Source organism: Leuresthes tenuis, unplaced genomic scaffold, assembly GCF_036924035.1.
Source record: "Leuresthes tenuis unplaced genomic scaffold, fLeuTen1.0.hap1 SCAF_9, whole genome shotgun sequence".
NCBI lineage: Eukaryota > Metazoa > Chordata > Actinopteri > Atheriniformes > Atherinopsidae > Leuresthes > Leuresthes tenuis.
The window spans coordinates 33,503,213-33,616,598 of NW_027325363.1; the positions used below are offsets into that span (position 1 = coordinate 33,503,213).

A 113,386-nucleotide genomic window follows, 5' to 3' on the forward strand; every position below is an offset into this window, starting at 1 on the left:
TTGCAGATATATAAAAGATCTTAAAAAACTGGGATTAAAGGAACTGCATTAGGCTGGTTTAAGTCATATTTATCCGACAGATTCCGGTTTGTTCTTGTAAACAAAGAATCTTCCTCACTCACCAGAGTAAGTCATGGAGTTCCTCAGGGTTCTGTGCTTAGACTGATTCTTTTCACTTTATACATGCTTCCATTAGATAACATTATTAAACAGCATGGCATAAATTTCCATTGCTATGCTGAAGATACTCAGCCGTACTTATCTATGAAACCAGATGAAAGCAATAGGTTGGTCAGACTACAAGCCTGTCTAAAAGACATAAAGACCTGGATGACTCAAAACTGTCTGCTTCTAAATTCAGACAAAACTGAAGTCGTTATCTTTGGACTTGAGCGTTTCAGGGAGAAATTGTCTAGTTATATAGTTACTCTAGATGGTATTTCCTTGGCTTCTAGTACTACAGTGAGGAACCTTGGAGTTATTTTTGACCAGAATTTATAATTTGACTCGCATATAAAACAGGTTTCTCGGACTGCCTTCTTTCACATTCATAATATTGCGAAAATTGGGAACATCCTGTCTCAGAGTGATGCAGAAAAAATAATCCATGCATTTGTTACTTCAAGATTGAACTACTGTAAATCTTTATTATTGGGCTGTCCCACAAATTCACTGAGAAGCCTCCAGCTGATCCAAAATGCTGCAGCCAGATTTCTGATGAGATCTAACAGTAGAGATCATATTTCTCCAGTTTTAGCTTCTCTCCATTGACTCCATGTTCAATTCAGAATAGAATTTAAAATTCTTCTCCTCACATGTAAAGCTCTTAATGACCAAACTCTGTCATATCTTAAATATCTCATTGTTAGATATTTTCCCAACAAAGAACTTCGCTGTTAAACCACTGCCCCACATATAGAAAAACTTTGTACAACAGTCAACACATCATTTCCTCTGAGCCCTCTTTCTTTTCTGTGTGGCACTAGATTTAAAAAAAAAATGACTATTCAACATTCAATTGCTTCCCAAATGGTCACAGAACTTCATTGATGAAAAATGTCAGAAGAGGAGCCACACCTCAAGCTTTAATGTTAACATGCACGGTACACAAAGAGTTTTGTGCAGCACACGCCATCAAATACCACACTTACACAGCACTGCACGTACACATAGTAGCAAACCCAAACAGAAGCGCACACACAAACGGACAGCACACAGGTAGCTGATAGACATGCTTGCACACGCAATACTCAATCGCACATATATGCAAGCATATGTGCACACGCATGTACATTTGTTTTTAGCAAGCATCCAACACTGCGTTAGTCTGAGCATGTTCACGCCAAGGTTTATCTCATGGAATGTGCATGGAGCTGGGTCCAGGGAGAAGAGATTAAAAATATCAAATAGATTGAAGAATCTACAGGCAGACATTGTTTTATTACAGGAGATTCATTTATCAAAGACAGCAGCTGATGTTCTCACCACAGCACAGTTTCCTCATGTGTACTCAGCCTGTTACAGCTCCAGACAAAGAGGTGTAGCCATTCTGATAAGCAGAAAAGTACATTTCATTTCATTAAACAACACAGTTATAGATCCAGAAAGCAGATTTATAATAGTTAACTTATCAATCCAAAATATGAATTTATGCATTGCTTATATATATATGGCCCAAATAGAATAGAATAGAATAGAATAGAATAGAATAGAATAGAAAAATACTTTATTTATCCCCCAGTGGGGGAAATTTAAAAAAAAAAATCAAATGTTGATGAGCCCTCATTTGTTCACTCTTTTTTCACTTCACTCTCTAATCATTTAGATAACACACTCATCATAGGAGGGGACTTTAACATGGTATCTGACTCAGGAGTAGACAGGCACAGTACCACAGGAAGTCAGCGGAACTGGCAGTCCACAAATATTGTTAAACAGTACATGAATGATTTTGGTCTTTGTGATGCTTGGCGCTCCCACAGCACTCTCAGAAAATACACCTTCTTCTCACCGGTACACCACTCATTTTCAAGAATAGATGATTTCTTAGTTAGCAGCTTATTGATGAGCGTTATTTCAGACACCAAAATCCATCCATTACTATCAGTGATCACGCACCAGTCTCTATCACGCTGAAGAATAAGAGAGTTAGACCACCAGCTGGAAATTGGAGATTTAATACATCATTCCTAAAAGACCCTGATTTTATTAATTTTTTCATGGAAGCAGGAAAAGCAGTTATGTGAGGCAAAATAATCTCTTTTTCATCAATTAAGAAAAACAAGGAGAGTATTGGAATTAGAACTCAGCATTAGAAGTTGTCTACAGTATTTCCCAAGAGGGACACATACTGAATGAATTTAGGAAAGCTAAACTTGAGTTAAATTAAATTATTGACAGACAAACACAGTTCCTGATACAAAAACTTTGCTTGGAGAACTTTGAGCATGGCAATAAATCTAGAATTTTCCTACCCAATCAATTAAAGATAAACAAAGAGAAAACAACAGTCACTTCTGTTAGGGACTCAGAAGGAAATATCACCCATGACCCTGATGTAATCAACAACACTTTTAGGATAAAACCTTATATTCATCACAAAATGATCCATCAGACAGTAAAATAGATCAGTTTCTTAGTAACATCAACCTTCCAAAATTACAACTTGAACAGACCATGACTTTGGGATCACCTCTCTCAATAGGTGAACCCCATAAAGCCTTTCAACATATGCCTAGTAATAAAGCCCGAGCACCGGATGGTTTTCCAGCAGAGTTCTACAAAGAATTTTGGACTGTTTTGGCACCTACATTTTACAAAATGGTATTATGAGTCAAGGAGAATGGCAGATTACCCCCAAACATGAACTCTGCCAACATTATCCTGCTGCAGAAACCAGGAAAAGACCAGTACTTCCATCCAGCTACCGCCCAATACCACGCTTAAATGTAGAGCTCAAAATAATTTGTAAAGTCCTTGCCAAAAGAGCAGAAAAAATAACTCCCCTTATAATACATCCCGGTCAGACAGCTTTTATAAAGGCTAGACACTCATCCACTAACACACGCAAGCTAATTAATCTCATAGACTATTTGTCATGACACATTTTGAGTTTTGTTTATGTCTTGTCTTGTTTTCAGGTTTTAGGTTTATTTCTTGTCATGTTTTTTCCCTTGCACAACATTAGGTTCACTCAAGTCACCTGTTCTTGTTTCATAGCTGCACCCCATCACCAATCACCTCCCCACAGTATTTAGTTCCAGGTTTCCCTCAGCTCAAGGCAGAATCCTCACCTCTCTCCATGATTCCAGTTCACGTTTGTTCGAGTTTTGTCAGGTCAGGTTTTTGCCGTTTGTTCCACAGTCATAGTCTTGTCTTGTCTTGTTTTGTTCACAGCTTAAGATTTCTGGTATCTGGCTCAGCCACACTTTTTTTTCTTGTTTTGTAAATAAATCAAGTTTTTGTTTGAACTCTGCATCTGGGTCCTTCCCTCCACACCACGTCCCTGACACTATTCTACCATCAACAACTTGGAAACCACAATTGTCTCTCTAGATGCAGAAAAAGCATTTGATCGATTTAACTGGAAATTTTTATTTGCAGCACTAAACAAATTCGGGTTTGGGTCATTCTTCACAAAGTGGATAAGAATACCATATAGTTCTCCAAATGCATGTGTCCGAACAAATGATCAAACTTCTCCAAGCTTCAGTCTGCAGAGAGGTACCACACAGGGTGGTCCACTTTCCCCCTCACTTTTTGCTATTTTTATTGAAGTAGCTGCTATCAGATAAGGTAAGGGATCCAACCCAAAAATATTGAGCATAAAATAAGCCTTTATGCTGCTGATGCATTAGTTTTGCTCCAGAACTCAGACATTTCTCACCCACATGATAACACTCATAAATAAATTCTCAGCACTTTCTAGCTACTCTATTAACTGGTCTAAGACCATCGTTCTGCCTATTAATTGTAGTTTCCAGAAATTACCTGCTATCCCTTTACAGTCAGGAAATATTAGATATTTAGGCTTAAACATTTCCTCCAGGCTCTCAAAGCTAAATTATGTGCAACCTTTAAAGAGAGTAGAGGACGATCTCATTTGTTGGAAGTTCTTACCCATATCACTTATGAGAAGAGTTTCTACCACTAGAATAATAGTCCTACCAAAAGTTAAATACTTGTTTTCAATTATCCCCATAAAACCATTTGCTACTTGATTTAAGTCATTAGATCCATGCATCTCTAAATTTCAAACCACCTACAAAGGGCCAAGGGCAGTTGTGGATTCGATTTACCTAACTTTCAGCAGTATTTCTTTGCCAATAGGTTACAATATATATCAAAATTATTTAAACCAAGCCCACAAGATGAACCATAGCTAAATATAGAACAAGCACTGTGTGATAATCTGAAAATCTCTGACCTGCCACTTATGAGTTCCAACATAAAACATCACAAATGTTTTAAAAGCATTAACATCAGCACCTCTCTGACAGCCTGGTGGGAATTTCTTAAAATTACAAAGTCTTCACTTCACTGTAAGCTGACGCCCATCTGGAACTGACATCCTGCAAAAAAAAAAGTTAAACTTTAGTCTATGGAAGAACAATGGACTAAAACATCTTGAACATATAATCCAAAATGGAAATTTTATTTAATTCGATGCACTCATATCACAACATGGAATCAGCAGCAATACATTTCTGGAATATCAACAACTTAAGTCTATAATAACTAAGAAATATATCCTTCACCAACAAGACTTTCAACTCCGTATCGGAGTAACAGAATTTTTAAGCATCTGCACCCCAAAACTGCCATCAAAAATATATAAATTGCTGTTTAAGATAGATGACACAATTTCTCTACCATCCTCAAAATGTAAGGCAGATGTATCCATCAGTTCCAATCTTAACTTCTGGCCACAAATATATTTGAACAACTTCAGAATTAGTAAAAATTCTAATTTGCAGCTCATACAATACAAAATTCAGAACACATTATACAGAACAAATTATGTTCAGGATGGGCGTGGGTTGTGGTCCTGTGCCTGGGGGGGGGTCTGGGTTGCCTTGGGCACGCCGCAGTGTGGGTGAGTTGTTGCGAGTCCTGGTATCCGGCCGGTTGCTCTGGGCCCTCTGATGGGTTCGCAGGTTTTCTTTTTTAGGGGGTTATGGCGCGTTGTGGGGTGTGGGTGTGGCAGTGCTCTTCCACTGGGGGCTGCTTAGGTGGGCCCAGTGATTATAGTGTCTCAGGCTCAGGCCGCTGCGAATGTTATGTCCTGTGGTAGGTCGCAGGGAACAGCGGTGCCTACTGCGGCCGGTCTCTGGCTGCCCTCTCCGGGGGGAGCTTCTCTCCTCCCCATAAAACTCTCCCTTCTGGCTCCTGTACACAGCATACACTCACACGTAGGGTTTTGGGAGGTGGGCGTGCTGAGTGGTATATGATGGGTGGGGCTCTTTGGGTAGGTAAGACTGCTCGGAGGGCTTTGCTCCTGGTTCTTCAAGGTTGCCTGCCCCTCAATTTTAACTGCTCACTATTAGACATTGAGAGCCTTTGTCCATCAGCAGGTGGGAGGATTCTCCCACACTTGCCCTTAACCCACTCAAATATTGAAGAGCCGGTGGGCTGTCGCCCCTGGTTCCCAGGAGACCTCTGTCCTATGGTGGTGGGGGCTGTGTCCGGGGGCTTCCTTTGCGGCCTTCTGGGTGGACACGTGGTTGTCCCTGCGGTGGGCTTTCAGGGCTCTGTGCGGACAGCTGGTGGCCTGGGTCTGGGGGTCCTCTCTGCCTGCTTCTGATTGCTGGGGGGGTGGGGTGGGCAGTGTCCCTATACATTCATAACTGAGCACAATTCATGTAAAAGCTGTATCATATATTTTGTATGTTAATGCGCACACACATCAATTCACCCAGTCACATGTTTGTTGTACAGTTGATGTGTCGTTCTGTGGTTTCAAAACATCCGTATCCACAGTTATGTTATATGTACTTGCTGCTGGTGTTGTTGCTACTTCTCCTTTTTGTTTTGTTTCCCCCCCCCCTCTCTGTTTATCTACCTGCAGGTGTTCCTGATGGTTTTCTGCCTGGTTCCAGCCCCCCGCGACCCGACCGACGGATTAAGCGGGTATAGAAAATAGATGGATGGATAGTATTGTAACAAAAATAAATAAATAAGCAGTACTTGGGAATCAAGGGGAGCAAGGGAAATTCATCAAGCTTCCCTTGGCAAAACAAATTTGTTTGGCATAAAACGGTATTCAGATTACAGTTCTGATGCTATAATGCTGGACAGGACAAGGGAAAAAAAAAAGAAAAAAAGAAGGGGAGCCACACCAATTTTTACTGCAGATTAAACTCTGATGACACTGGACAGTTACGTACGCACTATTTCACCCACCCATGATATCAATGTGCTTTGAAAATGTAATCTTGCTTTATTGGTCCTGACTAGTACTTAGTAAAGGAATTTTAAATGTACCTTTACATCTATATTTCCTGCAATGAGGATGTGCTTGCTCACCTTTAAGCTGATTCAATGGCAAAGAAATATTCCCAGAAGATTGCAAACTAAAGGTTGTTCATTCAGAACTATGTATCTATTGAAAACAGATTTCAACACCTTGTAAGAAATGCAAAAGCTGGTAACAGGGCTTCACAAACAAAACAACTGAGACTGGACAAAGGTATTAAAGCTTGAGATAGCTATTAGTTTTTTTTCTTATGTATTATTTATGTCAACCTGTCAAGCTGCAGTTGTGGAGATAATCTGACAAGAATGTGAGGTAGAAATGGGTATTATCTGTATAGCAGTGATACAAGAAGCAGTACAAGCAGATGACTGGGACCAAAAAGGTGGTTAACGACTAACTATGTATTGAAGGATGTAAGCAAAAACATGACCCTACAGTACAAACAGGACTATGCATGGCAGTATAGGGAAAACGTTATGGTTTGGGAAAAGGGGAGGAGAATGTTGAAATGTACTGGAATGGCTAAAATTGATGCTAAAATCTTAATTTTAGTCACTATTTACCGATAAAGGCTAACAACTTTGGAGTCATTTTTAAACAGCGAATTCTCTCGACACCACCATACCATCTGAAAAGGAGAAGATGATAGACCTTACTTCGGTTGGCACTTAGCCCAGTTGGTCATCAGTGAACACACCAGGGGCCTCATGTACAAAGACTTGCGTGGATTTCCTACTGAAACATGGCGTACGCTCAAACCAAAATGCCCTCCAACGTACAAAAATGTCCGGATGTATCAATGTGTGAGCACGAATGAATCCAAGCACATTTCCTTTGTACATCTAAATCAACGTGGAATTGAGCGCGTATGTTGGAGTACCCGACTCCTCCCTGTCCACGCCCCTACTTAAATATGCAAATCATATTTAAATGAGCCCTACACCTGCGATTCCCCTCTCTGCACGATCAGAAAATAAAGAATAAAGAATGCGTAAAACGGAAAAAAGAATAACTTAACGGAAAGTGAGATGAAGGTGCTACTTTCTGAAGTGGAGGAGAAAAATGTGCTCTTTGGCACGCTGGCCTACGACATAAGCAGCAAACGTAAGAGGAGTGGGTGGGAGAGCGTGAGCGAGGCCTTTAATGCTGAGGAGTTGAACAGAGAGTCGGCACAACGATGGGTGACACTGCTCTCTCAGGGGTGGTGGGTGTGGGAATGTGGGTTACTCTGATTACCCCCAAGGTAAATACCTATATTTGTATAACTCACAACAAACGTGTTCATACAGTAACCTAGAGCAGAAGTGCGCCAGGGAAAAGGTGAGACTCATTGAGACATTTCACAAGCACGGGGTTATTAACATGTGCACACAGAGATGATCGGGGGCTTGTTAGAAAGATCTTAAGCTGTAGTTTAACCAACAAAAAAACAGCAAGTTACTAATTTTAACCACCAACTATGATGCTGTGAAGACGGGATAGAAATTTTCTGCGCACATGCTCAATGCACTTCATGGGGAATAATATTAGGAAAGTTACTCACTAAGAAGCCACCCATCGCGCACAGTGCCAGCTTGTAGTCTGTTCCCAACAATGCTGTTACTCAGAATGTATGAGTCATGCGTTGAACCAGGACACACCCACAATGTTAGTTAAGTGCATTTGCGCATCACAAATGATCTGTACATTGATGGAATGGAATTGGTTCCTGTTGACATACACAAATTCATCATGTGATGGCGCTTTTATAGCAATGTGTGTGCAGTCGATAGCTCCGATTACATTAGGAAAACCGGCTGTCGCTGCAAATTGCGCTTTAATGTTGGCCTGTTCAGCTGCATTGTATGGGAATTTGATATACCTGGCTGAGATGCGGATAATCCCGTCCCACACGGCTGGCATGGCTCGGCTCAGGGTCGACTGGCACAGTCCCTTTGAAATGCCCCGGTTGCCAGGAACCCCAACGAACAGGCAGCGCATAGCTCCTCGCTGTGTTGCGCTCCGACGCCGGCCGCAGCTCTGCGCATAGCTCCATGAGGATTGCCTTCGGGAACCTAAAGCGGCTGATGAGCCACTTGTCCTCATGTGCCAACAAATTATGTCTGTCTCTAAATACACACTCTCTCCTTATTGCACCATTTCATATGTCTTCCAACACCGCTAAAGCAGCCATTGTTTTTAATAGTATGCATTGCACCACTTTGTGCATACTTTTATATTCACTCTAACTGTAATTGCAGACACATGGGTGTGTTAATTGTTTATCAGTTATAATTGTTCATGTGTCTCAGATGTCACCGTCGCTCATTCTGAGAACAAATTGTGTTTAAATTTATTCATTATAACAGTTTCCCAACATCACCTGTAAGTGTCGCCAAAGAAACAACCGCTGTAGAAAAGTGCGTACGACAGCCCTGAAATTTGCGTGAGGCACCGCACATTTCCACGGTCATTTCGCTTTTGATATATCTCATCATTGACGTGAAAAAGTGTGTACGCCACTTTTTTGTGCGTATTGTACCCTTTGTACATGAGGCCCCAGGTCCATGGCTAATGGTATCCAAGCGGGTCTCTAGGGTCCGCTGTCTCTAGCCTTTCTCGGTAGTCAGCTGGTTGTGGATGGATTTCTGTAGACCTGAAAAGTTGTGGTAGGTCTCTCTCCTAGATTGGGGGCTCGGTTATGGTTCCAAGAAGGTTCTTTTATTAAACCAGCTCTGAAGCAGCTCCAGCACCAAATGCTGCTGTCGGACTGCTGCACATCAGGAGTTTTGAAACCTCTCTGTGAGGGAATTTATGATGGAAATGATGCGTCCTTGTTTAGGGAAGATGGTGAGCATGCTGTAGAACTACTGCATGGTTCACTTGTGAGAGCCCTCATCTACGTTTTTTGTTGCTTATGTTTTGTATTCTCGTTATTTATCTTAATTTTGTATTTCAGCTTTCTTGCTTCACGTTTTATTTTATATAGCTTTCGTCCTCATGTATTCTGTTGATTTACTTCTACTCTTCTCACCAGAGGGGTGTTCCACGAAGCTGGATTAAGGGAAAGTCTTGCTTATATCGATAAGTCAGGCTCATTTAAGAGAGAGTTCCGTTCCAACGTGACTTATTTGAATGCCAGCTGAGTAACCATGGTAGTTTATGCCGCTGAACTAGCCTGCTCCTGGGCAGGCTTACGTTCAAACTTAGCTCAACTGTGTCTCAAAGAATGTCCAACCGGCTGAAACAGACTCTCGAAAGAAAGTTCCACCTGGTAGAATTCCACGCTCCCGCAACTCACATTTTGTATAAAAATAAAAATAAAAAACCCACATCAACCCCTTTGATTAATGCTGAGCAATGTTACATTAATTCCCTGTGAAACCAAGCACCTCATCACCAACTCCTATCCTCCATGCATACAGATGATCTGTGAGGAGGCAATTTAAGTTCCAACATTGTGGCTAAATGGCCAGGATCAGTACATGATGCTAGGATCTTCTGAGCATCCTCACTGGCACAGAGGTTTGCACAAGGTGTGAGAATTTTACTTACCCGAAGGAGTGTACTTTTGAAGTACAGTGTATATAGCATAATTTTGGTAAATTTAAGAGGTCAGTCGTAGGTCATCTTCAGAAATTTAAAGTGCTCGTCCTACTTTATTATAGATAGCCATATAGGGCGCATATTGCCAAGTCTTGATGCATGTATATCCAACCAACATTTCTCTTATTCTGCAGGAGAGTTCAGTGGTGTCCTGCTTGGGGACAAAGGCTATGCATGCTGCAGGTTTCAGTGCCTGAAAGGACTGTTTCTCTTGACACAGTGAGGGACACATTTCCGTTGATCCTTATTTTTGGGACCTTTAAGTTAGAACTTCTTTTCATAATTTAGCATTGTCACAGTAGCGGTTTAAGTTAGAGCAAGTGTAAGAAGGCTAAATGGACAGACATAATTTATAATTTTCCAGACATTAGGTCATGGCACACCACTGTGAATACAGATGTAGAAACAAATTTCTTTGCATGAACCCAACAATGACAAGTTTCAAGTTGTATTCAATCGGTTTAATTATTCATGTTTTTACAAGGTGTGGAGAAACAAAAAAAAACAAAAAAAACAAATACAGTTCACACCATGACCTTCTCCTTTGTCAGACTTTATACTTGCATCCCTCTCCAGTTTTATGTTTTCCATAGTTTGGTGCTCTCTGCACCCAATAGAAGTTTCTTTTTGTACAGAGTTTGAACATCCTGTGATAGAGGAAATGTGTCTGTGAGCAAATTAAGTATTTAGGTAATGACAGTAATGTGAAGAGTTACTTCACTCTTTGCTCAAGGAATTTGCATTCCTGTTGCAACCTGCAGTAAAGTATTGGTGATAATTAGGCCTATTGGTATAGAATAGGTGGACTGCAGATGCATCCAAACCATTTTTTATTGTTTTTTTTTTAAATGATAAATAGGCTGCCTGCGGCATTTGTGTCTACGGACAGTTTCATTGAACGCCCGAGATGTGCTGGGGCCATCAAACTGCAAACGGAGAAACACTGCAGTTGTTTAAGTAGGAGATCACAGGGATGCATGGTATTTCCATCTAAACAAAGTTAAATACAACTACTCACACATGGGTTAGGGATGTCCTGTGGTCTGGTCAGGGGATCAAGCAGGCAGATGGTGTCTCCCACCACAGATATGGGCACACTTTCCCCGGGGAGGTCCCTCCCTCTATTACTTCCTTGATTGCTGGTGGAAGTAATAGGAGGGGACCTCCTCAGGATATGTATAAAAGTGTAGGATCAATATGTAGAAGGTATTGATCGCGTTCCCTCAAATTGTCAGTCTCTCAATTATGATGGTTTTTGGGTGGAGGTCTTTTTTTTTTTGGTAGCTGCATTGAAACATATTTACAGCTCACTTTTTTCTTTTTTGACAAACACATTTCTTCAAAAGGCTACTAACCACTCTGAAACACGTTCTTGCACTTTATTTTCACCTGCTGCCAGGTACGCTTTTGGCTGTCAAGATTGCTCCTGTTAAGATGTAACAGTGAAGAATTAATGTGGGTCACACACTCACGATAATATAGTCAAAGTATGATTATGCGTGCCGATTATTGGGTTATCAATAAACTGAGCAGGGCCAGTATATTTGAGAGAGCATAAATACATGAGGCCCGTGAAATAAACATGTAACAATAGACAATGTATGAAACTTGTATAACGTACAGATTTAATCTGTCGGAAGTTGTTTGCGGCCATTTCTCTTGCTGTATTCGTCGTAGCTGTATAACCTTTACTGCTCATCATACAGCTCCATCAGCATTTTTTGTTCAGCTGCCTAGAGAATTACAGCTCTTGTCTTGCTCTTCTTTGCTGCCATCTCCTTTTTTCCACCATCCACTTGTCAGGGCTTCCTACGGTCCTCGGGCCCTCACACATAGCCAGGCTTTGTAAGCCTCGCTTGAATCAGCCTCGATTAGATGCAGCTGAAATGTCTTAGTGGAACGACTTGAGGCTTAATTGGGAGATGGTGTTAGTCTAATCGAGGCTTTCCCAATACAGCCTGGCTTACTTTAGCTATGTTTGTGGAATCCCCCTCAGGTCTTGATTTGCAGATTGCCACACCTGATCCTTTTTTGTCATTACCTCCCTTATCAACCAGACTTTCTTTTTTTCAGTGCCAGAGCATTGTAGGTTGTTTTTGCTCTCCCAGTGGTCTTCTAGCCTATGTGATGTTCTTGTTTTTTGGTCCTCCCTTGGCAGCATTCTTAGTTTAGTTTTTCAATAAAGCCTTTTGATTTTCTGCACCACCTGTCCTTGCCTCCTTCCTGTTAATTCTGCCTTTGGGCTCGCGCTCCTCCAAAAACCCACTCACAGCACACCTCACTATTTCTTTATAGAACTGTACAATCTGTAACATCTCACATGGAGACTCTGAATCCGACAGCAACGACTAATAGACAAAAAGAGATCAATCAGTTTTGTGGTCTTTAAGACAACTGGCAGCTACTGTGCAGGGTTGATTGATGTCCACAGTTCCATATGAGGGGGAAAAAAGTCTCTCTAAGAGAATTGTAATTATCAAAAACTGTGGTCCAACATGGCCTACAAGATAGTGGTATGTATCCAATCAATTGTTGTAGTTATATGCTTGTCCCCTGAGAGATAGTGACCAGTTGTAGCTCTGAAAGCACTGAGGGTAAGCATGCAATAACTGACAATGCGAGACGTTCAGCTAGGTTTAGCATGTGTAGCCGTTTTTAGAAAATCAGAAAATATGGCAGTAGAGAGAGGAATGGCTTTGAAAGGTGATGTGCCCTTAATCAAGATTCAAGATAGTTTTATTTGTCACATACACAATCATTCACAGTACAATGTGCAGTGAAAATTTTCCTTGTCCTGCTACCAATAAAATAAGAATTAAAATGAATGAAGAAGAGCAGTTGTTGTTGAATTAATCAGAGAATCACAGAATCCTGATTGTCACTACTATGTCTGTCAACAATTTGGCCAAATCGTCAGCAGAGAGGTTTGTGGCTGGAAGAAGTGGAGGACAGAAAAATTATTGAAGCAGATATAGTCAAATAGAATATAATAAAATAGAAAAATACTTTATTCAACCCCCAGTGGGGGAAATTAAAAATAAATTAAAAAATGGGAGCTGTTATGGGATATTTCAGAGGCTCCCCTTAATTGGACATCAGTCCAATTAAATGATCAGATTTAACTCTAACTGTAGCTTAATTTAAATAAGCATGGAAAAATACAGACTGCAGCTGGCTATTTGAAAGCACATACTGATATGCCAGAATGCAACCTCTGTTTGATCAGACTTAACAAATAAAGGAGAACAGAAGCAGCTTAATATCTTATTTGTGTTGATATGACTTCAACAGAACAGCTTACTGAATATGAGATAGATGTCTATGGCTTTGTCCCCTGGGAGATAGTGACCAGTTGTAGCTCTGAAAGCACTGAGGGTAAGCATGCTAATGTAGGAACTCCAAATGACATAATTTTCACCCTCAGCAACAGCCTCCAGGATGACTTTTTAAAATTTCTTGCTTAGCAGTTAGTAATAATAATCTGTCAACATTGTCAACATCTAATCCACTTAACTAAAGCATGGCTGAGGGTGACGGGAAGTATTTGGTCTGTTGTACATTTGTTGGGCACTGGCTGGAACTTACTTATGTATCATGTCATAAATGTATTGTTAAATTTGATGTGACATGCACAAAAAAGAATAAAAATATTTTTTAAAAAGCACAGTTCTTAGAAGTAATAATCATATGCCACAAACTGGTGAATTTGGTAAAAGGCCTGCAGACTTTTAAACTGTTAACTCCCGCAATGTCTTCCCATTGCATAGATGATTCAGACTTTACAAAGATGCACAAACTAAGTGATGCGCTCACTGCTGAACTTTTCCCTAACCATGTGAACGAAAAATCTATTTCAGTCCTAAAGAGGTTATTCCATAGATTCAGGAATGGAAGTTCATTCTACTTATTCCTGCAAAAGAGTGTGTGTGTGTGTGTGTGAGAGAGAGAGAGAGAGAGAGAGAGAGACTTATTTTAATATGGTGAAGGATATCTTTTCTTGTAATAAGATATTTGCAACTGTGTTTTTGACAACAATTTCAGTTATTTTCTTATGACTTTAAAAAAAATTAAAACTGAATATTACAGATTCTCAATCACGCATTGTAAAATTATAAATACATCAAATTCGGTTTTATAATGGGCGATAGGAAAAATAAATTATGTACAATAGCTTGATGATTTTGACAAAACAATTCACAGATGTCGATTCATGAATCGACTCAAACCCTGTCGGCACAAAATTTCTGTCACCATGTTCACAGGAATTCCCCATAAGTTGGTGTGCAGTCAGAATTTTCTCCCCATCATGTTAGGAAAAACTATTGTATACCCACACACAAACAAACTAAAAAGTACGCCATTTAAACAAAAAAACGTATGCTTACCTGATGATGTCAGCACCACAAGCAGCCGGCAGATGTCTACGGTTCACTGCACGCTGAAGTTGACTACAAGTCCTCGACTCATGATAAGTTCAACAACAAGTCGGGTTGCTTTTTTTCTTTTTTTTTTTCTTTTTAAACACCCAAACTAAATCTTATGACACACTTTCAACATTAGATAACAGAACATGGCTAATTATGAATACAAAAAGTATTAAATGAACCATTTCTCGCACGAGACTTATTTTCCATGAATAACAAAAACTGCAAGTCACTAAAATCACTGAATCAGTTGGATGTGGTAGCATAAAGGGATGAGGGGGGAGACGCAGGAGTGTGTTCCACATACACAAGAAATCGCCTCCATCGGTTGCTGCCTTCACTTTCATTATGGCCCAAAATGATGTGTTCCATGACAATGTGGAACAATTACCTTTTGGTTTAATAAGATTATGTCAAGAGTTATTTAAGTACCAATTGCAGCCATTTGTTGTTGTTTTTTTGTTTGTTTTTATAACGTGGAGAAAAAAATCTTTGTTTGTACCCTTTCTCCTGTCTTAACAGCAAAAATTGACACTGTTGAGCAAGCCCTCATAACCTTGCTAATTCTTGCTTTGTTTGTTTGATTAAGCATGCATATTAACCAAATTTCTTTCTTCTTTCATTACAGCAGGCCAATGAGGCATTGCATCACCAGCATAATGTAGCTGGGAACAGCCTCTTGCCTTTGCTGAATTCTGGAACAGAGCCACCTGACCAGAAACCAGTGCTGCCCATCCCCTTGGATCAGAAACCACCTGTCAGTGCTGCAGAACTCCTTAAAGACAATGTCACCAGTGCTACTGTAGCAGGAGGAGGTGATTGATGATTGATGATTTTGACAAAACAATTCACAGATGTCGATTCATGAATGCCAGACCCATTTTCATCTTCCCAAACCGATCAGGCAGTTTTAAGAAAGCCTTGGTTATTTTTATTTACATTTAGTCAGTCTCTATTTAAGCTGTCTTTATTATAATAGATGTCCTGCCTTTAAGGATATTATTTTTTCTGTTTTTAAATTACTTGCTTTCCACCCTGCTAGCGGTATAACTTAATAGAATTTTGAAAAAGTTGGAGGGAAAAACGCTTACACTCCACCTCTTACGTTGCTGTAAGTTCTCGTCAACACGTAACGTCTGCAGCAAACAACCGAATGCGCACTCGGTAGCATGTCTTGTGTCCATTTTCTCATGCAGTAGCTGGGCTTTTCTGATTTCCCAGTTGTATTCAAACGTGGCTTTATGTTGCGTTCCTGTGCAACGGAGACCTAGTAGATCTGAACCCCAACTTGGAAAAATAAAGAAAACCCTAAAAGAAAACATAGCTAGGGTCAGATTTATTGTTTCCATTATATGTAGTTTTACACAAAATAATTTACACAGTAAACCCAATATATTTTCTAATTTTCATGCTATTCTCGATCTATTGAAATTATCCACAATAGCAATGTAGGATAGGAAAGTGTCAAATGTACTTTAATAAACAAATGCCCATCAGCCAAGTACAAATCAATCTGAAGGCTATCATATTTCCCTCTCTTGCATCGAACACGCTGATGTTAAAAAAACAAGTGAATTCGATTTCCAGTTCCCCAATTCTGAAGTACTTCAAATGCAGCATAAGTTCAGCGCCAGTGTTACAGGAAGTTGTGGCTGCCATGTTTAGCTGCTTTGTTGTAGATCCCTCGAAGTGAGCTTCCTGCAGATTTTAGCTGAAGTGTTGCAATGGAAACGAGCTGGAGTACGTTTTTATTTCAAGTAAGTAGCATAGTATCACGATAGTCTTGGAGTCTGCATTAATGTTTCTGAAAGGTGGTAAATCTCGTGAGTCAGATATGTTGTATCACTTTTTGGCATGAGTTAGAGTTAGCCAAGCAAAACAAAGGTGTTAGCGATAACCTGCTAAGTAGCCGCGCTGTTTGGATTCCCTTAGCAATCGGCTAGCACGCATTGTCGAACTAAAGACTTTGGCATTGTTTGGTTTACTTATCCCCCCCCTCTTGGCGTCGGCTAAATGATCTGTACTCCGAACCACGTGGTAATATGGGGATTGTGTTCACTGCCATAGAAGTTAGCAGATTTGTGAAGCCACTTTTGATGATACACGCTAGCAAAAGTATCATTAAGTGATGCTTTTGCCATTAGTTGTTTGTATGCTAAGCTAGATGGCTAAGGGATTAGCCAACTGTGGCATTTTATTAAAGCACTGCAGCAGTAGTGGCCACAACCAATTAGAACACGAAGGTAGTGATTTAGTAGTGAGTTTGAAACTAAAATATTTAGTCGATGAAGCAGGACAAATGGGAGTTCTGAGCTTTTTTTTAACCGTCATATCAAAATGAAATTACCAAAACCAACACTAAGAAAGGCTGAATTGGTTTAGAAGCCTTTCAGCTTTTCTCTTGTACACGGCCTGGTCGCAAACAAGAATATTAACCTCAGCCACGGTGGACCCGATACTTGTAGAGCGGTATATTGTATTGGAAGTTTGCCTTATTAACTGGGCCAAGGCGCATAATAGTTTGGCGCAAAAAAGTTCAGTGAAATGTTGCACCAACGAGCCAGCATCAGAATGAGTGTGTAGAGGCTTTGTAGTCTACTCTGATTATACATGGAGCTACTGCTCTAAAATGTATGTGTTAGGAGTGTATGCAGTTAAATCCTAAAGTGCTATTTGGTGGTGGAATTTCAAAACTATTATTTTCCTACAAATGATTAGTTTACCAATATGAATTTCAAATGCAGAAGCTCATTGCCGTGATTAGGGTGACTGATATGATGCTGTGATGTGCATCTGATTTAAAAAAATAAATAAAAATAATGATAAATAGTAATGATACACAAAAGCTTTCCATTCAGACTGACTTCAAGACAACATCTGTGTATTGAACTTAGTATGCTTACCTTACCTGTTCAATGAGTGTTTATGTGTGAATGGGCTTTGAATGGTCACCTAAACTAGAAAAGCGCTATGTAAGTGCTGTCCATTTTCCTTGCCTTAAAATCGACAGCAAAGCTGAGCTACCATTTGAAGCCAATGAAGACCGTACTAGTGTCTTCCTTCTATCTTGCAGTGCACAAAATGCTAATGATGCTCAGATGAGACATCACTGGTTATCGGATGATATTTGTTCTTAATAATTTGCTTGATGGACACGAAAAGCTCAACCATACAGGCAGATCTTCATAGCCTGCTGGAAATGGAGTTAAATTCGTGGCTCACTGGAAGGTTGGCGGTTCGATTCCCGCTCTCGCCACTGGTGAAACTGAGAGGTGCACTTCCTTATCACGACTGAGGTGCCCTTGAGCAAGGCCCCGTACCTGTGAATGGCCGCCTACCGCTCCAGTGTACATTATCTGTCTCTATGAATGTGTCAACAGGTGCCAACCTGGATGGGTTAAAAGCGGAGGACAAATTTCGTGTGTATGACTGACAATAAATCTAGTTTATATAGTTTGTGTGGACTATCCATTGAATCGGCTAAATGTGTAACCACAACCTAATTCTAACCCTCAAACCTTGTCGGCACAAAATTTCTGTCACCATGTTCACAGGAATTCCCCATAAGTTGGTGTACAGTCAGAATTTTCTCCCCATCATGTTAGGAAAAACTATTGTATACCCACACACAAACAAACTAAAAAGTACGCCATTTAAACAAAAAAACGTATGCTTACCTGATGTCAGCACCACAAGCAGCCGGCAGATGTCTACGGTTCACTGCACGCTGAAGTTGACTACAAGTCCTCGACTCATGATAAGTTCAACAACAAGTCGGGTTGCTTTTTTTCTTTTTTTTTTTTCTTTTTAAACACCCAAACTAAATCTTATGACACACTTTCAACATAAGATAACAGAACATGGCTAATTATGAATACAAAAAGTATTAAATGAACCATTTCTCGCACGAGACTTATTTTCCATGAATAACAAAAACTGCAAGTCACTAAAATCACTGAATCAGTTGGATGTGGTAGCATAAAGGGATGAGGGGGGACACGCAGGAGTGTGTTCCACATACACAAGAAATCGCCTCCATCGGTTGCTGCCTTCACTTTCATTATGGCCCAAAATGATGTGTTCCATGACAATGTGGAACAATTACCTTTTGGTTTAATAAGATTATGTCAAGAGTTATTTAAGTACCAATTGCAGCCATTTGTTGTTTTTTTGTTTGTTTTTATAACGTGGAGAAAAAAAATCTTTGTTTGTACCCTTTCTCCTGTCTTAACAGCAAAAATTGACACTGTTGAGCAAGCCCTCATAACCTTGCTAATTCTTGCTTTGTTTGTTTGATTAAGCATGCATATTAACCAAATTTCTTTCTTCTTTCATTACAGCAGGCCAATGAGGCATTGCATCACCAGCATAATGTAGCTGGGAACAGCCTCTTGCCTTTGCTGAATTCTGGAACAGAGCCACCTGACCAGAAACCAGTGCTGCCCATCCCCTTGGATCAGAAACCACCTGTCAGTGCTGCAGAACTCCTTAAAGACAATGTCACCAGTGCTACTGTAGCAGGAGGAGGTTCTTCAGTTGCTATCAAAAAGGAGCCTAAATCTAAGACACCCTTTATTTGTGGTTACTGCAGCAAAGCTTTCCGAGACAGCTATCACCTTCGAAGGCATGAATCCTGTCACACTGGCATTAAGATGGTTTCGCGGCCTAAAAAGACACAAATGGCCCCTACCATGGTGCCACTCATATCCACTGTAACTCGTGAGAGCAATGGAAATGCTTCATACATTACTTCTGTGGCAGGCTTACCAACTGCAGCCACAACGTCAACATCCACAGGTACAAGCATAATGACTCCAGTACAACACCAGCATCAACAGAGTGTCCCTAAGAAGCCCCCCAAGCCAGTAAAAAAGAATCATGGCTGTGACATGTGTGGTAAGGCCTTTAGAGATGTTTACCATCTCAATCGCCACAAACTGTCCCACTCTGATGAGAAGCCGTTTGAGTGTCCCATCTGCCAGCAGAGGTTCAAGAGGAAGGATCGCATGACATATCATGTTCGCTCCCATGATGGAGGAGTTCACAAGCCTTACATCTGCTCTGTGTGTGGGAAGGGCTTCTCTAGGTATGTGGCCTTCATTACTACATATAAACAGGGTTGTTAAACTGGACACGATACTGAGGCACATGCAGCATCTGTTTTTCACATCTCCGTGTGGGCTGTGAATTTTGTAATAAAGGCTCAAAATGCATAAAAAATACCGTAAGGAAGGAAGGGTGAAGAACTGTCATTTTCCAAAACTTTATCAGGTTGTCCAATGTTAGGATGTGAATTTTAAGGTCATTGTCACATGTCTGACTGCATTTTAGCTAAGTGTTTAATATTTGTTTATTTATGCATTTATTAACATTTTGGTTTGTTATTAATGTTTTTACACTAATAATTGAGTGATTCCATACTTTTTCACTCTACTTAATCCAGAAAACAATGCCAGAAAAACTTCCTTTTTTTAAATTAAAAGCGTGTTTCATAAAGCCAGAGTATTCAGCAGCTAAAAGGAAATGTCTTGTCATTGTTTTATTTTTTTTATTCTTTTTTTTTTTTTTTTTTTACTGAATAAACGTTCTCATTTCAAACAAACATTTCCACAATTTTTGGCAGGATTTGTACATTTTCCTTTCATTAAACAACATAAGTCCGGTCAAGCAAATTCTGACTGCATGTTAACCAGTGGTCACAGATTGTGCAGCAGCTGTGCTGTCTGAATTCCCTACCGGTGCTTTGATATCCACTGTATTCGCATGCAAAACTGTCTCTTAGAAAGATAATTGACATTTCATCCCACTCAGTTGAATGTGCTGCTACAACACTGAACAGGGTAGGTAGGAAAATATTCAAGGAAGTTTTGCTGCCTGTTCTGGAAACCATCAACAAAAAATGGCCGCGTTTCCCAGATTCATTAAGAAGCTCTTAGCACTAAGAGCACTAACTTATACCGCTCCCAATAGCAATAGGGGAAACGCAGCCAATAGCTGTAGTTAATATAGTGTTTACCAAAAATGTACTATGTTGAGATGGTGACCAGAGATTGTGACTGAGTCTGCAGCTCATCAAGTATGATTTTTAAAACACTGAATCTGCTTTACAGAAAAAAATGGGTTTTCTTGTGCCACATCAAGCAGTACCAGTATTCACAGTACTGTCTAATAACTTTCAGCCCATAGCCTCCCATTCTTGTCCTGCTCTCTTCGATCTAGTTTAGAATTTACAGGAAAATCAGTGACTGCAAGCTAGTACATGAAGCAATGCAGTGAGTAAAAACAAGAACACGTCCTTCTTTGACAGTGGTATGTTGTTCTTTTCTTGAAAGGCATTCACTGGTCCATGCCAAGCTTGTGTCTGGGTAATTTGGTCAAACAGTTGTCTTTTGGTTTTCTTGTCCACATTATTCACCTTATTCTAAAAAGGCATGGCATTTGCCTGCTTGGTTCACTACTAAATTGCTTTATGATTTAATGCATTTTTAGGACAATGAAGGCTCAAAAGATAGCAGTTTTAATATGCAATCAGTCTAGTATTTTCAGTAAGTATAGCCAGTTTGTTAGCACTGGCAGACTTGTCTTTGCCCAAAATACTTGTACATGTACGGAAGAATTAGAGCTGAATAAGAGTCCTATACACCAAGTCGACAATCATCTGAAACAGCAATGAACATCTATCCCTTTTATACTTAAGGTTTGTTACACTTTGGCTATGTTCACACTTAATGCTTTTTTTTTATTATTATTTTTGTTGTTTTTTGCGTGGTTGTTAACATCATAATTTAATTGCAACCACCATCAGACGACAGTATGAACAGTCTACGGCTCTGAAGTGACCTGCATACACAGAAGAAGCATGGCGTCAGAGGCGCCATCTACACTGTGTTTACAGAAGTAAATATAGATGCTACACATGTCAGCGTGTGTTGTACCAACTCTGAAGTTGTCGTGCAATCGGAGCGACAAACGGAGCATTTGATGAAATGCGACTTGACCGTTCTATCCAAATTAGGACCACAAGTGAAAGTGACCCGGGTCCGATTTTGGGAGAAAATGGATTTATGATGTGTGCAGACTATCATAAATCCGCCTGGTCAGCTTTGTTTTTTTTAATTATTTTTTTTATCCCAGACTATTCAATGTTTAATCTGCATTGGTGAGAGAGCTCATTCTGATTGGCATTTCAAATGAGTGCACAAGAAGTAAGTCAGCAGGGGTGACAGAAAGCAAATCGTAAATAATCATGACGGGCACAATCTCTACTAATGTGTGGAATGAAGAATCTGAAAACCAACAGATGATGAGTCAGGAGGGACTTGTTATATATGACATTACTGCTATGTCTGTATATATGCCTGTATAAAGTTCTACCAGCTCCCCACTGCACTGCAAGAGTTTTTTGTTTGCCCGAAAGCGGGGACCGTAATAAAAGCACCACAGCAGGGCACGGCAGATTCTTCACATCGGTTTGGTGTCTAAGGGCCACAGCAGCATGTCGTAGTCTCTTGCTGTCTTTTTTTTCGTACCGTTTCATTCGTCTCATGTACTGAGCAGCATGCTGGATAGCTCGCTGCCTCGGCTGCTGGTCTTACTGGGCAGCTTCTTGTGAAAAAGCAGTGGGGTTTGAAGTGAAAACAGAAGACTGCATAAATTTGGTGTTGCTCCATTGTTTGTTTTTGTTGTAAACAAGCTGGCCAATGGGGATGGATTCCCGGTCCTGGTAAGAGGCAGGTTTTCTTCTTCCTCATGCGTTTTTCCTTCCTGGTTATTTGGGGCAGTTTGGGGTGGTATCGACCCAAACGAGCAGCTGTTGTAACTGTGTGACAATATTCAGGTGGTTTGGTCAACAGGTGTTCAGGTGTGAAAGTACTCTAAGAGTGCCAACACTTATAGCAGATTCAACAAGCTTGCTACATTTCCCATTGCAGTATTGTATATGCATTGGAGTGGAAAGCTTAAGAAAAACTGTATTAGACAAGCAACATGATTATCATCAGCAGCATTTTCCATGCCAGTGCACAGAGTGGTACGGTATACACAAATGCAGTGAATACTGGACAACACGTACTGCAACGAAGTTGAACAGCTAAGCTATAATTGAGACCAAAGAGATTAGTATCCCATTACTAAGTAATAAGTACTTGACTTAATGTAATAGGCAATGAGATCTGCCAAAATACTTATTCCAGTCATTGGAGAAATGCTGACTCATGGTTCCAGTTATCAGGAAGCATTATCCTACTAGTCCATCTGTGATTTAGAAGTTACAAGTGGTTCACAATGATGCTTGTGTATTCACTATAAACTAAAAGTAGTTGTGTGTATTTTTTATTTCATATCATTATAATCGGGAGATAAAAACTCTTGAGATATGAAATCTCAAAGAATGTCCTGGCCAAGATAGGCAGCTGCTCAGATAAGCAGCATTACACATACACTGAACACAAAATAAAATGGAGATGTAGATATTTTGGGGTCTGACATCAATTCGCTGATTGTTTAGTAAATGGATGTATTGCCAACAATACATATTTGAATTTGAGGGACAAAAAAAAAAGAGGAAATCTACTCTGCTCCTACATGTTTTCTCAAAGTTGATGCAGTGTGCTTAATGCATCCTGATGATCAATGTCATGATTGAAATGAGTAATATTTTCTGCATCATAACCCAGTATTAATCTGGATGTCTTGTATTCATCTCACCCTGCAGACCTGATCACCTAAGCTGTCATGTCAAACATGTCCATTCCTCAGAGAGGCCATTTAAGTGCCAAGTAACGGTAAGAGTCATAACTGGGTCACCTTTCTGCTTTAGTTGTATTCATATTCTAACTTTAGGCTTGTGTTGTATGTCTGCAGCAACATCTGCACAGTACAGAGCTAATTTCAGTTGAGATGAGTTCATTGGGCCTCATGCAAGAACCACTCGTACAGACAGATTTGTTCTTAAATCATGTGTACGAGTGATTTAAGAGAACTTGTGCATTCACCAATTTGTTCGTATTTTGAGTTTTCTTTCAGGTACGAACAGAATTTCCGAGTGATCCAGACCTATCTTAGAAGTTGTGTAAAATAGTCTGCTGTTATTTGAATCAAGTTTGCTTGACTAACGGATTGTATATTAAATTACTTTGAAGATATCATAGATAAATATATACATTATAGCCCATAATTATGTTGACATTATTCTGTTTGACTTACATGATGCACTAATTGAAGGTTAACTTGACTCTGTACATAACAAGGTCAATTGGAAGTGTAACCAGCAGCTGACTTGCTACTTTTGGATGCCTTAGCACGTCAGGCTCTTGGAAGAGAGCGTGTGTTCCGAGACGTATAGATATGCTTGCGGAGACAGACCAATGGCTGACACCGCGATTTAGATTGCCAAGGTGCAAATATGCAGCTTGCCAGAGCCACAACTCCAGAGAGAAACACGCCAATTAAACCCAATTCCACCACACGCCCAGGTCCTCGCCATTCTGGATTTTTGGCCACAGGAACCTTTCAGAGGGAGATTGGAGACAGGGGTGTGTCCCAGTCGTCTGTGAGTTGTGCGCTCCCAGTTTATCACCCATGGAACATCAAATTCCCAAACACCGCTGTCAAACAAGTACAAATTAAGAGGGACTTTCATGCCTTGGCTGGACTGCCAAACTGCACACATCAAAGCACCCATTCCGTTGTGGAGCGCAATTGAAGGTCAGGTGGATGTGTCTCAATACAGTGGGGGGCAAACTGCTTTATAGCCCAGAGAAGGCATGCCAGATTATTCTGGCATGCTGCGTTTTGCACAATATTGCCATGAATGAGGGTCTCCCACTACCAGAACCAGCCCAGGCAGACATGCCAGAAGACCCCCCCGTCATGGACCGCCCCATCAAAGTACCATCATGATGAGACAGCAACTGATTGCTCGGCTTTAGTTGCAGTCATCGAGCGCCTGCCCATGGCGAGACGTTTTTGTTTGTTTTTTTTTAAGGCCATTTTCATATCAAACCATTTCTTCTTTATTTCGGTGACATTACGAACTACAGGTAACACGGAATTATCAGCACTCGTAATTGCTTCTGATTTCTTCGCTTTAGCAGGTCCCGTAATTCCACTGATTTTCCTTTTTGCTTCTCTGAAAGTAAAACTTCAGTCTCAGAGCCTGTAAAGTTGTTCTTTGACTTCCTGGTGCAGTAGAGAGGAAGCATAGCCTTATGTGGTATTATTTAGGGCGTGGAATATGCAAATTAACTATCCTCGTGCACATGCACTTAGATGCGCACGGGTGGCATTCATCATTTACACACTTTTTGCGAAGTTAAGAGCGTTTGCTGAATCTGACGTGGCGTGTTCGTACGAGACCTTTCCAAAAAAATAAATAAATAATTTTAAAAAGTGTGAAAAATTTAGAATAAGAATACGAACATGTTCTTGCATGAGGCCCAATGTGCCTTAAAACACAATGAGCTCTTGTAGCCAAGTCTTACCGGATGTTGTAGCAGAACATCAATTTCATGATTCTTTATTCCTTATTCCTTTGAGCTGTAAACAAACCCATTTAGGACAGTACTACAACATGAGATTTAAAATTGCTCTTCACTTGGGTGCTTGGTGGTTGAATGGTTAAAGCACATACCATGTTAGCGGCGCCAATTTCACTGAATTGCACTCAGTCATGCCAACATTGCACCAGACGGAAGTACTGGTGGACAGAGTGAAACCAAGTGAAGTCTGTAAAGCCTTTTTTGTACTGCTCTAAAAAACCCACCAATATCTGGTAACATCTGGCTCTTGAGTACAATGGGAAAGTGTTAAATTGGCATCAATTGACTTTACCATAGATGCAGGTTTTAATCTGCTCCAGCTTGGCCCCACATCAGTGAGAACACGACCTGGGTGTACTCTACTTTAGAGTGGGTGCAAGTCACATTTTCTATACAGAATTTTTTTTTATTAATTTTCTTAGTGAACTGTTTCTTTTGCAGTTACAGCCATCTGCACCCTCTGTGGTGCTACAGCACCCCCCAACACCCCCTACTCCTATCGTCTCTGGTCCTGTTTTAAAGAACAGTGATCTATTAAAGTCTGATGTTCCCAGTACATGTTTATGGAAGTGTGTCGTGCATTAACAAAAGAGATTTCTAAATGCCTCACAAACATCTGGATGAATCTGTGGCATAAAGTTAGGTCCAAGTCACCACAAGACGCATGTTCATTCATTGGTTGTCTTTCTCAGGCATGTACCTCTGCCTTTGCCACCAAAGATCGTCTGCGCTCCCACATGATCAGGCATGAGGGCAAAGTGACCTGCAACATCTGTGGCAAAATGTTAAGTGCTGCCTACATCACAAGTCACCTTAAGACACATGGCCAGACCAGCTTCAGTAACCCATGCAACAATAAAGGTAGGTCACAATCAAATTTTCATCTCATAATGTACCTTTGATCAAGTTTTCATCTGCAATGTAGTAATAGTGACAATGGTGAGAAAAATGCTTCATCCGCATGTGTAACCTTGCTTAGTGTGTTGAAATCACAAGATGCATTGTTAATTTCCATATTTTTTCTTACTCACTGATGGCTAAACTCTCAACAAGCCAGAGCCCATATTTTCTTAAGACAAATTTGCTTGTGGTATCAAATGTGAGTGTCCAGTTCCACAGGTGGCATCGTGAAACAGCATCCATCTGCAAATGCAGGTGCATCCAGCTAATTTTAGTCATGACCAAAACGGTCTACCAGGACCAGTGTCAATCAGCGAAGAGTCGTAAAACTGTCAGGCCTCGAGATAATTAGGGGCCAGCACCAGGAGTTCAGCTTGTGTTCTTTGTTGTTACAACATAGGACATAAGCAATAACCTAATTACATGTTGGCTTGGATCAAAATAGACAGTTTTATCGGTCTCCTTTGCTAAATAAACTCTTCCATGAGTGTAATAAGACTTTCAATCTTTAAATCTTTAAATCAAATTTGTGATAGTTTTCGACAGTACACATAAATGAGAAAGAGTAATTAACCTCTTAGAACCTCCACAGTGGAGCCTGGTTTATCTGTCTGTAGGACCTCTATTAGCTGTACACTCCACAGACCTGGACTTTACAGAGGAGTGGCCAGAAAAAGGCCTTTGCCTACAGAAAAATAAAGAAAGCTTGTTTAGAGAGCACCAAAAGGCATGTGGAAGACTCCCTAAATATATGTAAGAAGCTCCTCTATTCAGATGAGACTAAAATGGAACTTTCTGGCTTCCCCAGTGGCTCTACAAAGCACTGACTTTGGAAGGATGAAAAGTTATCCATGCTCAAGTTCTGTTTTATTGTTTCTTTGCTCATTTGTTTTTAATAAAATGTCGTGCTCACTTCACAGTAACAAAGATCTTCAAAGCTGTCATGTTGCATAACAGCCCAAAAATTCAGAATTACTTCCTGGTTGTAAGGCAACAAAATAGAAGGGAGTGAAGCCACTGGATGTATCAGGCGTGTAGAAATTCACTATGTGCCTACCACTGAGATAGGCTCACAATAATTTTATGCATGTTAGATATTGTGAGTACTTCTTTAAATTCTTTATGTATATATTTTAATTTGGAAGTACTGAAAGTAAACCAGAGTACTAGTTTAGAGGGGGAGTTTTTGTTCTATTCCTGGCAAGTTTCGCATTAAAACCTAATGTGGCCTTTAAAAGAATATTTAAAATAGTTTGAAAAAACCTTCTGAAGCCTGAGTGCTCACTGAAAGAGTTTATAGAATTATACATGTTTACTAAAATCTAGTCACAAAATCAGTTTGAGAGTTTGAACCTCTATAATCAATTCCAAATTGTTGCCATTTCCCTTATATCCTATATTTTTCAATATATAGATGACCTCATGATTCACAAGGCTTATAGCAGAGATGCATAATAATGCCTTGTGTAATGTTAAAGGCACACAGGTGTCATTCAGTCTTAATGGGTTAAAACTGCAGGTATGGTGTTCTGAGTTTGCTGTCAATGAAAGTTAAGTTAATAAATGTGAGTCAACACAGTGTAGCCTTTGTTAAAATGTTATTACCACACCCCCACATCCAGACAACCTGACCAAGTGTTCAGGTTTACTCCAACATGATAGTGCTTATGTAATCACATATGTGTCTGTATTTCTGAATAGGCATAAGTGACTGGCAGTGGAACCACTCAGGGCCACAAAAAGGTAAACCTGTAGCAAGTAGCACAAACCTGTAAAAACTTGATTTCAGCCTCTGGAAACATAGTGTTCTTCTTCTTGTACTATGTTACTCTAAGTTCAAAGGCATTTTCCTCTAATGGCTAGTCCACTTTGGGTTCTTTTAGTTTGAGGATCTGCTAACGTTAAGCAAAGGTTAATATTCATGAAGCAGGATCAGTAGATTATGTGAATTATCCACAAACTGGGCATGTATACTTAGGCTCGATGCACACTACCTCGCTTGTCCACCAAGGGTCATTTTCCTTACCCAACTATTCAAATTGTTACTTTCTGTTACTTTAAACAGACTGATTAATTGGCTTTTCAAAACACCAGTCAAATAGCTCTTTTATAAGATTGGTTCAGAAATGACCCAGCAGCAAACTGATAATCTGCCAGTGGGGTAGAAAAGAAGCAAATAAACCTGAGTTTATCTGGGATGGAGAAGTTGTAAGTCCAACCTTCAATATAAACAGAACATAAGATGTCATTAGTGATGTGCTACTGTTTTAAAATGAAAGTTTTGAGTTAGCCAATTTAGCTGGTTAGTCTATTGATCCTGCTTTTTGAATTTACCCCTCAGGTGAGTTGACGGTAGGAGAGATTTTAAATAACTCCTTCCAAGTCCTAATTGACAACTCTCACAAAGGTAGGTTTCTTCAACAATATTACCACAGTAAACAATATGTATGAATAATTTACTGACATTTTCAATCACCCAGTTTACACAGCAAGAGCTGAGGAGGCTACTGGCTTTCCGTGTAGAAGAGGGATACAATGTTACTTCAGTTTTGCTCTACACATTTGGTCTTTTTTCTTCTTTTTCTTTCAGATGCCAATAATGTTCATAACAACTCAGCCACAAGGACGTCAGTCACAGACTCTGCTGCCATCACTTCAGCCATGAACCGTGGTGGCAATACCAGCAATTCTGTTACCATCACTGCTCAGATGAACATTTCTACCAGCACAGTCAACATCACATCACCAGTCAATCTGCAGCACCCTGTCACCATCACTGGCCCTGTGAACCTGGCCTCTGTCAACATCCCTACGACAGCTCACATGAATATCGCCCACCCGGTAGCTATTAGCACTCCCATGACCATGAATATTACTGGGCCACTCAACATTGCCATGAGGCCCATGGAAAGCATGCCTTTTCTATCTCAGGTTCTACCATCTTCCTCTCATTGGTAGAGCTTTATTATCTCATGTAATAGCTAGTAATGTTTTAACTGCCTAATAGCAGATGGTGTCATCAGATCTTAGTGAAATGTCCCTCTGAATGGGTTGAACATGTGAAGTGGTTAGTAAGTATAGTGTAATACAACCACATTTTGCAGAATAGTTTGACAGTTATGAATTGAACTTTTATATATAGTAGGTGAATGTGTCAAATGCACAACAGCAGCAACAAGAGCATCAACCCCTTCTAACACCATCATCATATGCACTAATTGAGTTTCTGAAAGCAGAGCACTCTGAACTCCGCTGCTTGGCCAAAAAAAAAATCTCGCCCTCGATTATGGCACTCATTTGTCATGGCATCGTTTCGATAAGCTTAGGCAGTGTTACAGCATTCATTTCCTTCCAGAGTTGCTCTCCCCCAAGATCTTATATAGAGACTTGGATCCCTGCAGTCTTCTCCAGCACATCCCAAAGAGTTTAGAATAAAGGGCAATTCTAACATTTACAGCTTCTACAAATTTATTCCCGTTTCACTTTTTATTTATCTTTTGTTTAAGGCTTTTAAAACCTGAGTGTTTTATTTTACCATGACATATAGTTGACTGCGAGCCGTGGGCAAGCATTATATGCTATAGGGAGGAGAACCCAAGTAGAGTATTTTAATTTCTGTTCTGCCACTGAAGGGCATTGTTGGTCTTGTAAAAATGACCAGTTATAGGACTTTTACAATATTTGACCTAATAGGTTGATATGTGACAACTTATTACAATGAAGGCATTGTGTAACAGCTCCTTAGATGGACATCTATTGTTGGAGTTGTTCTTATGTGCATCCTCTTAAAGAAAATAATATTTTAGTTTTTTCCTTCTTGTTATTTTTCTGCATTAATCAGTATAGAACATTTGACGTATTTTACAGCCACCTTAGCAAAAAAGAAAGAAAGTTCCGTTTTTAGGGAGACGTTTCATCTTCACCTCATGTGTGTTTTAAAGTTGCCAGAAACGAGTCACGTGTCACTGCCGGACAAACTCATCTCATAGTTAAACTTCTATCAGAACATAACTGTTTGAGATATCGAGAAGAGAAACTATCTCCCCTAAGTTTTCTTTTAGAATATTAGAATTGTATCAAGATTTTCTGTCATTTGTGAGTGTGTTTGACATTAGAGAAGCCTGAAAAGTAACTTCTGTAGTTGCTTCAGTTGATTGACTCAAGCAGGTATAAAGCCCCATCACTGTCAGTTAGACTCAGGAAGGTTAGTAAGAATAGTCCATTAAAGATGTTCCACATTTTTTTGTAAATGTGAAATGCTGTTTTATTGCCTTTACCTGTGTGTGAGCGCACACTCCTTGCTTACCAGAGGCTAGCAATGCAAGAACTGTTACCATAGGTACGGCCATCCATCTTGGAGAGGACAGAAAAATAGACAAAGATATGATGGCCTTAGATTTTAGTCTTTTTGTTATCGACTCACACAGTCTCGTACAAAGGCCAATAAACTGTTGACCCTTCAAACAAGTACAGTGTGGGATGCTACATCTTAAATATTGTGCCACCATGTCTCCATGAGGAAATGATCCACCTTAAAGAAAATAATGCACTCCAGCTTTAATAAACCATTCTTTTTTATATGGCTTGTGTTTATCTGCATAATGTAGATAATGCACACACAACTTTATTTATCTATTTATTTTTTTTTACATGGGCTTCTTTAACATTTGTGATTTTATGCATTCATAAGTATGGATAATAATATTCATGGATAGTTTAAAAAGGCCCCAGCTAATAGTGACCTCTGTCCTCTAACAAATATGCCTCGAGTGAGCGGTGCAGCAACTTTGTCCCCTCTCGCCGCTTCTGTACTTACACACAGGACACTTCTGCACAGTGAAGGTGCAGTCCTGCCTTAAACTGAATATGTGAAGATGTCTTCCACACATGTTGATTTAATTTAGTTAATTATGTGTCTTCTGAAGGTATTTGTCAGCACCAGATCTTAATTTAGTGCTTCATAGCAAAGGAGATGACTCCACACACCAATCTGCCATAGCAGCAGAACCACTGAGGGCTGAAAACATATTCTACAGTGTAATGTCCTGATAATCCTATGGATGTTACTTTGACTCTTGCCACTTACCGAACCATTTTTTTTCAGACCGATCACACCTCTTCCGATGGCAATAGCACGCTTATACAGTAGCAGCCTCGTACAGCGGGTCCTTGGTAAATAATGTCTGGTACCCGACCCTGCAGGACACGCTCAGATGTTCTGTGTCCATGCCCTGACTGCACAGAGCTTTTGGCATCCTGAGGAGGACCTACTTGGACATAATTTTTTGGCTGATGTGAAGTGTATGCACACATTACTTAAGTTTTTTAAAAAAAATTTATTATTTTTGTTTGTTTTCCCTTCTTCAATCATCTTTGATTTAACTTCACTAATTTGGGCTGTTTGTCGTGGGTCCATTTTTAATTTAATGCATCAAAATCTGAATACTTTCAAAAGGCGCACTGTGAGTAGATGTGTGATGCACTTTTCATGACCAACCCAAAGTACAATGACCGATTCAAGTAGTAGTCTCCTTTTAGAACTCAGCCTCAACAGTTCCTGCACCAGGCTGGCACTTCGTGTCTTTCTAAATTTGAAGCCTGTTTGTAGTTTAGGGCCCATTTTCAGTGCAGAAACTTTTGAAGCACTTGCAGTAATGTTTAGAATGTGAACACTACAGTAGTTACAGGGGCATTTAAACTAGTATGGAATGAGACAATGAATGCTGCAACTTTTATAGTTCACGTAGCACATCTGTTTTGTTAGTAAGATGTGTGGGCTTTTAAGGTAATTGTGTGCATACCAACATTGGCTTTCTTTGAAATGTGTCTCCCATCTCTTGTCAAAAGAGACTTTTCTATTACATGTGGAAGACTGAGCTGGTCCTGCGTAGCTTTGAATTCAAAGTCTCTGGCCTTCGGTTAATGGTAGCTGAATTCAAACAAAACACTAAAATAGGATTAAAGGAAGTGTGTTTGGCATTATTTATCCTTGTCTAGTGGCTGTAAACGAGTGTGCCTGAAACACTTTTCAGGACACTTCTGTACATTGATGCTTCTTCTTAATGGGCTGATAATGGTAGTCTTGTGAAGGATGCCTTCATCTGTTTAGACGACTGAGAGCACAGGTGTGGCAAACACTCCACAATCACTAGCTTTTGAAAATAAAGCTATTTATAGTGTTATATTTTCTACTTTGAAACAAGTGTTTCAATGTTTTTAATCTTCATTTTAACAAGCTGTTGTATCAGTGATATTTTACCACATAGTATCATTTTATTTGACTCCAACCAAATGTGAAAAAGCAAACATTTGTTTGGCCAAATGATTTAAAAAAACTTCTGCTTTGGGAGAAGTTTGTAAGATGAATTTGGCATGTGTGAAAGCAAATGAATGTATATCTTTGTGCAAACCATTTAGTTAAGAGGACATGTTATGTTACACATGCAAGACTTAAATAACCTTTTTATAAATCTTTTTGTATTTAGAACATTAACATTGGTAATTTTTGTACATAAGAAGGTTAGGCTTTCTGATTAGCAGAAAGGTGAAACATTCCTACATTTTTTTTAAAAATGTATGTCTATAGAAAATAATTATGAATACATGGCCTGTGTTTTATGTGCCTTTCATTTGGGTTTGTCAAAATAAAGGAAAACAATGAAACCTGATTGCGGAGTGTCCGTACTGAGTCCTACAGATGAAAGACAAAACTGAACCTCACTGCATGTACAGCACACACCGAGGTCAGCACAGATGCTCCTTTCAGTTGGCTTTTTTGTTTAAGGATTATTGTAGTCCTCGTTGTGTTTTAAAGTGTCGGTGTTGTATTCACTAACTCATAGTTGGCTGACTTACAATGGAAGATTCTCTGTAAATTTACTGATTTACAAGGATTTGGTGGGGGTTTGTGCCAAATAATCATTTAAATCTGAGCTTTCATTGAGACTGTTCTCAAATACGGGGTTTTTAGTTAAAAATACAGTTTCGATGAAAGCTCAGATTCAGTTTTTAGTTAAATGTTTAAATGAGAGCTCAGATTTAGAGTTTTTAGTTAAAAAATGTTTAAATGAGAGCTCAGATTTAGAGTTTTTAGTTAAAAAATGTTTAAATGAGAGCTCAGATTTAGAGTTTTTAGTTAAAAAATGTTTAAATGAGAGCTCAGATTTAGAGTTTTTAGTTAAAAAATGTTTAAATGAGAGCTCAGATTTAGAGTTTTTAGTTAAAAAATGTTTAAATGAGAGCTCAGATTTAGAGTTTTTAGTTAAAAAATGTTTAAATGAGAGCTCAGATTTAGAGTTTTTAGTTAAAAAATGTTTAAATGAGAGCTCAGATTTAGAGTTTTTAGTTAAAAAATGTTTAAATGAGAGCTCAGATTTAGAGTTTTTAGTTAAAAAATGTTTAAATGAGAGCTCAGATTTAGAGTTTTTAGTTAAAAAATGTTTAAATGAGAGCTCAGATTTAGAGTTTTTAGTTAAAAAATGTTTAAATGAGAGCTCAGATTTAGAGTTTTTAGTTAAAAAATGTTTAAATGAGAGCTCAGATTTAGAGTTTTTAGTTAAAAAATGTTTAAATGAGAGCTCAGATTTAGAGTTTTTAGTTAAAAAATGTTTAAATGAGAGCTCAGATTTAGAGTTTTTAGTTAAAAAATGTTTAAATGAGAGCTCAGATTTAGAGTTTTTAGTTAAAAAATGTTTAAATGAGAGCTCAGATTTAGAGTTTTTAGTTAAAAAATGTTTAAATGAGAGCTCAGATTTAGAGTTTTTAGTTAAAAAATGTTTAAATGAGAGCTCAGATTTAGAGTTTTTAGTTAAAAAATGTTTAAATGAGAGCTCAGATTTAGAGTTTTTAGTTAAAAAATGTTTAAATGAGAGCTCAGATTTAGAGTTTTTAGTTAAAAAATGTTTAAATGAGAGCTCAGATTTAGAGTTTTTAGTTAAAAAATGTTTAAATGAGAGCTCAGATTTAGAGTTTTTAGTTCAAAACAGTTGAAATGAAAGCTCAGATTCAGAGTTTTTAGTTCAAAAAATGTTTAAATGAGAGCTCAGATTTAGAGTTTTTAGTTCAAAACGGTTGAAATGAAAGCTCAGATTCAGAGTTTTTAGCACAAAAATGTTTCAATGAAAGCTCAGATTCAGAGTTTTTAGCTCAAAAATGTTTAAATGAGAGCTCAGATTTAGTTTTTAGTTCAAAACAGTTGAAATGAGAGCTCAGATTCAGAGTTTTTAGTTAAAAAATGTTTAAATGAGAGCTCAGATTCAGAGTTTTTAGTTCAAAACGGTTGAAATGAAAGCTCAGATTCAGAGTTTTTAGTTCAAAACGGTTGAAATGAAAGCTCAGATTCAGAGTTTTTAGCACAAAAATGTTTCAATGAAAGCTCAGATTCAGAGTTTTTAGTTAAAAACTTTTTACCGTATTTTCCGCACCATAAGGCGCACCTAAAAGCCTTAAATTTTCACAAAAAACGGCCGTGTGCCATATATTTTGGAATCCGGTGCGCTTTATGTGTGCAAATCTGTCACGAATACCGCCATTTTGAATTTACCGCGGGGAGCATTCATCCAGGCATTAAGCCCCCTCTGAATCACTCACTGCTCTCTCTTTGCGCCACTCACTGCCACATTCACTTTTGCCGCGCCTTTTCACTGTCGTACATTGGAAAAGAATGGCAACTGGCCATTTCCGTCGCTCGCTTTGCGTTTGGTGTGAATCCAGGGTTGGCCGATCCAAGCCATTCACTCTGAATGGGGCAAAGATTGTGTCGAGCTCGTACTTAACGATTGAATCGTGTCATCATTAATACTTTTGCCCATGTCCCAGTGAGTGCCTGTTCTTCAGTCTGAGATGGGTGATGCAGACCAATTTGCAGCTTATAAGTGTAAAAACGACCGACGATGTTGTCCTTGACCATCGGACCATTTCCCTCTTTCACAGGGACGTAATACATACACTACGTGTGCTGGCAGCGATAAACCAATCGGAGAACATTAGGTAATAGTACGCCTTATAGTCAGGTGCGCCTTATGTATGGGTTAAGGACAGAAATGGACCCCATAATTGAGGGTGCGCTTTATAATCAGGTGAGCCTTATAGTGCGAAAAATACGGTACATAATAAACACAAAAGATTACTAGTGGCTTTCCGATTACATGCGCACAATTAGATGAAAAAACGTATACACTGTTTTGCATATGTATGAAAGCAATTTAACTAAACTAAAAGCGGTCAACAAAAATTATGGCTACGTAACTCAACTCGCTCCTATCTAGTGCAGGTGATTCAGCCCCTATTATAACCTATGGCGGTCATGTACGGCACCCATGTGACCCAAACTCCAAATAATGATGAGCAAAAGAATATATGGCTCCTACAACACCAGCTCCTAATTATTAGATTAATCTAACTAATTACTCATATACAGGTAGGAGACAAACACATTAAAGACTTTCAACAACAAAGCACAACAATTAATGTCCATCAATAATCCACTGTCAATCTTCTTTCTTGACTCAAAAGGTCCACAGTCTCACCGGTCAAAGTCTAACAGTCTAGAATCAGTCCAAAACAAAAGTCAAAGAAGTCACAACTGAAGCCAGTATGTCCTGAAATGGGTTCAGCCTCCTGCAGCAGGCACACCTTCGTGATAGGCCGTTCCAGGCAGCTGACCAACGAATCCTCTTCGGTCCGGGAAGCTGTGTATCACTCGTCGAGTTTCGAGGTGACATGCTGTAGATGATGATGACGAGGCGAGGTCTCCCACAACAACATTCCTTTTCACTCCTGTCCATTTCTGACGTTTCTGCAGTTGAAGTAAGTTTTCCTTAACCCATCTCCTCCAAAACAAGTTAGACATACATTGAACCTGTTTCCACCTCCTATGTGCATGAATGTCTGAGGGTTCGAACACTCCTGGTGGCAATGTTAGTGAGGTCTTCAACAGTAGGAGGTGGTTTGGCGTCAATGCTGCCAGGTCATTTAGATCCATGGAAACTTTGGTGATTGGTCTGCTGTTTATTATGGCTTCAGTCTCACAGAACACTGTGTAAAGGCTTTCCTCATCCAAGTTTTGTACTTTCAAGGTTGAATTAACAACATTTCGAACAGACCGTATCAACCGTTCCCAAGCTCCTCATGATATGAGCCAGCAGGTGGATTAAAGCTCCATTGGATTCCCTTTTGAAGCATGACATCGTGGATCTGCACCTGATTCAACTGTTCGATGCCCTTCCTCAACTTTCATTCTGCTCTTATGAAGTTCGTTCCATTGTCAGAGCGTAGCTCCTGAAGTTGTCCTCTCCTGGCAGTGAAACGCCCCGAGTGCATTAATAAAAGAGTCAGTGTTCAATAGGGCTGTAGCGATATACTTATCTCACGATACACGATATTCAGCTCACGATACGATACAATATATTCAGCCAACTATACGATTCGATATAATTTGATACACTTACGCAATTTTCTGAAAGATTTAAAAGGGACGGGGATTTGGTGACATCTTGTGAATGTTTAATTTACTTGGATTGAATTAATCGAACTGAAAACTAAAAACATCAATTATGCAATATATGTGTCTGACTGGACAGAGAGTCTACAGATTGCAAATGCTGGACTAAATGAATCAAAGATGTGTTGAGAAAATTAGTTCCATTTATTAAAACAGTGCAAACTTTAGTGTCATGGACAATGTTTCCATTCAGTTGAAACACTCGAAAAACTCCAGGACACGGGTGATTCACTTCCATGAAGTTTACTGACAATCTTGTAAAACTGCAACACAGAGCAACGAAATATCTTTGTCATTAAAGAAGCTAAATACACAGCATTAATGTAGATAGTACCGCTTAGCCAACGCAGCTGTTCAGACTATATGACGCCATATAAGTCAGTATAAACAAGCAGCAGCAGACATGAAGTTAACCCAGCCCAGCATTAAACTAATTAGCGTCTCAACCATCACAACATTCTTAGAAAATCAAAAACAAGTGATAACTTAATGTCAATAGATCACAAATACTTCCAGACGTTGCTTTAGCGAAGAGTGAGAAAGAAAAGCGATTAATTCAGAATTTAGCGAGTGGAAGAGCTCACACATGACCGTGACGACCCATCATGACATGATCGTTGCATGGTAACTTTTTCTTTTCCCAGCATGCACTGGTCCTTGGTTTCTATGGCTACAAGAACAAACAAACTGCACTGAACTGCCAAAATAAACATATCTTCTGGGGACCTAACATTTAGCTTACAAACCTTTGAACAGTAAATAAAGTACAGTATTATAATTAACAATGGAGAGTCAAAAAGTGCAGCAAGTGGCCTGTTCCGAATAGATTATTTGACAGCTTTTTTAGCTTGACACTGAACATATGAGGTAGCCAGTCTAGCCACCAGGTAAGTAAACATAGTACCATGGTTTCTCCAAAACAGCCAATAATTCAAGTGACTTAAGAAGATTGTTTAAACATTCAACTTAAAATGTACCCGTCTTAGCCGAGTAGTTTAAGGCCTGTAGGCCTACAAGTATGTGAGGTAGCCAGTCTAGCCAGCAGAAAAGAAAAATTAACCATAGTAGTCAACAATTCAAGTCCATAATAGCAACAATAAAGCCAACTTAAAATTGTACCCATCTTAGCAGAGTAGCTTAAGGCCTTAAGTGAACATCTAAACTCCTCTCCACATAACTGCAGACCAAGTGATCTACATTCTCTCCAGATTTTTGTTAAGGAATAGAATCTGATCGACGTGCTCTGGGAGAAGTGCACTTCTCTGAGCAGTGATGATATCCCTGGTTGGAAAAGACCCTCTCTGAGGAAACGCTAGTGCCAGGGACACAGAGGTACATTTTAGCAAGTTGTGACAAGAGTGGATACTCATACTGGTGCTCCTTCCACCAGACCAGTGGATCTTCTTTCACTTCCCGGAGATCTGCCTCCTTGTAGAGGGTCATCTGCTACTTGGCCTCGTCCTCGTGGGTATTTGTCTTGGGTCGTGCTGCAACAACCGTGCACCACCACCGTATCATTCACCAAGAAGGGCAGCCAGTGGACAAGACGGTCTTCGATTCCTGACTAGTCAGGTGACTAAATTAAAATCAACATGAAATGAAATTCATGAACTTTTACTGTAATAAATCTTTTAATTACTATATTTAAACCTGTTAACATTATAGTATTTATGCTTTTTAAACTAATTGATATTTATCTATTTTAAACTGTTAATGTTGTAGGATTTGCCTTTTAAACTTTGAACAATGTATTATTTAGGCCTATGCTTACTCTCGCTAGGAGATGGCAGATAGGGTACAAGGCCATGGGTTAAACCTAGCAGTACCATCACTGCCTTACCTCTGATGGCTGCATGCTCAGTTTTGCAGCCTCTACAATCAGTCCATCATAAACTTCCTGTCTTTCATTCTCAGTTAGGAAGGGAAGACTTTTGAATCTTGGATCCATCGCTGAACATGCATGGAGAGTTGTCTTGGGGTCAATGTACCTCTTCTGAAGATCCCCAGCCATGGCAGCCTTCATCTCTTTTAAGACTGCAGATTCACCTTCGTTTGGTTTCAGTCCATTGATCAGTGTGTCCTGGAGGGGAGCAACGACTGACAGTGTGGGGGTTTTCTCCTAGGACATGTACAGTGTAGCCTCCTTCATGGGCTTCAGTGCACTGACTACTTCTTCAGCTGTTGTGTGCACAGCTCTTTCTTGGTCTTCCTGACTTCACTTGAGAGCAGGGCTGCGCAGATGGCCGGTTGTTGCTCCAGGAATCTCTCCAACATGTCGTTGTCGTTTATGCTTCTCCGTCATTTCGACGAATAATGTGGACCCCTACACCGTAGCCTGACGTGCACCTCCAAAAAATTCTAACTACACGTCACGTAGACGCTGTTATTGGTCCACTCAGAACATAATTTCCGGCAGTTGCCTTTTCCGGTCTCAATGGCTGTATACGGCGAAGAAGCTCGTTGATATTCGAAATGATCAAAAGTGCATTTGTTCATTCAGGTTGTAAATTCACACCAGTGAATTCACAACCAGTGTTGTAATTTCACTCGTTCCCAGCCTTGGCCGGTCGTATAGACCACCCCCGCGAACGCCTTCTCCGTCGCCTGCGCTTCATCATTTGCAATTTAAGCATTTGTTCTTCAATATTGATAAGCTCCAACTGCAAATACAGATGCTCCACTTCAGTTGCTATTGTTTACTGTTGTTAACTGTGACCGGAAGAAAAAGTAAGGATTCGGCGATAAACCCTGAAACCAAACCCTGAACATACAGCAACACCTCCCTACCAGCATCGTGAATTGCAGAGCAACGTGTTCCCTCGACGCAGAACTTCGAATGCTCAATGATGACGTCACGTCGACACGTCAACGTTATGTAGGAGTATAAACTAGGACTTAACCTGCGTCCACTTCCTGTTTGATTGACATGATCAAACAGCCCGCCCAGTCCCCTGATGACAGCCCTCACTGCTTTCTCTACACAACCATTTGATAAATGCCAGATTATAAAACACGTATTTCAAAACTGGAGTCTGTCAATAACAATGCGGGACAACGTCTCAATTTGTGGGGTGTATGAAAAGTAATGAAAATGCGTGACTGTCCCACATAAACCGGGACATATGGTCACCCTAATTAATAGAAATAGGTATTTTCCACCCGGAGCACTGAGAGACCTGACTACTCCATGTGCATCTAACTTGCGCCCCATGTGATCTGTCATAATTTTCACTTGCCTTTCGATGAAGTCAGCAATATCTGTGAACTTGTCTTTCCGGTTGTGTAGGTCTTGCAGCACACAGTCACAGTTTCTCCTTTTGTCTCTGAGTTTGTGGGGAAGTTTTTTAATGATGCTCAACATGTTGGAAGGCATATCCATTTCCCAAAGATACTGAACATCCTCCATGGCTTTACAGCAGGCTCTGAGGAAGAGGCTGTAGTCCTGCAGGACCTTCACATCGTCTGGTTCCATTGGAGGCCATGAGAGGGCTTTGTCCATGTAAGCAGAGGCGACCTTCTGTTAATTTCTGAACGGCTCCTTTAACAAAGCTTTTGCTTTTGCATATCCTTGTTCTGGATTTATGTGCTGACAGCTTCTCACTCTTTGGCCTTACCTTTTGTGTGTTGCACCAAAAAAGATAAACGATCATAGCTATTAGTTGTGTTCTTCTCAACTCCATTCTCAAAGGCTTTAATGACTGTGTGATATTTCAATGGATCACCATCAAAAATTGGGATCTCTCTCTTAGGTAGAGCTGATAGGCATTGCTGTTGTATTAACAATGTTGTTATTTTTTTTGTTTCCTCATGATGCCAAGAACGTCATTTCTGGTTTCCAGATCCACTGTGTTAAATCCTGGTTGTCCATGTGAATCTTGTGTGTTGAATGGGTTCATAGAGACACGTTTTTCCTTTCTTTTATGAGCCCTTTTATTCTTGGTATCAAGCCTTTAATTTTATCAACAGCGTGTTTGTGTTAATTTTGCAGTTTTTCAATTTTATTCACCAGAGCCTTTTCAGTGAGTTTCCTCTCCCTTTTCCCAGACTCCATGTCAGGGCGTGAGGCAGCGTCATTTGTTTGACTCATTTTAACCACTTTTTCATTCGGTTTTCAGTGAACCATGACATTTAAATCCACATATCCATACAATTCATCTCAACAAGACAACATCAGCAATCCTCCTTGAAACATCATAAAGCTTCTCATAAACATATACAAAGTGCAGATGTCATCAGAGCACAGAGCAAACATAATGTGCAGACAACGCATATCCAACCACCATTCCTTTATTATGTTCCCAACGGAGACACTTCAATGCAATCCGGATTCCTTCTCCACATGCGCTGCATATGGAACTTACATGCACTGGTAAACTTACCTGCTTTGCACTGCGAGCGATAGCTTTAGTTGATGCCTTTTTTGTTGACAAATGTTGAGAATAGGTCCTGTATGTTTTGGCTAACACGCTGGTGCTCAGTTAAGCACGGTGGGTACAAGTAAGTTTCTGTGTATATGATAAACACAAAAGATTACTAGTGGCTTTCCGATTACATGTTCACAGGTTCAATTAAATCTCAGATTCAGAGTTTTTAATTAAAAATACAGTTTCAATGAAAGCTCAAATTGTTTTTGGTTCAAAACAAAGGTTCAATGAAAGCTCAGATCGTTTTTAATTCAAAACACTGGTTAGATTAAAGCTCAGATTGTTTTTAGTTCAAAACTAATTTTCAGTGAAAGCTCAGACTGTTTTTAGTTCAAAACACGGGTTAAATGAAAGTTCAGATTGTTTTTTGTTCAAAAAAGTTTAAATGAAACCTTAGATTAAGAGTTTTTGTGGCAGATAGGGTACAAGGCCATGGGTTAAACCTTTGCAGTACCATCACTGCCTTACCTCTGATGGCTGCATGCTCAGTTTTGCAGCCTCTACAATCAGTCCATCATAAACTTCCTGTCTTTCATTCTCAGTTAGGAAGGGAAGACTTTTGAATCTTGGATCCATCGCTGAACATGCATGGAGAGTTGCCTTGGGGTCAATGTACCTCTTCTGAAGATCCCCAGCCATGGCAGCCTTCATCTCTTTTAAGACTGCAGATTCACCTTCGATTGGTTTCAGTCCATTGATCAGTGTGTCCTGGAGGGGAGCAACGACTGACAGTGTGGGGGTTTTCTCCTAGGACATGTACAGTGTAGCCTCCTTCATGGGCTTCAGTGCACTGACTACTTCTTCAGCTGTTGTGTGCACAGCTCTTTCTTGGTCTTCCTGACTTCACTCGAGAGCAGGGCTGCGCAGATGGCCGGTTGTTGCTCCAGGAATCTTTCCAACATGTCATCTCCGTCATTTCGACGAATAATGTGGACCCCTACACCGTAGCCTGACGTGCACCTCCAAAAAATTCTAACTACACGTCACGTAGACGCTGTTATTGGTCCACTCAGAACATAATTTCCGGCAGTTGCCTTTTCCGGTCTCAATGGCTGTATACGGCGAAGAAGCTCGTTGATATTCGAAATGATCAAAAGTGCATTTGTTCATTCAGGTTGTAAATTCACACCAGTGAATTCACAACCAGTGTTGTAATTTCACTCGTTCCCAGCCTTGGCCGGTCGTACAGACCACCCCCGCGAACGCCTTCTCCGTCGCCTGCGCTTCATCATTTGCAATTTAAGCATTTGTTCTTCAATATTGATAAGCTCCAACTGCAAATACAGATGCTCCACTTCAGTTGCCATTGTTTACTGTTGTTAACTGTGACCGGAAGAAAAAGTAAGGATTCGGCGATAAACCCTGAAACCAAACCCTGAACATACAGCAACACCTCCCTACCAGCATCGTGAATTGCAGAGCAACGTGTTCCCTCGACGCAGAACTTCGAATGCTCAATGATGACGTCACGTCGACACGTCAACGTTATGTAGGAGTATAAACTAGGACTTAACCTGCGTCCACTTCCTGTTTGATTGACATGATCAAACAGCCCGCCCAGTCCCCTGATGACAGCCCTCACTGCTTTCTCTACACAACCATTTGATAAATGCCAGATTATAAAACACGTATTTCAAAACTGGAGTCTGTCAATAACAATGCGGGACAACGTCTCAATTTGTGGGGTGTATGAAAAGTAATGAAAATGCGTGACTGTCCCACATAAACCGGGACATATGGTCACCCTAATTAATAGAAATAGGTATTTTCCACCCGGAGCACTGAGAGACCTGACTACTCCATGTGCATCTAACTTGCGCCCCATGTGATCTGTCATAATTTTCACTTGCCTTTCGATGAAGTCAGCAATATCTGTGAACTTGTCTTTCCGGTTGTGTAGGTCTTGCAGCACACAGTCACAGTTTCTCCTTTTGTCTCTGAGTTTGTGGGGAAGTTTTTTAATGATGCTCAACATGTTGGAAGGCATATCCATTTCCCAAAGATACTGAACATCCTCCATGGCTTTACAGCAGGCTCTGAGGAAGAGGCTGTAGTCCTGCAGGACCTTCACATCGTCTGGTTCCATTGGAGGCCATGAGAGGGCTTTGTCCATGTAAGCAGAGGCGACCTTCTGTTCATTTCTGAACGGCTCCTTTAACAAAGCTTTTGCTTTTGCATATCCTTGTTCTGGATTTATGTGCTGACAGCTTCTCACTCTTTGGCCTTACCTTTTGTGTGTTGCACCAAAAAAGATAAACGATCATAGCTATTAGTTGTGTTCTTCTCAACTCCATTCTCAAAGGCTTTAATGACTGTGTGATATTTCAATGGATCACCATCAAAAATTGGGATCTCTCTCTTAGGTAGAGCTGATAGGCATTGCTGTTGTATTAACAATGTTGTTATTTTTTTTGTTTCCTCATGATGCCAAGAACGTCATTTCTGGTTTCCAGATCCACTGTGTTAAATCCTGGTTGTCCATGTGAATCTTGTGTGTTGAATGGGTTCATAGAGACACGTTTTTCCTTTCTTTTATGAGCCCTTTTATTCTTGGTATCAAGCCTTTAATTTTATCAACAGCGTGTTTGTGTTAATTTTGCAGTTTTTCAATTTTATTCACCAGAGCCTTTTCAGTGAGTTTCCTCTCCCTTTTCCCAGACTCCATGTCAGGGCGTGAGGCAGCGTCATTTGTTTGACTCATTTTAACCACTTTTTCATTCGGTTTTCAGTGAACCATGACATTTAAATCCACATATCCATACAATTCATCTCAACAAGACAACATCAGCAATCCTCCTTGAAACATCATAAAGCTTCTCATAAACATATACAAAGTGCAGATGTCATCAGAGCACAGAGCAAACATAATGTGCAGACAACGCATATCCAACCACCATTCCTTTATTATGTTCTCAACGGAGACACTTCAATGCAATCCGGATTCCTTCTCCACATGCGCTGCATATGGAACTTACATGCACTGGTAAACTTACCTGCTTTGCACTGCGAGCGATAGCTTTAGTTGATGCCTTTTTTGTTGACAAATGTTGAGAATAGGTCCTGTATGTTTTGGCTAACACGCTGGTGCTCAGTTAAGCACGGTGGGTACAAGTAAGTTTCTGTGTATATGATAAACACAAAAGATTACTAGTGGCTTTCCGATTACATGTTCACAGGTTCAATTAAATCTCAGATTCAGAGTTTTTAATTAAAAATACAGTTTCAATGAAAGCTCAAATTGTTTTTGGTTCAAAACAAAGGTTCAATGAAAGCTCAGATCGTTTTTAATTCAAAACACTGGTTAGATTAAAGCTCAGATTGTTTTTAGTTCAAAACTAATTTTCAGTGAAAGCTCAGACTGTTTTTAGTTCAAAACACGGGTTAAATGAAAGTTCAGATTGTTTTTTGTTCAAAAAAGTTTAAATGAAACCTTAGATTAAGAGTTTTTAGTTCAAAACACCGGTTCAGGGATTAAAGGAACTACATTAGGCTGGTTTTAAGTCATATTCATCTGATAGATTCCAGTTTGTTCTTGTAAATGAAGAATTTTCCTCACACACCAGAGTAAGTCATGGAGTTCCTCAGGGTTCTGCGCTTAGACTGATTCTTTTCACTTTATACATGCTTCCATTTGGTAACATTATTAGACAGCATGGCATAAGTTTCCATTGTTATGCTGATGACACTCAGCTGTACTTATCTATGAAATCAGATGAAACCAATACGTTGGTCAGACTACAAGCATGTCTTAAAGACATAAAGACCTGTGTGGCGAACTCAAGTGTGGAATTTAATACAAACTTAAGACTTTAAATGACTGCAACATTGTTTTGCGGGGATGGTCAGTGTGGAAATACCAGATGGGGGACTTCTACATCAAAGAAGAGAAATTTACAACAACCCTTGCCCACGAAAGCATTTTGGGGGAGTTTTCTCAGCCGCTCTTTCTACAGACCTGTGCCATAAATTTAGGTAAATGCATCAATAGCTTAGTGCTAACTAAGCTGAACAAACAACGGACCCTCTCAGGAGAGTATTTGGGAAAACCAGAACAGGACCCTTCCAACACCCTATATGGTTCAAAGTAAACAATGGTGACAGTTTGCCCTGACTCTGACTCAAGCCAGAGACAGTCGCAGCATGGACTTCTCAAAAGGATCTCACCCAGAATCACTTTTTAGCTGAATCTTGAAACTGTATTAATTGTGCTTTATATCTTTGTACAAGTTCTTTCATGTTCTTAGTGATATCACAAGCTGCATTTTAATACCTTTTTCATGATAGTACGTGGAACGATACGGAAGATATTATTATTTTGGAAAATGACTAATCAGCTTATGGAGCCACATTGCCCCCGAGGGGTTCTTAGTACTGAATAGTTAAACCCAAAACTAAGTCAACAACTTGCATATGACATGTGACATTTATATGAAATAATGCAACTGTTAACCAATGCTTCAGCTGTTTCTTATTGTATTCTGTGTTTAACACAGGAAAATAACATTGTTTGGTTCGTTATTCATACGTCATAATTTTACAGATATCCATCTGAATTTTGAGACTTGTAACCATCATGTTATGTTATGTTTTGTTATGTTATGTTGTTTTTGATGTTTTTGATGTCTGTCTAAGTTTATGCTATATCTTTAACCTTTATATCTTAACAAGTTATGGTGTTTTTAGAATCCTCTGAACAAATGTTTATGAGACGGAGGAATGCAGGAGTCGAGTTGCTTTGAGGCACCCTCGTTGCAGGTTGCCTTACAAAACACGCCCAGACAGACGTCACAACAGTTTCAGGCATACCATTGGCTGAAAGTGTAGCGTAGGCCTATGTCATGCCCCGCCTCTGCGAATCAAACTCCGGAAACCGCGAGGAAAAGTCAGAATAGAGAATAAAGAATAGAGAATAGAGATGAGAAGATGAAGAGCAGAGAGTTCTAATTGATGGAATGAGAGTCTGGCGGAGAGTCTTTGGAAATGGCAGGAAAGGAAGATGAGATGGAAGAAGAAGGTCCGAACAAAGACAGAAAGAGAAGAATGTAGTAGAAAGATACATTTTGCGTTTTTGTTTTTGTTCATCCTGTCTCCTCTCTATAGCACGTTTTAAACTCTGCTGCTCCTCACCTATTTTTGATCACCAAATGGAACCAGCGTTCAGCTTGTCAACCTTTTTGTCAATCTTTGGTGAATTTAAGTTCACCTCATCAGAGTTGGTCAGCAACCAAAACCAACTCCACCCTTGGACAGTTTTATCATTATTTGCGGTGAATTCCGACACACCACCCGCTCGTCTTCAAGCAACTAGAAGCGCTCTAGCGCAGGATAGCGACCGGTCCAGTCCCTGAAAGTCAACTACAACGAAGGCTGTGAGACACGGAACCGAGAGAGACCCAGTGGGACCCGCTGGCGATTACCTGTGGTTCGGAGCTGACCTAACCGTAAGATCTGCCCTGTTCTTACATTTCAGACGGTATGCGCTGGGTGTCGAGAGAATTTGCTGTTAAAATGATAAATTAACCCAAGCTGTTAACCTTTAAATTCAAATAGTAACAAAGCTCGACTATTTAAATGATTCCGGTATCCATCCATCCCCTCCCCTTAGTTCTTTTCAATTCACTAAGTGTTTCTTATGTAATCATCCATATTCAAAACATTTCTCCTGTTGTCTTTGTGGTCTCGTTGTGGTCATGTCATTTTAATAAATGGTTCATATATATACATATATAAAATCAACCGGTTTTTGTGTATGTGTTCTTTACGTATGTGTGAGTCCAACAAAACGAGAATTCACGAGTAGCGACTATATGAGACTGGAATTTATTAGTTATTAATTAATAATTGATTATTGATTTAACACACCAGAATCGTAAGATTCTGTCCTTTTCCTTCGATTGAAGGTGGTGCCCTAAAACGAGGTTAAATAAGGCTTATTCAGATAGTGAGAACTTTCGGATTAATCCTTATATCTTATCACATCATGCTACGTGTGTCCGCTATAAATATATATTGTTGGTGCCTTGTGTGCCGGCGATATATAATTTGGCTACACCTGGATGACTCTAAATTCTGACAAAATTGAAGTTCTTATCTTTGGACCTGAGCGCTTCAGGAAGAAATTGTCTACCTATATAATTACTCTAGATGGTATTTCCTTGGCTTCTGGTACTACAGTGAGGAACCTTGGAGTTATTTTTGACCAGAATTTATTATTTGACGCACATATAAAACAGCTTCCTTGGGGGAACAAGATGGTGTCGTAGAGTAGACATTGTTACTGAGTGAGCTCCAGTGGCATTTGTCAGTTTATATCATTGCTTTACATATTTTGATGGTAAAAAGTGTGGAATTTTGGACGGGAAGTGTTTTAACATGAACCTGGACAATTATTTTTTTTAAAGCTTCAGACAACTTTCCCAGAAACATGAAAAATTTGTCAAAGAGCAAGCCTGAAAACTCGGAAGTGCTACACCCGAGACACCGAGCATGGATGTTAGCTCAGGCTCTATGGGTATTGTTCTATTCAATTCATTTCAATTAAATTTTATTTTATATAGCGCCAAATTATAACAATTGTCATCTCAAGGCACTTAAATAATATAGTCCAATTCAAGCCAATTGGAATTCAAATCATTGTAATCATAATCCTGAACCAGACTCAGGAAGGGTGGCCATCCGCCTCGACCAGCTGGGGTTTGAGAAGACAGAAAAGAGGGAAAAGAGGGGGGAAAAACACAACAACACAAGTTAATAACCACAATAATGTCACATGTACATAATATCATTTGAGAAATTAAACAGGGGGAAAAAGAGAGCAAAGTGAGGAAAGGTGTGACAGATGAGGTCCCCCAGCAGTCTAAGCCTATAGCAGCTTAATTATGGGATGTTTCAAGATTACCTGAGCCATCCCTAACTATAAGCTTTATCAAAACGGAAAGTTTTAAGCCTAATCTTAAAAGTGGAAAGGGTGTCTGCTTCCCGGACATTTACTGGCAGCTTATTCCACAAGAGAGGGGCCTGATAACTGAAGGCTCTGCCTCCCATTCTACTTTTAGAAACTCTGGGAACAACAAGTAAACCTGCAGTTTGGGACCGAAGTGCTCTGTTAGGAAAATATCTTACAATGAGATCTTTAAGATATGATGGAGCTCGGTCATTAAGAGCTTTATATGTGAGGAGAAGAATCTTAAATTCTATTCTGAATTTAACAGGGTGCCAATGAAGAGAAGCTAAAACTGGAGAAACATGATCTCTCCTGTTAGTTCTCATCGGAACTCTGGCTGTAGCATTTTGGATCAGCTGGAGGCTTTTCAGAGAATATGTAGGACAGCCCAATAATAAAGAATTCAAGCCCTGGACAGAATAACTGATCACCTTACTAAGGTTGTCATATTTCGGGTTTTGATTCATGTCTTGTCTCGTCATTTCCTGTTTTATTTTGAAATATTAACTTCCCTCTCGTTTCAGGTACATTGCTCTTCCTCTTGTGTCAAGTGTCTGATTGTCTTCCCTGATTCCAAAGTCTCTCCACCTGTTCCCTATGGCTCCTCATGTGTTCAAATAGTCTGTGTCTCCCTTGTCTTGTGCCAGTGTGTTGCAACTTGTCACGTTCCTCACGAATCCAAGAGCCTGAAGTCGAGCGATCCTCCTTCAGAGCCATCTTTATTTGTAATTTATTTCCTAGCCATAGTTGATCTCACGGTAAGTTCATAGCCTGTTTTTGTTCCTCCCTTTCGGAGTGATTTCTGGTTTGTTAATGTTTCATAGACACCTCCGTTAGAGGAGCATTAACTCCTGTATTTGGTTAAAGTTTCATAGTTCTTCCGCTAGAGGAGTGATTTTGTGTTTTGGTTTTCAGTGTTGTACCTCTGTTAAAGGAGTGCTTATATTTAAGAGTTAAGTTTTATAGTACCTCCCTTCCTGGAGAGTTTTATGTTCTATCTCGATTGTGCCCCGTTTATTGGGAGAGCAGCTTTTGTTTCAGTCCGCCTCAGTAGGAGAGCGTGAGAGTTTATTTTGTAATTGTTTATAGCCTGTTCCGTTTTCCTCCTGGAGTGGAGAGAGTTTGTTTTTGATCATTTTCATAGCTGCACCCTCTTCGAATATAGTTATTGAGGAGAGTGCTTCAGGAATTTCACAGCCCCTTGGTTTGCTCTGTCTGGAGATCCTCGACTTGTTTATTGCTAATAAACACTCTTACTTTGAAAACGACCCTGCATCTGTGTCCTGTGTCTTCACGGTCCGTGACAAAGGTAATTGACACCAAGATTTCCGCTGTCTTTGACGCCATTAAAGAACAGACCTCTCAGCTGCAGGCAGCCGCCGCCCATGTGGGTGAAGCTGAGAAATGGATTGCTGATGTGGAGGCCACGGCGACATCATCGGAGGCGAAGTTGGCACGTCTCGAGAAGCAAGTGCATGATATGCTGGAGCTCAATGATCTCGACAAGCAGGGGCGCAGGTGCAATGTACATGTAGTCGGCGTGCCCGAAGGCTCAGATTCAATGAAATTCCTCGATAAGTGGATCCCCGAGAACCGGATGTATACAAAAGCAGGGTGGCTGAAGCTTGATCAGGCACACCGGTCCCTAGCACCAAAACCCGGCACCGGTCAACGTCCCAGGCTGCTGATAGTGAAGTTTCATAACTTCACTGACAAACAGCGCGTGTTGGAGGCAGCTCGTCGGCTCGGACCCCGCCGGGCTAACCAGGGCAACTCCACCGCCGCGGGACCCAGAGTCTCCTTTAATGACTTTTTCAGCTGAGGTGGTCCGGAGACGAAAAGCCTTCGATGACATAAAGGCACGGCTGAGAAAAATGAATATGGACAACGCATTACTCTACCCGGCTACTCTGAAGGGGACGATGAACGGGACGCAGAAGAGATTCGACACCGCAAAGGAAGCCGCTGTGCTTCTAAACTCACTGGAACAGAGACATGAGGACACTGCTTCCCACTGATATGTCTGTTAGCTAGCCTATAGCTCCATGTTATTTGATTTCATCCATATGTGACGAGTGGGGTTCATGTGTCAGGGAATGACAAAATATCATAGAGTAGGTATAAGCTCGACAACGCCACCTGGGGGACCTAAACCCCAGTAACTCCACCAAGGGAGTCTCAAGGTTACACAGGTTCGAGTAGAATAATAGGCAGACGTGATTTCAGTACAAAAATAAGTTTATTTAATTTTTTTTTTTTTTTAAACTAGCAAAATAAGAAACCATAACACAAATAGCTGGTTGTGCGTCCTCCAACAGACCGCACTGGATTGACTTACACAGGTGATAGTTAGACACAATACAAATACCTACAATGCAGGAGATTTCCCAAATAATAAAAAAAGAAAACACACAATCCCTGTAGATAAACCCAAAATAACACAAATAATACAACTACAGAGAAATCTAACCAAATGCAACGCAAATCAATTTATAGGGAAATCCCCACATCCAGGTGTGTATGCGCAAATGGTGCGCCACACCACGCCGAGGGGTTGGTTTAATAAGAGGAAAGTACGGGGAGCACCCAGCCAACCTAATCTATTAAAATCAAAAGTTAACTTGGTGCCACTTAATTCCAAACCAAACCTGAACCAAAACAAAAAGGTGCAAAGCAGTAAGTAAACTAAGATAAAGCAAAGTAACTAAACCAAAACAACGCAGCAGTCTATGGTGGAGTCCGAGCAGGCTGAGCAGGGGCCGGTGTCAGGGCGCCGTCGCAACAGTTATGCAGTTAGCACGGAGCGGAGCAGCTCAGGTAAAGTGCTGCAGCTTCAGGCAATGTGCCTCCGCCTCAGGTTTATGGCACAGCTATACCAGTATCAGCCAAAGTGGACCACTTAATGGGTCTCCACAATGCGGAGCAACCGCCACTCCAGCTGGTAGAGGAGGGGAGACAAGCCCGCTGCAAATTTGGATTAAGGTTTTCTGCGTCCCAAAATTACGCCGCTGCAACATGAAACATCAAAAGGGCTCTGCCACGCCGTGACTGCTGCCACCAGGCTCCAGGACCAAGACACACACTTGTTGTTCTTCTTCTTCTGTTATTAATGGCAGTTGGCATCCTTGGTATTGCATATTCCGCCATCTACTGGACTAGATTTCTTTTTCTATTTCTTCTTCTCATTATTCCAGTATTTACCAGGAATCATATTGTTATTCTCCTCCCTTCTTTAGACTTAGCAGATTCTACTATATTTTTCAAATTACATTCTGTTATTCCTGCCCTCTGCAGCCCTATCTTCATTATTTCCCTCTCCCTTCCATATCTGGGACATGCTATCATCACATGTTCCACTGTCTCCCTCTCCCCACAGCTACACTGCCCATTTGGATGTTTCCCCATTATCTTAAGTGTATTATTCAATTTACAATGTCCTATTCTTATCCTGCTAATAATTACCTTTTCTGTTCTGTTCTGTCCATAACACCCTGCCTCTCCTGCTACACTTTGTAATTTATATAAATGTCTTCCTTTTTCCTGATTCTTCTAATACTGATTCCACTGATTGTTTATTTCTTTCCATACTTAACTTTTCCCCTCTGTTTTTGATCATTTCACTTTCATTTCCACTACTTTTTTTTACTGCCTCCTTAGCAGCTTTCTCTGCTTTTTCATTTCCTTTTATTCCTATATGCGCTGGTAACCACATGAACACTATTTCCCTCCCCTGTTGCATTAACCTGGATGTTTTTAACTGTATTTCATATAAAATTTCCTTATGTGTTTTTGCTGTTCCGTCTTTAATACTTAAGAGTGATGAAAATGAATCGCTACATATAACTATTCTCCTATCCCTCACCCCCTCCATCCAGTCTATTGCTAGCAATATTGCACATAATTCCACTATATATATATATATACTTAAATTATCTGATGTTCTTCTTGAAATTGTTCTATCATAAATGGGAACCACCATTACTGCTGCTGTTACTCCTGTTGCCTGTTCTTTGGACCCATCTGTATATATATACATATATTCTCCATATTTTTCCTCCACATAGTTATAAAATTCCTGTACAAGAAAGCAGTACTTGGGAATCAAGGGGAGATTTACATTCATAAAGCTTCCCTTGGCAAATGTGTTTGGTATGAAATGGTATTAAGATTACAGTTCTGCTGTCATAATGCTGGACAGGACAAAGGAAAAAAAAATATCTTCAATTTCAGCAGGCTCCTCTTCATGACTTGATTCCTCTTCAGTTGGAACAAAATGTTCAGCATTTTCAGTCATGTTCTCTTCCTCTGAGACTTCTTCCTGTTCTTCTGCAAGTTCTTCCTCATCTCTCTTCTCCTCCACAGGGCTAAAACTTAGGTCAAGAGTCTATGATATAGGGGAGTTTCCGGTGTCATAGTGTGAGCGAAGACTCACCTATTTCGAAATTTTTTTTTATTCTCAAATCATCGAGTTATCCGAGCTTTGTCCCAAAACCTGGAAAATAGCAGAACTTAATGAGTGGAAAACCTGGCACGAGCAACCCCCTCGAGCAAGACTGCAGCAAGCAATAGCCACTCCAGTAAAGCTGCAGAGGCTACGACTAACAGCAGCACTAACCTTTAACTCATCCGTGAAGATTTGAAGGGGTTGCTTGACAATATGAAAGTTGAAATCCTGTCAGAGTTCCGCTGCACGGTTGCCACACTTCAGTCCACAGTCTCATCTCATGTCGTAAAACTCCAAGAGGTGGAAGAATGTGTGCCATAAAAACAGGTGACAATGAGTGAACCTAACGTGACAGGGGGAAAGCATGACCTGGAACCTGAAATCATGAGAAAGAAAACATAAGAAACTGAAAACAAGACTATTAAAACATAAACTGTGACAGTTTACTCTGTATCAAATTGGTGTGACATTACAACGGAGTTTAAGACGGGGACCTGTTTAATTTCACTCTTTTTGTGTGCTTGAAAACTATTCTAAGGTTACCACTTTCTATATACCGTGTGTCGGACTGTCGATGACATTGGACTTGTCCCTGTCTGTCTCACTTGTTCTCGTTTGTGTATTCGAGGGCGGGCGGAAGAACAAAATAAGGTAGGGTGGGGAAACAGCTCAGGATTGCCATTTAATGTGAGGGAACCTGGAAACTAAATACTGTGGGGAGGTAATTGGTGATGGAGTGCAGCTGAGAACAAAACAGGTGACGTGGATGAACCCAATGACGGGACAAGAATGATTGGGGAAAAACAATGGTAAAACTAATGACTTAATGGAGACCTAACATGAAAAACCTATAGCCAAAACAAAAACACAATTACATAGAACAATATGGGTTGTTCGAACCATGGAGATTTAAGATCCTAACTGGTAGAGTGTTTTCTTTCTTCTCGCCAGTTCATAGTACCTACTCTCGAATTGATTACTTTCTGCTCGACACTTAATCCTACTAATGATCACATCACATATCACAGTATTGTCATCTTTGATCATGCCCCACTTTCCCTGAGCAGCCTGTTGCATGCAGAGTATGGCCCCTGAACCCTCTATTACTCTCAGACTCTAAGTTTGTTAAATTTGTGAGCACACAGCAGAAGTTCTTTATCGAAACAAATGCTACACCAGATATCTGTCACTGCACTCTTTGGGAAACTCTGATAGCCTTCCTGCGTGGTAAAATTATTAGTTTCACCTTGCACAGTAAAAGATAAAACATTTCTAACTGAAAGCAACTCAGGGACAATATAGCCCAGCTAAATGCACAGTATGCAACTTCACCTACTCTCGAACTCCAGCAAAAGCGGATTCGTCTCTAGACCGAATTTGATCTTGTGTTAACTGCTAAGGCTGAGCACTTGCTTCTTGAGGCCAGACATACTGTGTATGAGTTTGGGGACAAAGTGGGCAGACTTCTGGCTCACCAGGCACGACAGTCATATGCGTCTCGTCAAATAATGCAAATACAGACTTCTTCACGGTTCACTGCTTCACTTCACTGCTCCACGGTTTCTGACCACAAACAGATGAATGACGTATTTGCTGAATACTATGGCAAATTATATGCATCCGAGTGCAGTACAGGCCCTGGGGAAGCAGAGTCCTTCTATCAGCAACTGAATCTACTTAGATTGAATGATACTTGGAGGTCTACTCTCGATAACTCATTGACAGCTCAGGAAATTCAGAAAGCCATTAACTGCATGCAGTCTGGGAAATCACCTGGGCCCGATGGGTTCCTGGTGGAATTTTTCAAAAGGTTCTCCAGTGAGCTTTCCCCACTACTTTTGAATATGTACAACAAGGCCCTCTTACACAGCCAGCTGCCACAAACATTGAGGCAAGCTTCAATATGTCTAATCCCCCAAAAAGACAAAGACCCCCTCCGCTGTGAGTCCTATCGCCTAATTAGTCAACTTAATGTGGATTGCAAAATTCTAGCGAAGTGCATAGCCAGGTGCCTTGAGAGGATTCTCCCAGCCCTCATCTCAAACACCCGTAGGCTCCTTGACACAATGTACACCCAGTCAGAGTCTTGTTCACCTAAAATTATTGTAGCCTTGGATGCTGAAAAGGCTTTTGATCGGGTGGAATAGGACTTCCTTTTTGAAACCCTTTCGAGATTTGGCTTTGGACCTGTTTTTGTCTCTTGGGTCAAATTACTTTACAGTGGCCCCTAGCCTCGGTTCAAACTAATGAGGTACAATCGAGCTACTTCCCCTTGTACCGGGGAACGAGACAGGGATACCCCTTATACCTTAGTTTCCTTAAGACAGTGTTGCTCTTTTAAGGGGATAATCCGAGGTGACAGAGTGCACAAGGTGTCATTGTATGCGGACAACCTTCTTCTATATGTTACCAACCCTGCAATGTCCCTTCCATTCATTCTATCTAGGCTGGAAGAGTTTGGGAAGCTCTCCAGCTATAAGGTCAATATGCAAAAAAGCAAAGTTTTCCCTTTGAACCCCACTGCTCTTAATATTCCTGCCTCTATGTTCCCCTTCAAGAGTATGATGTCCCACTTCAAATATCTGGGGATTTTTGTCCCTCACTCTTTTCAGCTATTATACAAACTTAATTTCTCTCCTTTAATTGACAAATGCAAACAAGATTTGGCGCGTTGGCGCACGCTATCATAATCACTGGCTGGGTGCATTAACTTGATCAAAATGAATATAATTCCCAAATTTATATATAATATAAAAAAATATATAACATATATCTTTTTCAGAATATCCTTGTATTCATTTCCAAAAAGAAATTTAGTTATCTCGATACAACATTTTCTCATTTCATCTGGGATGGCAGCTAGCCTCGGACTAGGAAAGCCTTTTTACAAAGACCCAAAACATCGGGAGGGATGTCCATGCCCAACCTCCTTTATTATTATTGGGCTTGCAACATCCATAAAGTTATCATACATGTCCAAAGCGATCCTCTTGAGCATGCACCTGAATGGCTAAAGATAGAGGTCCATGGTCTTCCTTTCCACTCTTTGGTTACTTCCCCATTACCTCTGGCAATTCGTACTTCATACATCAATCCGATCATTAGTCATACACTTAAAATCTGGTCGCAGTTCAGGAAGTAATTCGGCCTGCAAAAAGCCTCCTAAATGGCACTGATTGTGTCAAACCCTCTCTTTAAACCAGCCCGGTTCGATCTGTATTTGCATGGATGGCATGTGAATGGAATACACGTTGTTAAAGATCTGTATATTGAGGGAATATTTGCATCATTTGCTCAACTGGCAGGGAAATTTGGCCTACCCCAGTCACATCACTTACGGTATTTTCAGATAAAGGTTTTTTGTTCGAAAGCAGGGTTGTACGCAGGGCCCAAAAAATACTAGGTCATGATTCAGAACTTCTGGGCGGATTCAGGGGCATGCTCCCCTGGAAATTTTTTTCATTCCGTTATTTAAATCTGGCCATTTTCAGAGTCTTAAAGGAACAAAAACAACATCATAATGACTTTTAGGTTTATTTGTTTTGTTTGTTATCAGAGAACATCACCCTCATCCGAAATGATTTGCAAATGAGTTGCACTGTAAAACTGGAGAATGAATTTCATCAAGTCATGGATTAGAAATAAAAAGGAATGAACTGTCCGGGTACAGAGGGATAATATATACAAATGCTTCATATTTCCTTCAGTATTTAAAATAGATACCCAAGCCCTATTACACTATCATGTTGATGATAGTGCCTAATCTGTTCACTCTTGTTAAGGAAAACCAGCTTTTGAACACATATCTATTATAATCTTACACAATACTTCAATTATCATGCATTATACATCTGACTTTTAAAACGTATACAGTTCTGGCATAGTCTCTTCCTTTTATAGTACCTGCTCTCCCTCTATCCTCTATTACTCGTCTTGCTGCTTGGCCCAAAGATTCATATAATCTATGACACATTAAACAACATATATCCCCAGCCCACTGCCAATGTTAGGACTCTCTGGGAGGAAGATCTTACCACACCCCTCTCTGACGATCTGTGGAAGTCAGTTTTGGAGCGAGTACACTCATCTTCCTCATATAACAGATACGGCCTTATACAATTTAAAATTGTCCACCGTGTTCATTTAACCAAAGCAAACCTGGCTAAGATTTATTTGTGACCAGTACAAACATGCACCAGCAACCTTAAGGCATATGTTTTGGGCATGTCCCGCACATTCTGGTTGGCAATAATTAACTCATTGAGTGACGTTTTCAATATGGTCAGTGATCCACATCTCTTGACAGCTTTATTTGGTGTAAGACCTGAGGACTGCGAGTGGCCATTAAATATGTACAATTTGGTGGCTTTTACAACCATGGTGACTTTTTAAAATTTATTTATTCATTTTTTCATCACTGTTATTTTATTTTATTTTACTTTGCTCTGTTTCTTTCAATTACAATACCTTTTTTTTTATATTTTGTTTCTCTTTAGAGGATTTGGGAATATGGGATGGTGAGGGAGGGAATGGGGAGTTTTTCAATCAGTACATTTACCCAATCTGTGATTTGTATGTGTTTAACAAAAATGTTTAATAAACAGATTTTCAAAAAAAAAAAGAGTCTGTGATACAGTGTAGGTCCTTGCCATCGTGCTGTCTCAGAGTGAAATGTCCCAACGATGCTGGAAACTTATTTTTGTTTATTGTTATTTTCCCCAATTGGGGGAAAGCAATATCAAAAGTGTGAAATTAGCATGTTTACAAATGTGTAGCTTTTGTCGGTACGCCTAATGCAAAGCAAAAGCCCAATGCTTTGTAGTGTGTTTGATTGTGTGGGTAGTCCCATGTAGATAGATCAGAAGTTGATAAAATCAGGTTTATACATTTGTGGGTTTGTGTGCGTGTGTGCGTGTGTGTGTGTGTGTAGCCCATGTAGGTAGATCAGATGTGGGGGGCGGTCAGAAGTGGACAGGAGGAGGAGTACAGGAAACTGATTCAGGACTTTGTTGCAAAGTGCAACTCCAACTAACTGCATCTCAAGGCCGAGGAGATGGTGGTGGATTTTAGGAGGCCCAGGCTTCACCCAGAGCGAATGACCATCAACGGTGACTGTGTGGAGATGGTACAGACTCACAAATAAAGAAATAGAGGAGATAACACCAACATTCCTCATTGTTCACCTTAATCTATATATTCCATTCTGCATTGGACTTTAAATCCTATTTTGTTTTACTGTAAATTTATTAGTAAGTTAGTAGGTTTTATGGATACTGCTGGAATTTCCCATGAGTGTAATTCACAAGTTTGAACGGAGATTAGACTGAAGAAAAATTTCGGTGCAATCTGTTGGTTTTGTTAGCTAGGCAATTGTTTTGGAATTGGCTCTGTATGAATGAATAAAATAATTAATTTGATTTGATTGGATTATGATTACAATTACAATGAATTGAACTCCAATTGGCTTGAATTGGACTATACAATTTAAGTGCCTTGAGATGACATTTGTTGTAATTTGGCTCTATATTAATAAAATGGAAGTATCTATATATCTAGTTGTCTCTGTATCTCTCTATCTCAATTCTGTAAGTCACAATGCTTTGATGGTCACATTGTGACAAAGAGCACAACTGGTTTACATTTTGAGGTATTTGAAGAGTAACAACTGTGGGATTAAAAAAGCTAAATGAAGCTGGTTTTTAAAAGTAAAAAATATGTCACATGATGTGTGATGCCACTTTAACCATCGCCCATATAAACCACTTACAAATTCTAGAAAGGGCAATAAATTACATAAAACGGAACCTGTGATTTTACAAAAACGTCTCCTTTTAATATCAATTTATTTTTTTCTAAATCAAAACTGAATAGCTTAAAAATTATCAAAGTTACAAATGCCAAAAAACACGACAGGGATTTCCAGCAATAGCTGTGATCAACGGTGATCAAAAACGTACAGGGAAAAGATATAATAACGAAAGAGAAAAAAATGTAAACAACTGTGTGATTGCTGACTGAGCATTCACACAACAATGAGAGCACAGGGAGGTGAACGAGCTTCGCAGCAACTTTGCTGACGTAAATTGAAAACCCTCCTGCGATCAGCCCTGTGATTTGAAGGAGGTTAGCACATTCTGCAGAGCAGCCATCGTACCGTCAACGGTCGTATTTGGGGGTTACCAGTCAGACATTACGATCTTTAGACAGTTATAATCTCGGAGCGTACGCGCACATATCAGTTGCATATTTAAGGGAAAATTAAATTCTGTTGAGCAAGAGGACTATTTAATCTTCGACGACCGTATTTTTCCGCCAGAGATACTACGTGGAGGGATTCAACTAACTTCTGTAGACATTTGACCTGGCGCTGTCTAGTCTCTCAACAGTCGATTCTCAATTTAGAGTCTGTGCTCTGCTTTTTCCTTCAGTCTGTGCCCTTATTTAGATGGCAAGCTTCCCAGATTCGGTAAATGAAAATGATTTAGGTAAGTACTTGCATTTTTTTATAGCTGAAGCTGATTTTACGAAGCACATTTGATGATAATTCTAAGCCGTTTCCGGTTTCAGTGTCAATAAGACGGATTTTCAGAGCCACTGGTAGTGCAAACCCTAGAATTTTGGTGGTCAAACGTAGCGATAAAGCTGCTGTTTTCTGAATAATTTAATTCAATGTACGTCGAACATTTGGTATGTTGTTTGTTTGGTGTGGTCTGTAGCCTACGAAAGAGTTACAGCTGGTGTCGAAATTTGGAGCGTTATTAGCCTCTGCTATGCTTTCTTGGTCGAACCCCCACCCCCATCCCTATAACTGTATAATAATGTTACTCCACACTGATATACGTACACGCAAAATCTTAAATAATTATACTGTACAATCATTTTAATTTATTGTATAATGGAGAACGTGAAGCTACGTCACACCGTGTTGCATGCTGGGACGGGAGTGCCGTCCTGTTAGGAATGCTCTCCGCAACCACTTCCTACTCCCGTTGTTGCCTGTTTTTGTATTTCATAAAAAAAGTAAAAACCAAGAGACGGCGATAGGAAAAGAAAATGTGGACCTTGCCACTGCTTTTGACCAATGTATTTAAGTAAACGAATTGTAATACTTTCAAATACATGTAGCAGTGTCTTTATGATATAGTCCTATAAAATAGATTTGATAAGTTACAGTTTACTGATGATAAACGTGTTTTAATCTTGAAACCTTTTTTGCTTTTGTTTTCTTAGTGTTTTGGTGATGAGGAATACATGTGGAATAAGATATGATTTTATATGCTGATCCTACAGTTTGTGTATCGAAAAATTAATCTGAGCATAGAGCCATTGATGTTAATTATGCAAATTTACAGATCAGTTTTAGTTAAACTGATTAAAAGTGACTTTAAAATGTATTATTTAGTTTATTGTTCATTTTATTTTTCAGTTGCATCATCATACATGTCCTCTGTGTGGAATACTTGAATAACCCCTTTTGTACCCATATGCCTCATTTCCACTTGAGTTTGTGTTTGTAGGAGAGTTAGTTGGAAGTTCATTAATTCCTGTGAGAGTAGCCTTGTTTCATTGTATGCTTGAGTTAGTCTTTTCAGATGGTTGAGAACTAAGTGCTAGTTAAAAAGGGTCATTTTAGCAGTTGCCCTGTCCAGACAATAGGGTTGTCACAATACTAGAATTTAAGTTCATATATAAAATTGTCGTAAAGCAAGATTACTGAGGATTAGCATTGGCCATTGAAAAACTCATACCGGTTGACCTCTTGTCTGAATTCTCATTTCTTTGAAAAATCGATTGCTCAAAGTGAAAAGTAAGCAAAAGGACTAGAAGCTGCTTAGACTGACATGGTAGATGTGGAGCTGCGCTTTTTTGGTAGTTCCTACCTGTGTTGTTATGACTGTGAGACAGACTGGCCTTAACTGTGCCTCACTCACAACACAAACACTCATTTTTTCCCTCCTGTTGTTTTGAGTTCTTTGGTAAGTATGTTAAAAAAAACACATACAACCACAAAAGAAAAAAAACCTTGATGGGTTTTCTGATGTTGTCCCGTTGCACAGCTGTAAAGTTAAGACAAATCTCAAAAGAGTCAGAAAATGGCACAATTTAAGCTCTTAGAACAATAAAAATAATGCTAAGTTATTTATATATATACAGACTGTTGTGATAATGGTTTCAAAACTGTATGTATAAAACTGATTTTAAAGCAACTTGTTGTTTTCCCAGGTAAGGCTAAGTTCATTGGTGAACTCCTTGTACCTGTTGCACCTTTTGACCAGAAGTCTGGCCGGGAGGCTTGGACATTAGCCTTTGCACCCAATGGTTCCTACTTCGCTTGGTCTCAGGGGCATTGCATTGTCAGGCTCATTCCATGGACAAAATGCCTGAAGGGCTTGTAAGTATGATATATATAATGTAAAAGCTATTACCAATATTTTGAAGTAGCTGCCATCATTGGCTACATTTACATGCACAGCAATACTTCAATATTAACCCAGTTTGGACCATAGTCTGAATAAGACACTGCTTTGTAAAGAGCAGTTACTAAATTGTCTTAACCCAAATAAGGCCATATCATTTGACTTAAAAAATAAGGTCATATTTGGGCAGCAATAAATGGATTAAGCTGTGTGGCGTATGCTCATCTCACCCATTGTATAGACATGTACACACCTTTATCAGAATGTCCAACTGGATCTTTCACATTATCTTTTGACACACAGGTCTGTTTATTCTAAGCACCTTTTTACTTGACTTTTGAGGAACACAGTTGTCTTTTTTTTGGGCTTGTTTTTTTATTTCAGGATGCTTGTTTCTGTCGTGTGATTCGGCATGATTGCCATAAAAACTAAACACGTGTTTGAGGGGAGGGTAAAGAAGAACCTGCTCCATGTTTTGAATTATATGAATGTAATGGAGGCTTTTGATAGTTGTAAATGTTGTAATAGTTTAAGCTATAATATAGTAATATTTATATATATGTGACTGATTGCTTTTTAAAATGGGATAGCAAACTTGGTAAGATACTTGACTGGAAAGGGTGCTAGGGGAGCATTCTTTTTTTCTTTTTCAACAAATAATTGCTTTGGACATGTATGCTAACTTTAGGGATGTTGCAAGCCCAACAAAATCTTTGACATTTTCCTACCATCTTATCTCTTTTCTAATGTATGATCAGGATATCCACGGGGTATTAAAAAGTCTTAAAACGTATAAAATCCAATCATTTGAATTTAAGGCCTTAAAATGTCTAAAATTATCGTGAAATTTCATAAAATGTCTTAAATACGAGACAGGGCTCATCTCCAAAGTTAACAGTAAAACTAATATTAGTTCACAATAGAGTGGCTCCTGGGGCCTCATATACAAAGACTTGCGTGGATTTCCTACTGAAACATGACGTACTCTCAAACCAAAATGCCCTACAAGTACAAAAATATCCGGATGTATCAATGTGTGCGCATGCATGAATCCAAGCACATTCCGTTTATACATCCCAATCAATGCGTTCTCATACCAGGATCATTGATAATGGGACTAGTGTTACACTAGCCTTTTCCTTTCTAATCAGTCGCTTTAAATGAAAATTCTGTTTCACACTTACAGCTGTTTTCTTTTTAAAAAAAATTACTATTTTTACCCGTTGATGTCTGATGTCAAGCCTTAATGCTATTATTTTTATTGAGCATTTATTTAACAGTCATTAGTCCCACATGCACACCGAATCATGAATAAAGAATAGAAGTGAACATTGTGCTTTTGGCAGTAGCTCGGCATTCTATGGTCTATCAATGTGGTGGAGTTTTAAATTTGAGGTTATGGTGACAGGATGTTTTTACTTTTAGTTCATTTATCTTTGAGTTGATTGGGACATATAGGTTATTTCAACATGCATTAGTTGATTTTCAGTACGGTCCGTTTACCTTTTTGCTGTTTTTTAGGGCTGGTTGTTGATCCGTTTTAGCATATTTTGGCTTGACCCAATTAATGATTTTTGTCTGTTCTCCTATAACAGTGTCTGTCTGTCTGTGAAATCTTGTGAGTGTTCCATTGACTTGGATTGAATTAATTGAGCTGAAAACTGAAAGCATCAATTGCACAATATATGGCTCTGACAGGACAGAGAGAGTCTACAGGTTGCAAATGCTGAACAAAATTAATCAAAGATGTGGTGAGAAGATTAGTTTCATTTATTGAAACAGCGCAAACTAGCTTACAAGCCTTTGAAAAGTAAATAAAGTGCAGTATTACAATGAACAATGGAGAGTTTAAAAGTGCAGCAAGTGGCCTGTTCTGAACAGATTCTTCGACAGCTTTTTTAGCTTGACACTGAACATATGAGGTAGCCAGTCTAGCCACCAGGAAAGTAAACATAGTACCATGGCTTCTCCAAAACAGCCAATAATTCAAGTCACTAAGAACAATTTAACTTAAAATGTGCCCATCTTAACAGAGTAGTTTAAGCCCTGTGGGCCCTGACTTACAAGTGAACACTAAACAGAAACTCTCCTCTCCACATAATTGCAGACTAAATGATCTACATCCTCTTCAGATTTTTGTTCAGGAATAGAATCTGATCGACGTGCTCTGGGAGAAGTGCACTTCTCTGAGCAGTGATGATAAACCATGCCTTCCCTCTAAATATCTGATTAATAAATAATATTAAAGAAGTGTCTTTTAAAATGATATATAGGTTTATCCCTGTAAGTAATTTCTACGTAGATACAAAAAGGACATGGACTGCTCAATTCACAATCACGAAAATCTTTGTTATTTGTTCTGTTCCTGTCCTTTTTCATATGTTTTCTGGCAAGATGTCTGTACATTCATTTCCCAGAATTTTTATCTGGTTTCTCTCTTACATATGTAAACGTACTGTTTGGGTTCCTCTCCTATCCTGCAAACAACAAAGATCAACATTAGATCACTAACTGTAACATCTGACTTTTCAATAAAGTTTGCTTAAATTTTTTTTTTAAAAAGTATCGATACTTGCGACTGAAAAAGCGATACTTTATGGGGAAACAAAATATCGATATATATCGCTAAAAGTGTCGATAAAATTTCTCAGCCCTAGTTGACTGCCAGTCCCCTAGGCACCAATGCACCTCTAAACCACCAGAGATACAGGCTTTTGAACTGAGCATTGGTAAAAAGCTAGTCCCTACCCTCTTTAGTCCTTAGGGCTCGGCATCTGTGATTTCTAAAAAAGGAATTATAGATTTTGATTCATCCAACCACAGAACAGTTTTCTACTTTTCCAAGTCAGCTATGGTCTAGAGAAAATGGCAAACATTTTGGAATCATGTTCCTAAATGGCTTTGCATAATTGTGCTTTAACATGCATTTTTGGATGGCATGGCAAACTTTGCTTATAGAAAATTAATCTAGAAATGTTGCTAAACCCATATATATTTGGCCTAAGGTCTAAAAGATTGCGGGCATCCAATATTGATTTGACCGCGGCCATGTGCCTTGCACACAGAGTCACAAGATTCTTGGAAGCTTTTTATGGGATATGATTGAACATTCAAAGTCTTCACAATTTTATGTTGAGGGAAAAATATTTTAAGAATTATTCCACAATTGTTCAACCTCTATCCATTTGTATTTGAGACCTTCTGCCTCCTTAAGGTGCTCTATTTGTCCTCGGTTATGATGCTGACATGTTGCCATTTAAACTCTCTTTTTAGCACCTCTTAATTTACCAGGTTTCTGTGTTGCAGGCATTGCTGCTATAAAATATAAGCTACTGTTTTGGTTTTTTTTTAAGTGTTTTTTGGAAATTTTGGAATAGGGGTTTTATATTTTACTTGTGTAAAAGTGTTGTATTTGTGTATATACCCTTGAATATTCCATCTGTGGCTTTTCTGAAGGCGGGTTGCAGAGGCAACAGGTCCAGAAGTGAAACCCAGACATCCCTCTCCCCAGCGACACTCTCTGGCTCCTCCTGGGGGATCCCAAGGCGTTCACTGGCCAGATGGGATGTAATACATCCAGCTTGTTCTGTGTCTGCCCCAAGACTTCCTCACTGGACATGCCCAAAAAAAACTCAAAGGGGACGGTGACTAGGAGACCTCCTAATCATATCCCTGAACCACCTCAACTGACTCATTTAGATGCAGATGAGCAGCTCTACTACAAGCTCCCTCCAAATGGTTGAGCTTCTCACTCTATCTTTAAGGCTGAGCCGTGCCACCCTCTTATGGAAACTCATTTGCAAACTTGCTTGCATCCGTAACCTTATTCTTTTGGTCACTACCCAGATCTTGTGACTATAGGTGAGGATTGGTACGAAGATGGTCCGATAAATCAAGGAAGAGGCCTTCTAGCTCACCTCAGCTCCTTCTTCACCACCGTGGACTGGAGCAGCGCCTTCATTATTGCTAACAAAGTCCCCCAATCCAGCCCGGGAACATCCAGGGTCTTAAAGATTTTTAAAAATTCAAATCAAATCTGATCCATCCCTTGGCCTCTGCTGTTACAATGTTGTTTAACGTCCTAAGTGACCTCAATGCTGGTAATAGTCTAATCCTCCCCACAAACTTCTCGACACCTGCTTCCACCACACAAGTCGTATAATGTAGGTTTAGAAGATGGTCAAATCATTACTTTCACTGCTAGACTGTGTTCTCAGTTATTGTTACCAGTCACGCGTAACTTTTAACACCGTTAGCGATGCAGTACTTGCCCCGCCTGCGGCATCTACGATTCTGTCATAATCTCTTTGAAGCTGACCTAAAATCATATCATCAAAGTTCCATACCCTTCTCCTCACTCCAACTTTTTTAACTTTTACCTTTCAGCATCCGCTGGGGTCCCACAAGTTAACAAAGCTCTGCAGGAGCTCAGGTTTGCCTCAGGTTTCGGCATTGCTTCCACAACAAGCCCCAGCTACCTTACTGGCACTTCTCCATACAGCTGCCACAGCAATCAAGATCTGAAGCATTGCCCATTGGAAACCCATGTCTCCAGTCTCCCTGAAAATGTTAGAGAAGGGAGTTGATGTTTTCCTTGACAATCTTCGTAAATTCACAGACCGCCGAAGGAGGGAATTAGTCAGAGAGGTAACAAAGAGACCAAAGGTAACCCTGAAGAAGATGGAAAGGTCCACAATGGAGATGAGTGTGTCTGTCCACAAGACAAATAAAAGCTGTTCACCATACAGTGGCGTGGGTAGAAAAAAAACATTATTTCAAGGAAAGTTAACTAAAATGCATTTGGGAGTTTCACCAAACATATGGAAAAGGCCCCTTTGGTCAGATGAAACTAAAATTTAATTTCTTGGCCAGCAAAATTTCTTGAACCTTGCAAAGTAAACCTCCAACTGCCATCTCCGACATACAATATAGGCAATTAGAAGAAGACACAACATTGCAGTGCAGAATGGAGAAGGAATCTATAAATTATTCAGTTAGGTAAAAAAAAAAAAATTGTTAAAGGTAATTTTCTAATTAAGTTTTTATCATCTGAAATAATTCTATCGTAGTTATAGACTGTTTTAAGGTGTTTAGACTCAAACCAGCATTTCCAATTAACTCTTTTGTATTGTTTTGCACATATTTGCTTTTTTCAAGCATTAAATCTTAATCAATGAGAAAATAACTCTTAAAGTCTTTAACTTACTACAGAGTTCATTCAATACACTGGGCAGCTATTGGACAGATCTTTCACTCAGGAGGGTCCAGTAGCGCTAATGGTGCGTTACACACTGAAAAAAGACAGATATACATAACAGACGTTTCATACGGACGTTTGTCAGCTTGATGTAGAAAAGCCCTAAGAATACCAACAAAACTGTTTTGTTTCCATTATCCGGACAGATACTAATGTGTAGGTGATATTTTGATATTGTGCAAGATGGATAATGCAAAAACACTTATAATTTATTGGGGTCTTTTTTTAAAATGAGGTTATATTTACGTAGCTAGTGTCTTCTGTTTTGTATGAAATACTAGGAACTGTTGAAATTATTTAAATGATCTTTAAATTCCCTCAGAATACCAGGAGCTTAAATTTGTATTAATGTTAGACTATTGATTTTAATACTCAGAAAAGAGATGAACAAAGTATGTATTTTTTTACATGTAACAGTATTTCATAAAATATAAAACTTTTATAGGCCGTTTATTATGCATTGAATTATCTGCTCAGTTGAGTACATCATATAGCAGTTGACAGAACTTTTAATTGTTGAAAGAACTTCTTGTAGTTTACTTACTTTCAGAATCTTGCCAGGCCTGAAACAACCTGAGTGATCAGTCTTACTCAGTGTCAAGACATATGGCTTGTAACATCAGGTGATGGCCACACCCATTGTCAAAAACGCAAGCTTTTGATCACTTTTAATCACACATGATGACTGCTTATGACAGTACTAACAAGATTTGTGAGCCATATGATAAAATGTGTAGGAGAGTTTGTTAAAATGGATTGTCGCTAAAATGGAGGTTTCCAATCAAAATGGCCAATTTCCTGTTGGGTTTAGACTTTATTAATTTATAGTTGTAAATTTATTTTGGGGCTTCACATGTTCTATCCGTGTGCCAAATTGAATAGATTTCTTTAATGAATTTTTTTTCAGTTTTGGGGAACCAACAATAGGTGGCACTGTTGGGCCAAATTGCCCTGCCCGTGCACAAGACCACCTAAATATACTATATAAATTATCGTATTGCCTTTAGTTCGTGAAATTTCATGACCACATATATTCCATCAAAAAAGGCATTTCATTTACAGGAAGAATCAGAAAAGTTATTAAGGCTGCAAGTTCAGGCCCAGGCTACTTGGGGATGCCTCTCGAAGGACCCTTCAGATGATGCTGTGACTGTGGGTGGATACCAACATGCCAGGTGTTCAAGCTGGTTTTCAACCATGCAAAATATCAGCGTGTAGGGCATGCTGTACTAAGTAACAGCAATTTCCCGTTTAATGGCAAATCACATTTGACAGGAAGCCACTGGAATAATGACATTGTGTCGAGGGAGGTGTCTCCCCAATGTTAATTATTCGCATTAATTGAGGTTGAATGTGGAGGTAAAGTTCTCAGTAACTTTTGATGGCCTTTTTCTTATACTGATTAAGTTTCAGGGTGATTTGACAAAAACAGAAGTAGTTTGTAAAAATTCAAGTAAAAAATATAAAGTCATCACAGAGCACGGTCAGCAGATGCTGAGGTGCATAATCCAAGCCATACATCACCAAGTGCAATGCAAAGCATCGGATGCAGTGGTGTAAAGCACGTCACCACTGGACTCTAGAGCAGTGGAGACACGTTCTCTGGAGTGACCAATCACGCTTCTCCATCTGGCAATCTGATGGAGGAGTCTGGGTTTGGCGGTTGCCGAGAACGATACTTGTCTGACTGCATTGTGCCAAGTGTAAAGTTTGGTGGAGGGGGGATTATAGTGTGGGGTTGTTTTTCAGGAGCTGGGCTTGGCCCCTTGGTTCCTCTGAAAGGAACTCTGAATGCTTCAGCATACCAGGAGATTTTGGACAATTTCATGCTCCCAACTTTGTGGAAACAGTTTGGGGATGGCCCCTTCCTGTTCCGACATGACTGCGCACCAGTTCACAAAGCAAAGTCCATAAAGACATGGATGAGCCAGTTTGGTGTGGAAGAACTTGATTGTCCTGCACAGAGTCCTGACCTCAACCCGATAGAACACCTTTGAGGTGAATGAGAGCAGACCTTTTTCTTAGGCCTTCTGTCCAACATCAGTGTCTGACCTCACAAATGTGCTTCTGGAAGAATGGCCAAAACTCCCATAAACACACTCCTAAACTTTGTGGAAAGTTTGCTCAGAAGAGTTGAAGCTGTTATAGCTGCAAAGGGTGGGCATATTAAACCCTATGGATTAAGAATGGGATGTCACTTAAGTTCTGTGTGTAAAGGCAGATGAGCAGATACTTTTGGCAATATAGTGTGTCAAAATTTGCCATGGTTAAAGCAGATTTTGGTTAAAATGCACAATTTCAATCAAGTAGCATTGTGAAAGACTTACTGATATTCTGATTTAACCTTCAGTGTGATGAGTAAATAGTTCAGAAGTATATGTTAAAGTATGACACATTTCCCCTCCTATTTTCAGTGTGTGGGGCTATGATAATGACACTATGTAGGCACAAATATATCTATTCACAGTGGAACAGTGATTAAACCCTCCACTTTCATGCCATTTGGATAATGTATGAGTGATTTATGATGACTTTCGGTGTGACGGCATGATATTGAAATTCACCATACCACTACGGACAAAAAGTCACAGTTTTGTAAATTAAGTTTTGACCACACTTGAAATAGGTGAAATAGGTTATGAACAAGGTCAGTGGAATGGTTTAAATTGCGAAATGTGGCATCCTGTTGCTAGTGGGCGGGGGTTTGACTTACACACAATATTCTCATGTGGATCTTTTCCGAAGAGTATTATGGTCATATGTGTTAAGTTTTGTGCAGCTTGTATTATGTGGCAGATATAGCAACTTCCTGTTTAACATAAGTGAATAACAGAATTATAACATTAACGTTCATATTTAAGGGGCTGCCACCAAACCAAAGCTTTCAATAACTTTTAATCACATATGCCATAAAACTATAATGACCCATTTTGAGAGAAATTTAAAGAAATCTGTAAGAATTTGTTGATATGTAACATCTGTAAAACACCAAAATGGAATCTTTGACCCAAAAGGTCTGGCATGTTCTGTGTGTGTGCAAAGATTGATAAATTTCTATTAGCTACAGTCTTGGGGCTGCCACAATAGGTGGCGCACTGCATTTCCTTGGGTACATCTGCAAAATTTCCTGACATTTTGAGCATGGTCAAGCTGAAAAAATGTTTCATTTGGCCAAAGAGCAAGAAGTGGAATAAGACTAAACACTACAAATATAAGAGGCCTTTGCACCGCCTACAGTACTCAGGCATAACAAACAGTTACATTTTAACAGACTTCAGCCTTTGGTGCTTGGGCCTAAAAATAGATATTTACATTTCAATAGGACTTTGCACCACCTTCAGTGCTCAGACCTAATGAACGCTACAAATACAATAGACCTTCGCACCACCATCAGTTCTTGGGCTTAATGATTAGCTAAGTTACTTGAGCAGTCGAAGACATAAAGGTATGAAAGGAGTTTAGGCAAGTTTGCTACAGCAAAGCTAGATACTTGATTTTTCTTAACCTTTCTTCTCATACATGTGCAGTCTTGAATCACTGTGTTGTGGTTTTAACTTTAGCTTCACTTTGTCTTTCTCTTTTGCTCAGTTCAGTGGGCCATGGTGGAGAGGGCACCAATGCATCAAGCACCCGGTATTTGTCCCATCAGAACAGTGACGGAGGTCATGCAGTCTCAGTGGTTGGCGATCCCCATGAACACACCATAGACTGTGGTGACATTGTCTGGGGATTAGCTTTTGGTTCCTCTGTGCCAGAAAAACAGAGCCGTTGTGTCAACATTGGGTGGCACCGCTTTAAGTTTGGCCAGGACCAGCTGCTGCTGGCAACAGGCCTCAACAATGGTCGCATCAAGATCTGGGATGTTTACACTGGTGAGTATAGATTGGAAGTGGTTTCTTTCTTCAGCTTTCTCAGTTGATAAACAGGACGGACATTTAAAGTAGTTTCTGAAAGAGAAACCTAAATTCTCTCCAAGATTAAGAACTAATGAAGGCACATTTCAGCTCCAACAACAAGCCATAGCAGGCAAGGTAGTATTTTGGCATACCTTGTACCTTGGTTTGGGCTTGCAGCATTTTACATTTGATTTTTCAAGCCCACCCAGTGTTTGACTTCAAGCTTCCCTTTTCAGTGGTCTCACATTAAATCTCCACAACAGTTTGTAAGATCTAATAACTTTCAGTTGTACCACAATAATTGTTGTTTCCATTTCCATTGAGGTAAACTCATACATTCTACACAGCATCATTGACTGTCTACACAGCTGCACCTAATAGTATTTAAAAAAAGAAAAAAAGATTCTTAAAAATCTGTAAAGGGTCCTTGGCATATCTGGTTACTCTATATTTTTAAAACAATATATTACTACTGTAAATGTCACCAAAAGCTTAAGAAAATAGGAAAATGCATGATTTGGTATTTTTATGCAGAAGGTTCATGTTTTATCCAGTACTCTCAAACTCTTGCATGCAAGAGTTTTCCACCCTTCCTTTTCTTTTTGTTCCTTTCTTCTTTTCCTTTCCTCCCTCTCGTTCTGTCAGAGGTTTCTTCCTGCTAAAAGGGAGTCGTTCCTTTCCACAGTCGCCTCAGGCACGCTCAGGACGGGAGATTGGACTGAAGACAAGTTTTGGTGCAATCTGTTGGTTTCCTTAGCTAGGATATTGTTTTTGAATTGGCTCTATATGAATGAATTGGATTATTTTGAAATTAATTAATTGAATTTAATTGGATTATGCTTTCAATGAATTGAACTCCAATTGGCTTGAATTGCACTATATTATTTAAGTGCCTTGAGATGACATTTGTTGTAATTTGGCGCTATATAAATAAAACTGAAATGAAAAGACTTTTTCCTCAGCAACCTGGCCACTATCGCCTCTTGGTTTCAGGATTTCCTTGTTTGGTGAAATCCTCCTTGAAGTGTGATCTACAGCATGTAAATTATTTTACTGGCGGAATTTTTTGTACTGAAAGGAATGAGTGACCCAGCACTACTTCTCAGAGCACGGCACTTATTTTATCGGAGAGGTCTCCTGAAAAATATACGTTTTTGATTGTGAGAGCGAGTTGACCCTCTTCGGCTTCCCTAAAAGCCCAGTGACCTTGGATCAGTGGTTCAGTTTATTTTTCCTAAACAGCAACAAAGTCACGCAAATGGATGGATTTGTTCACTGCATTTCATGGAAGACAGTTTAAAGAGCAAGGCCTGTTACCATTTTGACTTTGCATGGAGAGTCAAGCTAAACGTTGAGTGCGTTCCAACACTAAGAGTCTTAACCTCAAGCAGTAATGTCTGTGTTATGTTGTCTTTAGGCATGTAATGTATTATTATTAATACATATATTATTAAAGTAAAAAGGAAGCACAAAGTAACAGTACTTTGTGCTGATACATTTGTTCATGCAGAAACTTAATGCAGTAACCATTCGTTTCTTCTACAACTGCTCAAAAACACACATAAGCAGCCATAGTTTGTATTTACCAACCCCCACACACTTCACAAATTTTCTACCAAAAAAAAGCAAAAAATGAGCTTAACAATAGGGAAGTCTGTGCAGTATTTCCTTTCCTTTATTCTGGCAGCAGATGTTATTTGCATCAGTTGGCATTTTACCACACTTTCCACATCTGTCAGTCATACAGAAAGCATGGCAGTCTGCAGTGTGAGAGACGAAGACTGCAGCAGCAGGGAGTCATTGAAACACATGATCAGCTGGGCAGAATAACAGAGTAGTCAGACTCACCTTTGCAGCTTCTTATGGTGACTTTATTAACAGAACAACGTAGAAACATATTACATGGCAGCACACACAGAAGTCCCCACGACACCAGCTTGTGAAATCCTCTTATACTTCCTGATAACATTTTGTGCGTACTTGGCCAAAACACAATCGCTGTCTGTCACCACTGTGTCTGAGATTGTCACACTATCTTCATCATCACCTTGGCAGAGAACATTCTGACCCTAAATTATGTCAACTTATCCCCCTGAAATCACTAATCAGTGATTTAAAAGCTAACTAAAAAAGCTAAAAAAAAAAAAAAAAAAGGAAAATTTTAACCAAGTATTAAAAAACAACAAAAAAACCACTAACAACTTTAAATAATTAAATATAAATAAAACAAAATAAAACATTACTTAAACTTAAAAAAAAAAATGAAAAAAAAAATATTACCATCTCGTTAACCCACAGTTTGCAGCATAAAGGAGCGAAAAACCTGTCTGGCGCTTCTGTTTGTAACTCATAACTTTATTGATGGGAAAATTCTCCAATGGCCCCATCCCCCAGGTGGTGACCATCTTCTGAACTTCCAAAAAAAAAAAGTGGAGTTTCTTTGAACTCCAGAAGGTCCCACTACAAATTGTTGACTTTTGCCAATGACAAAGGACAGCTTAGTTGGAAAACTACACTGCAACATCAAATGAAAGAAGAATGCACCAAATAATGAAACAAAAAGCATTTTCAAAATTAAAAAAATTAACAATAGACAATAACAGTAAACAACCAAAGATCACTCAGAACACTGACCGATCGACGGAAGGAACGTCACAAAACACTAAACAATACACAACATTTAACCTTGACATGTGGGGAAATTAACAGATGTCCTATTTGTGATATGATAATGAATAATGATACAATTGACGTGTAATAAACTGACAATTTTTTAAAGTTAACATTTTTAGAAAAAGATTAAATGCTAATCATGTGCAGAGTAGTGTAGTGCAGCTCTGTCTCTTCTGGTCCAAGAACACTTCAACAGTCTGATCCAGAGCTAGCTCGGAAGGAGAGGTTACAAGCACCTCACTTCCACCCCTTTTTTCCCTAACTAATCTTCTTTTAGGACAATTCAGTAGATCATTCACATATTTTCTTGACAGTGGTTGAAGGCTATAGATTTTTGAAAGTTTGGCAGACCACTTGGTGGAATGAATTCTTCAAATCAGCTTTTCACTCAGTTGGGGTGGAGCGCTTAGCTTCGTCATCCACCCTTTTCATTGGAGGCGGTGGGGAAAATTTCACTATCACACCATGACCACACTCATATCTCATCCAAGCAACAACAAATTTACAGGGTGAAATCTCTTTTGCATCCTATATGCATATAATCTGGCAGTGCCATAGCTCTGCCAAGTGACTGCAGAAAGTCCCTTTTTTTTTTAAAAATTTTAGTTCATGACTTACAACTTCACAATGATTTGCCCATCACACTCAAAAGTGTGTTAGAAAAAAGGTTAAGCCTTTCATGATGGTACTATTGAAAGTGAGAATTTTGTATCCATATGGAATTCTGCTCCACCATGAAACAGGAACTTTTTATGTCCTCATGAAGGAAGGAAGTCCTTATGAAGTCCTGACTCATACAATGTCCAGTCATCAGCAGATTTTAGATGTTTGAGGACAGATGCACATTGAACACAAAAATAGCAAAACACCTCTCTTGTGCCCCCTGAAAAACTCTAAATTCAGCCCCACCCACTAAGATAATTGATCTGTATGAAAATTAGTACACGTGTAACTTTTCAAGATATACAAAAGTGCCTCTTGGAGGCACAATCTAAATCCTACGGGAAATGGTTCATTTTGAATTAAAGTCCAGTTTTAGCTGCAATTTCTGGTCTATTTTTCAGGACTACATTTTAATGAACTTCTCCAACATAATTGATCATATTGCCCTGAAACTTAGTCAGTATAAGCATTAACCCCTTGTCATTAAAGTTATCAAAAGCTTTGCCCCTTGTCAAAGAGTGTGGCCAAGGTGGCAGCTCAAATTTGTTGCCATTTGAAAGGAAGTTGTTTGCTTGGTCTTTGAAGCTTGTTCACCACACCAAATTCAAATGTGGTCAGAAAAAAAGATTAGACATTGACAAGACGTCATTTTGATAACTGCGTCATATCAAATTTTGACTTGACAGTGTCACAAAGGAAAAAAAAATGTTATAGTAAGGAAGTTATAGTTCAAGTGATTGACACCAAAGGCGTCAGTAGATATCATGTCCCTTGCTGAGTAGCTCTGCGCTCCAACTTTCCATCATTGCCTTAACCACACCCACCAGGCCCAGGAAGTGTAACTGTTTTACACTTTGTGGTCCGGTTCCCACAGGAATAAGGTTTTACTCTTCAAAGTTTGTGAACATATGCCAAAGCCTAACATGATTTTAGCTGAATAAAATCCAGGTGATGAAGGAGGACATGACTGCAGATATTAACGAAAACTTAATTTATTAAAATACACTATAACAAAAAACACGGCTGAGCCAAAATACCAAACCTGACATGAAATGTTAACTTGGACAAACCTGATACAGAATGACAGTGAGAATCTGACAATGAACAAGAACAAACCTGGAGACTAAATACAGAGGAGGGCGATTAGTGAGTGAGTGCAGCTGATGACAATGAACACAGGTGAAGGGAGTGGAGCTAATGGCAGGGCAGGAGAGACTGAGGAAAAAAGTGGCATCGCAAAACTAGACCTAAATTTAAAAAATTTGGCAGTAAGAGGATATTCTTCACACATACAAAGTCCAATCTGCACCAGCCTTCACTTGCTTGATGAGAGTTTATGAGCAGATATTCAAGTTAATATTCTCTCATTGCTATGACCCAGCCACTTGAAACGTGAATTTGTTGTGAAACAGGAAGTGGTTATTCCTCACACATACCATGTCCAATCTGTACCAAACCTCACTTGTTGAATGACAGGTCCTAAACAGATGTATAATACAATAATCTGTAATTGTCTCTGCTCTGCCCGTGTATAAAATCACTTTGTATAAGGAAGTACATTTAGCTGGTGCATAAAACATGTAATCTGTACCAATGCAACATGGACGATCACCTGACAGCTGGAATAAATGGACTAATCAGGGCCTTACTTAAGAAAAAAATTTAAGAAAAGTTTATTTCATATTGTGAAAATCAATGTAGTGTAGAAACTGTGCCAAATAGTTTTGAGAAAAACTTATTTTTTACAGCCCAACTGTCTTTGTTTTGCTAAGTGAGTGACAGGGGTTGTTGCACCCCCCCCCTTCATTTGCAGTTAATTTGGGCTAAATTTGTTCAGCCCTAAGGCCAATGATAAGGGATGTAAAGTGAGCTCCTACTTATGCTAGTATGTGTAGATGAAGGGGCATTGCATTGGCAAGTGTTATGAATAAAGTCCATTTTCTTTCTCATCCATTTTCTTCAATGTCTTTGGAGGTGTGATGGTAAATTTTATGTCTCAGGACTGACAGACCCTCCAAGCCACATTAACCATTAGTATCACCCAGACACGCTAAGTGTTTTAAATCATTTACTTCTTAATTAACACTCAGACAAGATAATTGTTTTAACCTCCTGTTTCTTAATCATCAAGACTGCATCCTTTCCTCCCCCTGGAGGTGTGGTTACACACCTAAAGAACAAAGCCCCCCTCCTCAGGTATAAATGCTCTGGGTTCCTTTTGTTTGTATCTTTTTCATACCATTGCCGCTGAATGGTGTGGACTGATCTTTTTCCTTGCAACGAAGAATAAAAACTTAGCCGGCCGGCAGAAAAAGTAAAGTTCTCTATTTCATTGCTCATCAGAGGTATTAGGAAGGAAGCGATTGAAAACTTCCATAACAGAGGGAAAACTTAAGTGAAGAGAAGAGGCATACATACATACATCAGCCAAATATATTAAAATCACAAAAGGAAAAATGCCAAAATCATAGCTTTAATGGATTTTATATTGGACAGGAGAGACTGAACATATTTGCTGTGCTCTCTATTGAGCAGAACTTCATCCAAAAATACCTAACCTCAATGAAATAGTGACTAACCTTTTTGCCTCACAGAAAAGCTGTTGGTGTGAACTCCTCTTCAACTAAGTCAAAACACATCACACACATTTACTATTATTCACTATTATTATTATTATCAGCTATTTTTACGGTTGTTACATATTGTTTTGATGAGGACATACTGATTTAGGCTGTTTAGGCTACAAAGCAGTTGTGATGAAAAATTGGTTGCGGTTATTACAGTTAGAACACATTCTTTAGTGAAATCCTGTTGAACCTTGTCTGACATTGTAGGCTATGTGTGTGAACAAGATTTTTTGCCGTCAGGACATTTTTGTGAATAATATGGTTGTGGTAAAATGGTACATAATGTTGTAACTACAGCTTGTATCTTGTGGTACTTCTGTTGTTGAAATGATTACATTTCAACATTTCAAATGATTACATTTCAACAACAGAAGACGATCACCAATCGTCACAGTCCCATACTGAGGCAAAGATGGCAAATTCTTCCAACAGCACACTGGCCACATTAACTTAATTAAGAAATTAAAGTGTAGTCTCCAGATTAGCTGTTACCAATTAGTAAAACAGGTATTGTAGCAACTTTCTTGTTCCCATTGTTAATTGTGTCTAAACATAACTTTCCTGTCTTCATTTTTTATTTTCTTAACAGTATTCTGCTTTGAGCTTAGCCCAACAGATTGAACCAGTAGCTCTAAATTGCTGACATCTCAGTTTTTCATTTATGTTCTGTTTGATTTGTCCCAGGAAAACTGTTGCTAAACTTGATGGACCATACTGATGTAGTGCGACACTTGACATTTGCTCCTGATGGCAGTCTCATGTTGGTGTCTGCATCAAGAGATAAGACCCTTCGTGTATGGGACCTCAAAGATGATGGTAAGTAGATAACTACCTGTCATGGTAAGCTGTCTTTGCTTTTCTTTAATGCTGAGAAATGCAGTCTTACAGGTCATGTGCATGAGTTCTAGAGTTGTCACTCCCAGATTGCAATTCCAGCACATAGGAGAGGTCAACCGTTAGTGAAATTTTAATGGCCAAATGAGTAATAATAATTTGGAACAAAAAAAAAAAAAAGCAGCACATGACTTCAAAAATGACTAGTAGATGATTTTCAGCCCTCCTCCAACACTGTTGGAATAGATAAATCTAGGGCTACAGCAAACAACTATTTAAGTAACTGAGTATTCTATATACTATTCAGTCAATTAATGAAGTAATCAGAAAATAAAATTAATTATAATAAAATAATTTTTATTATACAATAATAAAAATTTAATAGAAAAATCTACATTATGAACTAGCTTTTAAGTATAGCCACAATCAAGGCTAGGCGATATGACCGAGAAACTTAATTTTCTAAAAACATCTAGCATTATGATATTAATAAAAGTACTTAAGAACTTTAGGTATTTTCTTTTTTATGTCTACATCTTTTGTTTTTCCCCATATTGTTTTCATTTACTGTATTTTGATGTAGCTGAAATCTTGAATAAGTATAGTGACACATGTAGCGTGATGTGATAAGATGTAAGGATTTATCCGAAAGTTCTCACTATCTAAATTAGCCTTATTTAACCTTGTTTTGGGCACCACCTTCAATCGAAGGAAAGACGGAATCTTACGATTCTGGTATGTTAAAATTAATAATTAATTCATTAATTCTAGTCTCATATAGTCGCTACTTGTGAATTCTCGTTTGGTTGGACTGACAAATATGTAAAGAAAACATACAACATAAACCGGTTAATTATATATGTATATAAATGAACCATTTATTAAAATGATATGACCAAAGACATAAACCTTAAGACAACAGGAGAAATGCTTTGAATATGGATGATTATATAGGAAACACTTAGTGAATTGTCTACTGGGATGACGTCATCGACGCCCGCCGCTACAGCACAGCTCATTCACTCCAGTAAGGACGTCCATCGTACTCAAAGTTGTTGTCCACGTCGTCAAAATCTGATAAATATCCTGCCATGTTGCACAAAAACTATCAGTAGCAAACTACGTGTGAAGTTAGCCGACTGTCACAGAGCACGGAGTAAATAAGCTCTTCTGCAACAGCGCGTGTCGATGATGTCATCCCAGTAGTCGAGTGTGTAGAAAGCCCTCTATAAGCCCCCCGATAGCCGCCAATAACAACAGCACAGCAGCTATGAGCTAACAAAGCTATAGCACACGTTCATTCATTCATTCTTCTTAAAGTATTGGTGAAATAAAGACAGATAATGCCTTATTTAGAGGCTGCATTGTCTAAGCCCCTAAATATCTTCTGAAGGACGCCGACTTTAACCAAACTGTTCTTGGTGAGTAGATAAACGTATTTCATGTCAGAAATAAAGTCTAGGTTTAAAAATACTGGAGTTCCCCTCTAATGAGAGACAAATAATTGTCGGCGATAATGAATTCATTAGTTAACGCAAAAATAACACGTTAATGTGCCCAGCCCTAATATATATATATATCATGGATACTTTTCACTTTAAAGCACAAACAGGAGGTAGATCACTTATTTACTGAAAAGAGGAGCTACGACCTTGTGCTGGATGCTAATGTGGAATTGCTGAGATTCACTGCAGCGAGAGCGGAAAGAGACACAAAGGCTTGCAGGAAAAGGAAAGTTGAGGGACACATTGTGTACACCAACAACCTATGGTGTAACCCAGGGCATTTTTCTGTGAAGGTGGTTTTGGGTTGTCTCGAATTAAAACTATTAGCCGTTAGGCTACAGTCATTTTATCTGCCAAGGGAGTTCAGTCACATGATCCTCATCTGTGTTTACATCCTGCCGAGAGCCGATGCAGCCACTGCCTTTGAGAAGATGCACTCAGTCACAGCAAGACTGCAGACACAACATCCTGAGGCCTTCATCATAATTTCTGTTAACTTCAACCAGGTTATCTTGGACTATACTCTGCATATATTTCATCACGTTGTGGATTGCCCCACAAGGAACAAGAAGATAATTGATTTACCGTATGCTAATGTGTGGGACGCATACAGAGTCAGCCCCAACTGGGCAAGTCCGATCACGGCCTGATCTACCTTCAGCCACAGTGCACCCCCCTGGTTAGAAGGCAGCTTGTCACCACACGCTTCAGCATTAAAGCAGCCCCCTCCCCACCCTGCATCACATCAGACCAAGTCAGGGGAGAACTGAGGAAGCTTCACCTCATGAAGGCAGCGTGCACAGACAAGGTGTGTCCCCAGCTGCTAAAGACCGCTGCTGAACTCAGGGAGCCACTGCAATGTGTGTACAACCTTAGTCTACACTGGAGTGCCCACCCTCAGGAAGAAACCCTGTGTTGTTCCAGTTCCGAAAAAGAACAGGTGGAACTTGCATCACATCAAATTAAGATATTCGAGTGGCTCTTTTTCCAACCTCCTCAGACCCCAGGTGCAACGTGCTGCAGTACAGTTCACCTGTCAGGTAGATGTTGGTATGGAGGATGCTGTCCTCTACCTCCTACGCCAAGCCAACTCACATCTGGACAAGGGAAGTGACGTGGCCAGGATTCTTTTTCTTTACTTCTCAAGCGCCTTTAACACCATCCAACTCCTTGTGCTTCAGGATAAATTGACCCAAATCCGAGTGGACACCTGCCTGGTTACTTGGATCTCCAGTAACCTCACCGACAGCTCACCGACAGTATGTCAGGCTGAAGGACATCACATCTGACACCATGGTCAGCAGCACAGGAGCACCACTGGTGACTGTGCTGTCCCCTCTCCTCTTCACACTGTACACCTCAGACTTCTGCTACAACTTTGAATTATGTCATATTCAGAAGTTCGCAGATGACACAGCCATCATGGGGTGTATTAGGGATGACCAAAAAGATGAGTATAGGAGTCTGGTGCCACACGAACAATCTACAACTCAACACCTCAAAGATTAAAGAGCTGGTCATAGACTCCGGGAAGTCCAAACCAAACCCATGACCAGTTCAAGCTGAACTGGTGAGAGTTGCAGAGAAGAAAACACTCGCCAAACTGCTGGACATTTTGGACAGTGCCAGTCATCCTTTGCATACTGTGATAAGCAACCAAAGAAGCCGGTTCAGGTTCCTTCTCCCATAGAGCAGGACTAAGACTTAAAAACTTTTTTGTTCCCCATGCCATGTGGTTCAACTCATCACTCGGGGGGGAGGAGGGGTAACAGAAGGAGGGAGGAGCATTAAGTGTTCACGGTGCGATAACCTGTAACTGCAATGTGTAGTGTCTGTCATAATGTAATGAATATCTGTTGATATACCTCTTTCTCTCCGACTCATACTCACACACACACTCTCCTACACACGCACACATTAACCAAGCAGGTGATCTCAAGATCAATAGAAATTGTAAGACAAATTAGCTTGAAGTCCCTCAACATTGTCAGACACTGTCAGAATAGGTTCAATTATATCATGCTTGCTGATGTATGCAAATTTAACCTTTTCCTGGATATATAATTTCCTAAAGAAAATAAGCCTTCATTTGTTTCTCTTTTTTTGTTAATTTAAAATGATTTTAACAGGCTGTTTTTTTTCTGCATGTTTCACAGATGTATTTCCTGTTTTTGAGACTCTGAGTTTATAACTGTCTGATCTATCGATCTATCTGACTTGTGTACGTATTACTTGTGTGGTTTGTGACTGAAATTGTCCTTTTTGTCTTTTAGGTAACATGGTGAAGGTTTTGCGTGGGCATCAGAACTGGGTGTACTGCAGTGCCTTCTCCCCTGATTCCTCCATCCTGTGTTCAGTTGGCATGGGAAAAGCGGTATATGTTTTGTTTTTAACTTTGACTTTTTTGGATTTATGTTTCCTCTTTTTTTGAAGAGTTTGATAGCTAGTCTTTGTGCAATTGCTTGTGACCATTATGCTCAATCAGCCTTCAAATTGCAAGTTTGCTTCCACCTTGCCTGCCCTCCCATTTCCTCCTCAGAACAAACTGCTCAGAGAATGACTAGAGCTACTTGTATCTATTTGCTGTCTGAACTTTGATTTCTGTGAAAAATAGGATTTTGGTTTTGTGAGGTTTACAAGCAGAGCAGACATGAGGTACTTTTTAAAATTACTTGATGAAGCGGGAGAGACCGGGGGGTGGGGGGGTCTTTTGCTGCTTTAATTAATTGAATTTAAACCATTTTTTTTAAAAGCTCATTTGCAGATTTAATTTTCATGACCTTATATGACCAAACTTGTTTCTGGGTATCAATTCAAAAGACTGGCCACCATTAATTTAACATATTCAGTGTTATTTCAGTTTAAACGTGGTGGTAGTTTTGTTAGGCTCTGTGTCCCTACAGTGTGTGTCTTGCTCTCCCTGTCACAGGTGGTGGCAGAGCTCAGTGTGTGATTGGTTTTGAAAGGAGCGCCGCGCTGACATTTTGAGCAGCCGGTATAGACCTTGGACGCACAGTGCACAATGCCCAAAGGCCTGGCCAGGGGCAGCCTGGCACCTGACCCACAAGGTCATTCTGTACGTAGGTGCTGCTACGTGTCTGTCTACTTCTGCTGTTGCAGTTCCTCTACATATTTTAGTTTCAAAATGTGATTAAATGGGTGGCCAAATATTATCAACCCCCTCCACCCACCCTGACACGCACGCACACATGTTTGTTTTTATATTTCCGTGGGGATTCTTCATTCACATCATGTGTTCATTAGCCCCTGATCCTACCCCTAACCATCACAGCCTAATGCTTGACCTGAAAACTAACAAGGACCTAATTCTAATTCTAAACCTAAAAGCCATTCTTACACCTCAACAATCACTTCCCATCTTTTTCCCTCAAAATTGCTGTTCCGTCAGCCGGGACAGCAATTTGGTGTGCTATCATATTTTGTGTCCCCACCATGATGTATAAACAAGCAAACACACATACACACAAACCCCACCCTGATCCTTTATCTCTAAATAGGTCCATTCACCATCTGCACATGTTAGCTTCTCCGTTATTGTTGGGTTTTTGTTTTTTAACTTTAACTTGACACTACCTTCTGTCAGCAATAGCCAGCAACTCTCAGTACTTCCCTAGACCAGCTCTTTTTTTAAAAGACCTTAATTTTCAAGTCTTACAATATTATTGTTACACAAAATTATTGAATTTTTTTTTTCCTTTTACAGAGCAGTTGTATCATTAAAAAAGCCAGTTGTATGATAGCTTTCCAGTTGCTGTTCCTGTATGGTGTTTTATGCTTTTGCAAGGACAATACTCCTTAGTTCAGCTGTTGACTAAAACATATGAACAACAACAAATTACACTGTATAGCATCTGCAGTCAGTAAAGTTATGGTTAAAACCACATATTTGGAATGCAGCAGAGACAGTTATGCTGTTTTAACTTCAACTTGCAAAACACGAAAAAGGGGAAACTAGCTGATACCAATGGGGGGGGGGAAGACTCTTAAAAATCTGTACAATTACTTTGCATGCAACCAATATGTTTGTATAAGCCAATGACTACTACTAAATTTGTAACACTTGAATATTGTCAGTTTCTTTGATTATCAGATAGTGACAGGATGAATAACTGCATAGTCCTCTGGTACACGCTTCATGGCGATATTAAAAATTCAGGCCGTGAGTAACTGTTAGAATAAAACATTTTCCACAGATGACCACTCTGTGTATGCACTGGTGTTCTTTGCCAGAGGTATCAAGCCTTTGGCCCTAAAATATGTATTTCTCTTGCAGTATCTGTCTCTCTTTGTAGGCTTCTGCTGGAGATTCGAGCCTATTGTAAACAGAGTGAACTAAAACTCTGAAAGGGGAAACCAGTGGAGTATTTTTTTTTTTTTTTTTTTTTTTTACTATAAGTTACTACTTTTTTCTTTTTTATGTGTGTGTAGACCTTTGTGTTTAATACTAGCATTCTTTAAGTGCATTCATTTTGAGTTTAAAATCATTCAAATTATATAGTTTTTACTACTGAATGAAATGCTTATGGGTACAAAGCAGTACAGTGACATTGAGCATACCTTTGACATAAATGTGTAATTCTGTTTTAATTTTTGCTGCTTAGATATTTTATTATTTCGGCACATATAATAATGATAAATTTAAGATTGTGTATCTCACGTTCAAATCATTAAATGAGCTATAACAGTCCTTTCTTCAATTTGCAGGTGTTCCTATGGAACATGGATAAGTACACATTGATACAGAAGCTGGAGGGGCACCACAATGATGTGGTCTCCTGTGAGTTTTCACCAGATGGGGCACTGTTAGCCACTGCCTCTTATGACACTAGAGTCATCATATGGGACCACTACAAGGCTACTATCCTCCTGGAGCTTGGGTAAGAAAATAACACACTATATTAATGTCATGGATTGAGGCTTTGGCTACTCTTTGGGGGTAGGGTGGGGGGAGACACTGAGCGTAACCACCATGTCAACAACCTGAGGATGCATTCACATGCATGCGCCAAGGCATATTCAGAAACTATGGCCCAGAATTATCACCTACAATCTGACCTGTGAGATGACACCCGGAGCATCTCTGACAACAGCTCAGACTATGGTCACAGCCCATCAGATGATGAGTGTGTCAGGATGCTTTCCAGCCCATAACTACACGGAGCATTAAAGCCCTGGGCCACTAACCAAACACAAGAGCTCCAGAGCTCAGCTTGAATTGGTTAGTAACAGCAGGAAAGTCAACAAATTTTTGTTCGCCACTGTTCCACTTTGTAAGTACTGTTAGACCACCTCCATAAACCTTGTTAATTGGAAACACCACTGTAACTCATACATTTGGATACCACACTGTCAGACAAAATTATACAGCCATAAGGATTTTGAGTTTTTGTAAATGTGATTTAAAATGTTACGACAACCCTCTGCAGTAGCACCAACTGAAGTCATTCATCTGTGGAGGAAACAGAACTGTACTCTAAAAGCCCATGGCTTCCTGTCCAGGTAGCCACACCTCCTGTAAAATGCCTGTTCTGAAGTTCAGGCCCTGAGAACTGGAACTGATCCCTCTTTGTGGCTCAGTTTCTTCACTACAGTATTGAACTGGATCAAGTTCTTGATGGATCATAACCCTCTAATATAGTTTGTCCTCTGGGCTCTCATATCCTCTGAGGCTGTTGGTAGATGTAAGATGCATGCTCCTCAGTACAGCTGACAACGTGTAGAGAGTTTTTGTTTGCTGTCCAGTCCATCCTGTCATCCAGCTGCAGCCCCAGATATTTGTATGTCCTGACCACCTCCACATCGACCCCCTCGATGGACACAGGTTGGAGCTGTGGTTTCTTCGTTCTGAAGTTCACCACCATCTCCTTGGTCTTGGAGGTGTTCAGCTGTAGGCGGTTGGATCTGTACTAGGGGTGGACGATATGGCAAAAATATATCGCAATTTTTTTTTTTCGGCTGGGCAGCTCGTACCGCGGGTCAACTACTTGAAGCAGATGTTCAAACCCCTCCTTTTCTACCATCTTGAACGGTATCATATCTTGCAAGATAAAAGGTAACTGCTTCTGTTACCTCTTTCTATCACTTGCTTGACTTGTCACACAGAGTGCCTTTGTCAAATGCCTGTGTTAATGTGGTCTGTTTTGGTCTTACGCTAGCTGCTTCCTCCCTGTGGTGCCGGTGCCACCGGGCCCCTCGCTGTTTGGCTCTCAGCATACTGTCTGGGATGCTTCCTCTTCAAGTGTTTGAACAGGTTCGTCGTGTTGCCACCCGACCTGCAAACCGTTTCTGTGCAAACTTTGCAAATTACATTTGCTTGCGCTTGATCAGTTGCGGAAAATCCAAACCAATTCCATATAATGGAGGTGGAATTTTTTGTAGCGACCAACTCCTCTGTTTGGCTTTCAGCCATGGCTCTCCATGCAGCTACTGCTACACACACAAACAAGGAGGCGGGTAAGAAAGCGCGTCACTGCCCGTAATTCGCTGTGATTGGTCGGTCAGGTTGACGACGTAATACGTCTGGTGCATCGGTGCATCAGCATAGAACTGCAATTTATAGAATGTGCCCTAGACGATCCCACGATCTCTGCAGTTTGACTGATCGTTGCGGATCTTCACGTTGCAATCGTTCACGATTTAATATCATCATATCGCCCACCCCTAATCTGCAACACCCCACAAAGTCCTCAACCAGGCTCCTGTACTCCCCCTCCCGTCCATCCTTGACACAGCCAACTATCACAGTGTCATCTGAATATTTCTGCATGTGGCAGAGCCCAGAATTGTACTGGAAGTCAGATGTGTACAAGGTGAAGAGAACGGGAGAGAGCACAGTCCCCTGTGGTGCTCCAGTGCTGCTAACCACAGTGTCCGACGTGCAGTCCTTCAGTCTGACGTACTGCAGTCTCTCTGTGAGGTGGTCTGTAATCCATCTCCCCAGGTGTGAGTCCACCCTCATCTCTGTCAGCTTGTCTCTCAACAGGTGGGACTGTATGGTGTTGAAGGTGCTGGAGAAATCAAAGAACATGATTCTCACAGCACTGCTCTCCTTGTAAGCCTTGTGTAGCAGATAGATGATGGCATCCTCCACGCCCACCTTCTCCTGGTATCCAAACTGTAGTGGGTCCTGTACATGGTGGACCTGGGGTCTGGGATGAGTGGGACAAAAGCAGTTTGAAGGTCTTCATGATGTGTGATGTTAGTGCCACTGGTTTGAAGTCACCCGGCTCCCTGGGGTGTTTTATCTTTGGAACACAGATGAGAAAAGAAGTCTTCCAAAGCATGGGGACCCTCCCCAGCTGCAGGCTCAGATTGAACACATGCTGAAGCGGCTTCCCCAGTTCAGTTGAACAGGCCTTGAGCATCCTTGGACACACTTTCTCCGGGCCCGCTGCTTTCCCTGGGCGCAGCCTCCTCAGCTCTCTGCTCACCTGCTCCTTGGTGATAGTGAAGGGTAGTGGGGTTGAACTGTCCATGGTGGTGGTGGGTAGGGGGGTTGAGCTGTCCATGGTGGTGGTGGGTAGGGGGGTTGAGCTGTCCATGGTGGTGGTGGGTAGGGGGATTGAGCTGTCCATGGTGGTGGTGGGTAGGGGGGTTGAGCTGTCCTTGGTGGTGGTGGGTAGGGGGGTTGAGCTGTCCCTGGTGGTGGGTAGGGGGGTTGAGCTGTCCCTGGTGGTGGGTAGGGGGGTTGAACTGTCCCTGGTGGTGGTGGGTAGGGGGGTTGAGCTGTCCATGGTGGTGGTGGGTAGGGGGGGGGGGGGGTGAGCTGTCCCTGGTGGTGGGTAGGGGGGTTGAGCTGTCCCTGGTGGTGGGTAGGGGGGTTGAGCTGTCCCTGGTGGTGGGTAGGGGGGTTGAGCTGTCCATGGTGGTGGTGGGTAGGGGGGTTGAGCTGTCCATGGTGGTGGTGGGTAGGGGGGGGGTGAGCTGTCCCTGGTGGTGGGTAGGGGGGTTGAGCTGTCCCTGGTGGTGGGTAGGGGGGGTGAACTGTCCCTGGTAGTGGTGGGTAGGGGGGTTGAGCTGTCCATGGTGGTGGGTAGGGGGGTTGAACTGTCCCTGATGGTGGGTAGGGGGGTTGAGCTGTCCATGGTGGTGGTGGGTAGGGGGGTTGAGCTGTCCGTGGTGGTGGGTAGGGGGGTTGAGCTGTCCATGGTGGTGGTGGGTAGGGGGGTTGAGCTGTCCCTGGTGGTGGGTAGGGGGGGTGAGCTGTCCCTGGTAGTGGTGGGTAGGGGGGTTGAGCTGTCCATGGTGGTGGTGGGTAGGGGGGTTGAACTGTAACTGTAAAACTGTAACTGAAAACAGAACTTGTTCATTTCTAACATAGTACTGATGCTGTTACTAAATTTCTGCTGTGATCTCTCTTCAGACATCTCTTCCCACCTCCTTCACCCATTTTTGCTGGAGGTTCAAATGACCGCTGGGTTCGCTGTGTGGGCTTCTGCCCCGACGGTCGTTACATTGCCAGTGTTACTGATGACAGGTAAGAGTCTGAATGCCATAAATCAAAGGAAGGTCAGAAAATATATTAAAGTGATCATTTATTCTTAAGAGATGCAGAAGTTGGGGTGCTCGTGGTCAAGTTGTTATAGCACGTTCCATGTTGGCAATGTCAATTGCAGTGATTACTGGTTCGTGTCCTGACCGTGTTGATCTTTTCTGCATATCATTCCCCAAGTCCCTCACCCCCTTTCCTGTCTCTCTCAACTATTCTGTCCATTAAAGGGCAAAAAAAAAAAGTTAAAATAAAGAAGAGATGCAGAGGTTACAATTCGTCTGTATATTATTAGGTATCAAAGGTTTGGGAGCCTGGAAACCCTTGTATTCAAGCATATGTCACACATGGTGGTGTGTGGTTCTTTTTAAAATACCAGCGAAAAAGTTGATTTACAGTCTCAAAAAAATAAAAAGTATGAACAGAGTAGGGTCTAAAGGGATTTATTGCCCTCCTTAGTTTAAGTTTAAAAAGTTGGCATTTACTACTGCTGCTCCTGGTGCACTGCGAGGAAGAGGAGAGCGGACCTTAAGTAGTGCAATTGTTTCACCATCGCAAATATTTGACATGCTCACAACCAAAACGAGCTTTTCCACTTTCCTTTACTTAGCTTTTTGCAGGCGTTGTATCGTGCTCCTCTTACTTCCCATCTGGGTCACACTGGTGCTGTCTTCTGTTCTCTCCCGTTAATCCGTGACATCGTCTCCCCGGCGCACCCTGGATCTGTGAGTGCAGCAGTGTTCTCGGTCCTCCTAGTGTGTCGGCTGCGCTCTCTCGTTCCCCTTCCTGCTCTCTCTCCCATCTCAGTTAATTAAAAGTCCAAGATTGCATATTGTCCAATCTAAGGCTGCGGGAGATGATGGAATCAGGTGCAGCTGTCCTCAATCAAGGAGTCCACATCACCACAGTGACACATCATGCAAAAAAACATAGACACAGCAAGTCCATGCAAGACAAAACAATTTGTTCATCTAATCTAAACAAAGTCACTAATACATACTTGTAAAATCATGGAAGGTTAAAATGTGACAAACCCAACAATACACAAACTGTGAAAGAGGACAAATTGATCAAGGAATTTTGCTTAAAATGTTCCACCCTGACACATACATACAGGCCTTCCCTCAATGGAGCTAAATCTGATTAGATAGACCGTATGGACAAAAAATTTTGTGTTGAGAACTTGTGAGCTCAGGCATTACACCCAGAGTGACATGAGTACCTCCAAATCTTGCTGTATCATTGCTACATAACTACATAACGATACTCATTACCATGGCAATTGTGGTTCAGTTCCTCGGATATATCTTTCATTATTAACTGCTTGCAGTTTTAGTAATTGTTTTGTGTAAATCCAACTTACTTATTTAATTTTTTTTGCTTAAGAACTGCGATGGACGACATACATTTTTATTAATTTGTTATTAAATGGAAAATTCTGCTGTATATTTTTATTAATTAACTGCCTGTTCATTACTTCAAACTTCACAAGATGTTTCACTCTTTCTCACTCAAACAAATGTCAAACTTACAGAAAAGAGAACAGAGCTTTCTGGCTTGTATTTTTCTCTATACTCCTGTTATATTTGATTTTAATTGGACTGCCATTCACTAGCTTAGTTAAATTGGACCTATTTAGCTGGTTGATGACTGGCCCTGTCAGCCAGACCTAAGAAACTCTAGTAGTACGTCATTTACCACAACTTGACCACAACTTACTTTGTGAGTTAGCATCCCTTGCCGTTGGTCATATAATCAGCGTAGTAGTCAGTTTTCACAAGCTGCTCTTGTGTCTCATCCTTTTATTATTTGCTGTCCGCACTAAGAAAGAAGGAGTTGAAAAATATTTCTTTGTACTTTTTCATTTCCTGGAGGCAAAAAAAGAATATTTTTTTTTGTTATTGAATTAAAATGGGTTTGGATATCACTTCATAGTAAAAATGTCAACATTTGAAAAAGTTTTGGCATGACATACTCACTTTGAACATTGCATACTCAAAGGGAATGGTAGGGATTGCTGAGGTAGGCTTACTTCTGAAAACTTTAATAAGGTAAAAGAATAATGTGCCCAACCAAATGGTAGAGCAGGAAAAGAGTTGAGCGGTACATGGTCACAGACTCTGAGACTCGCAGCTTGAATGAAAGAAATTAAAACAAGAGAGAGACAGTCAGTATGTTTATTTATTAAAGTGTTTTCTCTCTGACAGACATACTTGCTAGTGATTCAGTTAGTGTATCATGCAAAGCAGTGAGCCATGGCGGTTGTGATAGCAATCGTTGGCTAACTTGGCTTCTTTCCGCAGCATCTGGAACAAAAACACTTGCTTGTATTTAAGGTTTTCCCCCAGTTAAATGGTTGGAACTAGGGCTACCTCCTACTAAAACTACTTCTGGTCAACAAGCAAGTATGATTTAAAGTGAATAGTTAAGTATTTATTGTACTTTTACTGAAGACAAATGTAGGGTTTTCCACACAAATGTTGGCTGCATGCAGCACTTGCACATCATTATCATGCACGGTCATTATCATGACTTTCTGTGTTGGACAGTCTCTCTACTACAAGCTCATAGAGGAAGACTTTGTTTCAGTGCATTCCATAATGATCGGACAGCATTCTGCTGGTACGTCAATGAAGAAAGAGCTCAGCGGCAGGTGACAAGACACATCAATTTAAGAGAGAGAGGAAAATAAAGTATTCTTCTGCTTCAGAAATTCAGGGCAAAGTAACCCACAGTTAACTGACCACTGAAACTTAGGCCAACAAAAAAATTTTTTGGTTGGCTAAAACTTAGTTAACTACTAAGGGATAGCGCTAATTGGGATGGCATCACTCTATTAGTTTAGTAGCAGAACACAGCGGTTAATGGGTCAAGTTTGTGAAGCAGATTCATGAAAAATGAAGACTGCAGGCTTGTACGCTCTCTTGTACTTTGGATGGAAAACTAGAGCATCTCCAGATAAACTAAATGCCACTCTGTTGCTGGTTACATTTTTTGGCAAGACTCACAGAATCTGATTTTATGCCATTAGTCATAAACAGAATACATCGGTTCTGCCATCTTGGCAAAAGAGAAAAACATACCAAGTACCTTCTCCACCAAGCTCATGCTAGTTTCTCCTATAGCTTACGAACTTCTTATTTCATCAGTTCCTCAGCACAAGCAAATGAACTGAACTGCTCTATCCAGCAAATAGTCTTAATCGGTTCCACCACTGTTTCATGTGGAACACACAAGCTGTCTGATCTCTGTAGGTGGTCAGTACAAGTTGTTAGGCCCCTCGCATTATGAAAGACCACCTGAATTAACCCAAGTACATATGTATGCACACATGCCTTTTCATTAATTACAGGTAACACTGTGGAGGTGCCACTTATCAAAGTAAATTCCTCCAGTAATTTGTGAACTTGTCTGTACAGAGGTTCAGAGAAAATGTTAGCTTTTCCATGTCATGCATTTCTTTACCTACTCCCATCCATTCCCTCTCTATTGGACATTCTTTTGTTAGCCATTTTCTCACTAGCTGCCAAAATTATCTTAATTAAGTACTTATCACCAGACTTAACAGTCGATTAAATATTTCCCAGCCATATTGTTCAGAATTAATTTCTGATCTTAAAACCCAATTTTGAATGAATGATTTGGACCACTTCAGTCCAGTAAGACTGAATAATTGGACTGTGACAACATATGTGGTGGTGATTTGCATGTGGGTCTCCACATCTCCTTCAGCACCTCCCAGAGCCTGAGAGACCGTTCTGCTTTTGCTTCATGTTAGGGATGATAAAATATCTCATTATGTTTTTCTGTGTAAATCTTTCCAATTTGGATTCTGCAGATGTTTACCTGGTCCTCTTCTGAGATTATTTTATTAGCTGCTTTCTCCCATTTGGGTTTAATGTACAATGTAGAAGTCCCTTTGTGTGACTGTTAATATGAATATATTATGGCCAGTTCAGGGTCAATTTTTTTTATTTATAAGCTGCAATCAGAATATTAATCTGGTCTATATCTGCATTCTTCTGCTATTTTTAGATTGCTGTTAAAATAGGCCCTAACCTTAAGGTTTCTGAAGAAGTCTTGGTTTACTGGAAAATACAGTATTTTTCCTTAAGTACTGAAGGGTTTGTAATCCTCCCTCATCAGAAATGAAGCAGTACGCTGTAATACTTCCAAAGCTTTTGGGCGTCACCCATCTGTAGCGTGCGGCAGAAACAAAGAAATACCTCATTGAAACAGGCATTACCTTTTGACAGAAGGAATGATAATACAATTCATCTTATTCAGTCTCATAGGGCTACTCAGTAGGTGCCAGTTGAATTGACCAGTTTTACAAAAGGAAAACAATACCCATTAAAATAGAAACTAAATATTTTTATATCACAAAATTAAATTACAAGCAGGAAAAGTGTGTGCCATATTGTGTGGTAAGCTGACTGGTGATTATGTGTAATTAGATGAATTACGACATTTAAACATATGGATGACAGTTATAGTGATGCTCCAAAAGAGCAGGATAAATGGGGGGGGGGGGTCACAGAACTAAGTTAAATTTGGGATCCTAATTCTAGACATTATATATGGGTTAACGACGAGCAACCTTTAAGTAATTAACTCTGCATCACCAGACACCTGCCACTAGATTAAAAAGGGAGAAGATGGATCCTACTTCTGGATGCTGCACACACTCCCTGCAGCTTGTCTGAGCACCACAGGCCACTGGGAGTCAGGATGCAGATGGGAGCGGGCACTAGGAGCTTTTTTTCTCGGTTTCTGCTGCCTAGCTCCTTGAATTTGTCCGTCAGTTAGCTTCTGTGGGCTGTCGGTGTGTTGGGTAGGTTGTTGGTCCTCGCTCTTTCTTTCTTTCTCTCTCCTCTCTTTCTCTCTCTTTGCGGCTTCAGCTGATGCCATGAGATGTCTCGTTTAAAAATAACTATATAGATGCGTTTACATGAGTGCTTTGAGTTTGAAGTAAGTTTGGTCGGTTAAATAGGCCAGAAATTCAATTCAATAGTTCAACAAAATGGAAAAATTTAAACAAAAGATGCAATAGCTCTTTGCATGATGTGGAGCAAAAATCACTTTGTTTACTATGTAACAAAATACAACAGCCAATCAGATGACTGGGTGCTTTAGTCTTTGTCTTGGGGCCTACAGATCCAGTTTAAAATTGAATTTTATTGTTACAATTTGCAATTAAAAATATATCTATTTCTCCATTCTCTTATCTTAAAACATATTTGTTCAGAGGAGTCTGAAAGATACATTAGTAACACGCAGAATGTGGTAAACAACAATTATCGCAAGTATGGATAAACATTTAAAACAGACAATAGAAAAATTACCTGGACAGTTATGTTTGTATGTAAGCTGTAAATCAAGCTATCCTGTTGAATGTGCTAAGTAATACAAAATGCTTTAAATCCCAAGATAACCTGAAATAGTACTGATTACTGATTTCTTTATGGTGAAAATACTAAAATACCTTAGCAATCCAGATATGTGCCTTTAGATTTATACATCTGAATAAAGAACTCAAATGTACATCAACTTTTGACATGTTAACCCGAAGAAAAACACATCATTACAGTGATGGATAAATAAAATGAGCTGAAGTTATTTTAGGTTATTTTATTTTCATTATTTTAGGCTTAAATACTATGACCACTAGATGGCAATGTAGCTCCATGGATTCCCCACTGAGGTCGCTACACAACAGTTTAATCTAACCAGTCTTAATGTGCGACATTCCGCAAACCAGATGTTTAAGTGTTTTTTTGTCGAGAAATTTAGGTTTTCTTTGTGCAGCAAGTATAAACTTTTATCACCAAGTGATGTCTGAAAGGGTATGTCTGACTAGTGTAGACAGATTTTCCATTTAGCTTTTGCACCAATAAATCAAGTATCTCAGTTTTGCAACTTTGTAGTAGATCTGTTTGATGAAGATAATCCTCCTTTTTCTTTAGCAAATTTTATTAAATAATGTCTAACCCTTGGTCTCAAGCCCTTGCATTAGAACCCAGAAAACATGCTTTTCCTTTCAGTCTTTAAGGAAGTTATATCGGTACAGATTGAAAGAGAAATAGTAATCGTGGCAAAATGTTCATTTTATTTATTCGATAGTCTATTCGATTGCGCAAATCCAGTGGTAGTAGTGTCCATTTATTTTTATCAGGTTTTTTTGGTAATTGGAAGGTAAGTCACTTAAGACAGATCTTTTGGGATTTTAACCCCTAGTAATTTGATAATGTACCAATTAAAGTTACAGTAATCAGGTAATTGAGTTTTGGATCTACAATTCTACACAATTATTTGTGTCCTATGTATGTTTAGTTTATAGCCTGAGTCATACCTAATGTTCTCTGACAAGCTTATAATCTGGGCAGTCTGGAATCATTTACGTAAATGCAGGTTTTAAATTCAGTCCTTTGAATCCAAATTCCTCCTATTTCTTGATCTTCTCTAATTGCTTGCTCAATAAATTTTCAATAAATACAAAATGTGTGTGTATATCGTATTTTTCGGAGTATAAGTCGCATCAGCCAAAAAAATGTGTCATGAAGAGAAAAAAACCCCATATACAAGTCCATCCATCCATCCATCCATCATCTGCTGCTTATCCGGGGGTCGGGTCGCGGGGGCAGCAGCTTGAGCAGAGAAACCCAGACGTCTCTGTCCCCGGCCACTTCCTCCAGCTCTTCCGGGGGGACCCCGAGGCGTTCCCAGGCCAGCCGAGAGACATAGTCTCTCCAACGTGTCCTGGGTCTCCCCCGGGGTCTCCTCCCAGTGGGACGTGCCCGGAACACCTCCCCAGGGAGGCGCCCAGGGGGCATCCTAACCAGATGCCCGAGCCACCTCATCTGACTCCTCTCAATGCGGAGGAGCAGCGGTTCTACTCCGAGCCCCTCCCGGATGACTGAGCTTCTCACCCCATCTCTAAGGGAGAGCCCAGAGACCCTGCAGAGGAAACCCATTTCGGCCGCTTGTATTCGCGATCTTGTTCTTTCGGTCACTACCCACAACTCGTGACCATAGGTGAGGATGGGAACGTAGATTGACCAGTAAGTAGAGAGCTTCGCCTTCTGGCTCAGCTCCCTCTTCACAACGACGGGTCGGTGCAGAGCCCGCAACACTGCATGTTCACTGCTCGTGAACAAGACCCCGAGATACTTGAACTCCTCCACTTGGGGAAGGATCTCATTCCCGACCCGGAGAGAGCATTCCACCCTTTTCCGGCTGAGAACCATAGTCTCAGATTTGGAGGTGCTGATTCTCATCCCAGCCGCTTCACACTCGGCTGCGAATTGCTCCAGTGAGAGCTGAAGGTCACGGCCTGACGACGCTAACAGAACCACATCATCTGCAAAAAGCAGAGACCCGATTCTGAGGTCGCCAAATCGGACACCCTCAATGCCCTGGCTCCGCCTAGAAATTCTGTCCATAAAAGTTAGGAACAGAATCGGTGACAAAGGGCAGCCCTGACGGAGTCCAACTCTCACCGGAAACGTATCCGACTTACCGGCAATGCGGACCAAACTCTGGCACCGGTCATACAGAGACCGAACGGCCCCTATCAAGGGGTCCGGCACTCCATATTCCCGGAGCACCCCCCACAGGACTCCACGAGGGACACGGTCGAACGCTTTCTCCAAGTCCACAAAACACATGTAGACTGGTTGGGCGAACTCCCATGCACCCTCCAGGATCCTGCCGAGGGTATAGAGCTGGTCCACTGGTCCACTGTTCCACGGCCAGGACGAAAGCCACACTGCATCTCCTGAATCCGAGGCTCGATTATCCGACGGATCCTCCTCTCCAATACCCCCGAATAGACCTTACCAGGGAGGCTGAGGAGTGTGATACCCCTATAGTTGGAACACACCCTCCGGTCCCCCTTTTTAAAGAGGGGGACCACCACCCCAATCTGCCAGTCCAGAGGCACTGTCCCCGATGTCCACGCGATGCTGCAGAGGCGTGTCAGCCAAGACAGCCCTACAACATCCAGAGCCTTGAGAAACTCAGGACGGACCTCATCCACCCCCGGGGCCTTGCCACCGAGGAGCTTTTTGACCACCTCGGCAACCTCAGCCCCAGAAATGGGAGGCCCCGTCTCCGAGCTCTCCGACTCTGCCTCTTCCGAGCACGTGTTGGTAGGATTGAGGAGTTCCTCGAAGTACTCCCCCCACCGACTCACAACATCCCTAGTTGAGGTCAGCAAAGCCCCGTCCCCACTGTAAACAGTGTTGACTGTGAGCCGCTTGAGCCGCCGGATGGTGGACCAGAATCTCTTCGAGGCCATCTGGAAATCGTTCTCCATGGTCTCACCGAACTCCTCCCAGGCCTGAGTTATACAAGTCATATACAGCCATATACAAGTCGCATCGGACTATAAGTCGCATTTATTTAGAAATTTATTTTTCAAAATTTCTCTGCAACACTTCGACCCATGGGGATGTCAAACGTGAGGGGGACCTCGTCCATGTTCATAATATGATCCGGTGACACATTGCGTTCAGTCACCCGCTTGGCTTGGAAGTCTGCTGGCAGTTTCTGACACACCGTTGTCCGTGCTCTGATAGAGAGGTGGTTGCGTTGCATGAAGCGGTAACACACAAGGCACGCCTGCAAAGTCATTTATATTCCTATACTTGGCAAGTACCAGGGCGTGGAGACGTAACTGCACCGTTGGTGAGCCTCTCCCGGCAAGACGTTCTTCAACCACCCACCTGTGGACTCGTTCCTCCAGCTCTGGCCATCTTGCTTTCAGCCCGTGATTAGCTTTCTTTGTTTTTTTCATCACAGTAAGATTAACCTCTGCTTTTCGCTAGTCCGTCAGAAGTTTCTCACTCACGCCAAACTTTCTTTCTGCTGCTCGATTACTGTTTTCGGGCTGCATATTTTACTACGTGCAGTTTATAATCTGCAGAATAGGATTTTCTTTCTCAGTTGTCTTTAAATTAATGTTTCAGTGGTACAGGAGCAGCATGTAGTTGTCACAAGCCTAGAGTGTCCTCTCGCAGTTGTAGATAGCAATGTTTACTCCTTGGTTCATGTTCATCACAGGACCAGGACTGCACGGTGGTGTGGTGGTTAGCACCGTCACCTCACAGCAAGAGGGTTCCAGGTTCGATCTGTGTGGAGTTTGCATGTTCTCCCCGTGTATGTGTGGGTTCTCTCCGGGTACTCCGGCTTCCTCCCACCATCCAAAAACATGCATGTTAGATTAATTGGTGACTCCTAATTGGTGACTCCAAACTGTCCGTAGGAGTGAGTGTGAGTGTGCATGGTTGTTTGTCTCATTTGTCTCTATGTGGCCCTGTGATGGACTGGCGACCTGTCCAGGGTGTACCCCGCCTTTCGCCCAATGACTGCTGGGATAGGCTCCAGCCCATCCGCTACCGGATTGACGGTATAGAAAATGGATGGATGGAAGTCGCAGGACCAGCCAAACTATGAAAAAAAAGTGCGACTTATAGTCTGGAAAATATGGTGTATATAAATTTTTCTTTAACAATTTTTTTTTGTCAATATATATTTATTGAGCTTTTTTTTTTTTTTTTTTTTTTTTTTAAACAGAAACATGACAGCAAACCCTCAAAACAGGAAATAATATAAGAAGGGAAGAAACAAACAAACACATTATCCAAGTAGCAAGACCAAAAAAAAAAGTCCACAGTGGTCATACAAAAAAAAAAAACAGATGCAAAACATCTTATTCAGAGTCTAAATGTATAGGTTGTCGTTTTACATGGGAAATAAATGTACGCCATGTCAAATCAAACTTGGTCACGGATCCATTCAGTGTATATCTAATTTTTTCAATTTTCAAGAAAAACATAACATCACAGATCCATCTTCCAAACGAAGGGGAGCGGTCATTCTTCCAATTTAAAAGAATAAGCCGGCGTGCCAGAACGGAGGAGTAGGCCATACAGTTCAGTAGCGGCTTCCTAAGGGAAATATTGTTTATTGATACACCAAAGAGTCCAATGAAAGGGCATGGGTGAATGGTAGCGCAGCAAACTAATGAATAAACTTCAAAAATTGAAGATCAGAAAGTTGTTAGGCTAGGTAGAGAGTGTGGTAGAGAGTGGCAGGTGCTTGTTTACACCTATCACAAATAGGATTAACATCAGGAAAGATTTTTGACAGTTTAACCTTGGACATGTGGAGCCTATGCATAAGCTGAGAGTGAGACAGGGCGGCAGGAGCTAGATTCAATTTGTAACCAGCCTGGACGGTCTTGGGATGATGGGTCCCATCGTCAACACAATAAGCTTTTTATAGTGGCAGCCCAATAATAAATTTTAAAATTTGTTAAGGCCATCCCACCATCTATTTTAGGTCTTTGCAAGAAGTGATTTATTTACAACTGATTTGCTGATTAAAATGCCAGCCCCTCTCGTTTTCCCTTGGAAAGTTGAATGATATACCTGTCCCACCCAACTTCTCTTTAGAGCAATACACCCAGACCCCTTTATGTGTGTCTCAGTAAGGAAAGCTATATCAGATTTTAAAAACTTAAGGTGAGCCAGGACCTTGGAGCACTTGATGGGATGGTTTAGACCTTTTACATTCCAGTTAGTAAACTTAATTGAATGCCCACTCCTATCGCAAGGTGTATTTAAACTAGCCATGCATGATAGTGTAAGTGGTGATATTGACCTGGCATGGCGTTCTGTGTTGAAGCATATAAGAACTCTGGTAAAGACCGCAAACAAAATAAAATACAACCATGGGTGGACCAAACACAAACAAATAAGACACAACCTTCAGATGAAAAAAAACAACAAAAAAAACACACACCCCCTCTTGCTCTAACTCGAACATAGTGCATATACCCTCCAGCAAAAAGCCAAAACTCGCTTTCTTGGGTCTCTAACTAACATAACTAGACTCAAAGCTCCATAAGCAACTGAACAGAAGAAAACAAAATTAACAGTGCAAAATACTATAATTGTGTGAAGTGACTAGTCAAACAGGCAGTAGCAGTATTCACTTTACCTTAAAAACATTGTACCTTATTGATAAGCTACAGATTATGCGATTGACTACTGTTCAAAATCAGTAACTATTACTGCCTCTAGGCCAATTTATAGCCCATTATTCATTATAGTCAGGAGAAAGTGTCACTAGGACATGGTCACATGGACAGGCCTATTATGGCAATGGCCTGAAATTTTAACAGCAACCAGAAACCTCAACACTTAAATGTCCATCAGTAAATACCTGATCATCATGACGCTAGGATTTTCTCCTTTATGTAGGATACGGCCAGTTCAAGGTCAGTGAAGGATTTCTCCTCCTCTCTGAAAGTGATGCAGAATGTAGCTGGAAAGCGAAGTCCAAATTTGACATCCTTAGTGTTTTTAAGGAGCTGCCTCGCCTCCATGAAAGCTGCGCGTTTCTTTGCTACTTCTGGAGCGAAGTCGGGAAAGATGTGCACTCGCTTCTCCTTGTAGAGCAGCTGCTTCTTCTGACTAAAAATGCGGAGGATGCAGTCCTTCACATCCCCATGGTGTACGCGGATTATAAATGGTCTGGCTTCTCTCTCCTTCACGGGGTTTTGGTGCCAGTGAGCGATGACCACGCTCCAGACGTGGAGTGTCCTCGAGGTCCAATATTTCCTTCAGCACATCGGCGCAGAACTGTCGCAGGTCTCTCCCTTCCTCGCCCTCCTCTATGCCAGTTAGATGGATATTCTGGCAACGGCTGCGACCCTCCAAGTCCAAGCACTTCTCTGTCAAGTTGCACACTTTTGATTGCAGAAGCTTCACTGTGGTTTCAAAAGTCAATACTGTTGAGGTCCACTCGGTGGTAGCTTGCTCGAGGTCATCAACATGCTTAGCACACTGCGTTAGCGGACTGCAGAGAGCCGACAGTTGTGTGCAACTCCTGACGAATGGAGACTATTTCTTCTCCGGGGGCAGCCGTCTGAGAGTCCATTTTCGTCCCTAGCGATTCAATCGCCGCCATAATCTTAAACAGAGTCCAGAGAAAACGGCATTGCGTCAGCTTCAGTGGGAGAGCTGGCTACTTTCCTGCTAGCAGCTGAATTAGCAGCCCTCCCGCGGCCACTACCAGACATGTTTTAAACACGAACAACTCTGTGTAGACGTAATATTTTAACTAAACCGACTGACATTATATAACTTTGAGACAAAGTTCTAGTGTATTTATTGAAATTAAGCACTCTTATGAACAATTAAATTAAAAGTTGCATGCAGAGCCCAGGACCCCGCAGCCTCACATGTCGAACGCTCCCTAGAGTCTCCTTTTAACTATAATTAGTTATTCCTTCATGTCCAGTTTAAGTCACAGAAACTGTTCACTTATTTTAACTCAATGATCATAATGCAGATTCCTCCTTCTTTAGTGTACACTAGCATAAAGAAAATCCCCAGTCTTTGAACTTTTGAACTTCAGCTAGCTGACAGATTTATCACCAGTGTCTTCCGCCTCTCTTGGCTCAGTCCATCCACAGCTCGGTCCTTGACCGTGGAGGTTCCAACCTACTGGAAACCCACTAGTCCATCCTAATCGGCCCTGCTTGACACTGATTGGCTAATAACATATTGTCAACGGATCATCCCATAACACAGAGAATCAGGACCTGGGAAGTTGAAAGACGATATAAAATGTAGAAAATTACACAAACCTAATCGGACCATTATTCCAGAAAATATGCTGATAATTGAGACACGAGGAAATCCAGCCTAGACAGATTGCCTTTGTCGTAAAATGTTATAAAAAAAAAATTTAGAAATGAAAAAAGTACCTGAAGAGTAATTGAGACAGACACATTCAGTTGCCACCAGAGTAAAAGAAAGCAGTATTTGTCTAAAAGAGGACTTCAACCCAAGTTCAACGGGTTGAACCCAGTTCAACCCAAGTGACAGTGTCTCCAAAAACAATCATGAGTTTGATACACTTAAGCAAGATGTCTTTTTTTTTTTTTTCCTTTTATGTCTCCAAAAGCACTAAAGACTGTGCCAGTTTACTGTATTAACTTACCAGGACACTTGATGGGATCGGAGTGGTGGTATCTATTTAATCTGCGATTCCCCTACTCTGATGAGACGAAATGTTCATTGTGACAAAGTTGTAATTTGGACACATTTTGTGGGGTGTGCCTCAATGAGTCATTTAGAAGTAAAGGAGAAAACTGTCATTAGGATGGTTAATTCCTTTTTAAAACTATTCATATCAAGGCAGACCTGTTTTTCCCTGATGTTTGAAGTGTGGCAGTAATTCTCCTTTTCTTTACTTGCTCAGGCTGGTTCGTTTCTGGAGCATCGAGGAGAGGGCTCCTCAAGCAATTGCTTCTCTGTCTAATGGCCTCTGCTGTGCCTTTTCTGCTGAGGGGAGCGTCCTTGCTGCTGGGTAAGACACAGTGTGTATTGGGAGTTTGCTGTTACCACCCGTTTTCTGCCTTCTTTTTTTAAAATTTGTCATCTGTTGTTTGTTTTTTTCTCTCTTTTTTATTGTAGGACACGTGATGGTAGTGTACACTTCTGGGAGTGTCCTCAGAGCGTTGCCAGTTTGCAGCACATATGTAGGATGGCTCTCCGTAGGGTGATGAACACCCAGCAGGTTGAGGCGTTGGCCATTCCTGCACCTCTCCGAGACTACCTGACCTACAAAGTTGTCTGAATATCTGCACCAGTCTTTATTTTCTTTTTTTTTCTTTTTTCTTTTAAAGTAAGGAACACATCAAATGGCATTTTTAACCAATTAAAGTGATCTGAATATAATGAAAAGAGTTAAAAATTCTGAGCCATGCCCATGTCTAAGTCCTCCATTACCTTATTTTATATATATTTATTTTTATAAGTGCTTTTGTAATTGACTATACTGGGGCCCGTGCATCATTCTTACCTGTAAGTTCTTTCTGGGTCCTCATGTCTCTTCCATATTAGTGTGAAACTTTGGGGGGGACACAAGCTGAAGTTGCCTGAGGAATTACTGGTGATGTGTACTTGCAATCAACCCAAATAGAAAATGGCAAACTGCAACATTCTGCTTGAATTGACTTTTTTGAGCATGTGTGCCTCTGCTCCTTTGCCATCTATATTTTGCCTTGTACAAAACCTCATATACAGAATATAAAATGTAATGTCTAGAAACATATCAGTGTTTGGACATTCATGCATTTTCTTTCTTTTTTTTTTTTTTGTCAATTCACTATATAATAGAATTATGTGTGTCCTACATTACTGTGCACCTCAAATTTAGACCACACCCTGTCAGTATTACAGTTAGCAACCCTGAAAGTAATCCAAATCAACCAATCTGCTGACTGATTCTTATAATTTTCACATATGGACACATATGTGGTAATTATGTGACACTTTAAAATGTGTCATTTTTGGTATCTACCCGTTATTTTCAATTTGTCATGTGAAGAAGGGAGCTCTGAGTATTCTAAATTTTTATCGTGTTTTGCTGTAGGATGTGGGTACAGAGAATATGTCAGTCAGTCTGGCAGTAAGGTCTGACAGTGCCAATGCCAAAGGTTTTTTTTTTTTTTTTTTTGTCTTTTCAGATGTGAATAGTTGGGTAGTTCTTAAGGTTTCTACTGTGATGGCAGCAATAGCAGTAATTGGTTGTGGAACTTCCTTCATCGTACAGAACCGTATCATTGCATTATATATATATACCTGTTACCATTGTGATTGGATGATGTTTCGCCTGTTAATCAAATACACATGAATGTATGCAGTGAAAGTTCTTGCAACCTTTTTGCAACACATTCTGTTTTTAGTTACAATAAAGGCTTATTGATAATATATCAGTTGTTTCATATTTACAACTGTCAATTTTCAAAAAGGAGGTGTACAATTTGATTTTGTATTTGATATTGTATATAGTTTTTAAAGATGTAAAGTTGAACATTTAAAATTCTAAAGAATTGGGGATCATACACTAATACCTAGATTTTTTTCTTATGTAATAGATTGTGGTTGTGCACGAGATTGACAGTTCAGCTTGTGTTTTTAGGCCCGACTTGTATCTGTAGCGTTTATTCTTATTAAGCCCCGAATTATTATTATTAGGGCCCGAGCTGTGAAACAGTGGAGGCGCTATTGTATCTGAAGGAGTTATTATTATTATTCTATGTGCATTGGAAGCATTTATGGTGCTTTCTGTAGCGCCCCCCTACTGATTCACTAAATACACATGTCGTCAGGGTTAGTTTTGCGTAGCCAGACGAAATTCGCTGCACGCCTTCATCATGCCCAGGCGCACAAAACAGCCCTGGGACTTCATAGCGCCGGGTCCACAGGAAGTCGGCCATTTTGAGTTGAACATGAAAATTGGTGCTATTTTGCCTTTTTCCACACCTCGCATTTGATCGAACTCTTCCTACAGATTTAATGTTAACGGCTTGGTGTGCTTACTCTTCAGCCATGGGGGATTAAAAGTTGTGATCAACTTTTCCAAATGTGTCCGTGGCAGACCCTCAAACTTTGACGATTCGCTACTGCTCGCCACAAAACACAGTCACTCATAACTTGTGCATACATTGTCCGATCTTCACCAAACTTAATAGGCTTGCTGGGGACTCTGCCCTGACTGCATACATATGCACATACTGACACTCACTTATAGCGCCACCTGCTGGTGGCTGGAAAGTCCCTCTGTTTCCACACCTTGCATATGATTCCTACTAGAGATTTAATGCTACCGGCTTTAAACTTGGTCAGGTTACTCTTAAACCATGGGGGATTAAACGTTGTGATCAAATTTTCCAAAGTCTAAATGGTGTATCCGTGGCGGGCGCCTAAAGTCGTGTGATGGCGTTCGTGGGTCGAAAGCCATATCTACGGTGTACATTTTAGGACATCCTCAGGATCAGGCAATTCAGCGTCATACCTCAGATGAAAAGGTGTCACACTCGCACCAAAAGGCTTCATAAAAAAACTTTTCACAATGAACGGCCTCAGAAAAACAAATGTCAGACTCATCGGCTTCAGCTCAAACGTTGTCATTTAAAACGGCATCAGCTCAAACATTCTCATTTAAAACGGCTTCAGCTCAAACGTTGTCATTTAAAACGGCTTCAGCTCAAACGTTGTCATTTAAAACGGCTTCAGCTCAAACGTTGTCATTTAAAACGGCATCAGCTCAAACGTTCTCATTTAAAACGGCATCAGCTCAAACGTTGTCATTTAAAACGGCTTCAGCTCAAACGTTGTCATTTAAAACGGCATCAGCTCAAACGTTCTCATTTAAAACGGCATCAGCTCAAACGTTGTCATTTAAAACGGCATCAGCTCAAACGTTGTCATTTAAAACGGCTTCAGCTCAAATGTTGTCATTTAAAACGGCTTCAGCTCAAACGTTGTCATTTAAAACGGCATCAGCTCAAACGTTGTCATTTAAAACGGCTTCAGCTCAAACGTTGTCATTTAAAACGGCTTCAGCTCAAACGTTGTCATTTAAAACGGCTTCAGCTCAAACGTTGTCATTTAAAACAGCTTAAGCTCAAAAGTTCTCATAAAACAGCTTCAACTCAAAAGTTGTCACACTGAACGGCATCAGGAAAAAAAACGTCAGACTGAAAGGCATCAGCTAAAAGGTTGTAAAACGGCACCGGAAAAAAATGTCACGGGTGCAAAGTCTAGGCAATGATAGTCTTAGTCTAGGTTTGACCCATGGATGTAATATAATCCATGGTTTGATCGCGGAAATAAATTATGTCGGCCAGAGACAACTTTGCAGTCAAGTTGCGACTGTATCTGCAATGGCAACAACTCCAAACAGAAAGATCCTACACATATTTGGAACAGGACACGAATGTAAGTTTTATTTTATTTTATTTTTCTTTCTTTCACAACGCAAAACTGTCTCTAAAATTTGCTATTTGGTGTGTACCAAAGGGGAACAATGAAAGTCCAGTCACTTTTGCGCAGTTTTGCTAAACCACCTCCTGGCCATGTGCATTTGTTTACAACAGAGCCGGCGAGTAATCAATTAAAAGAGCGGTAGATGACATTGTAGGTTATGTTGTTTTATATGTGACTTGTGGTACTATCTGTGAGCTACAACAGTAGACCTTGCATAAAAGTGCACCGTTTTAGCTGTGGGGAGTAATAGATAGTAACAAAGTAATATTATGTGTGTATGTCGTAATTATTACATCACAATTAAATATGTTTATGATTAAAACAAATACTTTCCCCGAAAACAGACGCAATTTAATTAAAAGATAACATAACTGTTGATTTAGTGATCTTGACAATGAAAAGTGAATCTTACCCACTCTCTCCTAATTGGCATGCACCCAATTTATTTAAAAATGTCGCACTGTGGTTGAGCAATAACATTTTACTTGTTGTACATCTTTTTCAGACACTCTTTGAAGATGTCAGCCCCGACAGAAAGAAGTATCCACAATGCTGAAATGTGTAAACTTAATGTTTCTGAATAAGACTTATGTACAAATATTTGTTTTATTGATTTTCCAGTGTGTTGTCAGTCTATTATCATTGGTTTGCTTTATTTCTCATTTTGCAGTTAGGACTTGTTCTGAGTCAATTATTATTATTTTTTCCCCTTTTTTTCTTTCACCTTGCCTTGCATGCAATTAGTGGCATTGCCCACAGTGCACCTCCTCATATTTGGCTATATGAGCATGCATGACTTGACAATGGCCTTGTTGCAGTCCGAAACTCTTTGCATTTGGAGTAGTGTTGGGAAGTTCGACTCTTTTGGCTCAATTGGATCATTTACTCTCGAACAGTAAATTGAACGAATCGTTTAATTCATTTTTCCAGCAGGTGGCGCTGTAGCCCTACTGTGGGCGTTGCACAAAATGGCCACGGTTCTAAACACTTAACACTGAAGGCAAAATAGTTTGCTTCAGCTGAGCTGACAAAATACAATACACAAAATGCCACAAACAATTCAAACCATGTGAAAACCTGGGAAAGCAAATACACAATAAGGTGACTTGTTTCTGTATCCTCCCTGCCATTGTTGTTTAAAGCCTGACACTGACTCGGTAGCTGTCACGTGACAAATTAACGAACGAGAACGATCCGTTCAGCCCTGTCACGTGACAGCTGGTAGAGGACAAGTGAATGTAAGACTCACATTGACAATTAGTAACACAATTAAGTGAGAAAAAAGTAACAATAAGTTCCCTAAAATGTTACATAGTGCATTTATTGTGTCTTATTATTATTATGATATTATATTATTTTATGGTAGAGTATAACACAAAATCAATATGTTGATATCATTTTCAAAAGTATCTATTCACATTACATTATCATTTATTTATTTACACACAACACTATACATATCTACAAGAACCGAAGACCACTAATTAATTATGATTTCATGACAAATGAATGAACATCACAAATCAGACATCATTCATTTCCTCCTTCGTTTCTCAGTCCACAGTAGAGTCCTGTGCGGGACTGTTTTCTTCACCCCGCTCCCGCTGAATTTCTGACCATTACCACCGCAACGTGTCTGTTACACTCCCGCCCGCAGCCGCAAAACTTTGAGAAGTTATGCCCACACAATAATAGAAATGCATTGATTTTGTGTCTTCTCCCGTCCCGCAGGAGAAAAGACGTCCTTTTATAGGCTATTAATAAAGAGATTCACGGACAATTGAGAAACTTCTCCAAATATCACACTTGCCTTGCTTTGTCTTTGTGCTGTAAAGACCTTCTTTGAGCTTCCTCTCCACATCATTTATTGACATCCTGTCGCTAGGCTACATCCCGATCTCACAGTGTTTTTAGCCGCCAACCGCCAGCAGTTGAGTCGTGAACGAATCAATACTGTTTCCTGTCGTGCTGACTGAGTTTATGCAGCAGCCACCTGTCATATGGGGAGGAAGGGTACTGCATGAAAATGAACGAATCACTCACTGAGACTACTCGTTACTCCCGAGTCATATAAAAGATTAGTTCATCTCGAGCGAATCGTTCGCGAACGACACATCACTAATTTGGAGTTGAGTGTGCGGCGTCCTCCCTTTATCCATGTTTGCTCCTTCACCAGCACCTCCATAAACTGTGGTGTGCATTACTTTCACTAAAAAAAACAGACAGACTAACACAAGTTATTGATACCTCAATAAATTGCACAGACAGTTACAATTTCAGTACACTAAATTACTTGTCAAAACACGTAAAGGTTTTTGACAACTTTTGAGCTGATGCCGTTTTAAATGACATTTGAGATGATGCCGTTTTAAATGACAACGTTTGAGCTGATGCCGTTTTAAATGACAACGTTTGAGCTGAAGCCGTTTTAAATGACAACGTTTGAGCTGAAGCCGTTTTAAATGACAACGTTTGAGCTGAAGCCGTTTTAAATGACAACGTTTGAGCTGAAGCCGTTTGAAATGACAACGTTTGAGCTGATGCCGTTTGAAATGACAACGTTTGAGCTGATGCCGTTTTAAATGACAACGTTTGAGCTGAAGCCGTTTTAAATGACAACGTTTGAGCTGAAGCCGTTTTAAATGACAACGTTTGAGCTGAAGCCGTTTTAAATGACAACGTTTGAGTTGGTGCCGTTTTAAATGACGTTTGAGCTGAAGCCGTTTTAAATGACAACGCTTGAGTTGATGCCATTTTAAATGACAACGTTTGAGCTGAAGCCGTTTTAAATGACAACGTTTGAGCTGAAGCCGTCGAGTCTGACATTTGTTTTTCTGAGGCCTTTCATTGTGAAAAGTTTTTTTATGAAGCCTTTTGGTGGAGTGTGACACCTTTTCATCTGAGGTATGACGCTGAAGACTGATCCTGAGGATGTCCTAAAATGTACACCGTACATATCATCGTCGCAAGGTCATGAAACTTGGCACACACGTCCACGCTGACGACCTCGTACGTATGTAAAGAAAAGAGTGTGTGGCCGGAGCTAAATGGCTCAGTGGTGCCCCCTACGAATTTTCAAAAACCCTGCTGATGATGTCTTCATATACATGGGATTCTCACTGCCTGCTCCACACTTGACGGACAGCTGTGCTGTGTGATGCGCGTCAGCTGGTATCCAATGCCTACCCCGACGTGCACATGTGATCGGCCCTGATCAACGCTGCTTGCAAATGCGTGTAAAATTATATATTTTTGGGGAAAGTGACTGTATAAACTTGGCAATCACATAGAACATGTTAAGACTGACAAAAATCCTCTTGGAGTAGTGTCCCAAACGCAACAGGAAGTCAGACATTTTTGTTCATTTTGGCATTTTACAAAGTTATTTTAACAAACTCCTCACTCAAGAGATATTATCATAGAGACCTGAAAGTTGGTCAATGTGGTCAAAAGACGAGCGATTAAAAGCTTTGTTGTAAACCACTGGGTCTGGGCACGGCTGCACCAAATCTCCCACATTTTACATCCAGACGTCATTACACTCAACAGATTTACATTATGTTTGTGGCTCTGGTACTCCGTTCTCGACCCAGCAACATATTTGAGCCCCTGGTATTCTATTCTAACACCAAAGTCTTCGCTTTAATTAATTTTATACGGGACAGAACAAACTGAACATCTTTTCTGTGCTCTCTACTGAGCAGGACGTCATCCAAAAGATATCTAACTGCAATAAAATTATCACACACATTTCCTTGACCTTTTCTCATTTATCTGTCCGTCTCCCAAACATTAGCTATTCTTACTGTGACTGCTTATTGTTTTAATTAGGACATACTGTGTGTTTGGCGACATAAAAAAGCCATGATGGATTTTCATTGTTTGAACTATTGAAATATACATTTCAAACTTTTCAGTATGCCTCAGTCTACATATTATCATGAAATATTTAGGACTGTTAAATGAGGTCCTTTACCTTGACACTGAAATTTGGTGTTACTCAGAAGTGCACTGTCCTACACAACTCAAATATTTTTCATGACTGCTAACATTGCCGGATTGATCACGTCTGCATGTCAGCATTAAGTTGTGTTAAGTTTCTCACAAAATGTCTGCTCTTCTCTTTGTTCTTCAAGCACCATGCCCAATGAGCCAGGGCAACGAAAATCACCGGGGCCCTTGATTGCATCACTGGCCAAAGCGCTGCCTTGGTGGGAAGGCCTTTATTGTTGATTGCAGTTTTAATTATTTTCATTTCTCAAAGAAAAAGACATATTTAACCATGACATTCCAATGCACTTCAAAATCAAGGAGACCCTCAGACAGAGACTGGTTTACCCAAAGAACAAAACACCCAAACAAAAACTGAGTGGCAGTGCCGCAAAGATTTTGCAGACCTCTATATAAGAGAGACCAAACAACAGCTCAACAAGCGCATGCCACAACATAGGAGAGCCACCTCTTCAGGTTAAGACTCAGCAGTGTGGCGTTCGAGGACAGTAATATGCAAATCCTGGACAGAAAAGACAGATGGTTTGAGAGAGGAGTCAAGGAAGCCATCTATGTTAAACTGGAAAAAACATCTTTGAACAGACGAGGTGGTCACAGCTATCACTTTCCCAGCACCTACAATACAGCGTTGTCTCTCCTCCCCAGTCAGTTTCACAACCATTCACACCTTCGTTCCTGTGACCAAAACTCGCCCTTTCAGACAGGTAGAAAAGTCAGAAGTGATGATGACTCAAACAACACATATTGGTCAGGGGGTTCTGTGACACATGTGACCCTCTCCTCTTATAAGCTGATACTCCTCACCATCTAGTTTAAACTGAAGAAACCTTTTAGATGAGAGGTGAAACATCTTTAAGCCCAGTTTCCCTTATTCAAGCTCTTATTATTACCATGACCTGGATGACTGAGAATCTTCATCAACAGAAACACAAGTTAATGACAACAATAATATTATATGTACATAGAGAGGAAAAAAACAGCGAGAGGAAAGGTGTATCATGGGAGGTATCCCCGCAGTCTAGGCCTATAGCAGCATAACTATGAAATGTTACATGCATCATTATCAGTTTAGTAATATCCAGTTGAACGGCTGCATACAAACAAGGGCTTAGGATGTAGTAGTAGAATAATGTATTTTTCTATTATATTCTATTCTAGTCATGCAAGTGTCTCATTAATAATAATTTGTTTCAAAATAAAAATCAAAGCAGCTGGTTTGCCATCAATATATCTTGCAATGTTTTGAAATGTTTCCCTTTAAGGAAACGAGGGAACCTAGAGAGAACGATGTTCCCTGATGATCAAGATCAGAAGCTGTCTTAATGTTGATTAAGCGTTCAGTGGAACGTTCCCCGAACTGATCTTCGCACTTATCTGCCCTCGTCCTTTCTCCGTTCTTCAGTGTTGGCAAAAATATGTTGCTCCCGGGCAGTATAGCTTTTCCTATCTCAACTCCGTTGTGATAGAACTTTTCTTCACTTGTACTCTTCTTCATGAGCACCACTGGTAAATCCCACAGGACAGTCACACTCTTTGACACTAGCTTGAGGACATTGTGCTCCCTTCATACACTGACAAATGAGAAGGCACTGGCCAATCATTTTGACCAACAAGCCTGTGTGAGTGGCCAGTATATTGGCTAGATACAGTTGGATTGTGGAGAGAAATACATTTTTATTCAGCAGCTCCTGTAAATATGTTAAAACGGTGTGTACAGGAGGAATAAAAGAGCTACCACCACTTTTGCACTCAAGTTCTCCAACTGTCGATTTCTCATGTGCCAGACCTATAGAGCCATGAGTTCCAGATAAGGATGGAAAATATCCTACGACAGGACATCCTAACAGGAAGGCAAACACCATGCCTGGCTGTATAGCATTTGATGCTAACCAGTGTGTCCTCAGCCCACAGTGGCCTGTCAGGACAAGAGAATGGTTCCTCTCTTGCTACCTGGCAAAAATTAGAGTGATTAACTCTAATGGGTGAAAAGTGTACGGTAGGACCTGCGACAACTTGTATGCCAGAACATCCAGGCCGAGTGGAGCACTGAACATTCTTCCCGACACAAAGAGGCAGGTCTGCACTCGGCCATACCTGTTCCATATTTGAGTAGCCACCTTCCTGTGAATTTTCCAATCATTGCGAGGGCTTCCTCTGGACATCAAGTATATCACCCAGTTTGTCATACCTGGCACAGGGATGGCGCTCAGGGATATTAGGTGATAACTATACCATATAATCTGTGTACCAACCCATTATCTGTTGATATTTTCCACCCCTGTGGTGTTGTTGGTCCTGACCAGAACATGTTGCCTTCCCAGAAAGAGCAGAAAATGTTTGAGCACCAATAGCCTCTTATAGGCAGCAAAATAGAATGACTACCAACCCTGCTGCCATCAGTCCCAGTAGCTAGAGACACAGATGTTGCACTGCAAAAAATGCCAGACAAGCTAGAAAGATTCTCACCATTTCTGCTTAATTTGACAAAGTTTAGATAAAGGCCTATAATTGTGTGGTGTTTGGTAAACACTCTTCTCTGAATTACTTGTAAATCTCAGGGCAGCCAGGTGTGATGTAAGCTGTCTGGTGTGGGGAGACTGCTGCAAGAAGCCAGCCATCTGTACGTTGTCAGCTACATTTCTCTCTCTCTCTCTCAAGGGTGTGACGTCGACATTGCTGCATTTCACAAACACCCGTTCTCTTAAGAAAAGACCCAACAGGAGCACAAGATATTTTTAGGTTTCTACCTAAAAGACACATCTGAGATATTTTCTGTGATGAAGTAGATAGGGATATGAAAATGAGTGTTCTTTAAATTAATAGAGATGAAGCAGTCTCCTGTGTTTACATTTATCCACTCATACAGCACATCTTAGTTTCTACACTGTTACAGGCTACACAGATTTTTTTTTCCTCCTGCATCACACAACTCTTGTGTCTGCATTCTTGGCACAAAGTTGAGAATGCTTTATGGTGTGTGCTGGACTCTTCCATTTGTCACTGTTTCTCTGTGATTTTCATGGACAAGGTAGTCAGGGAGAGGAGGGTATCTGGTTTGGGAACCTCAGGGTTGCACCTCTAGTTTTTACAGATCATGTAGCTTTGTTGGCTTCTTCAAGCCATAAACTTCAGTGTGCACAGTGTAAGAACAGCTGAGATGAAAGATAGCCTTATTTGTTATCTTAGGCCATCTTCTCAACCATAAAAAAAAGGTGGAGTGATGGAAAAGTCTGCCTCAAGTGGAGGAGTTAAAGTATCTCAGCGTCATGTTCTTGAGTTATGGTAAATTGGATTTAGGTGTCAGCAGTAAGAAGATGAGGTTGCTGCATCTGTCTGTGGTTGTGAAGAGGGAGCTGAGCTGAAAGGTGAAGTTTTCAACTGACAGGTCCATCTTCATTCCAACCACCTATGGTCATGACATCTGGGTATCTGCTCTTCTGCATCAAAAGGAGTCAGCTGAGGTGGTTCTTTCATCTGATTAGAATGTCTCCTTGTCTTTCAGGCACAGCCAACTCCTGTGCTCGGGCAGTCATATGGATCCTTGAGACTTGTTGTAAACAGTGATACAGATTAAATAAAGTTTTTGCAGGCAGAAGAGAAGTTTTTCACACCAGACACTAAGCAGACTTTTCAATTGCATTCTTGTGTATAGAAAAGAGCAATGGATCTGAGCCACCTTAATGGGACCAGTACAAACAAACCAGAAAAAACAATCAATAAATAAATAAATGTGTTGAGTTGTAAATATGTTGCACTGTAGCTACCTAAATAAAAGACAGAGGCCTCTGCCACTGGTGGGGGTCCTCCACCTGAAAATCTCACACCAGCAGAGGAACTTGCTCTAACCAGCAATCAAGGGAAGCCACAGGCAGAAGTAATAGAGGGAGGGACCTCCTCGGGAAATGTCCCCAAAAGTGTGCGGGATCAGTATGTAGAAGGTATTGATCACTTTCCCTCAAAATGTCAGTCTCTCAATTATAATAACTGAGGATGAGCCCATATCTGTCAGTGGTGGGAGACACCATCTGCCTGCTTGATCCCCAGACCACAGAGGACATCCCTAACCCATGTGAGTAGTTGTATTAAATTAAATTTTCTTTCGATGGAATTACTATGCATCCCTGTGATCTCCTACTTCAACAACTGCAGCGTTTCTCCATTTGCAGTTTGATGGCCCCAGCACATCTCGGTCATTCGACGATGAAATTGTGTCTGTAGACACATAAATGCCACAGGTATGCTATTTATTATTAAAACTGTGAAACGGTTTAGATGTGTCTGCAGTCCACCTATTCAATACCAATAGACCTAATTATCACCAATACACTTCACTGCAGGTTGCAACAGGAACACAAATTCCAGCAGCAAAGACTGAAGTAAGTAACTCTTCACATTACTATCACTACCTACATACTTTGTTGTTCACAGGCACATTCCCTCTATCACAGGATGTCCGAACTCTGTACAAATGGAAACTTCTATTGGGTATAGAGAGCACCAAACTAGATATGGAATACATGAAACTGGAAAGGGATGTAAGTATTAATTCTGAAAAAGGAGAAGATCATGGTGTGAACTGTTTGGAAACGTTTGGAAAATTATAAATCAACTCTGTTCATTTAAGCTTCTTACACTTGCTCTAACTTAAACTGCTACTGTGTCAATGCTAAATTATGAAAAGAAGTTCTAACTTAAAGGTCCCAACAATAAGGATCAACAGAAATATGTGTCCCTGTATTTATCCCTCACTGTATCAAGAGAAACTGAGTCCTGTCAGGCACTGGAAACTGCAGGGAATCAAGTAAGAAAAGACTTGAGCCTGAAAAGTTGTCCACGAGACAAAAAGTACAAAAAATGAAGTATACTATTAATTTGAGATAGCTCTGTCAGAAGTCATGGTGCCCAAAAACTTTAAGCAATCAACCTGGATTTAATCTGTCCAAAGGTAATTTCTATCTGTGCCCTTGTTTTAGCATGTGCATGGTTGAATGCCCTCTCTGCCCTGGTTCCTGGATCAGGATATGGCGTGAGGAGGTACGGCCAGCATGCATAGCCTTTGTCCCCATGCAGGACACCATTGAACTCTCCTGCAGAATAAGAGAAATGTTGGTTGGATATACATGCGTTAAGACTTGGCAATATGCGCCCTATATGGCTATCTATAATAAAGTAGGACGAGCACTTTAAATTTCTGAAGATGACCTCTACGACTGACCACTCATTGAATTTACCAAAATTATGCCTATGCTATATACACACACACACCATACTTCAAAAGTACACTCCTTCGGGAAAGTAAAATTCTTGCGCCTTGTGAAAACCTGTGCCAGTGAGGATGCTCAGAAGATCCGAGAATCTTGAACTGATCCCGACCATTTAGCCAAAATGTTGGAACTTAAATTGCCTCCTCACAGATAATTTGTATGCATGGAGGATAGGAGTCAATGATGAGGTGCTTGGTTTCACACGGCATTAATGTAACATTGCTCAGCATTACTCAAAGGGGTTGATGTGGTGTTTTTTTAAATGAGAAATCCAGTTCAGAGTCTATGGACAATTATCCCCTATACGTACCAGCACATTTAGGCTATGGAAAATATTTCGGTTTATGTAGTCAGCCTCCACAGGTCCAGCAGGGGCCTGGATGCGTATGGGTACAGTCTAGTGCACCGATAACATTGGGGAAGCCTGAGGGAGATGATGAACTTAATGCAAATACGTCAGCCAGTAGGTTGTTTTACATTATTGGCTGTTGTAAATGTGGAGCGGCAGCCTGAAAGGACCTGTCCCACTTTTTCTGAGTCTGGTCCTGGGTGGGTGCAGATCGGGTGTTTGTGAAATGTGGGACAGAGATGTAATTAGTAATTAATAAGGTATCAATTAGTTTAAATCAATATCATGTTCTTTTTC

The 113,386-nt window shown here is 40.4% G+C and overlaps 2 protein-coding genes across 4 annotated transcripts; both read left to right on the top strand.

Moving 5' to 3' along the window:
* The first annotated feature begins 16,131 nt into the window (after window positions 1-16,131).
* LOC140314786 (vascular endothelial zinc finger 1-like) lies at window positions 16,132-32,590 on the top strand. Of its 3 annotated transcripts, XM_072393146.1 has the most exons (7): window positions 16,132-16,241; window positions 18,825-19,570; window positions 23,198-23,267; window positions 25,715-25,883; window positions 27,624-27,665; window positions 28,264-28,329; window positions 28,513-32,590. In XM_072393146.1, exons 1-7 carry the CDS (start codon window positions 16,209-16,211, stop codon window positions 28,878-28,880), a joined length of 1,494 nt encoding a protein of 497 aa, XP_072249247.1. In that variant the 5' UTR covers window positions 16,132-16,208; the 3' UTR covers window positions 28,881-32,590. The 3 variants fall into 3 exon arrangements, with proteins under 3 accessions (XP_072249247.1, XP_072249248.1, XP_072249249.1); XM_072393147.1 differs by lacking the exon at window positions 28,264-28,329; XM_072393148.1 differs by lacking the exons at window positions 27,624-27,665; window positions 28,264-28,329.
* Window positions 32,591-58,346: 25,756 nt separating this feature from the next.
* Window positions 58,347-101,404, top strand: wsb1 (WD repeat and SOCS box containing 1). Its single transcript, XM_072393149.1, has 9 exons — window positions 58,347-58,719; window positions 60,458-60,626; window positions 69,497-69,780; window positions 76,452-76,583; window positions 80,380-80,480; window positions 82,832-83,004; window positions 86,490-86,603; window positions 99,891-99,998; window positions 100,106-101,404. The coding sequence occupies exons 1-9, from the start codon at window positions 58,680-58,682 to the stop codon at window positions 100,266-100,268; spliced, it is 1,284 nt and encodes a 427-aa protein (XP_072249250.1). The 5' UTR covers window positions 58,347-58,679; the 3' UTR covers window positions 100,269-101,404.
* Window positions 101,405-113,386: the final 11,982 nt, after the last annotated feature.

Coding starts and splice junctions, on each gene's coding strand:
- LOC140314786 (XM_072393146.1), top strand. CDS start 16,209: ATGGAAACGAGCTGGAGTACGTTTTTATTTCAA. Junction 27,666..28,263: donor CCACTCAGGGCCACAAAAAG/GTAAACCTGTAG, acceptor TTTACCCCTCAG/GTGAGTTGACGGTAGGAGAG. Junction 28,330..28,512: donor AATTGACAACTCTCACAAAG/GTAGGTTTCTTC, acceptor TTTTTCTTTCAG/ATGCCAATAATGTTCATAAC.
- wsb1 (XM_072393149.1), top strand. CDS start 58,680: ATGGCAAGCTTCCCAGATTCGGTAAATGAAAATGATTTAG. Junction 60,627..69,496: donor ACAAAATGCCTGAAGGGCTT/GTAAGTATGATA, acceptor TCTTTTGCTCAG/TTCAGTGGGCCATGGTGGAG. Junction 86,604..99,890: donor GCCAGTGTTACTGATGACAG/GTAAGAGTCTGA, acceptor TTACTTGCTCAG/GCTGGTTCGTTTCTGGAGCA.